Source organism: Apus apus, chromosome 4, assembly GCF_020740795.1.
Source record: "Apus apus isolate bApuApu2 chromosome 4, bApuApu2.pri.cur, whole genome shotgun sequence".
NCBI classification, from domain to species: Eukaryota; Metazoa; Chordata; class Aves; order Apodiformes; family Apodidae; genus Apus; species Apus apus.
This window is the reverse complement of record NC_067285.1, coordinates 72,694,845-72,839,023: the sequence shown is the minus strand read 5'-3', so window position 1 is coordinate 72,839,023 and position 144,179 is coordinate 72,694,845. Positions and strand designations below refer to the sequence as shown.

Genomic DNA, 144,179 nt, shown 5'->3' with positions numbered 1-144,179 from the left:
CAAGGAACAAAATTAGCTTTCCCTCAGCACTAACTCCTTTTTTGTTTTATCCCACTGCCAGGCAGCTGGCTCGCTCTGTTCTTGAGCAACAAGGCCACAATGCAAGGGCCAGGCTGGCCTGGGACCAGGGCACCCAGGAAGTCTGTCTTCACCCACAGAGCAAATGGGCTGCAATGACTCTGGCATTGCAGGCACCTCTGCTCCCCAAATCAAAAGGTGAGGTATATTTTCTTTATTAGAAACAAATCTGAAGAATTCAAGTCCATGCACCAAAATTGTAGTGCCCTTACACAAGCCAATCCCTTACAGAGGGCAGGAAAAGCTGGTGGTTTAGAAACAGGATTTTTAATTTCATGTTCCTCAAGGTGCAGTCGTGTTCCAAAGGTCAAAAAGTTGCACATTCTGGGAAATCACAAATAGTTCAATGAAAACAGCTCAGTTCAAAACCAGTGATTTTTTCAAAGCTAAAGTGAACAATTTTAGGCTAACAGGGTCCGTGCAGATCTTAAAAAGAAAAAAAAAAAAAAGTGGTACAGTACTATAGAAAATGAAAAATGAAAACATTTATATGACTGTAATGAGCAGAAAGGAGGATAAAATTCTTCAGGCTAGTTTTGCCTAGGGAAAAATGTGAGGTGGTAAAAAAAGCGAAAATGGTAAAGTTAGTGACCTATTTGAAACAATTTTGTTATATACAGGGTTGGAAAGGAAGGGAAAGCATTTTTGTGAGCCAAATATCCCAGCCCTTGACCCCACAGCACTCTTACCAGACACAGCACAACCACTACCTGGGAAGATCTCAGGCAGACCTAAGTATCACTTCGCATTTCCACATCCGCATACATTTCTCTTCCCGTAGGAGCAGGAGCTTTTCCTTGGTGGGAAAGTCCTTCCCCAGTGCAGTCTGCTCTCTCTCAATCACCATTTTGCCAGATCACAGTGGAAGCTCTCTTGTAGCTCTGAGTGGAAGAAATCCAGTTTATGAGATTATATTTATTTTTAAGTGCTTGACAGTCACTCCTAAGCCTTTTGGCCTTGTGTTGACCTTTAGGATTTTGAGACAAGATGCTACTCTACTTGTACTGCTTAAACTGTTTTAGCTTTGGGATTGTGCCAGACAAAGACAACTGACTGCAACTATTGCAAGAGTAATTTTCCAGCATGTGGATTACTAGCATGTGGCCACTTAAGCTAATTTTATGTGGGATCAGAAGCCCAATAGGTCACAGTCTCATGGTTTGTCACTCAGCTCTATGTCCTTCATGTCCAAAAGCCTGTTTCTTATTTTCACAATCACGTCCTCTTCAACTGTACAGGTACTAAAAACCTCTGCTATCTTATAAGACTTTTTGATTTAGAGAGAAAAGAAAGGAAAATTACTGGCAGAATTTTGGCACAAGACTTGGTTACTTTGTGATACTGTTCATGTTTACTTATGCCTTGAACTACCTGTTACATGAGAATCTCTCTTCATCAGTTGTGTGATTCTCTGTGCTATTTAAGAAAAAAGAGGGTTAAATAATTTGTTCACCATTAATATTTATATTATTCTAAAGCATATCTTTGGAACTAGTCACAGAATTTGACTGCAGAGTTCAATAGTTTTTCAAATGTGGGTGTTAATTCTCTTTTGCAGCTGTCAGTTCTAAATGCTCCTTGGCAGTCCTCTTAGCCATACCATATAACTATTTATTACTACAGGTCTCCACCCTTTTCCCAGTGCTTGGCCATTTTATACTGGTGCACCAGCCTACGCAGCTGCCTCTTTCTAACCTGCCACAGTCCCAATCATATAAATTCTCAAAGAAATTTGCTAAGAATCCATTAGGGAAAAGTTAAACTAGTTGATATGACCAACAGCTTATCTACAATCTTTCAACAGTAGCAAAACCACAGCAGAGGAGCTTCACAGAGTCTTACAAAGCCTGGGTAGAAGCCCAGGTTGCTGCCCCACACAAACTGCTGAGCCAGTCCAATGGCCCACAAGTATCAAAGACATCAGACGCTGGAGCAGTCTCACTGCTTTTCTCCCCTGCCCTTAGCTGAAGGGTCCCATCTCTTCCAATGCCTTTACACTCACACTTATTGGAGCCAAATTCAACTTGTTAACCCAGACAACAACTATCAGCAGCTTTTTTTTTTTTTCCAAACATACTGCACCTGGATATAAGTGATTAAATGAACAACATACCAAGACACAGCATAAACAACTTTGAGATGCAACAAGTACGACAGGTGGAAAAACCCAACAAGGTAATGGGGTCTTCCCCTTGTTATAGCAGTTAGCTGCTAAATTGTTTCAAGCTTTCTCAAGACAGCACAGCCTTTAAAAGAAGGAGGCAGCTAACCACAACACCCTCACTTCAATGTACCTTTCTCATCAAAAAACTTTCAGTATCATAAACACCAAATTTAGTTCATCTCCATGACAGGTCACCATTAGTACAGGAGCACTAATAGGACCACGAATTAAACAGGAGTTGCAGTAGACAATGCTAGCAGACGTTTCTCCTCCTTTCAAGTGTGTAGACCCAAGCATTTAGCACCTTTGAGCATGATAAAACAAACAGATTTATTTCCAAATGCTCCAGAGTTGATAATTACCACAGACAGATCAGAAAGCTAGGAGCTGCATTCAGAGCACTGTGAAAAGTCCTTGACACCCAAGCTCCTGGGCTTTTATTTCCCACCCTGTCTGGCCTGACCAACAAGCAAACCTCAAAAACTTTAGTCAACAGATAAGAAATGCTTACACCCTATAAATTAGACCTGTTCAAAGATGCTCAGCATAATTACAGTTGTCACTTTTCAACTTTCACTGTGTAAATAACGACTTTCCCCAGTAAGGTCTAGAAAACTCATCAGAAATACAGGTAATTGAGAGTTTGACAAATTGAAGACCTTTTTATTCTAAACTAATTCATGTCAAGCCCATCAATGAATTCAGTCTAGTAGACACAAGGTGTCACTCGTTCCTGCTAGGATGCATAATTTTTACAATTGGATATATTACGTAATAGTGACACATTTTTCAGATAACTAATTTCATAGGCATTTGAGCAAAGTGACAGACACAAAGACACAATGTCTGTAGAAGACAGTCTGTCTTCAATTTCCATAATTTTTTGCCGTTAATTTTTACATTACAAGAGCTCTTGTTTACATGTATAAGTGGGGTAAAGCTTCCAAAGATGCTAATTGTCTCAACCAGGTTCCAAAAAGCCTTCAAGTTAGACATTTCTTGAAATATTTACTTAACTCCACTAATGGGTCAGATGCCTAAGCACTGTTAGATCTCAGCTACAACAGCAACTATTTCAGAAGGAAGTTTTAAAAAGAAAGATACCAAATGCCATTTATGTTCATTTCAGAAACTTTATTGCACCAAATGCCGCAAAGAAATAAACCAAAATGATAGCATACATAAACAGCTATAAGAAAAAAACCCCACATGTATTTTGACATCAGAACTCAGTCATTCCTTATTAAAGCCTATGTTCTCCAAACATGCAATAGCAACACACAACTTTTTCTACTATGGAAAGCCTGCTACGTATGTCAAATTAGCCCACTTGAGCTAAAAAAAAACCCAGAAAAAGTGTCTAGAGTATATTCAGCAGTTCAGACTCAATTTTGAGTTGGATCCTTTTAATTGAAATTATAGTTGAGGGATAAACAATACTTTTGTGTAAACTTTATATACAAGAATTTGGTATGTCTGAAAAGGGTTTTTTACTTCAAGACTAAAGATGCACATAGAAGGGAATAAGGAAGATCAATCTACAACTCTGGAAGCTGTCAATAAAAATGTGACTGACAAAATTACAGAATTAGTGCCCATTCATTTATTTTGGGCAGAATAAAGTTGTATACATTAGTTCAGAGAGTACCTGCTTTATTAAAATGTTGGTATTGTTTTGAGTTAAAGAAGTAATTTAGATTAAATACCACAATTTAGCAGTTAATTTCTCCTTTCTGTGTATGAAGGTTTAGTCTTGCCCAAAAAAAAAAAGCATACATTCTTTAAATCACACTGTGTAAACTGCATTTATGTGGGATCTTGGAAATACTGTGCACTCCCACTTAACCAAGAAAGTATGTATTTAAGTTTACAAAAAACCTACATAATACTGATAAAACCAACTTTGGAATATTTGAAAATTAAGCTACATTATCAGTTCTAAACACAGCTGTACATTCATATCACTTTTCATCCTATTAAAATAAAAACAGAAACATGCCCTAAAGATGTCTTACAACACATCTGTAAATACTTACTGCCCTGTCATGCCACACTAATTTACATATACAGCAAGATGCTAACAAAAACAAGTTAAAGACTTACCGAGTCAAAAAAAGCCCTAGAAGGTGGAATCCTGACAACTGAGGTAGTACATTTGGTGGAAGGGAAAACATGTATTTAACTTTCTTTAGTTTAAAGCCTTTTAAAGGTAATAAACAGCTTTCAGTTCAAATTTTCTTTCCTCCAGAACTAAACCAGTGAGAACAAGATAGTTCATCACATAATTCTGAAGAGCAGCAAAGTGTTAGAGAAAGCAGCAAGAACAATAAAGTTTTAGCCTGGGATGAAGAAAATCCAAGTGCTTTTCACCATCAGCTCACCTGCCACCCCAAGGTTAATTTGATGTTTTGCCAGAAGGCAGGTTTTTAATTTTTTTATCTTAAAAAAAAAATATCTGCAGTGAAATCGGATGTTACTAATCAACATATTAAGTCTTGCAATCATTGCATGTTGGCTGACCTATTACCTCCTTAGTAAACTCTATGATAACAAAAGCTCAGATTTCCATGTTAGCACATATTTCTTTGAAGAATTGTCAGTCTGTTCAGATAAAAACCAACTAATACTTTAAGATAACTGAATTTGACTTTTAATGAACTCAGATACTATTTAAGAGTGATACGAAATAAAGTACACGAGGATTTCTATATACACTCAGCGAAGTAGTTTCATAGTCCTACACATGTGCATGCACACATTCTCCATCATAGGGGTAGTTTAGGAATATGTGACTTGTTTTGTAGTTCTTTTGTCTTAACCTTGTGGAATAGAGTATCTAAAGTAAGTTTACTTTACAGCAGATAGAAGGATTCACAGACCAAAGATACTAAATTTTGCTTAAGTATAAGCAGTAGGAGAAAACCTGAACTATAAAAAGATTTTAGCCTTTCTAGGCAGAATATTAGGAAAAGTATGAAAATGAAATAAAAGAAACATCTGGAATTTTAGGTCAGAACAGCTTTAGAAGTGTTGTATCAGAATACTAAGTATTCCCCCACTTGGAAACAACCCCTTTTCACAGTAGGTCAGTCTACCTATTTCCCTCAAAAAACAACACAAGGTTAATTAAGACCCCACCCCCCATCACATTTAAACAACTCATAATACACATATTTCATTGTTTCAAATAATTGAAAGTTTACTGTAGAAAAGTCCAAACATCAAGGTAGTAGGAAATAAAAACACTTTTCATAAAAGTGTGTCCCTTCAGTGTTAAAAATCTGTAATCACCGAAGAGGAAAACTCATAACTGGTGATCAGGAGTTTATTATGAGAATTCACTATTCCCAGGCAATTGTGCTGCTAGCAATTTGCTTGCAAGATGACAATTTCAGACAGCTTATTCATGCTGGCTCACAATAGGATGGTCCAACATTGAGTTTTCCGTTACTTTAAGAATGTTTTGATCCTTTGTTCTTTCCTCGGTCTGGTCCACAGCTTCATATCCAGCTTAGAGTGCTTGATGCACAAAATATTTTTTTACATTCATGTTATCAACCACATGAGAACAGTAAAATACAAAACTTTATTTTGCTGTCTAGAAACACAGAAGGCCAGTATCACCTAGCAAAGAAGTCGTTTCTGGTCTCAGAGTAGTTAACCTATTAAAGAAAGGCACCCGGATGATAGTTCAAGATTTCTGTAACATCAAAAAGGGTAATTGCAAACATTCATAGTAATATCAAATACTGGGGTTTGCCCCCTAAATTTCATTTTACTTCAAACAACGCTCCTCTTTTATTCCTACTTAGAATGACAACTCATACCTGAAAAAAAAGTAATACTTTTGACTAAAGGTTTGGTGAGGGGTTGGTTGTTGTCTTTCATTTCCTCAGTAGAGCTGTCTTCAGTTTGTGCCAATCGCTCGGTGTGTGCGCACAGACATGCACTGACAGCACTGGTGTCGTACAAAGTTTGTCAAATTCATCCTCCTTGGAGACAGCAATACTTGATGACACCAAGACACAGGTTTAGTTCCCAGGACTACAGTCATACGGAAACCCAAGAGTTATTTAAGTTGCATCAGCAACAAATGTAAACTTGTAGCAGAAATTCCATAAGGCTTTCCCACAAAATCCTTATCTCAGAAGTCCATTTCACTTACAGCCATGGGGTCATTTGAATGCCTCTTCAATGAAACAGAAGCAGCCACAGGTTTAACTGCTTATCCTTTCAGGGAAAAGTTGCATCACCTCATTAACACCTCCATTCCCATATAACATTTGGCTGCTGAATCCAGGCTTCTTCCTCCGAGCCCATCACTTCTACTATATAAAACCATGCTCTGCAAGAGAATCATGTCCCATCTAATACACTTGTGTATAGGAATGGTATATATGTAGCTTAGAGCTCCTCCTCCTCCCCAGCAAAGAATCATACAGCACACCACACTCAAGAGTAGTATTATGAAATCTGTTCTAACCCACTTGTTCTTTTAACTGTTACTTCATGGTTTTGAGCAGCGTTTTGGAGGGCAGCTCCTGGTCTGCCACATAGTGTTAACTTTGAATAAAAATAAAATGCAAGTATGCAGTCACTTTCTTGATTTAAGTCAGAAGTGAGATTGTAAGAAAAACCTGAATGCCTTTTATGTTATGTAAACTGAAGTCCTCCGGTTGAAATCAGAATCAGAAGGTGGTAGAATGTAGAGTCATCACCTGCTTTCCCCAGTGTTCCCCTTTACCAGTGTTTGGCACCTCTGTTCTTCATTCAATATTCCCATTTTCTTTATTTCACTTTAAAGGAATGACTATCCTGAGATTTTAATTTATAAGAGTATTTGAGCAACATATGGGGAATGAGTACTTGCTATAGCAGCCAACAAAGGCAAATCATTGGATTCAATCCTAGAAATTAAAAAACAAAGAGACAGATTTTTAAATATACCGTCACCTTCACAAAAGAAGAGAAACACAAGAGGATATTTTCCATCCACTTTAAAGAAACTGGAAAGTGTCTTGCTATGTCTGAGTTCATTATTCAATGATTTATTGCCATTACTCATAGCATACCAGTAAAGGTAGGTAATCATGCTTAAAACCAAGAAGTATGCTACCATTTAAGTCAAAAGACAGAAGCATCACATTTGGTGGTATATAATTTTTTTTTGTTTAAATAAAAACTTCTACTTATCTGCTAAGCCATAAGCCTTAGCTTGTAGTCTTGCCAGTCAGAAGGCACCAACCAATAAGCCCAGTTTAAGAAAGTACTAAACATCCACTTACTGAGAACTGTGCATTTCATTTTTTAAATATAACTCAGTTCACCACACAGTAGGACTTTCTTATAAAAAATAACCAAAAGCTGTAATTATGAATTATTATGCAATAACACTACCAGGAATATCTCTCAAATGCAGCAGTTTCCAACCATTTCCAATGTAAAGCTGCTCAGAGACCAGGATGTATGTATGTATTTACATACATACACCAAGAAAAGTGCTTATGTCAGGGGTTTCCTATTCACAGCTACATTTCTCAGTATGAAATCTTCAACAGTCCGGATAAATTTTTACCCACAGTGCTAAAAACAATCTTACTGAGAATGTGTATTCACTTCTTCCCCCTTCCCCCCTGTTTTGCTGTCAGCTGGTACATCCATGAAGCTTGTATGCCAATCAAGTGCTATTATAAAACGACAGCTGCAAACAGGACACCTGTCTATTTTCCTACACCTGTTTTTTGAGAACCCCTCTTCCCTCAAGATTCAACTGCACTACCTAACTTTGCAAATTTTCAAGTATTTGTTGGGATTGATGAGACAGAAAGCATACATATGAATGTGGGGATAACCTCCAAACTTTCTTCATTCTGAAGGTTTAAGAATGACAAGCGATTTGCTCTTGCTGTTGAACTGTGTCTCCTCCTGATTTCCAGATGGCTCAATAGAACCCACTTTTACACTTTATTAGGCACATGAAAGAGGAGAGTGCTAAATATGAAGAAGCAAGTCCTCGTAGGAATAAGACATGAGGATTCAGAAACTGAAAAGGAAAATAACTGCCCCAAGTTTTGCCATTGGTTAAGAGATATCTGCAATACTCACCCCAATACAATTCCTAGTTCTTTTACATGCACTCTTGTGTGTCCTCGCAGATACTCTGAAAGCATTTTGCTTTTGAGATACATCTCCTGTAGTCTATCCTCAAGATGCATTATGCACTGTAAAGAGACCAAAAAGCTCAGAAGGGCTTTAGCAATCACATACAGATTTTACAGAAATGTAAGAATATAATTTCAGCTTCTACCTGAGCTAGGAAACTGAGATCTTTCAAACTAAATCTCCACTCCAGAACCAGAAGAGGCAACTGATCTTGTTACAGCTGTGCTAGAAACGTTAAAAAGTTACACTACCCTTCGAAGAGGAACCAACTCATACAACTGGGGCGTTCCAGCTTATTTGGGCAGCAAGTTTATTGTACAAACTGCACATCCCACTCAAGTCAGCCAGTGTTTCTGCTGACGTTTAAGTTTTAACCAGGTCCAAAGACACTCAAGACATCTCAATAAGAATCAAAACAGAATACTTGGATCAAGTTGTCTTTGTTACAAGTCTGTAACAATTTGTTCTGAAAAAATCAGTTTAGACAACAGTTCCTAAAATGAGCACTCTTTAGCCCTGGAGATCTGCCATTCAAGAAACTAAGACTTCAGAAGTAGAAGACACCATTATCTTATTTGTTATAAAATTACAGCTCTTTCGCTCACTACTTTACTGGAGAAGCTAGATTACAAATCTTTTTTAGGCATTTGTTTTTATTAGCCCTAGGTATGTCTAGTACAAAATGGCTTAAATATTTGCTGCTCTTTGCCAAAAGGCAAGAGTTCAAGACAAAATACTAATTTAATCACTCCCCTTTTCTTCAGCAGTAGCATGCTAGAAATGCATATTATTTTAAAATAAAGTAATGTGATGCATGGTAATTTTTCATACAACTGCAGGAGAGCAAATGAACCTTAGCTTCAAATAGAGACAGCAGGTTTTTTTGGCAAGACAAGGTCAGTAGGTAGGATGTCTTCACAAGGTGAGTAGATAGGATGTCTTATCAGGTACTTTGTTCTAGGATAAAAAGTACATTGAATTCGATATATTCCTTCTCTGCACTGGGACGACCGCTTCAAAAAAATTAGATTAGTTCAGATCCCCAAACTCCAGGAGATGAAAGCAGGAAGCACATGCAGAACCTCACATTACGAAATGTATAATCATCCAGCAGGGTAGACAGCAATTAGAAACAGTAGCAGTGAATAGCTTCAGGCCATCATCCAATGTACTTTTCAACTTGAATGAAAACCATAAATATTAGAAATGAGATAATGTGAAACAGGTTTTTTTTTAAATTGAAAAATAATTATGAAAAAAGTGACTCATGCTAGTAGGTAGAATACCATTAATTTTTCTGATGGTCTTGAGCAAGATGAAGATTTTTAATGATTCTCTGAGCTTTTATCAGGTCTTAACCAGGGAAGATAGAAGTCTTTTTTAAAATATGCTACATACTAGTAGAATAAGATCACTGAGATCAGTGGAAGAAAGGCAAAAGCATTTTGAGACTAGTTTGATCTATTTGTTTCAGGTAATTTTTCACTCAAGTCATTATCATCATAAGATTTCTGATTCTAGTCGAATGGGAAATATTCTCAATCTATTCCATTACAAGTAACTCTAATGAAATAAGCATATGAGCATTTCCTCAGTGGTGCAAGGGAGCATGCAGCTGATTCACAAAGTAGTTCAATATATTGCAATTCCAGTACTAGTGCTAAAGGATTGTGGACTCTTTTTTTTTTTTTTTAAGTTGTGAAGGAGCAATCCCACATTATTCTAATAGAGAGATTCTTTACATAAGATTATTTGCTCCTTCTGAATGCCAGTGAAGAATCAAGACACTTTTCATTGTAAGCTCAGTATATGAATCCATTTTGTTTGAAATGTACACATTAAGCAAGGTACAGAAGTCCTTTTTTAATGTTAGCTTCCTCTGCAGCTTTTCTCATTGACTAAATGGAAAAAAAAGAGTCAAGTCACTTCTAAAAATAGAAAAGTAGCTTAAAATTAGTTTAAAGGTGCAGGTAAAACTTTTGACATATTGCTGACGTATAGCAGCTGCAATCATCACTTCCCTCTCACCCAGGCATACTGCAAAGCTCTCTGCAGCACGGTTACCAGTCTGAAGCGCCATAACAAAGTTACCACCACTTGCCTTTAATCTGGTCTCAAGCTGGGCTTTGTTTTATGTTGTACCACAAAACCCCCAAAAACTTATGAATCTGAACAGTAAATGCATGCAAAGAAACAAACTCCTGAAGTAAACTTAAAACATACTGCATTATGTGCATCTGATCAATATTGCTACATATGTATTTATTAAAATCTAAATACATAAAATCACTACAATAAAAAAGTTACACTTCTTCCCCAATTTTGGTGAAATGCTTAACTTCCATGCACCAATGGTTCTGTTTTAAGTAAGTGATGCACCAACAGAAGGATCCAAGTGTCTCTAACTTGAATTGTAGAAAATGTACAAGCTACTAACACTGTCATTTCACTGTTCCATTTTACACACACACAAAAAAAGTAAATAAACCCTGAAAAACCTTCCATCTCCAAACCCCTCCAGTAGCACACAAAGCATACAGAAATGCCACGCACAAGCCCCAGTGCAACACTGGAAAGGACACTTCAGTTGCAGAATCAACTATTCCATTTAAAAATGCCAGAATTTAAGGTGTTACTGTGCAAGTGTTAGGATTAAATTTTAACTGAAGTTGTATATTTTTCATATCTGGAAGAATTCAGAGACAATAAGGACAATGTACCCACATATTTTGCCTAGCACTTGACTTCAAGTACTTCAACATAATCAATTCCACTGCTTTTATCCAAAACAGTGCAGACTAACATTATTTACAGATGTTAGTGTTTAGCTCAATCTTCCTCTTCCATCTGCTAGCACAATAATTGCACATTTCCCAAGACTATTTGCTAAAGAACACATTCTGTTAATTGAAAAAGGGGTGACTACTGAAAAAAAACAGCCTATCTCCTCTCACTTACAACTGCAGATTGAAAACTGTATTATAACTACCACAGTCAGACTTGTGGGTAATTTTGCTGTAATCAGCAAAACCAGCATTAGTGATTTGCTCTGATGAACTCCACTGCTAATGAGGACAGGAAAGGATGCTGTGGGATAGGGAATATGCAGTCTGACAAAGTAACACTCCCTGCTGCAACACACAGGAGATTTCAGTCTCCTCCCAGCAATCCTATCCAATAGCAAGGGTATCTGAGACAGTACTTGCTGATAGGGTTGGCTAAAATATGCCTAAAACAGAAGGGTCAAGTAAACACAGGCAAAATTATCTGGGGAGGAGAAAGAAGAGGCATCTACTGCTTGGGGTTGCATAGAAAGCCCAAGAACAGAAGGCTGAATGCTATAAACAGTTTTGGGTAGATGGAAACTTCAACAACCTAAAGAGTAGAGGAGTATGGAAATTATAAAATTGCCTAAGCAACTTTAGTTCTGGCTTTTGTATTTTGGAGTACTTAACTTTAATCTGGTCTACTAGATGTAAAATACAGATTAAAAAGTACCTGTTACTTGACTGTAGCATGCATTCTTTTAAATATGTTGTACCAACTCTGCATTATTTCAGGCATTAGTTCATTAATATAGTAACACAGTGTATAAAACTATGCATCTCCTATCTAAGCTAAGCAATTTTCATTGGCTTCAGTCTTCAGTAAACAAATACTTACAAAGTCAGCTGGGACGTTGAGTTTGTAAAGCTGTAAAATTGACTGCAATAAACTGGACACTTGACTTGAAACCAAAACATCCTTGCCTAACTTCATATTGTCCATCATCTTTCTCTGGCTTGTAGCTACTTGTACGTTCCATTTATCAGTGTCTGCAATAATGCAGACAGCTTCTGCTATGGGCTCATCTAGCACAGGATGCTGCAACAGACACAAAGTACATTATGTGACACTTTCATATACACCACCACAACTTAGTCTGACATACCACTTTTATTCACAGTGAAGCAGAGAATAAGAAAGTGATTCAATGAATGTTTTTGTCCACTAGGAAACCAAAGGCATCTGCAAACTGACAAGGAATACCAACTTCAGTGACAGAGTTTACATTCAGCTGCATTGGGTCAGTTAAGAGTTAACTGTCAATTTGATCAAGGCATTTACTTTTGCTTGAGTAGCGCTTTAAGGTCACTACTCCAATATTTTTTTCTTCAAGTATTACACCTTCCCTGAAAAGATAAGTTTTTTCCAAAATGAAAAGAGCAGTAACTATACTGATTCAGTAATGGTCAAAGTATATTGAATGTTTCCAAGACGTGTGAGGGATTTCACTATGCACAATCAAGGCAGGATCTGCACAAAGAGACAGTATCGTATTAGATCAATCTGATAATGTTTAAAGTAGCTACATACACACACCACTTTTGGATAGTACACAAACTCATTCCAGCAGAATGATTCTTAATTGCTATAGAGAGAAACTGTTGACAATTATTAGACTAGATAAACATTAAAAATTACTTTAGTGAAAGGATAGTCATAAATTAACTATGTAATTTATGAGTACCTACAGTAAGAATGTAGCAAAAGTGTTACCTATAGACCGTTACTTTATGTAGTCAGTCATTTCTGCTACAGTCTGTTATACTAGGGGCCTGCACAAGACTTCATCTCCTTTGTCAAACATGCCACAAAGTGGCAAAATAATAATAAAAAAGCAAGTTGAAACATCTTACAAAATATAGATAATTCTATCTGCTATTGTGATTGAAAAGAGAAGCAGTTTGAGGTTTTACTTCCTTGTTTGTAACTTGAAGTTGCAAACAATTTTCCTTGTGTTTATCTTTGAAGAGAAGCCTTAACTATAAAGGAAAGCACATGTGATTCTTGTGTGAACAGGCTTTGCACACAATTAATTAAGGGCTTACACCTTTCAAGAAGGAAGACATGTCGGGTGTGGCTGTTAAGACAAGGTAAGCAGAAAGAAACCTATTCCAAGTACTTGCTTCTGTAGATCTCAGTAACATCAAAAGTCCTACTATCACTCAGAAGAGATCTTTAACTCACATGCATTGCATGAAGTAGGTCTGCTAGTAGACACTGCTTGAGTTTTTCATCATTATTTATTCCATGCAGCACTAGATCAGGTATGTATGTATGACAATAACCACCTAAAAGTGATCTTCCAAAATTTTTCACACATTGACTGCTGATTGTATTTGACCTGAAACACAGAAATACAAAGCAGGTAAGAGTCTTGCTTGACAAATTGCATTAGATTTTACATGAATACGAAGTTTGATTAATCACTACTTCTACTGCCAACATTAATCAATAGTTGTACTCAAAATACAGTATATGAATTACTGCTGCTCTTTGAAACAAGGATTTTAAAAGCTGAACTTTAATGATGTACTGATTCTTTCAAATTTATGAAAAGGCAAATCTACATGTATTAAAGCTTGTGGTATGTATGAGCTCCCTGTTAGGCAGCTAACAGATTTGCTAAAATTGTGTTTTCTCCAACTCAGCCCAAGAAGCAAACTCTTCTAGCTATCTACCTTAAGCATCAGTAAGCTACATGTGGACCTCAGAAGTTTTCAAGTAGGATGCTCTTATATTTTTTAAATATTTGTTTTGTCAAATATTTCAAATCTAAAGAATTATCAGTTTAAGCAAAGCTCAAGTTTTGCTTGTTCTTACATGTTTTGTCTACACATCTACATTAAATGTTTCAGGCAGTTTCTAATAAAAAGTGATGAAACTTTTTAATAGACACTTGAAGAATACCTTTGTCACAAATCTTCACTATCTAAACCTGCTTTTAGTTTTCTTTTTACCAAGTTTGTTTATACAAATTCTAACCACATCAGTGTCTGTTACAGACATGTTTGCAAGGAACTTAGTCAAGATCCCAGAGGATTTCAGTCTTGAAAGCCCAAACATCTCTAAATTAGCAACAGCTTTTGACTCCATTTAGTTCTAAATTAATTTAAACTTCTTTACCTTGGTAATGGAAGTTCCACTTCTGCAAACTCTTCAAGTCTTTTGCTGGCATTATGATGATGCACTTCTTCAGGGATACAACAATCCCCGTCTTCGTCACTGGCTCCAAGAGCACTGTCTGAACTCTCATTCCTTGGAATGTCCCCTTCAACTCTGAAGGAGATTTTTCTTCCAGCATCCCCATAGGGGACATCTTTAGCACCTACTTTAGGGGAATCTCGTTTGACAGCAGAACCTACTTCTACATAGCCAGGGGAACAGTCCTCTAGATTGCCAGAGCATAAAGTTCTAGCTTCTTTCAGGCTTGGCAATTTTACAGTTTCTATGTTATCTGTGGGTAAAAGTGGGTCACTAGATATTATGTTCACTAAATTCATTTCAGTTCTTTTACTTTCCACATTTTGGTTAAGTATACTCTCTTTCCCCTCACAAACATGTTTAATGAAGGGTATGAAGGCAGCTTCACAACTTTCTTTTTGATTCTGGGAAGCATCCACAGTCACATTTGTGGAACCTGAGGCACAATGTATTACCTCTGGACTTTTTCGGTATGTCTTCAGATTTTCTTCCATTTCTCTTCTACGAGTTTCTAAGTCTGACTCTGGAGATGCAGAACTCCCAATCTGAAAGGTGACCTTTTCTAAGTGTGAACTCCTGTGGCCAGACCTTTCAGGACAAGGTAAGGCAGATGACCTACTAGACAATTGCTTTTCCACTTTTCTCTCATTCTGGTTCTTGTTCTTCTTTATATCCATTAAATCCTCCAGAGTAGACGGCTCTTCAAAGTGGCAGGATACAATTCCTGTATCAGTGATAGTTCTTTTCCTACCATCAGTTGCTCCTTTACAGAAACTGCTAGTTAGACAGTCAACAGATGCTTCAGAGTTCTGACCAGCCTTTCCTATTGCTTCTCTTTCTTTTGAAGAGGCTGGGACAGCATGAGTGCTTTCTGGGTCATGTACCCACTCTGCAATACCATTGTTCTTACTTCCATGATTCTTCGGAGGTAGGATTGGAGGCACAAGAGCAGGTTCATTTTTAACAGTGACAACCACATAATCAGACTCCTCTACCTCGCCCTTTTCTAGTGCAGTTGTTATCTTGCTTCCATTCAGAACTTGTTCTCCTTCTCCAGCCTTCCCACTCCACGTCAGCTGATTTTCCTGCAGCTCAGAGCACCGAATGAAGTAAGTTAGAACATAGAGCAAGCGCTGCACCAACTCCTTACGTTTCCCAATAATAACAGTTCGAGTCAATCTAACTGGAGAGCCTATGGCACCATAGAGATCACCTATACAGGAAAACAAAAAAATGTGAAATTAACTCTTATATTTGGTTTTAATACAACCTATACTGGTTAAATTCAACACAGTTTGAAACACCATTTACCATAGACACAAAACAGACAGCTAATTCCTTTCACAGAAGTTCATAATGATGCCAGTGATGGACTGGAGAGGCTGCTGTGTGGTATTAGTGTGCTGCCTTTCCCCAGTTAAAAACACCTTTGTAACTAGCCCCATAGCCCAACACGCCAGCAAATTCATTCCTCAGTAATGCAAAATGGGCTTCAGATTACTCAGATGGAACTAACTTCAATGCCTGCTGGGCCACAAGGACTAGGACTTTGGAAATGAAATGGTAAGATATCCTTTTACTTTCAAGCTGAGCACAGTTGCTATGGAAATCAGATTCAGGCTTCATATTCATTTCCACAATTGACTTTTTATATAAAACAATTACAAATAAGACAGTGCAAAAAGTCAGAATTGTGGTCTTCAAAACATACTAATGTCTATTGTTAACACCATTATATTGAAGCTGATGTTTAAATGACAGTATTATGTCTTCCTGATAGTGGCATTCACTGTTGTATCAGTATGTAATTGTAATTGATAAATGAAAACACAGGTCTGAAGGTGGAAAGACAGGTATGTAAAAATACTTTCCTTAAAAAGTAATTTTCATTTTAAAGCAATAAGCTCCATGATTTTTTCTTTTTCCCCCTCTTTCTAAAGAAGGCGACCAGCAGAGGGCAACATCTTCCTTTCATTATCAGTTATCCACCTGATAACAGGTTTTGAGCTTTATAAGAATGAAATAAAACCAGAAAGTATTTTGAGTTCAGACACAGAGAACTCGGCTAGGCCAATGCTGGTAGCAACATACAGCCTGGGAAGGTGAGAAGAGAAACAGATTCTTGACTAGTCACCAGGGGAGGCTCCCCCGGGACTGACCACAAGAGCTACTGTGGATCTTACACCTCCAGTCCAGCTGGTTTTCATAACCCCAGGCCTGGATCCATCCTCTACACCCTGAGCAAGCTTCTGTTTTCCCCTCCGAGCTTAATCCATTACTCCTCCACATAATGTTTTAAAGACATCCTAAACCAGGAAACACTGCTACTGCAACTACGTGGCCAAGGTAGTAATTCTTAGTTTTATAAATATTGCTGAAAATAACAAATATAACTAAGACAGCTAGCAGGAAATAAAAGTGGCAGCAGAGGATAAAAGTCACATTTTTCCTTCAGTGTGCATCTGTGTAATTTTACAAGGCAATACAGCATATCAGTTAAGACTGCTCTGATGTCAGACTCACAGCAGCTGTGAAGAAGGAGGAATTTTCAAGGATTTACCACTGGCATTGTTATTCTCTCAGCTGTCACTCATCTACTCATTTGACAGCAGTTATTTAAACCCCTCTGTCAAGACAACTTATAACCTATAAAATATTTTATCAGATAACAACCTGAGGAGCTGGCATTGAAAGAAAATCTTGGCCCAAGCCCACTCATGTAACTGTGAAGGAATGGAAGTACTGCCAGTTGCCAGACTGCTACTCTGTTGGCTTGGTGTCTCGTTGTGACTCCTAGCTCTGTGAGAAAGAGATAAAAGGAGGTAGACAGGGAAGTTTCAACTACAAAGGGCCTTCAAGATCCAGAGAACTCCCCTCAATCCAGTCTGTTCCCTCTTGTTCTTCCTAAACTGCTTGGATCATTCACAGCACTTGCACCATGTTAATTCTTCTATACCAAGTCACTTAACCAAGCACTGTAACAGAGTATGACAACAAGGGACCAAGGTAAAAAGCAGAGAACTCAGCCTATGCAAAAAGGTCTCTGAATGCTCTGTTTAACCAGTCACAAGACATTCGTTAGTAGCTCTGCCCAGCTTACAGCAGGTGAACCAGCAAATACAAGCTGTATCACAAGTAGCTCTTGAATAAGAGGAGTGGATGCAGGAAGGTGCTAGTTACAGAGAAGCGTTAAGGCCTTTGATTTCCTACTGACCAAGCTGTGCCCAGAGAGGGTTGTATGGATGGGATTTTGCCAGCATGTTCACAGACTGTGATGTGCGCTTCTCAGAGAAGGCCTTTATGGGAGGATGGTCAACTGGCATTACTGTTGGGACCCAAGCCAGATGGTATGTCAGCACTGCCGTTAACAAAGCAGCAAAAAACCTAGGAAAAAGCATACGACCAAAGTAACATCAGTAAAACAGTACCACATTAAGTGCTTTAACCTATCTGCATGCACTGGGAAGTATACAAGCTTTTTTTAAGGAAAAAGGTGTGAGGAAAGCTTACTGATTTTTGTTGATCTGTTCTATCAGAAACGTAAATTCTTTAAGAAAACGCTGGCATAGCTGATTCTTCTCCAGGGTGCTGGACATCATATTAAGCCACACGGGCTCTGCAATCCTTGGAACAGAATATAGGTTCCAGATAGTAACTCTGCTCAAAAAAAAAAGACCCAAAAAGTTAAGAGCTAACATGCACATTTCAGTCTTGCACATACAAGAAGCCTCTTTCCTTCTCCATTGTCTGTTGAGTTTTATTCACTTATGTTTCATAGAATCTAGGAGACTAAACCAATGGGAAGAGTTTTCCAGACACACTAATTACTAGTGCCCCAGCACAGTAGTCCATTTAATTCAGTGTACCAGTAACTTAGTGTCTTCATATTTGTCTTGCCTTTCTTGCATTCCCCTGTGTATTTGTACTCGGAGAAATGATTCAGAAATAATTTTCAGCGGACAACAGAACCCATTATTCACCACAGTGATTTGATTCCACATTCTAGACGTTACAGAAGCTTCATCCCACCAAAGCCTTGTCTCTCACTCCTGTGCTGCCTTTCTTGGTCTCTGGATATTCCTTCTTCTGTTAGGTACCAAAAGAGAGACTTTGACAACACCTGTTTTGTCAGTTACACTGTTCAGCATCTCTGGCTAGGAGCCAACAACTTGGCTGTCTGAACACAACTATCAATCCACTCATCAGCAGAAGTCAACTCTTAATGAGATCTTCCAGATTTTAACAGACAGTCCCAGGTACACGTCAGTGCAACAGGATGACTTTTACTTTTGTTCTAAAAACGGCTTAGCTGTTTTGCTCAGGTTTTCTAAAAACAGTTACCCAATTCCTAACACAGAAAATTCATTCACACTAACTTCAAAGACTGGCTAAATTACAAGACCCTGCATTCAGTTGCTTATAACAGGAAGTAAAAAATATCTTTAGAAAGGCATAAGAAGAGTTCTCCTACCATCAACTCACCTGAATTCTCCCAGGGCATCCATGACACGGCTGATATAAACCTGCACTCTTTGGCTGGATTCTGCTATTTTTCTGCATGAGATCATGGCCTTGAGTAAGAGTTAAAGACACAAAACAACTTCTTAAAGGATTCACATTCTTCACCTTTTTAAGCTTCATTAACATGTCAAAATATTTAAGATCTATCCACAGTGCTATACAGCCACTCATGACAGCAATTGCTGCCAGCTTCCCTCCAAATCATGAGGGAACAATCCCTAAGACTGGACATTGGGAAAGAAGAGAACATCTTTGAGAGTAAGGGGAAGACAGCAACAAATATTTTGTGTGTCTCTTTGTAACTGTTTGAGAGGACAGAGTATCGTAATTTCCATAGTTTTCAGGGAGTAAAGAAAATCTCATTGTGAAATATGGCGAGAAGGAAAGAAAACACACCCATAGCTTAAAACTCTCCATTCTCATTCTGACTAGAAAAGAAACTGCACCTCTTTTTCAGCAAATGCTGAGTTTCTACTCTGGGCCCATGCTCAAGACTACACATGTAAGGAGGAAGGGAAGCCTGACACCATGCACCTTGTCCCACTCTCCATATAGCATATTCTAGAATACTTCATTAACTTTGACACTTATTTTTCCACATTAAGCCAAACTAGTATTCTGTACCTTTTCTATTGCATATTTCAGCTTGTTCATGTGAGATTCAAAAAGAGGAAAGTGAGAGAAAAAAAAGTCCTGGAAGTTTCTCTGTGTTTCTTCTTTTTCAGGCAGAGAAAAGATTATGCTGATTGCAATTTTTTTCCTCCGAACCATTGCAGGATTAGAGTTGCAGCTTTCATCAGCCATACTAAACATTTCTTCAGTGGACCTGTAAAACAGATTTGTAAGGACCATTACCTATATACTGAGAGGTAATTTGGCTTATATTGATATCTCTCTGTAGTGAGAGGTAATCCCTTCTTAGGTCTCCTTTGACTACATAAGACTTTGCTGTCACCTGTTTCTGAACAGATACCCAATATTTTGATGGATAAGACATGTTTGCCCATACAGAAGGCAGACAAGCCCGAAAGAGGCCAGCTCCTAAAGTGGTGTGAACACTTTCCTCTGGAATAAAGCAACTACAAAATCTCTCCTAGATTTACCTTCAAGGGAGATTAAGAAAAAGCAATGAAGGCACAACACACTAAATTATTAACAAAAGAGATTAAAAGTAATTTCAGAGCTGTGAACTGCATCCAGCACTCAAGATCACTCAAGATTCTGTCTAGGTGCTCAGCAGTACATCCATCATGCTCTTGAATCTGTAGTGCTGCTCATAAGGGAAGATGGAAAACATGCTACCTATACTATCGTAGTATTTTTAAATGGATGTTTTAAGGCACTTAACCATGCAAAACTTTGTGTTTTAATGGACGACAAAACAGCACCACTTTGTAATTACTGTGAAAACACAAACTTAACACCTACAAATACATCTGTGTCTAGCTCAAAGTTGAATATACTTCAGTTTAAATTGCTTTGTTTTCTGCTAAAAAACCCAAACAGTGGCTATTGTATGATCATTATTATTTCCCCAAGTTCTGTTTATTCACTTGATAGTTCGGTCATGTTTCTTTCAGCAGTTTTCAATATTATTCATGGGTTGATACTGGGACCAATACTGTTCAATATCTTCATTATCAGCCTGGCCTGTAGATTTAAACACACCTTCAGCAAGTTTGCAGATAATGCTGAATGAGAAAACAGTCAATACACTGGCAGGCACTGTCCAGAAAAACCCATCCTTGGAGATTCTCAAGACTCCATTAGACAAGTTCCACAGCAATCTGATCTAAATTACAAGTTAATCCTTCACACAGGCAACTGATTTGCATTATATGCCCAAGTCTCAGCCCAGCACAAGTTTTTCTGTGGTTATACAGAAGGGTCACAATCCCATCACCTTGTTTTTCCATAAATACTGGCATCACAGTTCTAGAGACTGATGTTGCTGGATTTACAGAGCTATTATGTTTTCTTGCTTAAAGTTTTTTGATCAGTTTCACTGAAAAACACATCATTAGAAAGTATATACATCAATGAGTAAAATAGTATGGTTAAAAAGTCTTTCGGAAGGAAGTTTAATTAAATAAGGGCTTTGAATCCACTGAGAAATTAAAAGGGAGAAGGGTAAAAAAAGACCAGAAAGCCATTAGAACATAAATTGAGACATTCAGAATAGGAGCTCCTATGGAAATAGCTTGGTTTTAGAGTTTCTTGGTAAGTTAAGACAGCAATATCAGTGAGTGGTAATTAAAACTTGAAGGCTTTTCATATCAGAATTATCTTGAAATGGAGCCTGTGGCACTTACAGACCACTATGAAGAAAATAAACATGGGAAAAGCCTGAATGCTAAGCATTCATTCCAAGTTCACTCTAAAAATAAGCGGTTTACAGTTTAATTGGCTTGACAAACTTAAATATATAAAAGTTTCTCATCATAGAGTTATGAGTCCAGTAATACAGGAAAACACACACAATAAAACCCCAACAAAAAACAGCTTGTGGGAAATCAGAGTTCAAGACAAAAACATAACCTCACTTGAACTTCAGGAGCTTGCATGTAGAGAGAGAAATTCCCAAGGAAGTTGGGAAAGGATGTTTCTTAGCATCTAAGAAACACCACAAGCTTTTGTGCTGCTTCCCAGGAACAGAAATTGAAGAATTTAGGTCTGTGAGAGAAGCCTTTTCAACAAAGCTGCTAACGTAGCTTGCCTGCCAACTGACTACAAGGAGTTCCAGCTAGACATCTCATTTTCTTTGAGCTACTGGCCTAAAGCATCAGTTACAGAGACTGTAAAATCTTGGCTGTGCAAACTGAAGTGCAAACTCTGCTGTCACTGAAGTATTCAACCAGAATCCTACTGTTTCTCTAGCAAGTAATCAGAAAATATGTATTTGAAGAGGCTTTTGGGCTTAGAAAGAACCCCAGTTCAAGAGTAATTCTAGACAGTGGAGCTAGTAATGTCCTATTTCCAATATATTTCCCCCCCACAGATTCTCCAACATGAAAGAAACTCAACTTACTTCCTACAATGAACAAGCAGCCCAAAACCCCTACTTCCCTCTGAACAATGCTACTTTTGTAACACTTGAAAAAGGTTTCTATTTCTGAAACTGGCTCCTTCCTAAAATGGGCTAAAATTATCTTATTTACCCTAAATGTTTTAACTTTTTCTGCATGCACTGCTCTCAGCTTTATTTCTTTAAGAAACCGGACCAAAAAGTATTTCAATTTACTGAAGCAAAGTGTTTACTTGCTTATTTTCAACAGCAAGCATGATTTAGATAGCATGTCTATTACATTACAACTACTGCATGATTCTTCATGCTAAAAATAATTTGCTGTGAATATCCAGAAAAACACTTCAAGTGTTGACACTTGGGGGAAAAAAGTATTTTCAAAAAGGTTTTGGTTTTTGACTGACCACATATTTTTAACTGGCAGCTTTTGAGCTTAACTGAAAAACACTTAAGAGGGGGAGAGGTCAATCATTTAAGCTCTCCACTAATTCCATGCTGTCTCTGGTGCAGGTGGATCGGTACACATATGCAGATACTCAAGAATCAGTTGCTATTTTGCAACCAACAAGGAAGAATTTGCTTATTAGTTATGAAAGGTTTGCTGCATTCCATGCTTTGTTATGCCACTGAGCTACAAAAGCTAATAAAATTCCAAAACAGAAGCCAAGCTTTTTGATCACAGTTCTTTTTTTTTTTTTTCTTCCTGTTTTGTCAGAAGTCACATCAGGAACATCCTGTACCAGCCAAGAGAGTCATCATGGGTTATTACTCCAAAATTTCAGTAACTCCTCACTAGTCAGACTTCATTATGGTATAATGTAATTATGGCAGCAGTGCTCCTACAGTCCCTTTCATCTGAACAGGATGCTCCTTCAGAAGCAGTGTAATTTGCTTTTCCGAATGTGGCTTCAGACACAGCCTGTATGTTCAATAGAAGTAAGTATAGTTCAAATCAGGCCTTGCAGTTCATGTTTGGTCACAATTTGATCTTTCTTCATATTGGCAATATTATGTAACATGCACAGAAGTTAAACTAAACAAAGAGCATTTAGTAACAGGATTTGTCCTTTTAAAGAAAAGAGGCATAATCCCTGTTTAGCTTAAACTAAAACAGCTGTTTTAAGAAGAAAAGTGTTGCACTCACCACCTTGGAATAATTCCATTCTCTAAACTGGTTGTCTGACTTCGGAGCCAGCGACGTTGGTAGCTGCTAGAAGACGATGATGAAGAGCTTGGAGATGGAAAAGGGGTGACCAGAAGACTGCTCAGAGATGCTATTAAGAAAGCAAGAAAACCCACATACAAAGAATTACAAAGAGTGCTGGTTAAATATTTTTCTTTGTAGTCTAACTGCAAACAAATTTCCACAGATATTGCTTTTGCTTTCTGACCTTTTTCACATAACTCACTTGCAACAGGACAGAATAATTTTAAATATTTCTTGCTGCCTAAGGACATTCTTTCCTTATAAAGTCAGAGATCTTCCTTACTAGAACATACTAAATGTTGTCTTATCCTCATTAAAAGCATGCTGTCTTAAGAGGTGTTGCCCTCCCATTACAACAGGCAGATCTCCTGGTTTCCTGGCCTCCTTTTCCTATTCAGTGCAAAAAACATCATCTCTTCCTTGGATTTAGTGAAGGCTCCAGCTACTTCTTTCTCCAAATTATAAATTGGGTAAGAACCCAGAAAACGATGGCTGTCAACAAAGAATATCACTACAAATATTTTTGCATTAAGGCTTGAGGCAAAAGAAGAAAGAAAGCTGCTTAGCAGATCCAAATTTTTTGGATTTCTGGGTCATAGGGTGCCTCTCTTTCAAGTGAATCCCTGCATCAAAGAACTGTAAAATAATTACAAAAGCCAGCAAACAAAACAGACAGCAGATACCTGACCGAGCAATGCCACTGTCTCTGTCCTCATTTTGTCCTCTGCTAGGCATATCAACAGGTGTGCTGTGTGCTAAAACAAACAGATCAGATCAATAGGAAATATTACATAACTTATCATACTATTTGTCAGCATTGAAAAAAAAAGTTTAAGTTTAAAGGTCATCAAACAGCAAAGATACATCTTGTACTGTTACTCCAAAGAAGCAGTATGGTGTGAGCAGAGGTAGCAGCAAACAGTATTTCCATACTGAGTAGTATCATGTTACTAGATTAAGTTGGTTGTTTGCCTCAATCTAAAGACCTCTCTAAGAAGCTTAAGAATGTGAACACAGTCTATATTATCAGAAATCAGATATGCTTTGAAAATGAGGACTGGTGGTAGCCCCTATCTGTCCCTCTTGACATTTTGTGTGTACAAGACTGTCACTTTACACAGGTTAACATCATAACATAGTCAAGCATAAGGTCAATTAAGCTTCACTCCCCAAGCAGAAATTTACTATCCACAAAGCCTCACAGTAAGACACATTCAGCCTATGCTGTATTGCATTGAAGTGTTAGTAATGCAGAGTCAGTCAAATTGTAGAGCATGCAAGATCTGCAAAGGCTGTGAAGAAACTGCATTGGTATTCCAGTTCACATTTTAGCAATAAACAGAACTAATAAGGTCTAAGATCTACCCACCTGCATGGGTCATCAGTATGCCTGTAAAAGCAGACTTCATGTAGTTCAGTTTTGAAAATGAAATTAATTGATATTGTTAAAGAAAAAACCTTAAATCCCCTCCCAGACTAAGCTCAATAGTTAATTTTGAAAGTGTGCCATCAAATTTAAAAAAGCAGCAAAAGGTAAGAGAAGAAAGAGCTGTACACCAGCAAGACACCTTCATATTAGCAAGAAACGAGCTATAAGCTAGGAAACATAAATTCTCTAAGAAACATAAGGGCTCATTTATTATTACAAACACTGTATAAAAATACCTTTAAAATTAAATAAAGGAATTATAAACAAAATAGGAACTAAACCCAATTCATGTAGGAGTTTTTTTGGAAAAAAAAATAAATATAAGCCAGATACTTCTGTTCACTGTCACTATTTTAGCCCTTTCTGTTTTTAGAGAGTAATTATGTATGTCCTACAAGAACTCAGAAGGAGCTGGATTTGTGTGCATATGGATGGTTCACACTGTGGCTGGCATTCCACACAAACCTGCAAAGAAAGAAGCACTGCGGATGAGCCGGAGGGGACCTCCTTCAGACACACCCTGCAGCAGCTTGCTGCTACACAGCTGTAACACACCTAGGAAACAAAAGCAATGTAGAGACAATGCAATGCAAAAAAAAGAAAAAAAAAACAAAACAAACAAAGGTGATACATGGGAAAAAACCAAAATGAACAGATGGCCTCGTGTTGTCAGAAAGACATGGAACCTGGAAATAGTTACCTAAATTACTTCCACTGCGACAGGTTCCCAAACCATTCTGATTCGAGCTCAGCTTTCCAACACCGGTATCTTGGTTGATGTATTCAAAGCTATCTTGTAAGCTAAAAAAAGGAGAAAAGGCCAGTGGTCCTTAAGAATGTGATTACTATGCATTAATATTAGCTTGAGAACTAGGCTCATTTTATGGAAAAAAGAAGGCTGAAGATTAACTTTACATTTGAACTTAAAGACCAGCAGGTTTTCTGAAACTGTGGAGATAGACATTTATTGTCTATATAGGCTCCCTCTTTGAGTTATTTTAGGTTTCTGTATGTTGTATCTGGGATTCAGTTTATTCACATTTGCCCATTTTTGGGACAAGGAAAGATGATACATAATGTATCTTCAACAACAGATGAAGGAAACAGAAGTGGGGTACAGGGAGACAAAGCTTTGTCAAAATAGGGTAGAGATAGAGGCTTTGATTCTCCAAAGCATCTAACCTCTAAAGTTTATTGCATGCTCTGGACAAATTAAGAAGCAGAAACACAAGAGAGATTTTATTTTTTAAATCTGGGTGGCCTGGATCAAGAGAATCCTTCCCCATAGCCATAATTTCTGATTTTCTACTAAACTTTTCCACTTCAGCTAAGTCAAGCTTAGAAGCAGCAACAGAAGGACTACAAAAGGAAAAAGAAGGAAAGACAACTGCATGGCACAGGGAAGAGGAAAAAAAAAAAAAAAAAAAAAAAAGAAAAGAAAAGAGCTTCTTACTTATTGTTGCTTCCACTGAAGCTTCCAACCCTGGCTGAGAAAACTTTACTTATCATCAGCTGTGGGGGAGAGCTGTAAGGATAAACAGTCATTTAAGTGAGTCATAAATTCCATGCACCTGACAAGAGAGTGCACCACATAAAAGGACACTCACCGTATATAGTGAATTTTCAAGGTGGAGCCTTTGTAACTCATTGCCACTGAGCCAAACATCATTTCTCCCAGCATGTTGACATCAGATGCTGGTCTGGTGTACTACACAGACAAGAAGATGCAAAGAGCAAAGTCAATAATAACTTGGCATATTATTTCAATACAAATAACTTCTGCTTTTCCATCTAGGCTAAGATCCTTTGTGGTTATAACATATTGAGTGCAAGTACAAGCAATTATAGCTGGAAGATATACTCTGCTTTGCTCACTGGATGGGCATGATTACCCTTGTTACAGGGAGACCACCAAAGGCATTTACATCTTTCTAGATGAAAAAAGATCTACTGCATTTCCAAAGAAATAACTGTATCCAGCAATATAACCACGTAACAGATTGATGAAACCTATAAGTCTTCATGGGACTTGGATTCTATGGCCTGGATCCTTAAGCATTAAACTGACTTCCTTATTCAAATGGGTAAATTCTCCTTCCCTGCCCTTTTAGAAAGTTTCTTGGAAACTTTTCAGATTGGAAAACGATTTATGAAGACTGTGTTCCTAAGTATAATCAGACTAATTTTTAAATTTTGTTTCAAAGACTGATCATCAATAGCAAATATGGAGAGAAGTTTGTTAATTCTGAAAGAACCATAGAATCAATGAATGGGGTTTGAAGGGACCTTTAATTTAAAGGTCACCTAGTCCAGCATCCCTGCAGTGCACAGGGACCTTTTTAGCCAGATCAGATTGCTCAGAGCATCCTCAAGCCTGACCTTGAACGATTCCAGGGATGGGGCTGCCAGCAACTCTCTGGGCAACCTGTTTCGGTGCTTCACCATCCTAATTACAAAGAACTGCTTCCTAATGTCCAACCTAAATCTACCCTGCTCTAGTTTAAGGCCGTCGTCCTATCGCTTGTATTACTTTACCTTGTAAACAGTCCCTCCCCAGCTTTCCTGCAGGCCCCCTTCAGGTACTGGAAGGCCCAGAAAGAAACCACTAGCTTTCCAGTTAAATATCAGAAGTTTATTACCTTAATCTATAAATGCTTCAATTTACATTTTTCTAGATGAAATGTTTATGCTTTTACTGAGAATAACAGCCAGAGTACCTAAAAAGTAGTTCTCTTGAAAATTTCATGTTATAGTAATGCAGACTAAAAGGACACTTAATACACTATGTTCAACAGCATATTCACAACTGACCTGAAGCACAGGTAGTAGACATCTTTCAAAACAAGAACAGAACGGTGCTTTTTATGACCTTCACAAATAATAATGCTATTAAAAATCTTTTGTAACTCTTCCAAAGAGAAAACCAAGATAGACCAAAAGTTAAGATGTACCCACATGTTCTTGCTTTACAATATTTTAAAGACAGGGTAGATACCTCAAGGTTCAGATTAACTTGGAATATTCTAGAACTATAGCTAGTCATTCAATGCATGTTTCATAAATAAACTTCTTCAGTATAATGGACAAAAACAAGCAAGAAAAACAATGCACATTACCTGATACTTCGGTATATGTTCTTTGACATTTTGCACACAGGTTATTGAGGTACTATGGGAAGAAACAGTGTTGTTCCCATTGCTTCCTTGGCAGTTCTTGGCAGAAGTTTTTACAGAAGCATCCTCTGCCATTTTCTGTGTCAAAACAGAGCAATATAATGAGAACAATGAATACAAACATGAGAACGCCCATCTGCAAACATAACATGGGAAGATTTTTCTTAAAATACACGTAAGCAACAGAAATTAAAAGCCTCTTATTTGGTTCAAGATGTATGTATCAGTTTTAAAAGATTTGTAAGAAGTCAAGAACAGAGAAAGAGCAGAACTACCCTGACATTTTTGTCATCAGGCATTTTCATAATATTACACAGAGTAATTAGTTTAAATTCCACTGGAAGAGTATTCCCAATGGCTACTAATTGCTCTGTGTAACATTTGCCAAAGTTCATGTAAACAAAGTCTCATCTTATGGGTTGCTTACAAACCAACTTTTGTAGTCATTTGCAGAATTAATTGCTCAAATTGCATGTAATTTTTGCTCCCCAACTGATTAACAGATTTCTTAAACAAAAGAACAGCCAGCAAAAACATGCATCATTTGGTAGAATTACCAGGTTATAAAATCTACGTTAAACCTCTAAAGGCAAGCAAATGAATGCTTAAATCCAGATGACTGTTTGATTCAAAGTTTACTCTCAAGTCACTATGTTTTAACAACATCTTAGAACTTATCAGAAAGGTGTAAAGGAAATCGCAGAAAGATGCCAACTATTCACACGTTTCCTAAGAAAAACTGCATTGAATTCATGTTTTCTGGAACAGAAAAATAATCAGTTTCTTGTTCTCTTTAGCAGTCCCTTTTTCCCCCCAATTTGAATATTCATTAGATGTCAGTTAAAAGGACCATATTATTTTGAACATACTTCTCACATGTACTTGAAATTATTTATATGAAGGGAGCAAAACTGTAGCCTTATAGCAATGAAAACTGTTATAGTCTTAGAAACCTTATCTCAAACTCTTAACCTTTTTATATATTTAAGAAATTCAAAATCCCTTAATGAACATATATTAATGCAATCATTCATTCATGTGGTGCACATCAGAACAAAGTGGTAAGTTGCACTTCATACCAGCATGGTTTACCTCATTGAGAATGTGCACTGGCAGAGATCAACTCTTTTTTTATTTTTTTAAATGTCAACAAGGTACATATAGATAGTTCACAAAATAACAAGCAAGCAGGCAAAAAGAAATAGTAACAACCTAGTTGCTAATAAAAAGCAGTCAGCCAAAATTTACATAATGCATTTTTGGCTCTGCAAGACAAGAAAGAGACAGTAACAGGAAATTAAACGGAAATAAAAGTAGAATCCAATATTCCACAAGAAGATGACTTACTTTTAATACAAATACTTTGAATACTGCTGCATTAACTGTATTAAGTTTTAGCATACTCAAGTCACCCTGACAAGATGACAAATGGGCAGACGGAAAGATGCAGAAGAAAAAGAGGAAGAGCTAGACAAGAAAAATAATGTAGATGATCTGACATTTTTTTTAAAGTTTAAACTCAACTGCAATAGTACAGCTCCTTTACCATTTTAAAAATAAGCCTACTAAAACATGTTAAAAAGCTAAAATCCCAGACTTCTAATTTTTGTCCCCTATTTGCACTCTTTGTGCTTGTTTTCCTTGCATAGTATTTATGTGCTATTGCTTATCTAATCCCAATGTGACTGTCATTAGGGGTTTAGAAATGCACCAGTGTCAGTGGTCACATGTTTAATGAGCTATTGACAAAAAAATGCCTAATAACAATGGTCTGATATATACCATCTGCAGAAAGAACTGGAGATTAGATGAAGAACATTGAGAAGAAATGCAGTATATTCTGAAAATACATGGTTAAATGGAATACAAACCTGTGAGTTCCCCCAGGAAGTAAGTTTACTGCATACTTTAAAAGCACTGTATTTGAATATTCAATGTGAATAAGCTTTACTGTATTTAAGGAAAATGCACAACGCAAACACGCAATTTCTTGACTTTAGTTTAAATGAGACTGAATTTGAGAGTAATTTTCCTTAACTTTAAATGAACCAACTTTTAGGCTTGCTGTTTGACAACATCTGAAAGAAACCATCAAGCATTCAAGACCACTTTTAACATCTCTGTACTTGTATGCCAAAGTGCACTGGCTGTTTTAAAAGGGTGCCTCGATTAGTGTCTGGCTAGAAAACAGATTATAGCTTGTATCATGTGTTATAAAGGAGGTTATAATCTGTTTTATGTCAGTGTTACAGTTTCTGATAGGACATTTTGTAGTTAATTTTTTGTTTAAAATATTCAAATGGCATAATGTGAGTATTTAAAGTAAGCCAGAATTATTTATCTTTCTCACATGCTGTATATTTTAAAACAACTTTAAGATATGAAATAACGACAGGAGGAGGGAGGGGGGCAAGATTAACAGACCAGGCTGGCCCATTTACCCTCTTAAGCAGATGATCAGTCATCAGCTGATTATGCTTATCAGTATTACTGATTTGAAATAATGGTACATTTGCAGTGTGACTGAAACAGAGATTGCTGTTTTCTAAGTGTCTTCATCAGTAATTTTCACAAGTCACAACCTTTCACATATAGCTAGTGATTCTACAATGAACCATGCTAGTCTGAAGCTGCTGGTTTTAACAAATGCTTCAAAACAAGCAAAAAATTGAAATAATTCAATATAGAAAAGAAACAGAGCTACTAGGAAAAAACCCACAAACAACAACAACAAAACAACCACAAACCAGAAAATACTATTAGTTTACTTGCCTTTAAATCACCTAAATTTGCTGGAAGCATTACTCGACAATTTGTGTGCCTAGAGAGCAGCACAAAGAATTTGCATATTGATAGCATCTACTCTTGTTTCTATGTGTGTTACCAAAACTTAGGTGATCCTATACTGCCATGTGTCAGTCTTAACACAGAAAAGCATGGTTAGCCAAAGTGGAGTTGTTTTAATTCACATAAAACCAACAACTTTAAAATACAAACACCAAAAGGAGACAAGCACATTTCAGAGACATACTAGACATCACTGGAACAGTGGGACTGCACAACAAAAAGCAATCCCAGTCAACACTAAAAAGGCTAAGGAAATACTCAGTTTAAAGGGATATAGATTGCTTTGCTTGAAAACAAATCAGGTCTCTGTTGTTAAGTTTCAATATCATGTTAATAATATAACTACCAAATACTAGACTAGTTACGTATTCATAGGCTTTTTGGAATCTAACACCCTCTTGTTGCAGCTATCACAGAATCAAGATCAAGTGAAAGACCACAAGTAAGATTAAGTAGTTGACACTTACATTAAAATTCCTGCTTTGGGGAAAGGAAACAAAAGAGCAGTAGAACAAAAGCAAAATTAGCATTTCATACCTGAACCACAGCTTCATTAATTTTGCGGACTGCTTTGGAATCAAATAAGACCTGTCTGCCTCTCCTCTCACAGTCTTGGTAAACTATCAGGCGGATTTCATTCAAGTCAAACTCTGAAGAGGACCAGCTGCAGATTATAAACACAATATGTTAAAATAGTGTGCTTACTTTGCAGGCTTATTTAAGTGAAGAAGCAGGTATTTGGCAAATACATCTTTTACTCAGCATTTACAAGAATCAGGCTGTGATTGCAAAACTTGGACCAAAAAGGAACTCAAAGGAGCATTTAAGTCCAGTGTCACTGATACACAGGTAGGCAGAAGCAGAACAATTTTCATCTAACCTTTTTTCAAGATTTTCCAGAAAAGGAACACAAAACTTTGACTCAGCAATCTGCTTCAGGCCTTAACAACTCCTAAATTTACCCCCTTCTCCATGTACAGTTTGGATCATCCTTATTGCAAGGTGTGTGTCCTATTTTGTGAAATTCTCTCAGTGGCAATGAAGAACAACAGTTACCAACAAGCTCAAGGCTTACACCCTCCCTCATCCTCCTCTCCTCTAAACAAAGCAAACCCAATTCCTTTCAACCTATTCCTGTCTATGCAAGTTACAATTTTTCCAAAGTTTAACTCCTGGAACTGAAATACAGGCTTATGTTGTTCTATTATTTTTTCCCTTTCTTTTGAGATGTTTCAGAGCTTACAGAGCAATAGATTACCAAAACTTGGTCTCCAACTATGATGAAACTAAGATACTCCTGAGATTCAACCTGGCACAAAACAATTCTCTCAAGCCAGCATCTGATGGTTCCTCAGAGATCCACCATGGCACATGATTTGCCTCCTTGCGCTACCACAGGAGGCTGAGAAGCATAACTGATCACAACTGCAACGGCAAGGGACTATTTCCTAATTCCAAAGGGAATTACGTCTGCACATGAGAGCATGGAGGTTTGCTTGGCCTTGGGTTCAGCTACAGAAAATGCTTTTCATCTTATGCAGCTGACAAGCTGGAATTAATGGAAAAAACCTGCTACTGCATTAAAGCAGTGCCACACAGCACTGGCACTCTGTCACATTGCCTCATTCCTGACCTGGATGGACCACATCAAGGGGGCAAGAGTACAACTGTTATTAATAGCTGTTGGTTTAACAAATTGCATACCAGACTTCAGTCAAGGCCACGCTGATCTCCCATCCAAAAGGATGTTTCATTTAGGAATTTTCCCAAACTAGGCTCTACAGAAAGGGAAGGTAAAGAATTGAGGGAAGAGCAAAAAAACTCTACCGAGCTGAAAGACAAGAATTTCTGAAGCTACTTCTTTTATTCCACACTCTGTTAACAGCCACAAATCAATACACCAATGCCTGCTAGAGTAAGTAAGGTAACCATAGGCAACTGCTTTAGGAGCAGTCAGAGATTTGCAAATTTATTATAACTAAAGCTAGATTAACTTCTTCTTTGTGCTTCATCTTGCATTTCAGAGATCAACTCCCCTTTCTATGTAGCTAGAAAGGAAAATAAGCTTAAATAGGTACCTTTTTCAAAGCTGAAAGACCTCATCACTCTGGAGGTTTTATTCAATTTTTAAATACAGTGGGAGAGAATAAGCGAGATACCTATCTCCACTGTAAGGAGATCCACTCTGATACAGGTATACCTCATGTACATAATGTGCAAGGGTCCAGTACTTATTGAAGCCAGATCATGGAACAATGCTAAAGGGTGTTTTGCCATCAACAGTGAGGAAAATTGCTGATGTTTGTAACTTGTTGCCCCCCAAATGCTAGGAATGCCAGGCAGATTTCAAGTCTTCCCTTTCAAAGGGACTCATTACGTTACCCTGCATGAGATCAGACCTGATACCATTGTTGATGGTTGCCCAACAAGGATCCTACACACCTCACATATACAGAGAGCTGCAACTACACCATCTGTTTTAAGAGTCTGTTACAAATTTCTCAGCCCACTGCCTGTGCAATGATATTACAAAATACAGTTATAGAGAATGCCAGAGAAGTCAGAGCCATCAACTGATGTCATTCTAGTCTGCTGCATGAATCTGATGCTCTTCAGTACCAGATGCTCTGATATCTATTCAGTCATATAGCTACCTGTTTACTTACCCATTTTCTGCAATCTGAACTAACTATACCGCTTTAAGACCACACGTCTTCCCTCCTTTAACACAGAAAAGGTCTATCTCCATGGTCTTAATTTAAATCGTATGCAAAAGCAAAGCCTTACTTGTCTCCAGGAGTGGCACAGCAGGACTCATAGTTCAGCCCACAGGTCTGCAAGTCTAAACTGAGAAAGATTCATTTCAGGCGCAGATTTGGCCAACACAGCTCTACATCTGCCTCTGATGCCAAAAGCATGCTCAATATTTGTGTTGCATGAATTCAAGGTTCCTTATGAACAGGTGAACTCCCACACTGTGCACTAAAGAAAACATTATTTACACAGTGCCAACTTCTGTCTAAAATGTGAGCTGGATTTTATAACAAATGCTGAGGTGGAAGACAATTTAGCAGCCTGCTGAGGTGCCTTTTCCACATATCACACTAGAATTCTAAGATTCCTGCGATCTTTCAGAACTTCAGATTCTAGTGCCAGATAGCAACAAACTAAAAAGCTACATGAAACCCATCATATAGAGCTTTATGTGACTAACAGACCAAATCTAGGGAAGTAACTTCAGACAAAGCCTCTTACAATACTAACCAATATAAAACTTATGTTTTAGTGAAGTCCTTGCTTTCAGGCTTTGAACTACCAAGAACACAGATGCAGCTCTTGCAGCAATCCTACCCATTACAGAAGAGATCCATCCTACTGAATCCTCCTTTGGTAAGACCAAGCATATCTACAGGGAAGCTATAGAGACATAAAAATCCATAGTCTCATTACTTCCATATGGAATCTAGCACCAGGCCCAAGACTACTCAGATGACAGGGATGTTTCTCCCAATCACAGAAGCTGATAAGCAGACTGCTTACAGTACTTCCACCCTTTATTATTTAAACCAGCTCATACAACGTAACAGCCTCCAGAACAGGAACACCAGGAGTATGTATTCTTCTCCTAAAAACAGAATGTTTAAGAACACAGATGGTACAGAGACTCATTGGTCAGCTGTTTTAACATATGCAAAAATCAAAACCATAAACTGTTGCTTACTTACCTCTGTATCAGCTTCTTGCTTATTCAGCAATGCTGGAAGATACTTTTTCTTCTCCACATAGTTTTTGAAAAAGACAATTCTCTTGCATAAAATATTAGTTCATAGAAAAAACCTACCACTACACTTCTGCATTGCATAGCTCAACATTCCTTTAGATATTAGAAACTAATAGCTTAAGGGTTTGACTAAGAAGAAAACACTTTTCACTCTTCCATCACTTTTTTCTAGAAAGTAAGACCAAAACAGTCAACAAATATTTAGCCTTTTTTTTTTTTCCCTAAGGAAAAAAGGCTCCTATGCTCACAGGCAACCCCTATGCATGTATTCACCTTCCCCAGTTATTTGTTAATTCACTAATCAATCTCAACCACCAAGTTTGGCCAAAGGATATATATTTCTATCCTCCAAAAATAAATACTGAGATAACAGACTCTTCTCCCTCTAAGACAACAATATGAACTAATATGAACTAATATTAACATTAAAGCAACAAAATAAATAATCTCACAATGCATTCACGGGAGATAGCTAGAGGATGAGAAAAGAAAAGATTCTGAAAGCATTATGTGAAAAGCTGGCACCAGAACTTCCACATTATTAGACTGAAATTTCAATTTTTCATTGACAATTCCATAGCCAAATTATTGATTCTTCCACTTCTGGACTAGAAAGCAACCCTCAACATGCTTACAAAAAGCCATTTATTTTCCAGCTGCACCACATTATGAAATTCTAACAGTCTACTCCATGTCCAATTATAATAAATATCAATGTTTATCCATATCAGAAATGCCCTTTTAGCTCTTCAACTTCATTCCCAACACTCTCTTACTTAATGTTTCAAGGCATAGTTGTTTTTCTTACACTTATTTGGTAGAATCTAAACTAGCATGCTGTTGGTTGTTTCCTTTTACTCTTTCTGTCTAAAACAGCTTACCCAACCATATGGAAGTACTGAAGGAAGCTGAGTGTTACATACTACAAGTAGTTTTGTATATGTACCTAGTGCTGAAAGTGCTACTTCTGATAACAAAACTATGTAATTCCCAGGGTAAGATTCATATTTCTTATGAATGTTTAGCAAGAGTAAATGTGCTACAATCACTGCTTTTGGGTAACAACTGTTGCTTCTTTCAGCCAACTTTAAAAAAACCTTCAAAAATAAGTTTTGCTAAACACTGACATGTCATCTGCCTGCTTATATAATTTTTTTTCATTCTGCTTATACAGGAAAGATCGATTCCTGTGTTAAGAACTACTTAATAGTGCTTAAGGAATACATATTGATAGATGGCTTATAAAAAAAATAGTACAAATAAAATTATAGCAAGGCGCTTTTTTTTTCTTTTTTTCAACCACCTGAGTGTCAATGTACTGCAAAATTACAAAACAGGCTTCTGATATAATTACACCCTAGAAAGGTAAGGAAGTTAAGAGACTGACACCTAACTCAAAAGTTTCACTTTGGCTTTAAAACAATTCATTATGCTAGGTCCTGCATATTCTTAAAAATTAGCGGAATTAAATTAGTAAGAGTTCTGTGGTTGTTCATAATACAGGCTAAACGTAGATATTTTGACCAAAAGTATTCTCTTATCTAACCAGAAGAATAAAATCCCCACATATCTTTTCTCCTCCTTTTGTAATTACACGACCCTTCCTATTACTCATGTATGCTCTGGCAATAATTCTGTAAACTAACAGAATTCTCTGTAGCAGCAATTTGTCCCAGCACACAAAAGTGGATCAGAAATACAGCTGGAAAAAAGAAGGAAGGAGTACAAGTCAATGGAACCTCCACCTCTTGGTGGCAGCACGAGTTATACTAACTCTCTTCATCCATGGAGCTATACACCTTTAGGGAAGTACACAAAGAAAACGTTCTCTATGTTCCCAAATAAGTACCGAGGCCAGTTAAAATGTCAGTTGAGTTTTCTTTTTCCCGAGGCCAGCACAATGGGAAAAAGGACAAGAGCAAGATGCTAGGAAGCAAAGGAAGAAGAGGGGATGTGATTACTTCCTTCAGCATCAACAGTCTGTTCGAACAGCTCAGTTTATCCAGCCACATCTTCAGTATGGATCTCTCCTGCATGTGGGAGATTCTAGAACTAATAAACAACATCTTCAAGTAAAAATAAATAAAACTGTCTACGTTAACAGGAAAACAAGGTCTACTAAAAGATACCAAAACACTGGATACTTTTTTTTTTCCAAGAAAGCCACAAGTTTGAAACAGCTTACAGATATTCTGGCAGGTTTTGTCACCAGATTCCATATTAAGCTTAAGTGTGCTTTATTTTCTCTTAAATGGGCATATTAGCTACTTTTCTTTGGTTTGTTCAATATTTCTTCTATTACAGATATGAGACCTGGAGGCAAGGAGATCTCTCTTAGGGGAAAGCAAAAGCAGACTCATTTGTTTCTGGAAAAAAAAAGTCACAAGATTTTTGCCCCATTCTGCCCTGAATGAGTATTGTCAGTTAATCTAGATCTCCAAACCCTGATCTTCACAAAGAAAGCTTTTGGCTCCCTTTTATAACACGTACACAGTAACTGAAAAGTGACCTATTAATTTATATTCCAAAACTACTTTAGCTGACCTTAAAATCTTTTTGAAAGTAACTACTTGCCACTTCACTGCAACATCTATAGACTAGAGAAATAAAAAGGCTGAAATTTATCTATATTCCCATATGTATTTTTTTTTTTTCTGCTCAGATCAACAGTCCTGAATAATATTTATTCTAATACCCTTGGGTGTTAGAATTCTGAAAAGCTGCCCATAACCATATTTTCAGCACCATAACACTGCAGTAGAGACTCGGACATTAGAGACATGCTGGCACACATCTAAAAAAGGCACTACAAGGAGTCCAAGAAACACTATTCATACTCCAGCTTACATGGATATAATGCTTGATCTACAGGTCATTTTCAAGTAAAGCAGAGGGTTACCCTCTCAACTTTTCCCTCACTTCACAGCATTCTGTCCTGTCTGCTCTGCACACTGTTACTACTTGACCCACTTAACACAGGAGATGGCAAAAAAATAAAAGGAAAACTAATTAGAAAATAGGAAGAGAAGGTATGAATATATAATCTTAATAGAAAAGAAAGGCAATTACCCTTCACGCTTCAGTTTGCATATACATAAATCTTACACATCAGAGTCAAGAATGTAGACTCAGTTTCAAACAACAGGGAAAACTTTCTGGAGCATCAGCCACATTCATCAGCAAGAATAAGATTCTAACAGAACTTTTCCAATTCTTTACAAAATAGCTTTTTGGGTGATTATAAATCTAGCATCAACTAAAAATGTCCACTCTGACAAAAATCATATATAACAAAAAGTTACATGCATACCTGTTTTGAAGTAGTCTAGTCACTTTGCTCACACAGCTGACACTTTGGTCTCTCAGAGATTTTCTAATCCTTTCATCCAATTTGGTACAAGAGAGATTATTTCCAAGTGGTACATTGCTTCTGTTTCTTGCTCTTTCTAATTGTTCCCCTGCGCCATTTGTAGCTTTTGGTGTACCCCCACACATTTTCTTTTGCTATGAATCCTCTTGTCAAGCTCCTTCAAATAAACTAAATACCTGCTGAAGGGATGCAGCCTCAAGCAGATTTCTTGACTATAGATCAACCATTAACGATGGTAGTTTACCATCAGCTTTTTTCCCTATACAGGTACACAGTCTGCTGAATTTCCTGTTAGGGGGAAAAAAGACAAAGAGATCTTCATATATTCTGTAAGCCATTAATGCAGAAAGACAGCTGTAGCTAATTCACTGCTGCAATTATTCCAGACAGAGGAGTAGACATGACTTTCAAGTTTCAGAAGCCATCGTACACTTGCTCTTGCTGCTAAGAGTTTTTCCCACCAAGCCTGGCACAAAGCTGTAGCAGATACAACAGCTAATATTGACTTTAACTATGTTTGTTTCCTGGTATGTGATTAGGTAGCTGGCAATTATGCAGTCACAAGACTGAACCATATGGCCTCTTAAAAAAAAAAAAAAATAGAAGCATAGTTGCTTCTGCAGTGACTCGCCCTTAAGTTGCAAGGTTGCTCTAACACTGGCTACAACACCCTGTTAATGGCTCTCATGTGAGCAAGTGTCATCTGACAACCCCTAGCAACCTCATACAGCTCAGGAGCAAATAAGAATCTGTCATCATTGCCATCTGGTTATCACTTAAAAAAAGACCAACACTAAGAAACACACCAGATATTCCACACTCTAAGGCTTTTACTTTTGAGGACAAATAGTATTTACACTTGAATCTGAGACTACCATTTTGAAAAGCTTTTTAAAAAAGTAGAAGGGAAAACAACAACCAAAAAAGTTCTCAGACATCAAGTTGGTTGATGAGAATTTATAGTCATGTGTCTATTAAAACAATTTAATGGCAGTATGGATGACAAAAAGATCTAATAAAATACTTCTGACCAAAAGAAATTAAGCTTTTAAACAGAATAAGGAATCTGATGTTTTATTCAGACTCAGGTAATTCCACTGCATAGCAAAGTCCTTTTCCCCATCCCTGCTTTAAAAAAAGATTATTCATGTCTGCATGTAATTCTTGTCTTACATGGCTTCCTTCCCCCACCAGTAAAGTTTTAGAAATCCTACAACATCAACAGCCACAGGGCTAGCTCCCTTCAAGATTAAAAAGGGAAAATAAATTTGCTAATGGACCTCTAGAAATACAGCAATAGAATTAGTAAACACAGCAGGATTTCAAAACCCAGTGCTACATGCTACCTGCTAAATAGCACAGCACACTACTTAAAGCATTTTGTTATTTCAGTAAACCTCAAAATCTAAACACTGGACAAAAGTCAGGAAGAAACCTAGAGCAAGATTAGGTTCACCAACTTGCTCAGTTGCAGGGGGAAGGCTATAGCAATAATAATAAATAATTATTGCTAATTAACAAATAATAAATAATAAAAATAAAAAATAAAAAATAAAAAATAAATAATAATAAAGCTCAGTTTCAATTTTTCAATTCCCAGAGTTCTGACAATACTAGAGCACAATTACTCCTCCTCCCAAGTGAGGGAAACAAGTGAAAAGCTTTGTTCTGTTCTCTAGATCGTTTGAGTAACTTGGAGAGGGCAACTCCTAACTCTCACCTCATTGAGGACTACTTAAACACCAGCACTCCTAGCCACCTTTGAGCACAAGTGAAACACAAAACTGATTACCAGGTGTCTGTACTTGGAATAAGATCAACAACTGATAGCATTCACTTCCATCATATCTTTTACCCAAAAAAACCCCAACAAAACAGAATTTTGAATAATTCACTTAAATGACCACAATACTGGATTCATATGAGACTATGATCAGGAACTCCTGTAAAGCTGACTGAATTGACATGCTTCACTAAACTACCTCATCCATAGATGAAGTAATCTGTAGAATACTATAAATCCCAAAATACCTGGGGAATTACCATCAAAAATCCACAGAGCAATTCCTAGGGAGAGGGGGGAAAAAAAAAAAAAAAAAAAGGAAGCAAAACCACACACAGAAAACCCCCCAAGTCCAAGAAAATTGAAAAAAGCGTCCTGGTCTCCAGATACAATCCTCTGAGAAGGAGAGTTTAATCACTCTTTCTAGGCTCTATGACAGCACGTCACCTGCTCTGCTTATAGGTCATTTCCTGTCCTTCACCTCCACTGCAAGAAATAACCTAAATTATTTAAACTCAAGGTAATACTTTTGCAAGAAAAATTGGGGTACAGGAAAGAGGAAGAACTCTTCTCTGTATAAGTTACATATGTCTACTAAAACTTAAGCATGGTTTTCAAATCTAACCCCCTGTAAGGTTTTGTTTTCTAAACAGCTTTTAGAAGCAGGCTAGAGAAGTGTATGAAAAGAAAGTTTGAATCATATCTGCTGTTTCAGTGAGCACTTGTTTTTGCAAAACATACACTTAGCAAAACTGATAGACAAAAAATGCCTACAACACAGACATTCAGGAAGAGTGCCAAAGCACATGTTTAAAGGTGAAGTAGAATTTATTTTGGATTGCTTAATGATGAATTTCCCTCTTTTAGTCTGTTGTTTAGCTTATGCAGAAGATGCAGGTTCCCTTCCTCCCTCCCAGTTTGAAGTATTAGCCCTGCATTGCTCCTCCTCTTTCCAAAACCTTGGATATGGAAGTTGTGCTGATGCCACACCACATTCTTTTTCCACAATGATTTAAAGTAGTCCTAATATGGTAAAGCACTTTTAACCTCAGATGAACACCTTGTTCAAACATGATACACAGTTACTAGTTTCACACAAGTTAGGCAGGATACATTGCAGATTAGTCATACAAGTGAAGAAGGAACATGTTATTTGCAGCACTTCTTTCTCTCTCTCTCTCTGCTTAAGTCTTCCTGTAGGAAGAGTTCTACTGGACAAAAATAAAGTTCTTAATTTCAAATCACTGTACAGAAAGGTTACTTTTTTAAAAAAGATAATTCTATATGTTACTGTATGAAAAGCAAAACAACATTAGTTATTCTAGTTATATATTATTTAGTTATTCACTAAAAAGTTAGAATTCCACAGACTCCCTGTCTAAAGGAGGAGAATATACTGGATTTTTCAAGGTTAGAAGCATTTTTCATTACTTTGTTGCCAGAAAGTGATACACACAAAAAAACTACCACAAAACCCACACACACCTGATAAAGCCTAACAAACACATCTATACAAGTTCAAGTCACCATAAATTGCACATATTAACTTTCCACAAACATCAAGAAAAGCCTATTAAACCAGTGTTTCATAACTCAGCCAACTTTTGTAAGTTTGGGTTCACTTTTCTGTTGGCTTATGTACAAGTCTGAAGTTTGGGGGTCAGCTTTCATACAGTGCCTCAGTGATAATGCAAAAACAAAACGAACCAACCGTAACCAAACAAAAATACCAACAAGAACAATGTGTTTGAAGTAGTACCATAAACAGCACAGACAGTGCTCTCAGTTGCTAGCTCCAAAAGTGGAATTCCCCAATAGCAAAAAGATCTCAAGACTTGTAACTGCACAAAGAAGTGCCTATATTTAATTGTGTTCTACCATTAAGAAAAGTGTGCTTATTTTTGTTAAGCTAGGACTTTAAACAAAGAAAGCTAAAGTATGCAATGAGGTTGGCACCTTACATGCATCACAGTCCTTTTCACAGTACAGAAAGCCTTGCTTAGTCCTGACTAACTTTCCTCCTTCCACCCCACCTTCCCCCCTAACTCTCATAGCCTCTAACAGCAAGCAGAATTCAGCTGATCTAACCTATGTACAATATTTTGCAGAAGTTATTTCATAGTATTAATCTTTATAATTGCAAAGAACTGAAGGTTTACTTGTTATTTAACTTTCTGTAGGGTTATGGGTTGTTTTTTGGGTTTTTTTTCTTTTTGTCTTTTTTAAAGACAAACTTCCAGCTCTCACTGAAGCCAAACAGCAGCAGCCAGATGGGAGCATGCAGTGCTTGGTTCAGCATCTCTACTTAGGACTGTGCCACAGGCCATCAGGGCCACCCCACCTCCTTTGGTATGCAGCGCCAGGTCTCAGCTAGTGCATCATTCCCATGTCACTTGTTCCAGCGGCACCATGTGATTGGGCCTGCATCCAGGAACACAGCTACTAAATACAGACACTGCCAAGGCACGTCTGAGCACTGCCTCTGCCAGAAAATGAAATGAATAGAAATCTCTTACCCTAGCAGCTTTACTGCCTCTGCCTTTCCCCACCTTCTCTTGAACAGAAGGAAGAATTACACATGGCACATGTGAAGGAGAATTTTGAGCAATAACACAAGACATAATCTGGTATTTTTAACATCGTACTGCTGTGTCAAAGTGCTGATGGATCTTAGACCTTAATATCTCCTATATAAATGAGTAGGCCAGCACAGACATCACTACCACACCTTAGGGGTGCATATCCCGAGGCATGGGTTTGGTTGCCTGCTCTTTCCTGTTCCTTCTTCTTCTGTAAAGCTTTTTTTTTTTTTAATTTAGTTAATAAGAAAAAATCTGTATGCAGCTTTCAAGCCTGTGTTCAAAGGGGTAGTTTTAGAATATGAAAAAAAAACAAAACACCACACAACTAAACCATATTATTTATAGACATAAGTAAATACCTATTAATGGCAGCTGATACAGAGATGACAACATTTGGTGTTTAACATCCTCCTCTGATTTTTTTCTAGTTAGCTGAAAAAAATACTCCTTTTGCTAAAACACACCCAAATACTTTCACTGAAAGTAACTAAAAACACCTGCATATTCACAGAAACAATGTCTTTACAAGTTTCTTCCAGTCCTGCTATGAAAAAACTACGTTCACAAGAAGGCTTTGTAAACTTCAGAGGACATGACATTCTTTCTCAAACTTCACAGCCAAGTAAGTTTAGGATGCTCTCTCTGGGGGTGCAGAAAGCATTGTAAATCCCCTTTGTCCTTGTTCTGAACACATGCTCCCACTGCACCAGAAAACACTCCCAATCAAGGCTAGAGGCAAGTACTACCCAGGCCCTTCTTCCAAGGGAAATTGCTTCATAAGAGGTCAGTTTCAACTGAATCAAATTATACTGCTGAATATGCACTTTTAAGTGAAATAAATAAATTAAAAGTTATCTGGTTCTAGATGCTTCTTCCCAAATTCATAATATATGAAATCAAGAATGAGATGTGGCTCTCTTGCAGTGCTGAGAGCCCAGCAGCAGCCCAGGTGTTTTTTATAAGCTAACATAATACTGGTGAGCCTTGTGAAAATGGCTGTGGTAAACTCTGGTAAGAGCAAGACAGGTGTTGGTTCTTCTAAAACAGAAGTTGCAAGTGAAAAGTTAAACTGTAACAACAAGGAGGGGAGTGAAGAAAAACTAAGTATGCCGAATACCTATGAAAATTTTCCGATTTGCTCAGCTGATAAGGATACGGGAAAGAACACCTACTCAAGAAGCCATACTTGATCATGCAGAAGTTGCTATAGCATGAACAGCAAAGTCCATTGCCTCTGTCCAGATGAATGCCAGGAAATCCTGACTTAGATTGAATGAAGTGATAATACAGACGGATATAACGTCAGCTCCGGCATTTTTCACTAGTTATAGCCAAAAATATGTTTTGCTCCTCTTGTTGTTATGATCATTTGCCTATTCCATCCAAAATACTTTCCTTAACCCTCTCTTGTAGGCAGCGTGGAAGGTAGCTTTCCAGTAACTCACACTGAATCTAGAAAGCTTATGTACATTTATTTTCAAGTTTTACTGGAAAGAGAAGGAGGAACCACATCATAGGACCCCATAGAGAAGATCAGGGTAATTAAATCACTCATGCCATAATACCTTTTCAATGAAAAAGACTACACACAAAACCAAACAAATGACAGTCCCGCAGCTGACTGGCATGGGCAAACCCTGCAAGACACTGTGCAAGAAAGTTATGTTCTGTTTACCACCAATTGCATAGGACTTTGAATGTATAAATAATCATTAAGTTATGAAATAGCCTCCTCCTTAAAGCAGGCCAACCGCCCTAACTACTCACATAGGATCCCAAACATTTTCTCAAAAACACTGGTATTATACAAGACTTAAAAGTTTATACAGCCAGGTTTATACATAATTACAGCTGACCACACCCAGTACCATAGCAAGATTTGGCTACCAAGAAAGCAGTCCATCAATCATGAAATATCTGGATGAAAAAATAATTAAAAAAAAAAAAATCACAGAAAGACAGTTGCAACTTTGTGATGCCATAGGAAAATGCTACAGACATCAAAGACTCAGTGATTGAAAAAACCTAGAATTTCAGTCAGCAAGATCATGTAGCAATTATCTGTTTAGACAAATGAGAAACCTTTCTCCTCATGAGAAGGTAATAATTGGTGTAGCTCCTTCAGTGTTCCCTAGCAAACCACTATACAAGAAAGTACTTTATAATGGGCCTGACTTTCTCCCAAGATGAAGTCTACCAGAGTAGACTCACTAGGAGCCTTCTTAACAATTAGAGATTCAGGACACCTTCATTAAAAAAAACAAACAAAACTTTATTTTCTAGTAAAAAAAGGGCCTGAGGATACAACTCTAATAAAGTCTATACTGTAGCAAATTTTTAGCGCTTCAGTAACACAACCAAAAAGCTACTGCTTCAATCAGATTTCTAGTTCACATGCTAACACAACATTTCTATACAAATGTTCTGTTCTCCTTTTCCTCTCCATTGCATGCTTACCCCTGAACCCATTATCCAGTTCAGCTATACATAGACATTTTAGAGTTACCAAGTGCCACCATAAAGTGACAAGCAGAAAAAGCTAGTTTTCAAATACACATTATTTTCCTAGTTCCACTCAAAAGAATTCCCAAACATAATTCTGTATGTAAGACTGCATAGATGAACTTCTGAACACAAGAAATTTAGAACCTGAATTGATTCCGCACTAAACTGTACTCTGATCTAGTTCACAGTGGACAACTGACATATCCTTGAGCCGCTCAAATACTGAAGACATCAAGTGTTACTCACCCACTCTAGAACTTGGAATCATATGCAAAATCATTTTAGCATGCTATATATCCACAGCCAGGTGTCATAAACATCTTTATAATCAGAGAGTATTCGTTTTCCCAACTCTTTTAACTCAATAGGATTTAGAAACTCTTTAAACAGTTGGTATGGCAGAGGTGGGCACTGCTGAAGATGTTTCAACTGGCTACCATGTGAGAGCAACCTTCCTCCAGTCTAAAAGCCAAGATTAAGTAAGAGCTTAGATGCATGTCACTATAGTTATCAGTCAAGTGAACTCAAGTGGTTACCAGTTCCCAGCTCTGCATTCCAGCCTTCTCAACACTGCTGAGGACTAGAACATAAGAGCTTTCCATGACCACTTCTGCATGAATTCTGACAGCTTAACACAAACTACTGCAAGAGATACTTGTATCACTGACCTTTACAGACATGACCAAGGAGGGCTCCAACATTCTCTATTATATCAATGATACCATGGAAGTGACAAATGTTCAGCAAATAATCAGTTTCAGCACAGTATAAGAAAATCTATACCACTGCAGCCGTTTGCCAAGACCAAGGAGTTTTAATTCATATGGACTAACCTCACTGCTGTATTGCTGGGCAAAGTGGTTTCTGCACAACATTCACTTCTTCCTTGTGCCGGCCCTGGAGGTCACCAACCTTCCCTTTCAGTTGCTTAGCAGGTCTCTGCCCAGCTTGTTTAACCCCATCATGTTAAACAAGTCAGGACTTCAGAAACACAAGGCACATGACCTTTCCTATAGTAGGATTTGTCTTTAAAAGTACAAGCTATTTTAGAGCGAAAGTTAGAGATCAGTGTTAAATGTGAAGATTTTAGAAACTCATTTTGTGGGAACATGAAAAGAAAGATGACAGATATAAGCACTCAAGTGATCAGCAGTAGTTGGACAAGCTCATGTGCTCACACAGAAAAACAGAAGACAGACAAAAATGTGTCTGAACATAAGCTAACCGAGGTGAGAACATGCTGCAAAAAAAAGCTCTATACTGATTCAGTAATTACATCACACACAGCTCAAGTTGCACTTCAGAACAGTCTATGGAAGGAAAATCATGAGTCAGTTTGAATGGCAGCAAGTGTGATGTAAAAGCCCTCATGCCCATTTATCAGTACAATTCTAAGAATCTCACCAATAACCAGGAAGCATGCACGCTGATAAAACAGATATTTTGCTGTTGGTCATGTAAAAGCACGGTACTTGCACTAATTTTTGTTGGCAAGCACAGGCATCATTACTGAGGCTAGTTCTTTCAGTGCCTCAGAAGAATGCTTCACCTTGCAGTCTGTGCAGGAGCTTGTCTTGTGACCTCAATCTTGCATATAAAAGCACGGCATTGCTACAGTATTTAAGAAACAAATACAAACAGGGCACATGTTGTAAGGCAAGAAAGGCAGCAAGCACTGTTAAGGTGAGGGGAAAGCAGAATGGAAAAGAACCTGCACCTGAAGATTAAGAAAAGGCAGAACACAGGAGGAGATGATTCACGACAGGCAAAGCTGAACAAACCATGTCCATGCTTGTTAGTCAGATCAGTAGTAAACTGACGCTATCGCAAGAAGTAAATGCAAAGGTGCTAGCACATTTGCTGCCCTCACACCAGAAGCACCCAATTCAAAGTCCTCCTTTTCTCACTTACTCTCTCTAGCAAGCCTGTTAACCACCATCCTACAGAAATGCATTCCTCATCTTTTGCCTAACAAGTGTACCCATGGAAACCTCCACATAGCAAATACTGATAATTAGGATAGCATAAGAACATCCTTCGCACAACACTTTGTCTAAGTGGCATGCAAGACTACAGTGTGTTCTTAATCAAGGGTGTACTTAGCAGAAACAACTGTTGACAAATATAAACCACGACACACTGCTCTAAAACAGTCTTCTCTTCAGAACCGATCCCTAAACATCAGTCACTAAGATGCAAATGGATTACAGATGAGAGGTCATGACTGTAAGCCTCAGAAGATATACCTAAAGGAACAGGTAAGTCACCAAAGTTTGTAGCACACATAGTATTAACCCAAAGAACTCTCTTTGCAAAAGAAGTCCTCAGCAGCTTCAATGTTACTAAAATGCCAGAACAAGAAGTAAATTGCTTTTATGAAAATAATTACTCAATTTTCTGGCCCATCTGACACCAGCAATTTTGTCACATCTACTCTTTTTGGGCTTTTGGTCTGCTTTTACTCACTGCTCAGACCAAAGCTACAGCTAAAGGCCACTACACCAAGCACTTGAACACCTACATCCAACAATGTCAAAGTGGGATGACTTGATGACTAACAATTACAACATTTTTGTCAAGCATCTTCCATCTCTCCTTCTTCTCCAGTTTTAAGAAAGCAATTCTGCTATTTCAACTAAGTTTACATAAGAAAAGTTACGAAGTTTACGTAAGTTTACATGAAGCCAGCATCTACTGGCAATACAGCTCTGCATTAGCTTTTAATAAGTTTCTCTATGAACTGAGCTTTTATGAATGAATATCCGTATTTTTCAGCCCCAAGCAGCTCTATTTTGTCACTCATAGCAATCCATTTATGTCAACAGACGTATTCGCCTACAGCATTAGCGTCAAAGTTTCAGATTGTATTCTGCTTTATATTGTGCTCCGGACAACGGAAGGTAGCTCCAAGACTCTGTTGCTACTATTCTCCAAATCACTTTCTACAGAGCATACTATGTGGCAGAGTACTCATCTAACACATTTTGGACATGTAAACAGCAAAAGTATCCTAAGAATAAGGACTTAAGCACCTACTATCCAACTGCACATCAATTTAAAGAGTCAGGTGTGTAGGAACTACACTACTAGCTAGTTCTGCCACATGGACAAGTTACTTGTAAACCAGAAATAAGACAACCTACTGGCAAAACCAATGTATCAGTCAGGCAAGAATAAATCTTTTAATGGAATTAAGTAACCAAGGTATGTCCATCCCTCTCAGAACATCAGTAGCTTATGCAATTTGCATTTCCACACAGCTTTTTAGCCAGCTGTGGCAAAAAAGAGGGTGTCTTCTTGCAACTGTAAGAAAGAATGAGAGTTATCCTCAGAGTAAAGCTAGAGGAAACCAAGAGGTTGTTCAGTAACCTAAGTGTGTAGGGGAAGAAAAATCCAAACAACTTAAATAGGAGAATGGCCCTGGTTCCTACAAAGCTCAAAAGGGGATGTGGGGTTTGTTTGTTTTCCTTCAAAACAGCCCCAGGCTGGAAGTGTGGTTTTCACTTCAAAAGACCATACTTTCAATCACTTCCTCTCTAAGACTAATAAATCTCATTCTGCAGAACTTACTCTTTAGCTGTCATTACTGAGGAAAGGCTAATGCCAGAGCAGAGGTATAATACTGCACCTTAAGGCTCACCTTCAGCTACCAGTTAAGAGGTATGTGACTTAGATGCATTGTTTAACTTTCCTTGCCCCCATTCTCAGATGTGGTCCTGGGCTGCATTGCCCTTCTTACAGCATATAAAACAGTGATTTTCTTTCAAACACTTTTTGAAGCATTTACACCCAGTTGTTTAAGAATATTTCCATGTGCGAAGATGTACCTGGATGCTCAGCAGAGCTGCTGCTGGGTGGATGTTTATAAGGCTGCAAGAAGCTCAAGAGCAACCAATTAGGCTACAGGAATTTACTGTGGAGTGTTTCATTTTAACAAAGATGTAACAAACTGACACGCAGGCAGACTCAAAGCTCACTACTGCTTTATTTCCTTTTTCAGAAGGTGGAACACTGCCAGGCTGGTAATAAATGCTGTGAAATAATGCTTAGCGAGTGGGATCTCACCAAGCATTTCAGTGCTATGACCAAAGGAATTACTAGTATCAGCTGCCAAACAAATGATCTCATATACCAAAGCTAACAAACTGTTACCAGATAGATATCCTGCAGTTACAACATGATATCCGCTCCATTATAGGCACCAGAAGGAGCAGCTGATGCTTAAAGCTGAAGAAACAACCCATTTTCAAGCTTCACACACAGGTGAAATAACATAACCTCTCTTTTTTTATACAATCCATGTAAAATGAAATTATTGCCTGTTTTACAGCATTGCTTCACTAAGCATATTGATATCAAAGAAATTTCATCAGAGGTTACAATGCAGAAATGACACAGCATGAAAGCACAGCCTTCCAAAAACTCCAAGGCTTCTCTTTTTATTCTTACATCACTGGATACAGCCACTTCATTAAAAAAAATAAACCAACTATCAAAGACTGAAATTAGTGTGAAACGTTACCACTCAGTTTAAGGATAACAACAGTTTTTCATATTGAGAAGTACAGAAAAGCACTGATGTGGCATGCCATTCTATAATCAGGTAAACACAATTACAGGGAAACTGCTACAAATTTCAGTACAATCAAACTATCTGCAACCCATAAATATTCTTCACACTTGAGACATTTTAGTGTTGAGATACTAAGTGCTTATAAAATACTCAGTCCTTCAAATTTGTAATCCACAGGTTTGGCAACAATAGCTACCATCCTGCTGTGCACATGACCATGACCCTGGTAGCACTCCAAAAACCTGTACAAAGTACTCCAAATCAATGTGATATGGGAAGTTATATTTTATAAGGAAATAAGAAATATTGGGGGAATTTAGCCACATAAACACACAAAGTAATCCAGATTTCTTCAGTGTTAGAGGCTGAAAAGAAATATACTGAACTACAGTCACTCACATGTCTCTGTTGAAAGGTTATGTGTGTGTATATCACATACATTTTAATGTATTAATTATACACATATATACACAAATACATATATAGATATTTTTAGTTAAGGGAAGGAAAAAGCAGCAGTAACAGAAACAAGAAGCTGTAGATCTGTGTACAAAACCACTTAGAACAAATACAATACCATGTCACTAACAGCCACCTGTTTTCCAGCTGGTTTACAATTTCACTTTTTAAAAATGAACTAAGATATTTAGGAATTTTAACTACTACCCTTCTACAACTTCATACTTCCATTATTTTTGAAGAGAGGTGTAGAACGGGAGAAAAGTTCTACTATCCTAATGGCTATTACCACCTACACCTCATGTTTACTTTCTCCTCACCCAACAAGTAAGGGTTATGTTTACATGAACATGTAGTGCAGCCCAACAGGACTAGATCCACAAAGTTAATTAACTGGTGCTGACACCCACACTATACGTATTCTGGGGTTTTACTTTTGACCAGCTGTACTTTAGACCCAGGGACTGAATGCCCATTAGTGATTGGAACACACTTTCTAATTTCATTCATTCCAACAGGAACCCAGTTTCCACATGGAAGCCACTTGGCTACATGAGCCAAAGTGCAGCAAGTAGAGACAGCTGAGAGGTTTTCTTTAAAAGTGCTTTCTTGATCCAAATTAAAATGCTAATGCTCAGACACCCAAGAAACCATTTCCATGGCTCCACATTCAGTGATATACACTGTGTCCCTCTTACTCTTGGAGGCTATGCCAGCTCATCCTGGTAAGCAGCACAGAACTCCTGGCATGCAGCTTTCTTCAGAGCCAAAGACGGGAAGTTGCACCAATATTTAGTCAAGACTTAGCTCCCATTAAAGAGGGCAACAGAATAACCACACATGGTACTTATTACAGGCAAACCTCAAGCCTGGTTGATGGCTCTCTGCAACAGAGTTCCTGGGAAGAAAAAAAAACACAAAGCTTCCTAACAACATACTTGAAAGAGTTGTTAAATTAAGTTAATTTGAGGAGGTATTATCTACTAAAGAGATTTTTGATGATTCTGCTGTTCAGGGTAAGGAAGGTGCATGAATACACTTAGGTTTTCAAGTCTTTCATAATAAGTCAGAGTCCAAGGATACATCTTGCTCTTACTCTTACAGGGCCCCTTAAGAAAGCTATACACAGCAGAACATACTGAATGCAGAGGGACCTCACTAACCAAATAAAGAAGAGGGAATAAAACTAACTAAAATCCTTAAAAACATAGGCTTGACACTAGAACAGAAAATGATCCTGACACTTCATCTCTAATGGTGGCCAGCAGCATATGCTAGATACAGAAGCAACCAAAGGATTAAGTCTGCCTTTTTACTTAGGTCCAATCACATCTCTCCATTCAGACATCACTGTTCAATAGAAAGTCTATTAAAAATGTTGTAGTACATGTTCTAAGATGCAGTAAGTATGCTCCTGCAGACCATAAACAGATCACTAGAAATAAAGAAAAAACACTGCAGCACATTTAGAAGTCATAAGGAAGAAGCTTAATGCAATATTATCAGATAGCAAGGGAATGGGGCAAATAGGGGATAAAAATAGGGAGGGGTACCTACAGTAGTATTTTAGTGATGACAGGTTTTGTTTTAAGTGTCACATAATTTTAATATTACTCAAAGGGAAAACTGAGTGTGGAATATCTTACCTAGGAAATAGAAGAAAACAAATATAGTCCCTAGCCTCACAAATTGTACCAGATGGAGTAATCTTACTGATTTAAGGGGGGACACTGTGCAAGGAATCTGCCTTCATGGAGATCTTTGATTAATCCAATAACCTCAAAACTAAAGTAGTTTTTTGGTCTCTGATACAGAGTACTTGATAAGATTTTAAGTACATGGCAAATAACAGTTAGTTGGGAATTGTCACTCAGTTTAAATGTGGAAAATATATTTGTTTTCTTTCAAATTAAAGGAGATATTTAATTAATGTAGCGAATAAGTGGTACAAAGAGTAATTAACTAGTATAGCATATAGACTTTACAGACTGACAAAATTCACCAGCTCTTTGTCTGGTAAGAATGCAGGAACACCACGATATCTGACCATTTTCAGATTAATAGCCTTATATCTCAAATACCCTAATGCCATGCTGATCTTACTCAATTTTTCACTGTGATCTTGCAGTTTCAGTCACACAGATGGCCATGGCCCACACAGACTGTCTTTGACATTATAATGGATACACGATTGTGATCTTTTATACTTGGCACTTTGTTGAGCAAGATATTTTCCACCCCTCTCTCTTATCATTCTTAGTAGTTTCAGCAGTGAAAAAACGGATTCCAATTAAATCCTGTGCACTATCTGATCACAAGACTAGTCATCTCATGCCGTATAGAAAAAAAGACAGAGATTACCGGACACACATGTGATAGTCACTGTGCTCACCAGCACCGGTTTGGTCTTGTGAGCAGAACAGATGCTCAAAGTAACAAAGCTCCAAACTGCCAGCCTGAGCTGTCCCCGAGGGTTTAGAAAACAGCAATAATTCAGTATTATGCAAATACTATATATTCAAGCCCTGAAGTAGCAATAGCTATGAAATCTCACCTTTAAGGATTTGTGATATCACAAACAGAGAGAGCAGCGCGAAGTACCTAACGCTCAGTGGGTCATCAGACTAAGCACGTGTATTTAGGTCACGACAATAGGATTATTTTTTTTAAATTTTCCTGTACTTATGAGAGCAGAGCACGAGTTCTCACAGAAGACACACCCACCCATACACACGCGAGGAAAGAGGCGGCCCGGCGCCTCCCCCCGCCACTGCCGAGGGGCCGGGCGGTGCGCGCCCCGCGGCGCCCCAGCGTGCCACTTCCAACTGGCACAGAAAATGGCTGAGAGATCCAGCCAGAGGTGAAGGCGGAGGAAGACCCACCGGAGCGGCGGTGCGTCCCGCCCCGCCCCGGCCCGCCCGGGGGTGCCCACTCCTCCCTGCGGAAACTCCACAGAGGGGCACCCGAGGGGGGCTGCGGCACACCTACGTCGCAGCCCCTCAGCAGGCGAGCGGCGGCAGCGGTGTTCCCGCTCCCCGCCGGCCTCCGCCACCTGCCCCGCTGCTCGGCCGCCCTCCGCAGCCGGGGCGGCCCCCCGGGACCCCGTGGAGCGGGCTCCGGCGAGGCCGGACCCGCCCTGCCCCCGCGGCTCACCTGAAGGCGGGCCCCTCCCCCGGCGCCCGGCCGTGGGGGGTCGACGCGCCGCCGCTCCTTTTGTTGAAGAGCTTCTGGAGGAGGGTGGGGGCCATGCTGCCGCCCCGCCTGGCGGCGGCCCCACCGCGCCTCTCGCAGCGGTTCAGCGGGCGGCGAGCGGCGGCGGCCGCGGCAGCATCCCCGCCGCCGCGGAGCCGCCCAGCATTGCGCGAAGACGAGTGGGACGCCGGCCCGCTCAGCCGCGCCGCTCCCAGCGGCCGCCCGTCCCCTGCCGCAGAGGCCGAGCCCGCCCGGCCGCGCTGACAGCCGCTCCCTCCCTCCCGCCGGACGGGGCACCGCACCGCACCGCACGGCGCGCGACGGGGACGCGACTGTGCCGCGCCCCTCCGGGGCTCCCGATTGGCTGCGCGTGCTGCTGGCCCCGCCCCCAGCACGTGGTAAGGCGGCGGAGGCGGCCTTAAAGGGGCACGGGCCCTGCTCGCGCCGGCGGGCGGCGGTTGGGGACGTTGAGCGGGCTGAGAGGGCCCGGGAAACGGGGTATGCGCGCATCTATTGGGCGCGGCTCATATATCCACAGTAATAAGAATGTGCATATACATATATTTATAACGTGTACAATACATTTCTCCATATATGTGCATACATACACACATACATACGTATCTATGCACTGGGGTTGGAACTAGGTGATCTTCAAGGCCCCTTCCGACCCAAACCGTTCTATGATTCTACGGTTCTATGATTCTATAGTACATACGCATCCCCCATAGGTACTCACCCGTAAATCCTGTATTTGTGATTTACAGCAACTTTCTCAGGCGGTGAAGGAAACACAAACAAACTACCCCCCTGAGTCAGAGGGGCTGTTCCCCTATTTGGGCTGACGAGAGCACTGTGGCCACGGCCATCCCATCATACCCCCTTCCTCACACCAGCCCAGCCCCACGACCTGAGAGAAGTCTGTTGGATTTTTGGGAAGCTAATCCCTCTCTTTTTGCTCCACACACAAATTCTGGTCACCAGTCCAGAAAAGTTCTATTCTGATATTCTTTCTCTAGTCCTGGTCCCCATAATGGAGCAGGCCCTGGCATGAAGTTGTAGCAGTACGGTGATTGCCTTTGAGAATCTGAGCTTTGACTTAAGTCCTTGACCAGGCGAGTGAGAACATTTTAGCAGAAAGGTCGCCCTGCTAGGATGGTGCAGCTCATTTTTCTTCATTCACAAAAAAAATTGGATAATACTAGAGAATTTGGGGGTAATTTGGAACTTTGTTTGTTTAATTTGGAGGAAAGGGTTTGTGTGATTTTGCCTAGCAGCAGGATGACACCACCATGCGCCACCAAGTAAATACAGCTTCAAATGCTCCTTTTTAACCAGTTAGGTAGCTGCATGGCGTGGTGCAGCAAAAAAATCCCCCCAAAACCCAAACCATCAAAAACCAGAATCACAACAGCTTCCTGCTATTTTCAGGGAACTTGGAGACAAGACACTGAGAATGCAACAGGCTGCCCAGAGAGGTTGTGGAGTCTCCTTCACTGGAGACATTCAACACCCATCTGGATGCATTCCTGTGTGATGTACTCTAGGTGATCCTGCTCTGGCAGGGGGGTTGGACTAGATGATCTTTTGAGGTCCCTTCCAACCCCTAGGATTCTGTGATTCTGTGAATGGCAATCATTACAACAGGTGATTTCGAACTCAACATCCAGTAGTAAGCAGAAGGGGTAGAGGACATATTGATGCTTCAGAGCCAGCCTTTCAGTGGCTGGAGAAGCTGATTTATCTTTAAAATAAAAAACCAGAAATTACTCTCCTGATGGACAGAGTCTGGTATGATAGTCTGATTAGTTCCTCTCTCTGTAACACCAGACTGAATCTTGTTATGCTCAGATGACCCTGTCTGGAGGTCCATTCTCAGAAGGGATGACCATTTTCAAAGCTGTCAGCCCCTTAATCTGTGAGAATAAAATACCCAATGCAAATCTTTCAGCTTGGATGTTTCTACTCCTTTTGATTCTTTACTTCCACCATCATCACCAGATGCCCCTGGTCATTACAGGCAGTCCACTCAACCAAATCTGAAGGACAGAAAATAAGGGGACAGTGATGACAATACACTGAAAGGGTAATGAATAACAGGGTGTGGCTGGACAAGATGAAAGATGTCATGGTTGACACAGTAATCGGTGTGAATGAGAAACTAGGCATCCCACTCCAGAAATAAGCACTGGACTGTATTCTTTCAGAAGAGTCTTGAGAAACTTAAAAGTTGCAAACAGCATAGGTGATGCTCAACGACTATGACTATTAGCAAGTAGTGCTGACCAGTGGGGGCAGAATCACAGACAAAACCAAACAGTTGTTCTACAGAGCCTGACATCCTCATCACAATCTTTTTACAAGGTTTTATTCTGGACTAGTTGTAATCTGGTCCTGTCAGCTGCATGAGTGTCAGTGGTTGAAGCATACTGAGTGTGTTTCTGTAAAACATCTGGCTTAGTTTCATCTGTGAATGATCCACTTTGTATGCCGATGTCGCTCCAAAATGTGATGCAAGACAAAGTCAGTGAGGACAACTAAGAGACTGACTTTAGAAATGCACTTCTTACATGAGCAGAAATGGCAGTGTAAATGTACCTTACATGTTGGCTGATGGTCAGTGCAATATTAGTTCTCAATATTTTCTATTAATGTGTGTGACAGTAACTATAATCTGACATTGGTAACAGAACATTAAGACACTAGTATTCCAAATGTTTTGTTTTTTTTTTAAATCAGAGGAAAACACAGCAAATCAGCAAAGGACTATGAAATAACTTTCACAGTCCATACACACTATCCCACCCCAAACAGAATCTGGCTATAAAGAACACCTGACAAAGCAAAGGAAGAGATTTTTCACTAGCCCATGAATGCAAAATACGAGCAGAGGTAAAGAAAAAGCCCATACAAGCAATATACCATTTATTCAGCCCTCACTCTTCTAGGAACTATAGGAAACAAAAATATGGCACATGAGAATCAAAACCTTAGTCATAATATTCTAAGTAAGAGTCAGACTTTTTATGTACAGAGAAAGACAATATAATGGATAAAACTTCAAAAGGAGTCAGATTTTTAATGTGGCAAACTAGGGGACTTTATCTGGAAGTTGTTGATACATAAAAAGGATCATTCAAGTCCTGGAATAGCTGAATGCTTGAACAAGTATTTCTGTGTCTCACAGACCATAAATCTCTCTGAAGATTCTCTGCTGAAAATGTAGGAACTAGGATTTATAGCTAGGAGAGGCTGGGTTAAAAGCCAAGTCTCCTAAGTCACACTTTGCCTCCCTGTCACTTAGACCTGAAAGAAACCTTGAGTTCCATTATGGCTGCTTCCCTTCCACCTCAGTCTTGAACACACAAATGCAAAATGTTCCTAAATGTCTGTTCTCAAAAATAGGCTTTGGAGGAACACAGAAAAAAGCCAGAGGCCAGAACAGGTAAGCTCTGAAGATGTAACAAAAAGTTTGTTAATCCAGGATGCTAATTAATGACTTACTGCTTAGCATGGTGACGCATGCTGAGAGGTAATTCTCGCTACACTTCACAATGCATCAGAAATATTTTGGATTCTGTAAAATAAATACCCAATTTTTGTTGCTACTTTAAACATGCCAAATAAAATGTGGTATCAAGAAAAGTCTATAATTATTCTTTCTCCATATTGTTACTATTAGTACTTAACAGTACTTAACAGTATTTAAGTCTTAAATTACTCTCCATGAGAATTTAAAAACCTATGTATTCCGCTTTTCAAGCAGAGATAGAAGTTGACAGCAACGGAGAGCCTGGGATTGCAGCCCCCTGCAAACCAGTTTACTCACCCTTCATTGAATGGAGCTGTACATCACTTGCGCTGTTGCTGCAGCAGCTTTTCCCAGCCCCTGAACAGTGCCACAAAGGTGCTGCCTTAACATAGATAGGCAGTTTCACTGTCTTTTTACATAGACAATACAGTCAGTTGAAAACAAAAGACCATTTAAAGGGAAATACTAATTTGTTTCAAAATCACTGGGAAGTATTGAGGTATGAAATGAAACATTTGATTTTCAACAGTCTTCGGTGTTAAAAATAGAGAGAATGGCCAGATAAGAGGTGTATTATTTTAATCACCACAATATAATGTGGTGAGAATTCAACTGTATGAAGGTAATAGTTATTTACAATCCTCTGAAGTCACTACCATTAACTTACTTATCTTGCCAAATTTCCTAAAGCAAAGGCACACTACTTTTTCCTCCAAAAGAGCCTGAAGACAAAACACCTGTGAATGCTCAAAAGCTTATTTACAACCTGGTTTGGTTCCTCTCTACAACACAGTTGTCAGTGTTGGTAGATTGTGTTTCTAAGCCTCCTGCCCAGGACTCTATCCAAAGATAGAAATCCCTAGGTCCCAGATTTTCAATGGTGTAATCTATTGTGGGACTTCCTGCTTGCTGGTTGCACTCTTGTATTTAAATGCAGCTTTGCTGAAAACTATGATAAAGAGCATTATGCATTTACATGAAATTGTAGTAATGTACAGAACACACACTTGTACCAAAAGTGAGGGCAGGAGTTTAGCAACAAAGCAGATATTCCACATCAGCACTGTGGCAACAACAGCCAGAGGCTAGCTAACACTTTGGGCCTCTCCTTGCAAGCCATGGCTTGTATTGTGATCAGAAGTCAGAGAGGCACTCTGCCATGCCTCCTCATGTCCTGAGGTCTTAAATACTACTCTGGTTATTTGTCTCTAAAACATCTTCTAAGGAGAGCTAAAAAATATAGCTAAAAAGCCTGCTTATTTTTGCTTGGTTCTTAGCTAAGCCATTTCTTTAGGGATCTGAATATCTGAAACTTAGTGATGAGTAAATGGCTTTTATTTCATTTTCTGTCATACTGTGTGTAGACAATTTTCTTTTTAAAACATCCTGAGACAAGACATATGGTTTTTTCATTGTTTAACATTGTATTTTAATTCAGCTTAGAGGAATCAGCTCAGTCAGTAACTGCTCAGTATGGATTTAAAGTGGGACGTCTTTATTCAGCTTTATGCAGAAAATTACTTGGTGCAGACAGGGAGCAATAAGCCTGATTATCAGAAAACAGATTTCTCTTTCCACTGTCTCATGTCTCTCTCATGAAGGTGACATGCCTGATGTGGTAGGTCACATGGGAATAGCATATGATCACCCTGTGTGTCACATGGCAGAGGAAAGTGTGAGTGGCTGCTCTACTTCCAGGCAACAGTGAAAGCATCCTTACCAAGACTGTAACAAAAAATTGCATACTGGAAGCTTCTTGATAGCAGTTCTGAAAAGCTGGTGATGTATTGTGTTTCAGTTGCTTGTCAGCTGGATCCCATCAGCACTTCACGGGACCGTATTCTGAAGCTACAATTCAGTTCAGCAAAAACCCCACAAATGTAACTCCTATACAAACCAAAATGGCTTTCAATATCCTTAGCCCAGGCAGTTCTGCACTGAGCCAAAGCATTAACCTACTGGTGGAACAAACATTGTTTAAGTTTCTGTTTTCTTCACACTTTCAAATACAGATTTAAGAGATGAAAAAAAAGCAAGAAAATTAAACAAAAAGAAAAAAATCCTGCTCTGAAAGTGTGCATATTTGCCCATCTTACACACTCAGCAACAATTATAAATCTCTATTTTACAGTTTTTGTGAATGCTATCCAATGGGCTAGAATGATTATGAAATAGATTTGCTTATTGTGTCTCCCATCAGAGTACAAGTTTTAGAATTATATATGTATTTGCATGCATTTATCAATTATAGCTTCTTTAGTCAGGTAGGGATGAAAAGGTGAAGAGGAAGATTTTACAACTGGCTGCACATATAAGATCCACACCCCTTGCTCTTACTTCACAAGTATTTGCTACATGAAGTATTGGAAGTGTCTAAATATGAGATACCTTGATGATAGAAAATATTTTAAAATCACAAGATCCCAAAGCATCACAGGATCACAAAGACAATTCTACTGCTTGAAAACAGAGATTTTAGAGAACTGTATTAAGTAAGTCTGACTTCAAAAGAGGTTTCTTAACTATCAATTTATTGTGTAACTTATTATTTTTAATATAAAATCACTCCGTAAATTCTTGACAGAAGTCACACTATTACAATCTGTGAATGACTATAAATTAAGATGTATAGTAATGATGCTGCTTCTGTGCTTGGGATTCATTCAGCTCACATATTTTCCATAATCTCCTATGGACACTGAGAAAGTTGCGTAATTTCTCTCTTGTTCAGCTCACATCTCCAAATCAGCACAGGGATTGCCTCTTTGCATCTCTGAAGTACTTTGCATGAAGGGACTTCTGAGCAACTACTGTAACTCGAATTACTAATCTGGAATCTAGACTATTCCAATCTGGCCAGGAAAAAGCTGCAGGGACTGCCTAAGCCTGCTTCTGCAAGAATGAATCACTACTTCTTCCTGAGAGGAAGCTGCCAGCAGCTCTTGTGGGGGATACACACACCAACAAAACAAACTTCTATATGATGTCTGCAGAAGAAATCTCTTCTAGACCATACTGACTTGGCTAGCAACTACCTCAATGAGGTCACCTCTGCAGCACCACTGCACCTCACCAATACTAAACATAAAGATAAAAATATCTCAGGCAGTGACTATAGCCAGCTGCCTGGTGACTTACAGATGACTCAAAGCTCTGGTGGCCTTGTGGAGCATGCGAAATCCTCGACACAGCTGCATGACCTGGCTCAGGGAGAGAAATGCCTTAGTGTGACTGATTCCTCACTAAGTGTTCCCAGATGGCAGCAGATGGCTTTTCCTTCTGTTAAGGGTTCCCAGATGCAATACGCAAGAGCATTTGGTGCTGATCACCTCTGCTATCCAACATGTGTCCAGAGGCTGTGGGAATGATCACAGTGCAGAATATGGACCGCTGTCTTATTAATATCAATGCTACTTTATATTTTCTTTCAACGTGGGAATTACAACTGCCCTCTGACACATTTAATATTGAGAACATACTGAGAGAGAGCTGAAAACCAGCCTGACAAAGTTCAAGCCCAAACATAAAGATGACATGCATTAGAGGAGAAAGCCTTTGGAGGATTCAGTGAATCAAATAATGAATGTGGAGGTTTCTGGCATGGATTAGAGAAGTCCAAGGAACAGAGAGGCACATTTTGAGCCGCAATCCCAGAAGGACTCCAAGTTTGCAAGAATCTGAGCCCAGCACTCTTCTGTCGGTCCTGCTTTTGCCTCAACACACTCCTTACCTCCATGATGCTAGTGAGCATGGAATATGGCCATGTTGACCCTTCATCTGGCCTGGGAACCCTGCATCTTGAGGAATTCTGACAAAGTTTGTTGATGGTTTTCATATCCCTTGGTCAACACAGGTGATTGAAGGAGATAATTCGCCTTGGAGCATTTACTGTGATAATCCCTGCTTTGAAAAGAAACACATATTGCTTTCAGACCTTAAGAAGACTGGGGTTACTCAATGTTTCTAAACATTTGGTAACTTGACAATTTGCCCATTTCTCCGTGCGTCACAGCTTTTCATAAAGCTTTAATTTCTCTCCTAAAACACAAAGCCAGGCCAAAAAAAAAATAATAAAAAAATCACTCTCTTTATCCGCCCTCTATGTGTGTCTGTCACCTCAAGATACAAGTGTTTTTTCTTTGCAGATTATCTCCTGATCACTTCAGGCTGCTCGGAGGCAGAGGCAGACCTTTCCTGCAGCCGTTTGCGGGACCTTGGCTCCGCCGTGTGGCACCCCGCGCTCCGCAAGCCGCCGCCACAGGCGGCCCAGCCTCCCGCCCGCCGCCCCCCAGAAGGGAGCAAGGCCATGCCGGGACCACCGAGAGAGAGATGCCCACCACACGGCCGCCCCGCCGGCCGCAGCGCCCAGCCCGGCCGCGCTCCCTCAGCCCCGCCGGGTAGCGCGCAGCCCGCGCCGCCACTAACTCGGGGGCAGGTTTCCTTCTCCCCAGTGGCCGCGGCCCTCTCCGCCAGCCGCCCGCCCCCGCCGGTGGGAGGAGCGGAGAGCGGCCCCGACCCCGCGGCGGCCGGAATAGCTGGCGGCCGAGCAGGCGGAGCCACCGCGGCAGCGCGGAGCTGAGATATGTCGCACCCGTCCCCTCTCGCCCGTCCGAGCAAGCCCTCCAACCCCCGCACCTTCTTCGATGTGGACATCGGGGGCGAGCGAGGTGGGGAGGGGGTGGGAAGGGACCTTTGCGGCGGGGACGCGGCCCAGACCCGTGCCGGGCCTGGGCGGGCGGGGCAGGGCACCCCTGTGCGGAAGGCGCGGGGCCTGGGCATGGCGGAGGGGAGCGGGCAGGAGCGTGGCAGCTCATGCTCTGGACGAACGGCGGGGCGGAACGTTCTCGACTGGGAGGGACCGTGGGGCCCCAGTGGCGCCGCGCCGGGCCCAGCGCTGTTCCTGCGGGCTGCGAGCGCACACCCGGCGCCGCGGAGGAGAAACATGGCCCCGCCGCCACGGGCGCCCTGGGGGCGGGAGGGCGCTCCACGCGGCGCCCCGCGCACGCCCGCGGGGGTTTCCCCGCCAGAATTGACGGGCCCGAGGAGTGCGAAAGGCAGCGTGGCTGCAGCGGCACCCCGCTGCCCGGGGCTTCCCAGCTGAGGGAAGTATCTGGGCGGTGCAGCGCCGCAGGGACATCCAGCCGCCATCAGGCCACCCCCTGCGACGCGTTCCTGGGCGGCCCGGCCCTGCCAGGGGTAGCAGGCTGGCAGGGTGCCCCGCACCGCGTCGGGCCCCGGCGTGGCTGTGGCGGCAGCTCGTCCTGCCCCCGCAGCTCCACGTGCTGCCAGCGCCGGGCTTGGCCTGCGCCCCAGCGACCCTCCCCCTGGGGCGGGGGGGGCACGGGTGGGCTGCGGGAGGCGAACGGGAGCTGTCTCGGCATTGCCGGTGTTGCCAGAGGTCATTCGAAAATCTGGGCAAGTGGCCAAAATGGAAATTAAGAAAATAACAGCATGGATGCGGGGGTAGTATTTGAAAGTGTAGGTTTTCAGAATTTGCATGGGTGAAGATAGGTGCTGCCTTTTTGACAGGATATTGCCTCTCATAGTCATCCTTTTATTCAAAAGGGTAAAAGATGGAAAGTCTGTAAGATTATTTGCCTTTGATTGACTTTCAGTTGTCTAATTTATTTTCATTCCTGTATTAATTATAATTAATATATTTACATTTAGCTTCCAGTAGAGTGAAATTATGCTAATTGACTGTGAGGCTGATGAGAAAACAGGAGCATCAACTGATGGTGGCTGCTAGGAATGAGAAATGTCTGAGAAACCAGTCTGTGAAAAGATGAGAATTTGACACAGAATCCATTTATTGATTATTACGGGATCCGTTAGCTACTCAGGTTTCTCTTCCTTGAGTTAAAGTGTATATTCTTTGATTTAAAAATGGCTTGTAGCATCTGTAACTGTAAATAGCCATTATTCACTTGCATGTTAAATTATGTCTTAGTAAAACTGGGGTTTAAGAGTGAGGAGTTAGGTAGGTGTACATGTTTGGTGTAAGCTTTTTGATCAAGTAAAAGCTTCCACAGTCTTTTTTTTTTTTTTTTTTTAAACTGTATCTGGGTTTGATTGAACAAGCTACATATGTGTGTTAAAATTGACATAAAATAAGTATGCATGTTAGAATACTTAATTTTGCTTTAATGTATGTATGTGTGATTTCCCCCACGTGTATTTTTGGCAGAGAATGCAATTGGCATTTTTGGTAGTTTTTGGCAGAATCTGTCTTTATTCCCCCTAAGTTATTCTTGATAGTGGAATTCACTATTGGTGATAACCTTGCTTAAAACATAACGTAACTCTCCCAGCGACTGCCATGGAACAACCCCAAAATGCAAATGTAATAGTAATCGAAATAATAATCAAGTCTGAAACATTAATTTCCGTTACCTTATAATGCTCAACACAGCACCATGCCAAGGACAGGACTTAAAAATATGTCTCATTCTCTCTTTGTCATTTCAGTTGGACGCATTGTCTTTGAATTATTTGCTGACGTTGTACCTAAAACTGCTGAAAATTTCCGCGCGTTATGTACAGGAGAGAAAGGCACAGGGCCTACCACTGGAAAACCTCTCCATTATAAAGGATGTCCTTTCCACAGAAGTAAGTTCCATGAAATACTCCATTTTCCTGTTGGTAACAGAAGTCCTCCATTTTCAGTTTTTCAAATAATGTTGAATAATATTTTGGAGCATTTGTTTAAGAAATAACTTGACTGAAAGTATGTGACTTTTGATCCTCCTAATGACTAGATGTTTTTACCGTGTGTTGACAATACCAAATTATAGATTTACTAGTAAGTTAGTAAAATTATGAGTTTACTAAAATTAATAGTTTACTATGAGTTGTGAATAGGTTGAAATGGATTTCAGGTTAAGGATTAAATAGCAGATGATGTCAACTGAAAAGGCGTAGTTAGGAGAGAATTGATAAAAGAAAAGGTGATTTTTCTGTTTTAATTAGGCATAAGTGCTGGTGACAGGGTTTGCTCTTCATCTCTGAATTGTTTTTCCTTTGTGCCTTTCTTGCCTTGCTGCTCTATTTTGTAATTGTTTTCTTCTGCAGTTATTAAGCAGTTCATGGTCCAGGGTGGAGATTTCTCAAACCAAAATGGCACTGGTGGAGAAAGTATATATGGTGAAAAATTTGAAGATGAAAACTTTCATTATAAGGTACTTTATTGAAAATTGTATTTGTGTTCAGTTTTTTGAAGTTTCAGTGATTTTTATGTTTTTTCAAGTTTTTCAAGTTCAAAATTAACACTCTTTAATTCAAGGTTAACAGAACATATTTGAAACTATTTTAGTACTCATTGAAATGGGTATTTAAAAGAGTGGCAAATTCTGTCACTCTGAAGCATCAGCAGTATGTTAGGATTAAATGGATTTTATGCCTTTTTTTTTTTTTTCATATACTAATAACATCCATCAGAATAGGTGTGAGAAATGGGGAATCTGTGGTAGATTGCAGAATTAATCCAAAGGAAAATTTAAAAGAAAGCATTTTCCCCACTACAGTTATTTTCAGTGATACGAAAAATAAAAGTCTGTTTATGAATGGCTTTTTTCCAAAAAAAATGGTGGAAAAGTGTGCTGTGAACAAAGCAAGTTTTTGAATATGCAAAGGTCTCGATTTGAAGATGTCCTAAGAGATGCTGGCTTTGATGGCAGAAATTCTTACCCCTTCCATTACTTATTCCCACTGCTGTATCAGAGCTCACTATTTCATTATTAGCAACCATTAGTGCAGTCCTACAAGCAGTTTTGTCAGCTCAGCTGCAGGAAGAAAGGAGGGAGCTATGCTGTTTGTGGCCTGGTAACATAAGCCAAAATAATTAAATTGTTAAAAATCCCAACAGAATAAAAACTGTCTCTCGGAGAGAGTGTTAAAAAACCCCAACACTAACCTTTAGTCCCCTAAAACACAAAGTTCTACAACATACTTTGTGTGAGTAGCCCTTATAAAATTAGCAACACATGCCCATCTTGACAGTGTGACATTAAAGTTGGTTTACATGGTGCTTCGCTTTGTTTCTTGAGACCAGTGGTCTTCAATAGTCCAGTGAGGAACTCTTATCTCTCAGGTGATCTGTCTAAAGTCAGCAGCTGTGCAGGGGATTAAGTGTACAAGCAGCAGACAAATGTTCTTAGAATTACAGAATCGTTTTGGTTGGAAAAGATCATTAAATCCAACTGTTAAATTAGCACTGCTAAGTCCACCACTAAGCCATGTCCCTAAGCACCACATCTACACTTCTTACCAGAGATGGTGACTCAGTCACGTTACAGCATCAAGTCACATCCATAGCTCTGCTTGCTAGACTGCTAGGTGGCAAATCAAGATGCAGAGCTGGGCAATTTGCCCTCTTCAGTCATGATAGGTAGAATTAGCTGCCAGCTGTATGTAACTGTCTGGTTTACCAAGATGTCATTTATGGCTGTCCTTGCTATATATAGTAATAGCCTAACAGAATCTTACATATGGTTTAATAACACATCTTCTGTTTGTTGGTTGTGATTTTTTCCCCAATGCAGCATGATAAACCAGGGCTGCTGAGCATGGCAAATGCAGGTCCTGGTACTAATGGCTCTCAGTTCTTTATTACGACCGTGCCTACTTCTCACCTGGATGGGAAACATGTGGTGTTTGGCCAAGTGATCAAAGGAATGGGTGTAGTTAAAATGTTAGAAAACGTTGAAGTAAAAGGAGAAAATCCTGCTAAGGTAAGCAAAACCTAAAGCACTTGGGGATTATGTTTATTCTTCCATTATATGATGTACCTTAGTTTTTTCTAAATGCTTTATATAGTGTTTAGAACTAACCAATAGGTTTTACTAACAATGTTAATTTCTATTTTACTGTCCTGGTGAAGAGGCTTTTGTTCTTTTGCTGTACATTTCGCCTGCACAAACAATTGATTTATTCAGCAGAGCTGTCAGGATGGAAACCTGTATCAGGGTGAAGGTAGAAATGCAGAGCATTATGCAATTCTTAAAAATTTTAGGTCAGAAGTCATCATATTTCTGGAAGAGCAATCAAAGTGTGTAGGTCGTGTCAGTTTCTGGTTGTTAGAAAAATTAATACCTCTGTAACTTTAAAAGACTTGGCAGTTTGAGGAAGAACCATCTTCTCTTATGTAGTAGAACTTCCCATGTCTTGTGTTTTGCTGCAGCTCAGCCTGCTGCCAGGGTCTCTTCAAGCCTCTGTGAAGCGTGGGTCTGGTGTTCTTGGAATGCTGCTTCGCTGAAGGCAGCACGTTCTGTGATAAGTGCCTTTTGATGAGGATAGGCTAATGATGTGATGGGTCTCTGAAATCAACACATCCAAACAACAGCTGAAAAAGCATTTTTACTGACTTCAAAGAGCACTCAGAAGTTGTGGCTTTTTGGAGGAAATTGCTTTAGTAAGCAACACTACTATTTTTTCTTCCATTTTTTCAGTTGTGCGTCATTGCAGAATGTGGAGAGCTAAAGGAAGGAGATGACTGGGGAATTGTTCCCCAGGATGGATCTGGAGATGCTCATGCAGATTTTCCTGAAGACTCGGATATAGACTTGAAAGATGTAAGTCTTTTTCTTTTAAGGTATTTTTAAAAAGATAAGACTTGTAGGTAATGTGAATTACAAGGTGTCTGTGATGATGTTCAGTAAGTCTTTTTACTTAAAGAATTGATCAAGGTCCTGATTTAATGGTGACATTCAGTTTTAGGAAAGAGCAAACTGGGGGAGGGGATTGCTGTCTTTTTTTCAGTGCTAATTGCAGCTGATTTTTCCCCAGTAACTAAAAAAAAACCCAATTACTTACGATTATTATAATTTTCTTCTGTTGTTGCTTTTTACTTTTGTTTGTGCTGTGGTGACAAATTGCAATTACTACACTTCCTGCATATGACTAACATAATGTTGTACCTACACACTTTTTCTGTGCAACTTTTAAAATATCTACCCTTACAAATATTTTTTTCCCACTTACTAGAAATAATAAATGATCAACCTTTTCAAAGATTTTTACTACATCAGAGCTAGTTGTTATCAATTCCCAGTGGCTGTCTGCTTTTCAAGTTGTTCAAACTGAAGGAAGACCTGTTTTTGAGAGTTAGGAAGCAGACTGGTGGAAGCAGCTCTTCTGCAGGTTTTTATTTTATCATGACAGTGAAAAAGACAAACTGCGTAACTCAAATAGTGTTTTGTGAGAGGGGAAGAAAAGGGGACTGCACATGTAGATTCCAAATACAGACTTAGACACAGAATAGTAGAAAACCAATACGCCTAGAAACCAGAAATACCTTGTATCTGGCTATTGAGAAGCATTTCAACTTGTACAAATGTTTTTGGATAGCATTTGCTGTGGTTCAGAACTAAAGTTGGCAGGTGCCTGCCTCCTTTAACTTTAAACTTGTTCGTATAAGCTGACTACAGAAACCGTGGTGCCATTGGTCTCAAGCTGTGGTAGTATTACAAATGGCAATATATACATTTGACCAAGGTTAGGACAACTGTGGTATAGACAGTGGTAATTATAAATTTTTTATTGCCACTGGAGAAGTAACTTAACACTTGGAATGTATACCATTCTGGAATGAGAAATTATAGATTGGATAAAGCTAGACACTTTTTCTCCTTCCATAGATGTTTTAGGCGTTCTAGTTTGAGAGCATGTGGAGTTCAGGTGACTAATGCCATTTTGAGAAGAAGACATTTCCTTGGAAATAAGGCAGTCTTGGTTGAATACTTTGGTTGTTAACGTCTTCTTTTCTATGAATAACAGTCAACAACTTTATATATAGCTCTGTGTGGGAAGCAGCATTTAGGGGAAGCAGTTGAACTGCTATGTTGTCTCTGGTATTTTCTCACCCTTTATACTGTAGAAAACCCACTAGGCATTTCATCTTTCAGACCACTGTTTTGCATAAAATAGAGAATATTATAGCAGTGGTTTGAAGCTAGTATTTGTCTAAAGTTGGAATATATTTATTCTGAGATTTTATAGCAATCTTTGAGAGAGGATGGACAAGGGATCCTACTGTTAAACATTAAGTAATTCAATACCTCTTTCATAAGTACATTCATACTTTATATTTTCTGTCTATTTTATTAGGTTGACAAGATTGTGGCCATAGCAGAAGACATAAAGAATATAGGAAATACTTTCTTCAAATCGCAAAATTGGGCAGTGGCAGCTCAAAAGTATAGTAAAAGTTTACGGTAAGGCTGTCATTATTCAGTCAGGTAGTTCCTGTAACCCAAATTAACACTGCTATCAAGCAATGATGTGTGCTTTTAAAAAGTGCCTGTTTTTTTTCTTTTTTTAAAAAAGAGCCTTCTGAATCTGGAAAACATCTAGTTGATTTATAGAAAGTTATTCAAGTAGGTCTTCTACTCATTGCTAATTAAGAGTTACAGGAAGGAAGTGGTTTTTTATAATGGACTAAGTGCTCCTTTTTTAAAACTCCTGCTGTGCTGGGCCATATGAGCACAGTAGTATACATAAGGTAGTTAATGGACAGGATAGGGGGGAGATACTTCTTCTCTTATTTCTAAAGACCAGTAGGTTTAGGAAATTCCTAAGTTTATGAGAGCACCCCCAAATGTGACCCTTATTAAAGCATTATTTTTTCTGAGGTTACATACCATCATCCTGACTCCATGTATAATTCAGAGTTGCCTCCAAAATCATGATCCTTCTGCTTTTGTTTCCATACTGCTTTTCTTTTCATGCTTTATGTATATGGGCTTCTTCTAAAACCTTTAGGACCTTTATGCTTCTTAATGATCACTGGTTAACTAGCAGTAACAATAATAGAAGAAAAAAGAATTCAGGCATATTTAAAGCTCATCTGAGGTTTTTAACTGACTGGGTTACAAACAATGTCTTTCTGCAGCATAAAAATGAACCCTTTAATTACAGATATTAACCCAAGATGCAACATCTCCCACTGCTCTCAAAAAACCCATCCTAGACCAAAAGAAACCCCAAAGTAAATACTAGGATTGCTATGTGAACCCTTTAGAAATCATACAGAAAAAAGGGTGGATTGGAACTTCAAGGAACTTTGTGTCATGTCTGTCTATTTTTTCCCATTTTTGAGTAAATATCAGATATAATTATGCCATCTCTTATAGTCAGATGTCTTGCTCACTCTTCAGCACATCCAATGAAGGCACTTCTAGTTTGAGTAGTCAGCTTCTATTTGGTGCTTCATGTCCTTGTGGATAGAAAGAATAGTAACTCTTCTAGATTAAATAAATCTGCTCATCCCAGTTCTTCTTTATGAGACATACTTTTATGGATGTGCCCTCTTGTTATATCTTAAAATCTAGTACTTAGATAATATGATGTACTTTAGCTGGCACTTCACCAGAACTGATAGTAATAAATAGCTCTTAATATCTACCATGTCTTAAGTACAACTCACCTAGCAAACCATCTGGCGATATTGGTTTTTTCTTTTTACCAACAGTAACCATGCTAAGCTTCTGTTCTTGTCTTACTGCTACTTAACCAGTTTTTAAAAAACTTTATTTTGTAAAAAAAAAAAAGCATTACTTCCTATTGTTTCCCTTGATACTCATCTTACTGATTTCTTTGACTTGGAAGTGCTAATTTTGTTTCCAGAATGGTTGCTATCTTCCATATTTTGGTGTGATTTTAAAATATTCTAAGTGTATTCTGTTTGTTTTGAACATAACAGTTTTGTATTACAACTCTCCTTAGCTTTTTCCTGTTTTCTTTCTCTTCCAGTCCTTATCTTTTGCATGATGCCCAGCAAGTGGAAAAATCACTAGGTCTATGTTTAATTTACTTATATATTGCTTATTTATGTCATCCCAAGTTGTATACAAACCAGGAAACACTCAAAAGATAAGGAATGCAAAAATTGAACCTACACAGGCACTGGTCTGCAAAGACTGCATTAAGCATGGCATGCTTAAAATGTGAATGTATGCAAAACCACTTTTTATATTTGACATAAAAACCACAGTTCTATCAAGTAGGCCATCAAAGGAACTAGGACTTTTATATCCACAACAGAGCTTTGCCACTTGAAATAAAAAACTGACAGCATTAGCATAATGTAAATTAAGAAGAGTAGATACAAGCTTGCTGATGAAATAAGAGATGCAGTAAATGTGGCTTAGTCCTGAACCAGTGTCAGCTTTGAAGTTCAGGAAGAAAGTAATGAAGGAAGACAGTGGAAAGAAGGTAGAGTTAATAATGCTCATAAAGCACCATCCTAAAGTAAAGCTAGCTTCAGCTTTTAGCCATGAATGCCTAAATTAATTAAAATATTACTGAGGGAACTGAAGAAGAGATGGAAGGTTCCCACAAATGTGGAATGTGCAGTGGTGGTGCTGACTTTTTGCCACTGATAAGCAACATGTTTTCTGAGAATAAACAGTCACTGAGATAAATTCTAATGGTTTCATGCCATCTAAAATATTCCAAGAAAAAGAATGCTGTTAGTACAGTAGAGGTATAGGAGTTACAGGGAAACATTTGCAACTGAGTTAATTTATTTTTTTGTCAGGGTAGGTCATGTATTTAGTTTAATAAATGTTTCTAATGGTGGAATTCGAGCTGCTTTAAAAAACACCAATTTGGAGAGGCCAGTTTGCACATATCTGTGGAAAGACAGCTAAGGGCAGAACAAAATCGTAAGTTGCAAGACTAACACATGTTCTTTGTAAATCTTTTTCTGCAGGTATGTAGAAGCTTCTGAAGAAGTGGCAGAGGAGGCAGACAAACAAAAGTTAAAGGCTGTTGCTTTGACCTGTGTTTTAAACATTGGTGCCTGTAAACTAAAACTGTTGGATTGGCAGGGAGCCATTGAAAGTTGTTCAGAGGTAAATTTAATATTCATTACCTGGATAAACAATTGGCTTGTATAGCAAATGGAGATTTAAAGCTTTGTAGTTTCAGAGTCTTCTGACAAGCTTATGATTTGAAAGTAAACAAAGTAGAAGGCTGATGGTGAAGTTAGTAATAACTTTCCAGTGTGAGGCTTTTAAAAATATTTTGAATCGGAAATGATTCATTAGAAACAAACAAAAGAGGATTGTTGCTTACTGCCATAAAAAACTGCACATTGTCATTGTCAGTTTTGTTTCCTATGAGCAGAGCTAATTTTTAGTTTACAAAGAGTTAAACTGTCTTCAATGAAAGAGAAATACTTTTCTCTGGAAGAGTAGTATAAGTAAAACATTTTACTTTTATATTTGATGGCCTTGTATTAGATCAGAATCACAGAATGGTTTTGGTTGGAAGGGACCTTGAAAGATCATCTAGTTCCAACCCCCCTGCATGAGCAGGGACATTATCATTGAGGTGACTTTTCTAATTAAAGCCCTTTCTGATAGACCACTGAAATAGGAAGAAAACCACTGAATAGGAAGAAAGTAGGAAGGAAACAATAAACATGGAAATATTGAAAAATAATAGAATTAAAAGGAAAAAAAAAGGAACAGTGACCTAGACATACTGACAGAATTTAGTACATTTGAAGAAATAATTCAGTAAAACCTTGACATTTTGAAGGGATCAGAGTAAAGAATGCTTTTATCTGATAGCAGAGAATCCTGAGCAGCATCTCCTAGGACTTCATGCTGAAAGCAGGAGAGTGTGTGAGCGGTCTTTAGAGAGCTGGCTTGCTTTCTATAGCCTGCTGGCAGTGTTACCACATAGAAAATTTTCATAAGCCATCTTCAGAATGGAGAAATGGGGGATATGGAAAGAAAAACATAAGAAAACTGTAATGTGGTATCTGTTACCTAGAAAATGGTAAAAATTGAAACAGCATTTAAGTATTACAGATAGACATTATTAATTCTAATACTTGCCACTGAGGGGAAAAAGCTCCAAAACTTCCTTTTAAAATTATGAAATTGTTAGACAAAGGCAACTTACAGTTGTAATAGATCTCTATAATGTATTTATCTTACGCTCATCACAAGTTTTTTTATCAGAACACCAGTTCCCTAAGAGTAACTAGTAGAGTTCAAGCTAATTGTCAGTAAGAAACTATACACATTCACTTTTTTAATTTCCTAAGGCCAAAAGCATTTTAAATTAACAATCTGTAATAAGTGCATTATTTGGTGTAAATAAGGAATTATGAACAGCTGAACCTGTTCAAACAAACTTTGCTTACAATAGCTGTGAACACAATGGTCAAGCTAAAAGCAAGGAATGCTACCTCTAAGTACACTACATGGACACCTAATTTTATAATTTCTTGACACAAAGAGGCTCTAGGCTTTAGAGTACACAGATGAGGGTGAGTGCTGTCATACTTCCATTACATAAACAGCCAATACTGAAGTGATTTTAAAAAAACCCTGGATACATTGTCTAATGTCTCTAATTCTTAATTAATGAATTCAAGTTAATACATAATATATTTCCTCCCATCACTAAAACTATATTCTTTACAACAATACAGAAAGACACACTATAGAACTATCTGCAGTAAGAAAAAGGAATGTTATCTTCACAAACAAGAGAACAAAACTAGCCAGCCAAGTTAACTGAGCAACTTAGAAAAAAATAATTTAAGTAATCAGATAGTAGAACAATCTCTTTGCCCAGCCACTCTATTTTCTGTTTTGCTACTGTCACATTAGAGTTGGTATATACATGAGCAAAACCATTCAGCTCCAGAAAGGTGTAATGACTGGAACTTGACAAGGTTCCTGAAGCATAAAATGGATTGCTTGTTACATGTCTTCCTAGCCTACAGTGAAAAAGCTTTACAGGAAATCTTGTTTTCTTCATGATGCCACTTGAGGGTTTTTTTTGTGTGTGTGTGAAGGAAGGAGCTGCAGTATAGTTGTACTGTGACACTCAAGGTTAGGATAAGAAGACCTGCCGTTAACACCTTTGCCTTGATATACGTGCAGAGGTTCCATTTTATTCTCACCTATGCTTGTCCTTCACAAAAGCCCATTTCTGGTGCAGTGCTAGCTCGTCAGTTGCTACAATATAGCATTCCTTTTTACATAGTTAATGGCAGCTTACCCTCAAACCAACCTGGAGATTGTCTGCTGGTATGAGCTGTGCCAGTTGCAGAGATGGGAGGCTGTGAAGTGTATGAAATGTTAATGTGACAATTTATTAAATTTACAGGCTCTTAAAATAGATCCAGCAAATACTAAAGCACTCTACAGACGGGCTCAAGGATGGCAGGGAATAAAAGATCTCGACGAAGCACTGGTAATCATCACAATATTTAGTATTTTTTTTTAAACTAAGTGTTTAATCAGAACATTAATTTATATTTCTTATATTTAAGGCTGATCTTAAAAAGGCTCATGAAATTGCCCCTGAGGACAAAGGTAAAATAAAGCCATTTCTCTCTAGATTGTTTACTTTTTTTAAGAATATAACAAAGTAACCAGGATATAATAACAGGAAATGATACCATGTGGTGCCCAAAATGCTGGCTTCTATCAGCTTAAATGCTGATGTATTATTTAGCCAAGAACCCAGAGAGGTGAAAAACCTGTTTTTATACAGCAGTGATGTTTCTGGTGCACTGGGTACCCGCTTATGTAGGTCAGCATGCCTCTTGAACCACCTCCCTCTCTCACAGAGGCCTTATTTCTTAATTCCTTGGTGTAACTGGGTAAGATTTTTAGCTCATAAACTTTGTGTTGGCACCAATACTATGGTTGCTACACCCTTCTCTATGTGGTTACCATACCAAGTGAAACAAAGTGAAGGACAGGGTTTTTTTGCTGCTGACCTAATAGAAGATTAAAAGCAGTTTCCAGCAGGGCAACCTGGTCTTGACATAATAAAGAGATTACTATAACTGTATAATGGATTTTCTTTTTAAGCAGCTATCCAGACGGAAACACTCAAAATCAAACAGAAGATAAAAGCCCAAAAGGAGAAAGAGAAGGCAGCTTATGCTAAAATGTTTGCTTGATATTTTTTTTATAAATGTTTAAATATATGCACTAACTCATGCAAAAGAATAAACAGAGCTACTTATTTCATTTGCCCTGCACTGCAGTTTTCAGTGTTTACAACTCAAAAAAATCTAATAATAAAAGACAGACTGTTCAAAGGTGATGTGTTTTTTTTTTAAGCTGTAGTAATTGTGTTTTGCAACTCAGGTGTGTTTCTAATGTGTAAATCACATGTGTTTTTTGCAGCTTAATAGTGCTTCCTAAGAAGCTTAGTTTAATACTAAGACAATTAGGCAGTTTCTATTAGTTTTTATTAGATCAGGCCTGATTTCTTGTAAGAAATAAAAATGCTGGTAGATATATGATGAAGGTTCAAGTATGAGACTTTTTAAAATCAAACTGATGGGAAAAAAATTTTCACTGTAAAGTTGATGTAAAACGTGTAGCACTTAAAAGCAGTGACAGGTTTTTAGACTGATATATTTTCCCTACTGCAAGGTAGGATTACGTATAGTAAATCACTCCAGATAGAGAAAAAATACTTTTTTTAAGGGTAGGTACTAAATTCTTCCACCATATCCACAATTCACTGGACTTCAGCAATAAATCTAAGATCCAAAGTTCCTTTGTCAGTTCGGAGAAGAACTTTCTCCTGTGCACTACACAACTCCTGTAAAGAAGTTCTATTTAAATAAGGCTAGGGTTTGACCAGAAGGCACCGACTTTCCTTTTAATGCAATGGTCATACTTAAAAATTCACAATGGCACGTTAGCCTCCAACCCCGTAACACTGAGGTCAGTGCTGTACTTCAATTACAGTGCAGCATAAAATACTCCCAACTTATTTGCTGCTGATCAGGAATCACCGAATAGATTTCCTGTCAGTTTACATCCCATTATAAGCTGGTCCTCCTCCACCTTCGGGTACCACCCAGTTAATGTTCTGACTTGGGTCTTTAATATCACATGTTTTGCAGTGGACACAGTTCTGAGCATTTATCTGCAGTCTTGATCCTTCTCCTGTTTCCAGAGGAATATATTCATAAACTCCTGCAATAAACAAAAGAGAGCTATCACTTCATTGAACAGGTTCCTCCTGCATGCATTCTCTACTAGTTACCAGCAAGCATAATGAGGAAGTATATTGCTAGATTAATTCAATGGCCTTGTTCCATGTATACTAATGATTTTGTCATGAACTGTTAATATATTTTAAAACCTGCACTTGAACCCTCTCCTAGGAGGAGGCTTGGGATAGAATGCTTGAAGGAAGTAGTAGGCCAGGTGGACTCTTCCTAAAGTACCTGGTCTTTCACCTTGCAAAACCAGCTCAGACACAGATTTTTATTACCTACCTGCTGGACAAAATCTTTGTTCGGGTCCATCAAATACAGCCAAATTCCTGCTCACAGGGATGCTGTCATCTTTGAGAGTTAGATGAGCAGGCTGGTCATGTTCATGGTTTGTACCACTTAAAGCCACAGAAGACAGGAGATCAAAACTGATTTTTCCATCAGGCTTTGGGTATTCAATAGGTGTGCAATCTTTGGCTGGCTTGAGCTGCGCAAAATCTGGTCCTAAATGTATTTTTAATAAATAAGTTTCAGTATAGAATTACTGTAATTTGGAGTTATGCAAGAACAATTAAGCTATTTTAATTTCCCTTGTAAACAGAATGAAGCATTTCATAACATGTAGCCTTTTTTATGAGACAAAAAAAAGTACATTAAGTTGAAGAGTGCTTTAATGTCTTGATTTATATTGTATGTTAGGCAACAGGACAAAATCTGCTTCACCACATTATCGATTTCTTTTCTATACTTTTTGGCCTTGCTACTTCACCTGATGTGCTTTAGCTTCAACTAAGACGAGAAATGACTGACAAAAATTTAGTATTTTCTTTCAGGAGATAATGCAATTACCTGGATGTTTTAATGTCCATGGTTCCATTCCTCTCAGTAGCCAATAAAAGATACCTGTGTAAATCATTCCTCCATACACACCAAGTACACTATGGCAGGATGGTCTGATGTTTCTAACTGCATACAACTCTTTCCAGACCCAGGATTTTTTCAGGTTCTCTTCATATTCTTGCACATCAAGTCCTAAGGCAGTACATTACTTGTTAGGTACCTATAGTACATAAAAACTATCCTTGAAACAAAAAATAATTGCTGAATAAAGGCAATTGTTAGCAACAAAGGCAGCAAATGAGAATTTCAGAATAGTAAGCTAGGAGTACACTAGACATATTTCAGCCTCTTAAAGAGATCTGTTTTATTGGCAGTTATCAGCAGATACCTACTGCTCCCTTGTAGCCTCCATTAAATGACCTATTAAAGCAGCACTGAATTGCCTCAAACCTCAGCAAAATGCAAAGATAACCAGCCAGATGGCTATAGTGGCATCTATATGGGAAAACAGCTACTCACTCATGGAATCTCACAATTGTCAGGAGAGTTTACCTGTGATCCAAGTGCCAGGTTTGTAATTTTCACATTGTCAGGTTCTAAAGCTTTTCCTTTACAAGTTATGCAACCACAAACTCCAAGTAACTGTGACTGCAGCCCAGTGGATGATGCTAGTGCTAGAGAACCATTTTTCTCCCATTGTAATCAGCAACTAGTATTAGACTACAAACTTTTAATTAAAACTCTTTGATTGTATTCTTTACAAATACTAGACATTGTACTCTTGACAAGAGACATTTACTACAGTGTAGTTAAGCCAAGCAATTATCTTAATAATGTTCAGATGAAAAATTTGCTGACAGCTTCCCCTTAACCATTCTCTATTACTGCTGTATAAGAACAGATGTTCTAAATATAACTTTTAAGCCTTATCTATACATGAAAACATGCTTCAGTCTGTATCTCCTGTATTTCAGGAGGAAATACTGGAAAAATACTGCTAATCTCTGCAAAGAGAAGAAAGTGAGATGTAATGTTCTACTGTCTTGACAAAGCTGGAAACAGCTTATAAAACCTGCCATTAATCAAACAAGAATAGCACACTACCCAGTAAGTGTTTATTGTTTCAGATGTGATCTAAGCATTTTAACCTGTGACACTAGTTAAAAGTTTAAATTTTTCAAAATAACCTCTGCAGCAACATGTATTGCATGTTTCCACTGATCAAGAGCTCAGTAGGGCTAAATCCACACTACAGGTTTCTAAAATAACAATCATGGGGCACTTAGTCATATCCAGAATGACTGAAACTCTAATTGAGTTTTCTCTCTACAGTCTTTGTTAAGAGATTTAAGGGAAAAAACAAGGCTTAAATGAACTGTTAAAATACAGTCAGGATCAGGTAATTACTTCAATGTGCTTGCAACTACATATAATAGGAAGTACATGTAGTCTCAAATTGAGAAGTCTGTAAAATTAAAGACAGAAAAAGAGGACTGAAGGAAAAAGGTATCCTAGCAATTAATAAAATGGAAGAGCAAGCTTGCAAAATTCCCTGTTCTGCTTACACTTACTCTGTTCCTTTAATTTTTTTTCTCTCTGATCCTGTAGTCTTTCAGTAACACACCTGAATCCTAAAGTGCTAATTTTTAACATATTTGTAGGAACAAAATATATATTTTATATTAAATATATAATATTCTTGTTCATTTATGCAGGAAGCTAAGTTTACTGTTCAAATGCCCATTAGAGGCAATTTTTTTTTTTCTGGCAATAGGATCAATACTTAATTTCTTAAATCATTTAACAGTATAGCAAACAACAGCTATATTTTTAAACCACCACACTCATTCTGTGATGTATTTGCATTCCCAGTTCACTTCTTCAGGCACATGTAGTTACTGCTAGGATGCTGGAGGTTCCAATTGAACACAAGGTAATTATAAATCAAGAGACTACGATCTTACCTATTGTCTTTGATTGGAGATTTTCATTGATTAATTGGCTAAAGATGGCTTCGGAAGCCAACATGCCACTTTTCATTGCAGTATGTGTCCCTTTGATCTTTGGAACATTCATGAGTCCAGGACTGCAACCAATTAATAATCCACCTGGGAAGGTGAGTTTGGGTATCGACTGAAGAGGAAACAGAAAGAACCGTGGTTTGTTTGAGGTTTTGTTGTGTTTTTTTTTTTTTTTTTTTTAAGTGAAAACAACATTCTGGAAATGAAACTGGCATGAGGCTTGAATGTCCTTTAGATTTTTAGACCTGTAGGTGCACTATCACACCAGTGTTACTCCGCTTAATCAAGGAAATTTGGCATAATAAGCAAATAAGAATGCAGACCTTGTACAAGGCTAAGTATAAATAATGACGGTTGCTTTGCAACACAACTGTGGTAACGTCACCCACCAATAATGTTTTCCTACTTTAAGTGAATTCTTTGAAAAAAAAACAACTCCAAACACAAACATATTTGTGTTCCTGTCTTCCACACAGTAAGTGATATGCATCTCATCTAACAGTTGATTACTCAGTCTTTTTTTCCACCAATCTTTTCTATGAAACTTCACAAGTGCCCTCCCTGTACGTGACCCCAGGGTCCCACTTATTTTAGAAGTTGGTCAGCAGCCAACAGATATACTTTTGGTGCAAAATCATTATCTTACTCTCATTCTGTAAGAAGCACATGTTACTGAGGACAGTCAACTCACAAACTGCCAGCCAGGTGATTTGCAAATGTAAGATCTGTAGTATTAATATGCTATGTTGTATGCCTCTATTAACTAAGGCATACTTCAAATATCAAGTTATTCTCACCCTCATCCAATGAGATTAAGATTTTAGAGAGAACAGCTTCAAAACGTGGACTGACTGCAGCACTTTCAGCTGGAAGTTCTGTTCAAATCCTAGGTCTGAAACTGCTGAAGCTAAGTTAGGAAGATAGTATTCCTCCCAAACTATTTAGTACCAAGCAGCATCTGGGAATCTACCATGCTACTTTTATTAAAGCTGCCTGAAAGAATTAATTTTTCAACAGCCTAAATAATTTGACCACAAACAAGTAGTTTTCTTTAATGAAAAATGTAGAAAAAATCTAAATTAACCCCTTGGAATTCAAGATGATCTGAAACAAATATTTTTTTGTTTCTTCTCCTTGTTCAGTTGTCATCTATTTAGTATTCTCCCAGGGCTGGCCACTTTTGAATAGCCATTTAGTAGGCACTAAAAAAAGTACTACACAGCATTTCCCCTGTATTTTGGGCAATTTGTTTAATCATAGACTTATTAATTTAGTTCATAGAAAAGGTAAGTTAAGCCAAAACCACAACTTCTAACTTACTTTTCAGTGACTAAAAGTCATAAATTCAGCTATATAACAGTATTTCAAAATAATTATATATGTAGTATGTCCTCTCTTTTCACAAGATCTTTGGCTGAAAATAGTTACTCTATCATATCTATTAGGATGCAATAATGACGTAAGCATAGAAGACTTCTTGACTGACTCTTTGATACACATAAAAAGATGGTTACCAGGTAAGTTTCTTCTGCAACAACTGTTTAACTTAATAGGTCCTTAGTGACCAACCTACTGTCCAGGTATAAATTAGATTAGTCATACAACACAAAAGGTTATGCGCACTGCAGCTTTGTTAGTAATTCTCATTATTAGTACTATGGCACGTGGTGCCTGTATTCACAGTCAGTTCCCTTGAGTTGAAGGAACACATCATGCCGGCATGGCACAATCTCTCCCTGCCCTTGAGATACAGGGTGAAATCCCTTCAACCTTGACCACCTGAGGAAGTGACCACCCTTCTGGCAGCAAATAAACAAACCTGGTTTGGAGGAGGAAAGAAGGGGAAGACTCTTGCTCCCTGAAGAGTCCTCCACCCCAGCAGTGAGGGAACCCCACGTTCTTCTCCCCTTAGCTCAAATCAGGGTTTAAAATCTGTTAAGCGAGTCTAATTCTTGACACTTGCATGGGCCATCAATATGATGGTCTTTTCCCTTGATACTCATAATATATACTGCTCAACAACAGCAACACCTTATAGTTTTTCCACAAAACTTAAATATTTTCAAAGTTTTAAAGCAAAATGTAGACAAAACAGAGGTTCCAGGTGAATGTCTTAAGTGCTTGATTTTGCAATAAAAAAATAACAACTATGTAGGTGTAATCTATTAAACTTTGTCCCTTCGCTCCACATATTCCCAAAATCTACAGATCAGGCAAACATACAAGATTTCTCTCTCTGTCTCTCAAACAAACTTAGCATCTCAGTATGTGAAAGACTAAAAAACACGGTCATAAGGTAATCTATAACAGACAAAAAAGTTTAGATCGATGGTAATTTCATACACCTATTTGATGCAATACTGTCACCAAAATTAAAACTGGAGCTACAGAATGACTTCTTATATAAGAAAATATTCCTGGACTCCAGTGATGTAAATGAGTCAGACTGCTATAGTTATTAATCAAAGCAACACATGCAAAAGAAGAGCTAATCTTAAAAATCTTCTGAAGTGACTCATCGATAAAGCTTTTTTACTGAAAGCATGTATTAAAAAAAATATTTAAGAGTGTGTCTTCATGATTAACTAGACAATTCTATGTACAGGAGATAAAAATAAACCAAACTCTATGCGAAGTAAGTAACATGAAGTCCACCAAAGAAGTCCAAAGATTAGACAGAGATACACAAGAAATGTAGTCCTACTGTCTATGTAACTTAGCATAATGCCTGTAACTGACCGAAAAAATACCACGTTCTTTCAGCCATGTGTTTCAAACAGTATAAGGAGTATGCAACTGAAGCCACAATCTGGCTACTTCATCAAAGTCAGAAATTCAGTTATGACTACTTGTGATAGAGCAACCAGTGCAGGGCATGGAAAGAGAAACCCCTCCTGTATAAAGGTTTAGATTAAAACATCTTGGCATTTTGCACCTTACCTGTTACAATGATGGACTGACAATGGTTTCTGAAATATGCTAGTAGCACAATCATGTTACAACATGATATGACATATTTCCACTTGAGAGTGGACAAAGTGATCAACCTGCAGACTGATTAAATGTGTATCATATGTGTAATCAAGAAGTTGCTTCATGAACTCACATGATTCAGTCCCAGGCATGTACACTGGTGTCAAAGCCAAACTCCACAAAACTGACAAGAGTTAGGCTGCTGCTGAAATTCTACTTGTATTGCAGAACACGCACAAAGCCACATTTATACCAAAGAAGACAGACTTCAGTAGTCAAGAGAGCAGAGTGGAATCGCCCCACACAAAGGCTGCTAATCATGAACACTCAGGTTAGTTTTAAGTTCCAAACTGGAAGGAGCATCTAGAAGATGGATCTGGAAGTTCAGGACACACAGCCATGTCCTATGTTTCAAGATTTCCACAAAGGAAGCTAACAGGTTGAAAGTACTTCAGCTGTTAAAATACAAATTCCAGACTATTTCTCCTGCAAGTTGTTCCAACCCTTTCAACTGACCTTAAGTCTTGATAACACCTAGTTTCACCTTTTAGACTCCTTAAGGGAACAAAATTAACAAGGTATTCCATCTCTCAAGAAAGCAGAAATTCAAAGTTGTGCATGAAAGGAAAGATACTGAAGGTATCTGTACTTGAGGAGGTGATGAGGACTTCTATCTGCTAAGCAACATAACTTTATCACCATTACTGACTTAAGGAAAAAAGTTCCCCCCACCAGGACAAACAAGTAATTTAGAAAATACACACCTCCCACCACAAAAAAACCCCAACAAAACAACAACAACAAAAAAAAACACACAAAAAACCCCAAAGCAGATTAATTTCTTTCCAAAGGTTCCAGGCACAACAAAGAATTATCTGTAGCTTCTTTGCTGCTGAACACATTTGAGTGTAATATAAACTCTACTTTGTATTTAATTTAAAAGGGAAAGTGACTACATCAGAAGATTTTTAGTATGGCAAAGCCAGTATCCAGCAAATCTCAACAGCCAGTATCCAGCAAAACAACAAGGCTTTTCTTTACAGCAAAACTTTTGGCCTTATTAATTTTTATTACAGTTCAGTTGTTTCCCAACAACATTCAACCCACATTACTAAAAACATAGCTATTGACAACCCAAAGTAAAGAACTTCACAAAATGTTACCTGTAAACCACCTTCATTTAATGCTCTGGCACCATAGGCAATCCTTGTTCCACCCTCCAAAGTAGGCTGTACACTAGGATGGTGCTTCCACCTCTGAAACTCCCTAAATGGATTCAAATAGGGATTTTGATAATCTAAACCAACCTTAGGAAAAAAAGAAAAAAAACCAACATGAGTGAAAATGAAGTATGACATTTCACCATAACTTTGAAAACCATAGCATATTACCACACCAACTCTTTCAATCTATTTCATACTAAACCAACCTCAGGATCTTTCTACTTAAAGAAACTACTGCCAAAAATACATTCTATTACCAGGACAGTAGAAGCAAATCTGAGAATTTGCTGCTGTAAGACTATTCTCTGCCTTACCTGAAGCATGGGAAATACTTAACTGTGTTGTAATCACCTTCCATCTGTCTTTGAAATAAAATAGTGAAATTAAACTAAGCATGGGCAAGGTAAGTGAGAAAACTTGATTTAAATTTGTATTTCAAAAACTCTTGTTCCTAGAAAAGCTGGAAGGTGAAATAAATAATTATTTCTAGATAGTTATGTCCTTGTGCTCACATTTTTTAAGCAGTTCTTCACATCATTTAGTGCAGTCAATTATAATTTCCAATTAGGTAAGCCACTAGTGTAATAAAGCACTGTAATGAAAGCAGAAAATTGAGGAAAAAGACTGCCAATTGGCTGGATGCCCAGGATTCTTATCTTACGCATTTGAATATTTGTGCAAAGATATACTCTATATTTCCCATCTTTAATATCCTCTTTGAAGGACTTATGTTGCCAAATTTTCTCTTTTGAGAAGGGGATTACTTCTGGTTCCCATAAACTTTGAGACAAATAACAGAATATATGATGAGTCAGGAACAAACAGTACCTTGATTTTTCTGGCAGCTCACTGCTTTTAAGAGCACTGTTTGCAATGACGTTCCTTATACGATAAAGTTAATGAACAATTTTCAAAATAATTTCAAAACAACCCTACTACAAGAATCAGCTCAGACTCACATAGACACAAGGTTCAAAGACAAAAAAGTGCTTGTATGTTCACAAAAAAGTGTTTCTCCTATCTGAATTGAAGATACTATGAACATTACTGATATCATTCTAAGCATCAAAGCTCCCTAACCTTCTAAAAACAAAGAGAATTTGAATGTCTACTGTCTGTACTTATTAATTCCAATATTAAAAATCTACACTTAACACGTATGCATGTTTGAGAAAAGGTAACAAGTTTTTTTTTCAATGTTTCTTACAAAATGTTTAGACAAAAATAGTTTTCACTCACATGCACACTCTGGAATCCCTCTGAGATCTTTCAGACCAAAGAGTCATTTCAATCCCAAGCTGCTAAAAGTCCAGATCATGTCCCTAACCCTTACAGTGTTTGTATGTAAAGCACATGCACAGGATAAATCTGTGCTTCAGTTCTGACTGTAGGTGCTAGAAAAACTTTTTCAACTATAGCTTTTTGCATCGCTGGCTGGCAGAATGACAGCCTTTCTAGTGATCTCAACACTTCCGATAAAGAACCAGTAAGAAGAAGCTGCCTGTCCAATACAGAAACATGGTTGCTAAAAAGGGCAATGTGAAGGGGGGTGAATGGTAAGAATACACTGAAGACCTGAGAAATGGAGGGAGTGCTACTTGTGGAACTGCGGAGTATTTCCACTTTATATGCTTCTTTCATGAAGTGCACATGCACCCAAGGTTGACACACAAATGAGGAGACTGACCTGTACACAGTCTGAGTGATTTAGACATTTCTTAACTTGCAAGTATTTTGCAAGCACAGTTTCAATTCATCTGGTTTTGGCTTTACCAACATTTGTTTGGTTTGCAAAAAAAAATAAAAGTATTTATAAATTTTCAACTTTATTCTTAATAAAAGACACTAGATTAAAGACAGATTAATATGACAAATTAACCTTCCCAAATATGGAAATAAGCACACTTAAGACTGAGAAAGTACTAAATTGGGTCTGTTGCTACTCTTGTGTTTTCATCTTCACATTAAAACAGAGAAAAGAAACTGCATAAAAAATTAAGTCCAAACAATAACAAAGAAGCATGAAAAAAAACTTCACTTACCACAAATCCAAGAGCAACTAAAGGTTCACCCTCATTTAAGTGATAAAGAAAGGATCCTCCATATGTATGTCTGTCTAAAGGCCAGCCTACAGTATGTTCTACTCTTCCCGGTTTCCATTTCTTTTCATCAATAGTCCATAACTGAAATGAAGATTAAAAAAAATAAATTACTTTATATTGCAAAGTAATGGCCTTTCAATAATATAAGACAAACACACAATTAAATATAGAAGAAAAATATTGTACTGCTATGATCAATGCAGAAACTCATACACGAAAATACCACGTAGTAAGTACACCTTTTTGGATTACCATTTAAGAGGTTCCTAATACTCTTGCTTGAAATGTTGCACACCAGAAAATGTGACAAACTCCAGCACTATACAAAAAATTTGCATTCAACCTCAAGATCCTTTATCTGTGACTTTGACAGACACTTCTACTAAAGACTGCAATGCTTAAATTCACTTCTTTCTTTAAAAATACTATTTTTCTCCAAACACATCACTGCAATTTCCTCACAAGTTTTTCAAGGTCAGGCTTAACAATACATCTGAATTGATCTAAATATTTGCTGTCAAACAGGTTGTCCTCTTTCTGCTCTCTCCTATACGTCTCTAATTCTCATCTGACCCATGGTGAACTCAAAGAAGCATCTTCATGTTTCCACTAGCGAGTCAATTTTCTTCTCATTTCACAAAACATCTCTTCACCATGGAGTTATGTGCCAGGCACAGTCTAATGACAGAAGGGCAGTTGAGCTCCATTAGATCAACTCAAGCATGGAGGGTCTATCTACATTAATTTTTCGGTTTATATTAAGGCGCACATTTTTGAGTGGGACTCCTGACTGCTCCCACTTACTATGCTTTGGTTCATACAGCACATGAACTGGATTCCTTGCACATGAAACTAAACTCCAAGACAGGCTCTAGAAGCTGATCTAAAGCATTCCAGTCATGAAAGGGCACTCAAGTCCATGGGACTAGACCAGAGCTAGTGTGAAGTAAAAATAACTCTGAAATATGCATAGTATGGATATCAGCTCAACAGCACTATTTCACTTGACAGATCCATCCCTATTGCTCTAAAGCAGACAGTCTCATCAACTGTAAGCAAAGGAACCCTACAGCGAAACCCTTTTTTAAAGATAACTTAGCTATTACAAATTGCAACTATGACCATATCATACATGGGAACATTTACCGAGTGATTATCATAGAATCATAGAATCCTAGGGGTTGGAAGGGACCTCGAAAGATCATCTAGTCCAACCCCCCCGCCAGAGCAGGATCACCTAGAGTACATCACACAGGAAGGCGTCCAGGCGGGTTTTGAATGTCTCCAGAGAAGGAGACTCCACAACCTCTCTGGGCAGCCTGTTCCAGTGCTCTGTCACTCTCACAGTAAAAAAATTTTTTCTGATATTCACCTTAAACCTCCTATGCTCCAATTTGTATCCATTACTCCTTGTCCTATCACTGGTCATCACTGAAAAAAGCTTAACTCCATCTTCTTGACACTCACCCTTTACGTATTTGTAAACATTGATGAGGTTGCCCCTGAGTCTCCTTTTCTCCAGACTAAAGAGACCCAGCTCCCTCAACCTTTCCTCATAAGGGAGATGTTCCACTCCCTTAATCATCTTTGTGGCTCTGCACTGGACTCTTTCAAGCACTTCCCTGTCCTTCTTGAACTGAGGGGCCCAGAACTGGACACAATACTCCAGATGCGGCCTCACCAATGCAGAATAGAGGGGGAGGAGAACCTCTCTTGACCGACTAACCACACCCTTTCTAATATACCCCAGGATGCCATTGGCCTTCTTAGCCACAAGGGCACACTGCTGGCTCATGGTCATCCTCCTGTCTACCAGGACCCCCAGATCCCTTTCACCTACACTGCTCTCCAGCAGGTCAGCCCCCAACCTGTACTGGTGCATGACATTTTTCTTCCCCAAATGCAAAACTCTACACTTGCCCTTGTTAAACTTCATCAGGTTTTTCCCCACCCAACTCTCCAGCCTGTCTAGGTCTCTCTGAATGGCAGCACAGCCTTCTGGTGTGTCAGCCACTCCTCCCAGCTTGGTGTCATCAGCAAACTTGCTGAGGGTACATTCTGTACCCTCATCCAGGTCGTTGATGAAGATGTTGAACAACACTGGTCCCAGTACCGACCCCTGAGGGACTCCACTAGTCACAGGCCTCCAACCAGATTTTGCCCCATTGACTACAACTCTCTGACTTCTTCCTTTCAACCAGTTCTTGATCCACCTCACTGCCTGATCATCAAACCCATACTTGATCAACTTATCTACAAGGATGCTGTGGGAGACAGTGTCAAATGCTTTACTGAAATCAAGATAGACCACATCCACCGCTCTACCATCATCTATCCACCTAGTAATTTCCTCATAGAAGGCTATGAGGTTAGTCAAACATGACTTACCCTTGGTAAAACCATGTTGACTGCTCTTGATGACCCCCATCTCCTTGATATGTCTAGAGATAGTGCCAAGGACAAGTTGTTCCATCACCTTTCCAGGGATGGAGGTGAGGCTGACCGGTCTGTAGTTACCCGGGTCCTCCTTCTTGACCTTCTTGTAGACTGGAGTGACATTTGCTATCCTCCAGTCCTCAGGCACCTCTCCTGTTACCCATGACTTACCGAAGATGATGGAGAGTGGCCTAGCAATGACCTCCGCCACCTCCCTCAGCACCCTTGGATGCATTTCAGCCGGACCCATCGATTTATGGATGTCCAGATTATGCAACTGATCCCTAACCCAATCCTCATCTACCTGGGCAAACTCCTCCTTTATCTTGACTTCTACTGGGGCTATATGAGACTGGGGCTCATGGGGAAAGCCTGCAGGAGTAAAGACAGAGGCAAAGTAGGCATTCAGCACCTCTGCCTTCTTTAAATCCTCTGTTACCAGGGCACCCACCTCATTCAGCAGTGGGCCTATATTGCCTCTGGTATTAGTTTTGTTGGCTATGTATTTGAAAAAGCCCTTTCTATTGTCCTTAACCTGACTTGCAAGGTTAAGTTCCAAGGAGGCCTTAGCTTTCCTAGCTGCCTCCCTACATTCTCTGACAACAGTCCTATATTCCTCCCAAGTAACCAGCCCCTCCTTCCATGATCTATAGATTTTCCTTTTCCATTATTCTCTACAGAAGCATAAATTAATATTTAAAAAATATTTTGTAGTTGGAAGCACATGCTTAAAGTAATAAATAAAGAATATGTTATAATCAAGCTCTGAATATATTCTAAATAATACAGCTCTTTTTCATGGGTGCTACTTCCCCAAGTAGGAAAGATTTCAAAAAGGAAACCTGATCCTTATCACAATTTTACAATCCCACTGAAAGGATTATTCCGGGGGGGGGAAATGTCAACCAGAAGATATTTCAGAGAGCATGACTCATATATGGAACACCCCTTTTCTCTCTCTCTTGCTTATGAATATACAGAAAACCCACAGAAAGCCTTTCCTCCCTTCCCTGGGTACTACAACTCCCTACATTTAAGCAGCAGGGATCCTTCTCTCATTTAGTACAAGTACCAAAAACAGATTTCACAAAGGAATGTAATTTGAAATCGAATTAAAACATTAATGGAGTGGATTTACAGGTACCTGTAGTTCTAATACGGATAGAAGGAGCAGCTGAAACGAAACAGGATATTCAAGGAGCACCTTCTCTCATCATCCTCCAAATAGTAAAGATTCTGAAGTCGGGAAGTGTAACTCAAAAATCTATCATTCTAATGCCTTACATAAGTTATCTTGAAAGCAAACAGAAACTACCTTATAGCTTAACAGTATTTTCCGTAATTGTTAAAATTATGCAAGTGATACCTCTTTCAGTCCAATGCCATAGCTCTGAGGTTGACATTTCTCCCTTAGATTGTACTTTTTGTAGAGCTGTTTGGCTAGATGTCCATGGCAACCTTCAGCAAAGACTGTGACTTTGGCATGGAGTTCCAAGCCTCTTTCAAAGTTAGCCTGCAAAAGTAGAGCATTTCACCAGCTGTTAGATCTGTGGCACGCCAAACTTGCAGCAAGAACCTGGAGGGGAATAAAGAGATTTTACACTACTTTGTGGCACTGCTCAGAACCTACAAACCTTTGCAAGCTACAGCTCTAGTCCATTTGTCTTTTCCACCTAATCATGATGCATCCCCAGAAATCCTGTAAGGGGATTCCAGCTGAGCAGTACTACAGTGAATGATAATTCTTTACTGAAAAAGAGAATCTCTTTCAAATCAGAGGATACTTATATCACATCTGCTCATTCACATGGTGCAAAGGAAATCTGACAAAGAATCTTAATCTGTAACTTCACACTTCAAATTTTGCTCTTGAAGTCACATTACAATATTGTCCCACACACATATGTATGACAGAGGTTAGACAGAAACACCAGATCAGAAGAACCTGCATCACCTCTGCCCCTGAAAGAATCCCCTCCCTCAGAGTAAAGTTACCATAATAATATTACACTAATCTTATATGTTAAAACACACATTAAAATTACAGTAATATTAGGTATTGTTATATAAAAAAAAATATCTCATAACAAAAATTCCAACAATGAGATTCACAGTAAGATAAGGGTAAACAATATACTCTGTCATGAGCAGGTCGCCTGCATATGTGAGCATATGATACTAGCATTTTATTTGCAATGTAAAACAACTAGATTCTAAATACACACAATCTCACAGGGGGGAAAAAACAACCAAACAAAAAAACCAAACAACCCTTGATTTGATCCAAAAAGTTTAATGTCAAAAAAGCTCAAGAGAACAAATTTGGAAGGAACTAGCCAACAGTACCCAAGAAAAAGCATCTCAAGGTAACTGTGCCTAAAGCCATCATACGTCCAGAAGAATCTTACTGCTTTGGTTTTGAATTGTCTCTCAGATGAAATCTGCTTGCAACTTAATGGTTGAAAACCTCTGAAAAAGGCTATCAAATGAAAATGTTCCCTCCAGTTGGGAATTAACCTTTAAACAGGAATTACAAGACTCTGCCAAAATTTTTGTGCATTCTTTGAGTTTCTGACTGTCAACCTGAAAATGAATTAATCTTACAAAATACTAAGAGAACTACAGGGACTTACTATTTGATCTAAAGATTAAAAATACATTTTGTGCAATTTGAAGTAAATGTATATAAAATAAATCAATGAACTACAACTCCATACTGCAAGTATCAGAAATTAATTCATTTGAAACATTTTGGCCATGTGCAAAGTTGTATTACACAGTTAACATCCTTGTCCAGCATCTACAAAAGAATCAATGTGCAACTTTTCACTATGTATTTTTACCATTGGCATTTTTATACTTACTCATGATTCTACAATTTTTGCTTGATTGGCACTGGCTGCAAGGTTAAACTCTAGTCATTAACCACAGTCTATTTGATCAGGCTCTCTACAAACATATTGAAGATATTTTTGCCTTAAAGGTTATACAAACTGAGATTATCTACCTGAACCTTTATATGCTGCAGGTAGTACCAGCTGACCTGAACTGACAGTTAAAACACTTAAAGATTCAAAAAGACTGCAGTAGTGCCACACTAATTATGTGATGCTATGATCACTCAGTATTACATCAGGAAGTTGTACATGTCACTGATGTCTCCTACCGGAAAAAATGTCCACTTGAAAACAAGAGTGTGCCTGTCCCCTAGAGGGGACAGACAGTATTCTACTGGGAAAACACACTAACTTCTCCCTGCCACCACTTCCTCCTTCATTGGCTATACTTTCTCAAAACAAGAGTGAGTCTTTTCTTCTCATCCACTAACTTAAATGGGAAAAATAGCCCACACTTCTATGTGAAAGTAAGTGTCTCTTTGAAACTCCATGTAACAAGTAAGAAACCTTATAAAAGAAAGTAAATCCTGAGGAAAAAAAAAATCCTACCCAGCATTTCTGTAGCCAGATAATTCTGTAGGAAAGTTTTTCTGAGGTGCCAAATTCTCCCTACATATTGCACGGGGAAGCAACGTGCTTACTGCAAGTTCTGAATTCCACTAAAAATAAGCCAAAGAGGGCAGGGAGTCACCTTCTGGATACAGAAATGTGACCAACCAGCAAAAAGGTATAAAGATCCAGTGTGTACCTTGCACCAACAAGGCAGACAGACTGTCAACAAGTGTGACTGCAGTTGTAAATATGAAAGAAAGCCAATCAACCAGAAGCACACTCTTCTTACCTACTGCTACTTACCAGCTGGTCAACAACTTTCTGTTTCACCTTTGCACCTTTTTCCTAGGAGTTCCTGGAATCCTTTCATTTGTTTCCGATTTCACATATGCCAAAGCATCCTTATAATATTCCCTTCAAGTCACAAAGCATGAATGTTTTTCTATTAATCTCAGAACTTTACAATGTTCTGAGATGAGAACTTCCAGAGGTGATTGATCTATTTTATATAGAGAGGGAAGACAACTACGAATTTTATACTTTTCCTCAGCTTGTAGCAAGATCACTGATGGCAGCAGAAGTAGATATGCCACAATTTGCATACTTAGACCCCTAGTTTTGAGGACAATAACTACTTACTTTAGGTGCTCCATCCTTTTGAATGCCAACATCATTAGTTGCTATCCCTTTCACGCTACCATCTTCATGAAAAAGAACCTTTGGAAATTATTTAAATAAACAAAAAACATTTTAATGAGCTGTAATTTTAATCCACTCATACAAAGTTCTAATGTACAACTTCTAAGCACTGTGTCATTAATGGTCAAACTTGAATATTATGAGCTTATTAACATACTGTTTGATACACTTGCACTTTGCTGGATCTGGGCTAGGGAATTTAGACACTGAAACACAATTTTCACAATACACTCCTGTTAAGAAGAATGTTGTGAATGTACACATAACTAAAGTGGAGGTATGGGGGATCCAAAAATGCTTTTCACATATACACTGATGTCATTATTACCTCAGCCGCTGCATAGCCTGGATACAACTCAACACCCAAAGCTTCTGCTTGTTCACCAAGCCAACTCACAAAGTGGCCCAGGCGTACTATGTAATTTCCATGATTAACCATTGGAAGTCCTAGGCAAGAAAGAGACACACACACATAAACCACAGAACACTAAGGAAAAGAACAGAAGTTGGATACACCATAAGGCATATCTTCTACAATCACCACCTTTGCAGTCATGTCATGTGTTACAGGGACCCTATCACTGGAAGCTATTACATTCTAGATATACTTGCTGTATTACATTGAATCAAATTGATTGTTTCCTTCATTGAAAAGCTGAAAAAGAAACTGACAATGATGACCCTACCACCTCACCAAACTTTACCTGGAAGAATTGGCACTGGAATTCTAGAATTCTTTGTTAAAATTCCAAACTTGTCTTCAGTTACAGGAGTATTAAGTGGAGCCTACATTAAAAAAAAAAGAAATAAATGGTACTGAGAGTTACGTTTTCCTAACCAAACCAATAAAATCAAGAACAAATAAAATAAACCAATCAAACTAGCAGTCAGTTAAAGGTTTAATAAAGCACTTATACAGAGAAGTATCATAAGACAGAAGATAAAGTACCTTATGAGGCAGTCATCAGGCAAGAATTAATGCAAAAACTATTGACATACAAAGACTGGAATACGGCCTTGCAAATTACTTCCATAGTCTGTACACAGGCTTGTACTACACCAGTATTGTAGACCTTTCTAAAGAAGGCAGTTCAACTTACATGTTGAACTTAGTAAGACAAAATGACTAGTTGACAGGCCACTTCTTGCAGCTCCCAGATGACAGCAGGCAGCCAGCTGAAAGTCAGGTGGCTGTTCTGGCAGAGGTGGCAGCTCATCTCTTGCTGTCCCCCCTCCTAAAAGCATCTTAGGCCTCCACTACACCACTACATCTGCACAAAAATCAGTGTATTGTGAAACATTTCCTGGATTCTGCACAAGTGCAGTAAGTGAAGTTTGTGCTAGGGTGCACCAGACATACTGCCTATATGCAGTAAGACTACTATATAAAAAAGCAAAGGCCACAGCATATCTGTGTAGACATAAAAGATAAGCATTGTCAAACTAGAGGAAACAAAATAAAAAGAAAGTAGGGGTTTTTGTCTTGTTAGAGCAACATATTTTAAAATGGTATTAAATACCAATGGTACCAAGGTACTAAGTCATACCAGAATGAGTCAGATATGGAGCTTATTACAAGCTAGCAGTTAATTGTGGTGTTTATACGCTCATACATACCCCCCGCTCCTTCCAGTCTGAAAAGAGTTCTTGTAAGGACCTTGGCTCAAGACAGGCACCAGAGAGTGTATGTGCACCGATTTGAGAAGCCTTTTCCACCAGACAAACACGTATTTCTTTGCTATGCTCAGCAGCTAACTGTTTGAGCCGAATAGCTGCAGAAAGACCTGCAGGGCCTGCTCCAACAATGACAACGTCAGCTTCCTCTGCAAATCTTTCCATGTTTACCCCTTTAATAGAAAAAAAGATCATAACAGAAACCAATCTCCAATTTCCCCCAGGCTCTCTCCATAACCCTTGCTCTGTGATACTCTGGGATGACTTTGCAAAAAAGGAGGATAAATACTTAACAGAATACTCATTTTAGTACTTGGAACAGTGCAGAATGACATCAGCATCCCAATGTAAAATTAGCTCTTTTTAAGCTGTAAGGAGATACATCATAAAAACATATACTCAATCTCTATACACAGTATGTAAATATCATCTTAGAATGTTAAACTGAGAGTCCAGTTGGCTAGCTGTACCAAAGACACTCATGAAACTCTAGGTAAAGGAGAAAGAAAAAGACCCTAGTCAGAACACGTGACTTTATTTTACACTAATCATTGTCTTTTCTGGAATTGAAGCCACTAAAACCACTGAATGTAGAGACTGGAATTCTAAGAAATATATATTAATCTTATTTTCTCACAAACTTGCATGGTAACAACAACTGAAAAAATCCAACAGATACATACCTGACAGAATTAAATCTTGTTGTGATAGTCACTAAAGCAAAAGCTGCTTATATATTTTCTTTAAATAAACAGGATCAAATTTAATCTGATCCCATTTTATAGCACTACAGACACTCATTGTGAGATAGCAACCACAAAATTTCATTTGGAATATTAGCACTGTATTTAAGAATAGAGAATTTCTGTAAAAAGAAAAGAAACAGCAACACATTTCAGTGTCTTTAAAACTGACCAATAATAATGATAAAGAAGCTTTTAAAGAACGCCTTTTGTTCTCTTACCTTCCCATCGTTTGTCTTTGTCCCGAGGATGGATCGTGTAGTGCGTAGTTATGCGAGGCACAGAGGCAGTGGATGCACATCTTGCAACCTGCAGCGATGGGCGGCAGCCTCTCCTTATCAGCTTCAGAGTTCGAAAGCACTGACGTGCTGTAGGAACAGGAAACAAATCTGTCAAATCAAGTCATTTTCCAAAATGTTCGCCTTTTCAGAGACAGAAGTGGCACAACAAATATGACCGCTCCCCTTTCAAAGGCTATTAGGTGATGTGAAAATGAGGAACTATAAACACAGATTTTGAAATTTTCAGGTTAGGAGTGCACTGTAGAATTTTATATATAAAGTAATATATAAAACCAAACCAAACCAAGTACAGATTCCCCCTCAAGCATTCTTCACACACTACCACTCAATACACTGGCCAGCCATTTCTGACAGCTGACATAGGATAACGTGTGTGCACAGGTTCCCATTTCATTTTGAACTTCAAAGGATTTTTTTCAGACTGCATTAAAAGTGACCAAACAACTGCAGAGACAGGACATGCAAGTTCGTATCTTCTGACTATCTCTAGGCATGTGAAGACAAACAGTTTGGGCTACTGATATTAGACTTCTAAAATAAACGCCATGGTCTACATTAAAAACTAAAATTCAAGTATACTGTAGCCACAGCTAGAAACAGTACATACAGTTAATCTTCACCTTTGCTGCACATACATTAATTGCTGCAAGAACAAATGAGAATTTCTTTTTAAGCAAATGGACCAAATGAAAGTTTAAAGTTATCAAAATAAGACTCTGTTCAGAAGGGCTATTAATGTTAGCAGTCTTGTTCTAATTTTCCCTTCACCAAAAAAAAAAAAAAAAAAAAATGTGTGTGATTTGTACTCAGAAAACTAGTATGGTTAGCACCAGAACTACTTAAAAGGTCTGTGAAGCAATTCCCCTTGCCAGGTATTTTTCCCTCCTTTAAAGATTCTGTTTCTCCAGTTTCCAAGGTGAAGAAGAATAATACTCGATTTGAAGAAGAGTATTTCTGCAAAATAAAGTTGCCACGTGTAAGTAAAATCACCAACAGCCTAAGACTCTTTTGTTGAGAATGGCGATTGGCAAGGTCAGCACAAACATCCTCCATTAAAATTATTCACAGTGATAATCAGGTCACTGGTGTCTATATGCAAGGTAGTAAGTATTATCTATGTTGGTTTCTTAACAGCAACTTTTTATTTAACCAACAAAACATAAAATCTGTTATTATACCATCTCATGACTCTTAATCACCCTTTACCTGCAACCAGGCAGGATCTGAGAACAAGCAATGTATTTATAAGCATGATAACAACTACAGCTGACCATATATCCTAGAACATGACACCTTAACTTTTTTTTGAGATGTTTTTATATGAGCAGAACCTACTGCGCTACCAATTGCACTGCACAGTTAAGAAACGTCAGTTATTTCACACACACAAAAGAGGTGAAATTTAGCTTAGAATATATCTGATTATCACAAAGGTAGGTCCAAGCCCCTGGACAAGGTGGATTCTTCCCAGCGAACGAGCCGAGCTTGTGCTACCAGGCTCCCGAGAGCTTTCGGACCGGGTGACACGGTGTGGAACACCTGCACGAAGCGCTGCAAGCGGCTGCTAAGAATAAACTTTACTCTTCCGCAGCTCGTTAATAACCGCTGTCAGCACGCTTGCCATTATTTCGTCAGTAAGGGCATGCATGCAATTGCTTTATTCTACCCTTTAAAGCAGCTAACACCCAGCGTCACTCAAAAAAAAAAAAAAAAAAAAAAAAAGTTGTATTCTTCTATGCACCACTTCGCAGTCAAATAAACCACGTTACCAACAGGCGGTACAGGCTGGGCCGGCGCTCAGGCAGAGCCCAGCCCTGCCCTGCCCTCTGGAGCACCCTCGGGCGGGACGAGGCCGCTGACACCCGCCGCTGCTCGGCGTCCCCCGGCCGACAAGACCAGACCCCGGCCGACAAGACCAGACCCCGGCCAAGACCCCCGCCCCGACCCCGCGGCCGCCCGGGCGCGCCCCAGCGGTGACCTTTGCTCTACTTCCCGGGCCGCGCCAGACACCGGCCCCGCCCCGCCCCGCCCCGCCCCGCCGAGCGGCGGCCGCCCCAGCCCCGTCCTCTCGGGACAGCCCGTCGCCCCGCAGCGAGCGGGCGCGTTACCTCGGCCGGAGGACGGGCAGCGGGACAGCAGCATGACGGCGGCGGCGGCGACCCCCTCCGCTCCCCCGCGGCCCTGCGCACGCCCCCCGCCCGCCCTGCGGCACGCCGCGCCTGCGCACCCGGGCTGCAGGCGATGGGCGCCGCCCCCCCCGTCCCCCCGCCAGGACTACATCTCCCAGAGTTCCAGCTGGCAAGGCCCGTCCTAGCCTGGCTCGCCGGACGGCGGCAGGTACGAACCCGCTCACTCATCTGACACGGACAGACGGGAGCCGCTCGGGGCAGGCGGGGCGGCGGGACAGGCGGGGCAGGCCCCGGCGGGGCGGGCGCTGCCCCAGGAAAGACTACCGCTCCCGGCGTGCAGCGCGGCCCCGGCCCGCGCTCCCCGCCGGCGGGGAGGGACGCACCCGCGCCTCAGCGCGCGGGGCCCGGCTCGGCATGGGCGCGGCCGGGCCCGAGGTGGGCGTGGCCAGGGCGGGGCGGCGCGGAGCGGGCCATGGCCGAGGCGGGGCCGCGGCCGCAGCCGGCGGGGCCCGGGGGATCGCCCGGCGCGGGGCCCCGGAGGAGCCGCTGCGGGAGCGAGAGGTCGCGGCCGGCGGAGCTGCCGGCCGGCGGCACGCGGGCGCTGCTGGAGGAGGTGGAGATGCAGATCGGAGACGTGAGTGCCGGTGCGGCGGGCGGGCGGGGCTCCTGTCACGGTGGGCGCCTGAGGGGGTGGCGGCCGGGCCGGGCTTCGGCGACTTCCAACTTCTCTGGCATTCCTCTAGGCCGCCTTCTCGCTAGCGAAGATCCTGGAGGCGACGTCGGCAGTGTCGGCCCAGGTGGAGGAGCTGGCCAGCAAGTGCTCGGAGAACGCCCGGTTCCTCAGGACGTGGCGGGACCTGCTGCGGGAGGGCTACGAGTCCCTGAAGCCCAGCGGCTGATCCTGCCCCCGCCCCGCCGGGAGCTGCCGCCTCTGGTTTTTCACGGGGGGTTTTGTGTTCCCGCAGCAGCTCCCCAGGAGCCTGGAGTTCTGTCAGAAATACTTGATGGCTCGTATGGATGTTGAGTGTAAGTCACCGAGCGAAATCGCTTTGCGTAGGGAATCGTTGTGACTTTTTTAGACTCCTTCGCTGCAGCTGAAGCATGAAATAATTTTTTTAACTTTTTTTTACTTTGTTTGTTTGTTTGTTTTCCCTGCTAACGTGGTGGATGCAGAGGTAGTACGTGTGGTACGTCCAGAACTCTTCACTCTGGAGAAGTTACTGTCAGCCCTCCTTGTTAAGAGCTGTCACCAGCAGAAACCCGTCCAACTCCAGAGAAACTTGCTGAACTGACTTCAGGTTTTCTCTTTGCACACTTTTTCTTCATGTTGAGGTTGGGATACCATGGCAAGTCGTGGCTTATTTACAAGCTTTAGATAAGCTCTGAATCCCAAACCCTACTATTTTAGCAGTATTGCAGTGTAAAGAGGCAGACTTTTTGCAAGGTGTTTGCTTACTGCAAACAATTCTACCCTACCTTGTGTTGTAATAAAGTGCCTTATGACGGACCATATATGTCTGCACAGTAGAAGTTTAACAGCATTGTTTAGTGATAGGATTATGTTGAACTATAAGTAAAAGCTTCCATCAGAAAAAAGACCTGTGAAATGTATTCTGCCAGCTCTCTGGAGGCATGTTAGAGCTTTTTCATTTTATATCCTATTTTATATCTTTGCCTTAAGCAGTTACTATTTAGCTAGTCTAGAGTTTACTGGTAACAGAACCTTTCAGTCTGAAAGATTGCTAATCTGGAATAAATAGCTGTACCTTTACCAGAGCAATGTGAAAAAAAGTCATGCTGAAGTGCAATGGGAAGCTGCACGAGAACATGGTTGTACCATGATTTATTACTCAGCCTTATTTTTAGTAGTAAAAGAGCTTTTTAAATGACAAACTGTACTTTTCTTATCAAAACAATAAAGGTGTTACAAACAGTTTTGAAATAATATCCTTTTGTTACTCATAGAAACAAAGGTGACATCAAATATATGCATAATGAATTAAGTGAAAAACACAAGTAATGGTAAGGACCGACATCCTTTTGTATCCTTCAAAAGCAGTTACAGTCTTTGAGAAGGCTTGGCCCCTCAGAATACACAAGTTCTATTACATTGAATTCTAAGTGTCCCAGTTAAAGGCAATCCACATGGCAGGATTTCACTTAGCTTTTTTTTCCCCACAACCCAAAATGTTGCTAAGCAACTTGGAAAAGAAGTCATTCTGTTCAGCAGATAATATTTTATTTCATTAAAACATACAGTAATGGAAACAGGATGTCTAACAATCTTCGATTTCAAGACAATCCAAAATTCTGTAAACAGTTCAAGTGTGAGTTACACTTCTTTTAACTCTGTGTCTTATGCTGTTAAGAAGTTAAATGCAAACATTGGGAGTCTCTTTTAACTTCATTTTTAAAAGCTTAAAATCATCAACTGAAAAGAAGCATTTATTTTAACTTTGTGGGCTTCTAGGCCATCGGACTCAGGGTAGTACTGAAAAATCTAGGGAAGTTGTAATTAATAATGACAAAGATTCTGTAAGTACATGTGAAGGAACTGCCTCTATAGGATTATCCCAGATGGGATGATGTTTTTTATTTATTTTTTTTATACCTTTGTGACACTGGGAAGTAAAATAATGCCCCCAAAAGTGCTGAATGGCTATGCTCCTCAGGTTATTTTAACTGTAATGCACCCAGTCAGATGCACAAGGTGATTAAAACGTAGGTGCCTTGACACCTATTAAGACTGATAGTCTTCTTCTGTCTCCCATTATTCCTGAAATTTGTTGAAGTCTGCAAGCTGGGGAAAGCTACTTACGGTAATCCATTAAGTAACATCTAGGAAAATAAAGCCTCAAAATGTTGGGATACTCGGTCCAGACTTTTCAGGGAACAATGCTTTTCTGCAGAGGGAAACTTCCACCATGTATAGCTGGAGGACACTAATTTGAGAAAAAACAACAACAACAACTTCTTTTTTTTTAGTTCCCCACAGTTCTAGTTCTGCTTGAATTAGAATGATCATTACAATTTCAGGAATGTCTTTACATGAGTGAAATAGAAAGCAATAAAATTTTCCCTTGTTTGGCTTTATCGTGGTTTGAACCAGGATGAAGCCAATTTCTTTTTACTGATTTTTTTTGTTTTCTTCAGTGAACTCTTCTAAGCAGCACACTTGCTGAAAGTAGCAGCAAGTTTCGATGTTTGTAGTTACTGCGGAGAGACCAAGGACACTTTGCTCCGCTTGATGGATCTGCTGCTTTGGACACTTAAAAGAGCAGAAGGATGGTATCTACAACCCTCCCATAGGGAGGAGGGGACTACACAGATGACTAAAAATTGGCCAAACAGAGTATTCCATCCCCATATACGTCATACTTGGTATAAATTAAGGGATCATGGAAGTAAAGTTCTCTTCCGTCCGTGGCCAGCATCCAAGATGGACTCCATCTATCCATCTCCTTTAATCCCCAGGCCCGTGTGTTCCTGAACCCTGTATCTCTACCCTCAGCTCCTGTCTGCTTTGCCACTATCTCTGGAAGTGGTCCAGAACCTTCTTGGGACTGCCCAGCTCAGGGAAGTGCTGTGGGAGTTGCTGGGGGTGGGAGGCATGTGAGGGGCAAAAGGGTTTTGTAGACTCCTGCACATATTTGTGTATATTTGTTTGTATTTTCTTTTATCCCTAGTATTTAACTAAAGCTGTCTAGTTTAGTTTTCAATCCAGAAAGTCTCTCGTTATTGTCTCTCTCCTTTTCCTATCTGGGTGGAAGCATGAGGGCACAGAGAGCTTATTGCCATTAGTGTATTTGTTGGGTTTCCATTAAACTCTGACAGGCTTTGACAAATATACTAAACTGGTCCCTAATTATGGAATTTCAATATTTTTTTCATATGGCTGTTGCTCCCTAAATCTCTTAAGAGCTGATGCAGCCTAAATAGAACCAGGTAGAAATTTTGAGGACAAAAAAATGCTTAATGAGTAAACCAGTCAACTCTTAAAATAAATTCAGCTGTTGAAATGGGAAATAAAAAAAACTCAACAACGAAAACCAAATCAAAGTTTAATGAAAACAACATATTTTTTTTTTCCAAGATAGAGGATTTTGAAACTCTCCTTTCAGGGTGAGATGTTTTGCATGACAATTCGTTTTTCAGCACTACTATTGGCTTCTGGGAGATAAAAAACAAATAACTAGCTTCTTGTTCTTATCTAGGATGAGGTGTCAAAATGTCAGGTGCTGTTGTGAGATGGTAAGTTAGTGTTGTGTCAGTTCAACCTGCAAATAGCCACACTGCTCCCTCTTCTTACTGCTTTGGTTCACGTGAGCCCAGGTGTCATACCTCCATCGTTTTTCCTCCTTGCTGTGAAGCAGTGAGCCTACAGACATGAAGCTGACAGTGCAGCTGTCACCGTGAAGATTCAAAATGTATTTACGTGTATGAATTTAGTCTTGTTGACTGTGTAGTCACTGAAGCATCAGAGGAGTCTGTACAAAGCACAGGCTTCGTCAGCTTTGGAGCAATTTCATGCGTTGGCCACATTTCTACCCAAATGAATGATGGACCAAATGTTTTCTGACCTCCTTTACCTCTTTTGGATCTTCTTTGTTTGTAATTGTACCAAACTTGATGCATCATTTCTTTGAAAGGTCGTGTAGTCAAAGTGTAGAGAAGAGGATTCAAAGCACTGTTTATTGGAAGGATAAAAATCACCACCCAAGACGTTATGGTACCTTAAGGGAGGGAAGAAGAAGGGAAGCTGTAATATCCATTCCAACGTTTGTACCCATCAATTAATACAAGCATGTATTAATTAAACATTTTAGTTGCAGCTAGAGAATGCTGTGCAGAACCAAGGCTACTGCTTGGATCTGAGAACACATCTTAGGCTATTTGTTTAATTGCCAACCCAGCATTAACACATGACAAAGTATATTAGAAATCAAATCTACATTCACTTTTTGAGGAAAAGTACAATATGGACAGAACCTTTAAAGTGGAATGCACTGAGTCTGCAAAGAGTCTGTACTATGGTAATTCCCCAGGTGACCCTAGTTGTTAGCAACATCAAGGGAGCTTGGTGTGCTGACCATCATGGAGGGTGGAGTGGAATCACCAAGACCGGGCTCTGTGGTAAACATGGGGACTGGAAGGTACTATGGAACTGATATTTGGAGACATAATGGCTAAACTTTCTAATAACATGGGCATCAGAAGTTCCCCTAGAATGACAAATCACATGTTTAATACCAACAACTGTCCTTTAGTGAACTTTGCTTATTATAATCTCATTTTAATACTAAAACACACCTCCATCCCAAAAGCTACCTGCCTCCTGGATGATGACCACCCCTCAATGAGCATGCTTCCTGAATTTTCTCTAGTCTGTACCTTTAAAAGTGAAGCAAGAGAATTTTACACCAATCATGACAAAGGTATGTATGACTAGAGTCCCTCGAGCTCCACCTGTAAGATAACCTCCCTAAGGGGAAGGATGCTAGGGAAGATGCCATCAGCAAGCCTTTGACAGGATTACTGTTGACTTCTGGGATCAGTCGATGGACTGAGCCTCTCTTCCCCCCAACAAGGACGCCTCTGGGTAAGACGTGAGCACTTGGTTACACCAAGTGCACCCCAGGAAACTTGGAAACCTCCTTAGAACTCCCTTTTCCCTTTATTTTGCCTTTTTTTTTTTTTTTTTTCTCTTTCTTTCTTACCACCTTATAGATTAGCAGCCAGGCTGTATAACTCATGTTCTTGGTATCTGCACCTGCTTTGCAGATAGCTGATTTATGACCAGCAATCTGTTGCTTTAATAAATGGCACTATTGTTTGACTTAGCTGCGAGTGTTGTCTCTGAATGCAGATCAAACCTTTGAGTGTGGCCGTGTTAATTCAGGTGGTGCACAGCTGGGCAGATAGTGTGATGTTAGCAGTGCATCTGGACCCATGGCAGTCCAACAGAGCTGTTGGGTGTAACTGGACTGCTAATGCTGATTTGAGCAGCACTCAGAAACTAAGCACAGCCACCCCCCGTGCCTCTGATATCTGAGGATCAGCTAGAAAGCAAGGGACTTCAGTTTCTGCCACATTATTTCAGCCCTTTTGTAACGTGACTCCCCATTCTCATCCTTACTATTTGGGAGATAAATCCACTCTTTACCTGAGGGGCAGGTGGAGAAGAGACAGGATTAAAGAGCTGGAAAATGTTAGTGGGTGCCCTCAGTTTCAGTGTTTGATTTATAAAGCAATTATAGAATTGGTCCAAGCTGCACAAAAAGCTTAATTCACTCCCCCCTTCTACTCTGGCTTTGCAGTTTTGTTGCAAGACCAATACTGTCCTATTGATGTCCATCACCTTGGCTACAGTTTTGGAAACAAGCAGATCAAAAGCTGTCACTGTGTCCCCAAAGAACAAATAAATGCTACAGTGTAGAGTTTAAAATTCTGTAAATCTAGACATATGTCTGTGATGTCTTTAATTTTATGACATAAGTAATTACTGTTTAATCTGTTTTATCTAACCCAGAACACTCATTTGCTGAACCCAAGACCACTCTGTGGTTCAGCAGATTTCTTGATCCACTTGAACAACTTGAACTCTGTGGTTCAGATTTCTTCTAGGTTTCTTGGCTCAGAATACACCTGCTTCTACTTTTCACCATATTTTCTGTAAACTTTCTTCTGTGGTTTGATAACTTGGAAAACAAGAATTTTAGAAGACTAAAAAAATAACTGAAAAATATCTGACATAATCAACTCAACTTTCAGACATTTGAAACTAAGTAAAAAATTGGTAACTTCCACCACTCCTGGGTCAGCACACAGGACAAAACTCTCTGAGCTCGAGTGTTTTCTTGTCAATGTGGTATTGCAACATATATTTTGTATATGTTGAATCTGAATCTGCTATTGCTGATGGCATTGTGCATGTTCACGTGTTCTTTCTAACAGGGCTTGCAAGCCCTACATAAAGAGGTTATTTTTCTGACATGTACTGGTATTGCAAAGAGAAGGAAGAAAATAAGGTGCAAATTTTAATCTTTTAGGTTATGTTATATTTACATGGGAATATATTAATAGCATAAAGAAGGTAAGCACAGCTTCATCCAGCTTAATGTTTTGAAATATAAGTACCAGTTTATAAAGTAAACTTATTTCAGGATAAGAATTATGTTGTTATATCAAGATAGGAAACACTTTATTGTCCTGAGTCATACTTAGGAAAGAGAGCCAAGAAAAGTCATAAGTGGAGAACAGCCAATGCGATTCAAGCCTTGGTTTTCAAATACATTTTGTATATTTTATAGATATTCTATGGAGACAGAATTGAATTATTTGAATGTTGGGGTTTTCTTGGCTGACTTAAAGGTGACTAATCCATGATGATGATAGTAATATAGCTCAAAGCAGTAGTAAAACTATATATCTAATTATTTTGTGTATGCATGTATCTAGATATATAACAAAGTTCATTAGAGTAATAAAGTTCAATATGTTCTTTTTCTTCTGAAGTAGAAATAACATTTGTCATCCAGACACAACTGAAACAGTGCCACAAAAGAAAGGACATACCTGGTATTTCTACTTGAAGTAGGGAAAGGAGCTTCAAAATAAAAATGGGTATCCAACATAATGCATCAGTAAATACTATGAAGAAGAAACGTTTAGCAAGGATCATCTCTTTTTTAATATGATTTCGAATTTCAGTAGCTGTAATAGCTGTTTGGTGAACACTGTAGAACATACTCCCATAGGAAAACACAATGATGATAAAAGCTGCCAAGTTTACACCTGTTTAAGAAGTTAAAATGCTATAATTTAACAGCATAATGGCAATTTCACATCACCTATTAGCAGGCTGGATAGTAAAGAAAAATGTTTCATTTAAACTGCCAGTCCCACAGAACTAAGTGGCCAGAAGTTGTGTCTGTGCTCTCCTGAATACTGAATTCTTTCCTCTACTCAGGAACTTTATTTCACTCATCATCACCTGATAAATGGCTGCCATCTGATCCAGTCTATGTAGTTCTCCTCTTTTTTTATTAATACTTACTTCCCTGGGAAAGTCTATTAATTCAGAAACTTAATGGCCATTAATTTCTTTCTACTTTCTCAGCCCTTCATGCATTTTAAGATACATAACTATCTATTTAATATAGTAAAATATTCAGGCTGGAAAAGGTCTTTAAGTGTTTTGTTAGGCCATCTAATTTCGAGGTGTAAACATCACACCAAAGCTACCTTATTTGGTTGAAAATACAGCACATTTGCTGATCTAATGACATACAGAGAATGCAACTTACCTAAAAAAATGACAACAGAATAAATCTGACTTCCTGAACTTTCTGATTGTTCTGAGTGAAGAGGAAAACAGACGCCGTTGGTACCATAGTAGTTCCTGAAAAATTCCTTATTGCTCAGAGGGATAAAAGCAACAGCAAACCCAATTATCCAGATAAGAACCAAAATGGAAATTGTCCTGCACTTTCTGGGCTTCAAAAACCTAAAAGGATAAACTATGCAGATGTATTTTTCCAAAGTCAGGTAAGTCAACAGTAGGACTGACACCTCTGTAGACAGAATAGCCAGCGATCCCACCAATTGACAATGAATACTGTCCATCCACAACTGAGCGTGCTTGTTGTATTCTCCACGATATTTAAGATCAAAAGCTCCAATCACAAATAAATATATTCCCATCAGACAGTCAGCACCTGTGGGCATAGTGCTTAACATCATTATTTACGTATTTGAATTTCCCATTCTTTGTGTATAAGTATATTGAAAAACAGGCATATATGAGTACATATTTATATCAGCTAATACATAAATATAAAATCAATATTATAGTTAGAATGCTATTGTTCATTGCAATTAAGGCAATAAAATTGTATTTTGGCTAGAAGTTTTGCATGGTAGTCAAGTTGTTCCCATGGCAACAGCAAAGTTTCAAAATCACTTGGCATGCTGTGTTCAGAAACTTTGCAATAATTATATACACTGTTGACAATTATCTTTCAAAATGCAACTAATTGCATTTGTGGAATACTCATAGACTCTCCTGTATTAAGACAAGGGTACTTGAGATTGTGGTGACTGTACTACCAGACAGTTTGTCCGTAAAACTATTTTGCTTTTAGAACAAACACAACAAAAACCTAAGTCTTAATATAGGGTTGCTAGGAGTGATTGATTTTCTATATTTGTGTAAATTACCTTTTGGTCGTGTGAAAAATGGAGTATCTTGAATGCATATTTACATGCACAAATTGCTATTTACTCAAAAAAATGCATGGCAAAATTTAGATTTATGAGCCTTTGAAAGATTTGGAATTTTATTTCTCCTTGCTGAAGAAAGCGTGAATTTGACACAACAGCCACAGCATTAAAATAAAATGTGAAACCTATGTAATTTTTAAACTGTCTATTAGTACAGAAAAAAAGCAGCATCTAACAAGACCTCTTGACCCATAAGGTATGCATCAGTTTGTATTGTCATTCACAACAGCATGAAAATTCACTTAATCCAGTGCTGGACATATGTCACTATATTGTAACAACAGATATACATGCTCTGAGCAAACTAAACCAATATTATTTTATGCATGGAGTACTCACAGCAGAGGGACATTATTGAGATGGCATGGAGCTTGTTCTCTGATCTGATGTAAGGCCTCATGCAGATAACAAAAATATTTCCAAAGCAGGTGATGGCAGATACAACCCAGACAAACACTCTCTGTATGATGCTAGCTAAAAGATTCTCAAGGGATGAAATCCCATCAGTATTGGGTTTACAGCTGCGCACATGAGGGGCATATCCACAGTACTGGAATTTTTTAAAGTATCTGGTTGTGAGAAAGAAAAACAGTGAAGAGATGGACCTAGCTTCATTACCAGAATATAAAAACTTTCTAGTAACTACTCAGAAAACATATTCTGAAAGAAGAAAAAATAATTATAGACTGTCAAATTTGACAACAGCTCACACGCTGCGCTTTATATACTTTCGGTTTTAATTATTCTGTATTCTGTAAACTGTAAAATTATGACTAAAGAAAGCAGATTGAAATTATCTACTTACATGTGGGAAAGGTTTCTCAGGGGCCTGAACATTCTTCTCTGTATGTTTGCAATTTCAATGCCCTCCAAGCTGCTGTAAACAATATACTCTCAATAAAAAGCAATAGAAACTCAGCAGTAAAAGAACAAACTGTATAAGCATTTAGTTGTGTTTCTATGATTATATGTAACTAGAGATGGACTTTAATTACATCTAATCTGTCACCCTTTTGAAACTTAAACCAGAAGTCTGCAAAAAGCTGAAGCAGAATAAAATTAATTGCAGTTAATTCTAATAAACTTGCTGTTCTTCCAGAATCATGAAGGAAGCTCTTTTAGTGCTCTCAGCGGTGCCTTCTCCAATTATTATATTGCCCTTCCAAGATACAGTTCTACTTGTGTTCTTTCATAATCTCTGGGAAAATAATAACTTGTTCCAATAGCAATATTTTACATGTCTCTTCTGCTTTTATCCTATGGAGTGCTTTACCAGACAAACGACTCCAGGAATTCAGTCTTCATTGTGTCATGAGCAGCAGGAAGCTGGGATGCAGAACATGGCAATGTAAGGGAAAACACTGCAATATCTTTTGACACATAGATGGGATTTCTTTTTTTTTCTTTTCTTTTTCCTTCCCCTCCCAAGATACTAAAAACAGCACTGCTATTTCTCCTGTAGTGCTAGATCAGTAAAGTGTTACTGTCTAACTTGTTTTTATAGAACTTCATTTTCTGCATTATTCTAGTCCATCCCATCCCACTGGTTAGATGTACATGTCTCATAAATTGCAGCCAGTCAGAGGTCTTTGGCTCTTCTGTGGGCAGCCTTATTTGAATTCACTGTTCAGTGTTTTGAACACAACATTCCCAGGAGTTCTGAGCATATTCAGGCAAAAGTGGAGAAAGGTACCAGTGTCTCTGGTTAGTTCATTTGGGCTGGTGAGCAGTTTTGCTGGGAGACGAGAATAAAGCTCCAAATATGGAAACTTGTTAGTTCTGTTTAAGCAGTACTATAAATCCTGAGGTGTGCTTTCCCCAGCTATTCTAACTATTTTAAACAAGGAAAGAAGCAACTTGTGATCTACAAACTGAATGATAAAACATACAGTTTGCTATACATCTATCTCAGGATATAACAACTTTCTCAGCTCAAAAATATGGAAGGTCCTGGTCAGTCAATTGCATCCATTCTTTGCTGCTAGATAAAATACACGTAGCCTGAGTGTTAGTAAGATAATTAATTAATCTTTTCCATGCTCAGCTGTTAGTTTTCATGAAACTTATACATATTTAGTATTTTCAGGTTGTTGGCCATTTACAAAATTGTGCTTATTTTGGGCACTGGATTCCAAATCACTGAAAGGAAGTGGAATTAATCAACAAAGGCATGTGCAGTGCTGGCTGCAGCTCAGCGGTGAATTCATAAACTCCTGTTACTCTCTATCCAAAGATACATGTGTCTTTGGATGTACACAACCGTTTTAAAAAGATGACTGACAACAACCAATGTTGTGCTCTACCAAGATGGTTATTGCAGACGTGCACACATGCCTTGAAGATGTACTTAAATCTACTGCAGAATATATTCAGATTTGTGAGATTGTCACTGCCTTATTGAACACTTTTAGGAAGAGCTCTGCTGGCAGAATTCAAGTTGGAACTGCTGTGTTAGTGCATCCATGAAAACTAAACTCTTCAAAAAGATTTGTAAAAGTTCCACCTCCCTCTGACATGGCAGATGAATCCTACTTGTTTTGTAATTTTTTTTTCATGGTGTTAGCAGTAGATTCTGTAATAACAGAAATATATTCCCAGAGCGGTAGACTTTGAACTTGCTATCTTTTGCGACATGAAAATGCACATCTTGTACAAAACTATTCTGGGCAAAACATTATAGTTACTTTCAGGTTAAGTATTTTTTAGGCAGAACTTAAATGATGCATATAAACACAGGTGCTCTTTTCTTTCCCAGCATCCATGACTGACAGCATCATATCAAATGAATTGTATGTATACCAAATTCCTTTGTAACTCTTGTCTCTACATCAACAGCCCCAGTCCTTAAGCCCTGTGAATTGTGGGAGGTCAAATGAGGGCTGTGTTAATCTTGTTCTCTAACAGCAGAAAAGACAACATCCTTCTTGCTAAGCTGAATTATATTTTTTGTTGGAAAATTTTCCATTATGAAACCGGTATTTTTAGGGAGCGAAATTTGAGCATTGCTTATAATTATTTTCCAGGATCAAATTATGAGGACCATCAAAAAAACCTAACAACTACAAGAGCACTTTCTTATAAACCATATTCTGAATCATGTCCTTCTGAAGGAGATCTGCATAATCACAAATAAAATACAGCTAAAATATAAAAACTTGATACTTACAGAGATTTGAGTTTAATTAGAAAATCAAACTGGTCTATTTGTATTTTCTTGATTGGGTTGTAAGAAAGGTTCCTGTAAATACAACATAGACATCAGTAACTTTGTAATTCTTCCTTGCAGCTTGTTCTAAAAGCAATTTACATAATCCATTTACTTTGTTAGTCCTATAGGAAGGACTTGTATGATTGGCAGTTACAGCTACAAAATGTAGCATTCATTTAGTGTTATTCGGCTTGCTAAGGCCATGGAAGAGCAGTCAAATGCTTCACAGGCACGCTATTGCCACATACACACACACACAGGCACAACTGCCTCCCCAACCTGATGCTTAAAGCTTTTCACCTGAGAAATATTTAGTTATTAAACTTTGCAGACTTGTCTTTCATGTAAAATAACTTAGCTAAACTGCATACATTAAGATATAATTTCTAATTGATTTTGATATTTGCTAAAATCTATATTTTTGTAAAAATTTGTGTGAGATCAAGAGACAGAGGCAGCGGAACGTAAAAGTAGGCATTAGCATTAGATGTTGTCACTGTGCAAGAGTATTTCTAGGTACATCCCCTTTTTGTTCTCGCTATCACTTTTCCTTATGTTTTTGTTTTTATATTGTAAAGAAAAAGCACAAACTCAATAAATGCAGCTGTACACACTTGTTTGCTCCAGTGTATTGTGGTGGACCCCAATGATGCTAGAAAAGCACAAAAAAAGTTATTCCACATGCCACCTCCTCTCATCCAGAGAGGTCTTAAATTTTGTAACTAGTGCCTCTTTCAGACTATGTGAGAAAGACAGGGACTTTCCAGCAGCAGCATTTGAGAATTTGCCTATACCCACATCATGGAAAAATGAGATGTTTTTTTCTGGTTTTATCAAACCTTACACGTTTTTGAAACTCCTTCACAGGAAAAAAAAGCAGTTGCAAACAAGGCATCTGTGTGATGCTCTTATTTGTTTATAATCTATTCTTACAGCCAAATCCTGATATCACATTAAACATTAACATCAAATAATTAATCTATCATAATACAGCCAGCATTGCTCATTTTGTATATGCTAACAAGATCTAGAAAGCGGTAGACTTTGAACTTGCTATCTTTTGCGACATGAAAACGCACATCTTGTACAAAACTATTCTGGGCAAAACATTATAGTTACTTTCAGGTTAAGTATTTTTTAGGCAGAACTTAAATGATGCATATAAACACAGGTGCTCTTTTCTTTCCCAGCATCCATGACTGACAGCATCATATCAAATGGGTAACATAGAATTATATATATAATCATAATGATAATAATAATAATAATAATAAAGAATCCTTACAGTTGTGAAAGCTCCTTTAGATCCTTAAATATATATGGAGGAAGTGATTCAATCTTGTTGCTACCCAAATCTCTGTAGAAATAGCCACAGGTAAGATATAGTAAGTTCTTACTAGGCTCAGTAATTCTGAACAACAGTTTTGCAATTTCAAGACACGTTTTTATTTTATTTGCCGAATGTTATTTATTACATAGTTTACCAGAAACTTCGACTATGGAAGAATGCTGTTAAAGCAAGGTGGGAAGTTAAATCCACCAGGTTTCTCTTTTGTCTATTTATTTCAGATATGCCAGTAGATATAAAATTTATTATTATTGTATTTACATCACAAAGAAAGCAAAATACCCTTAACTTGAGTTGTAGGAGCTTGGAAAGAAAATAAATTATTTTTTTCAGTTATGGGAATTTTTTCACATGGGCTAGCCAGCACTGTATCTTTCCCCTAGTTTTAATTTCTGCCTGTCTAAACACAGCTCTTAATAACTGTGGACAGAGGAGTAAAGGTCTCAGTCTGAATAAAACTGGCAAACCAGTCTAAAAGACACTATGGTTCTAAGATTAATTAGTATGATTCTATTCAGGGAGCAAAACCGCCAATATTCTTGATACTCAGAACATGCATTTTATCGACTATTTCTTCCCTGTCAAACATACAAAAAAACCCCCGAGGATGGGTGCTATCTCCTGAGCATGTTATATGACATTAAATTTATGATAAATGATGTTTGCTATATGAATGACAAAACTTCGTAACTTGTCATACAGGTAAGAGAAGAGATCAACTCACAATTCATCTAGCATATGGAGAGAAGAAAAGCTGTTTTCATTAAAAGAGCTGATTTTATTTCCTCTCATGACCCTGAAAAAATAAAACAGAATTATGTTGCTGCTTCTTGACACCTATTGGTTTTGGAGAAAATTTTTAATAAGCTTTTTAAACTTGTCTCTCCTCCACGTCTTCAAGTATTTCCCTAATTAACTTTACAAGCTGATCAGATATAGAAACTTTTATCATTTAATTTGATAAATAACTTCTATTTTCTATGCACATATGCATCTGTATCTATCTATCTATCTATCTATCTATCTATCTATGTATCTATGTATCTATGTATCTATCTATCTATCTATCTATCTATCTATCTATCTATCTATCTATCTATCTATCTATCTATCTATATCTGTATACATATGCATGCCGATAGGAGGCTTGTCTGAGGGCAGGAGGAAGATAAAAACATCTGGAAAGCTTGTGACCTAACCACATCTTGGGCACAGGCACATGGCCCTGCAACTTTCTTTCACCTGTATTTAATCTGCCACAGAGCTTGCTCCTTAAGCAAAAAACCTGGATGTTAAAAGAAAAGAGAAAGCCATATGGGCACTTTAGAAAAGTTAAAAATTGAAGGTGACAGGTACTGTGGAGCACAGTAACACAGCAAAAAGTTGAAGGGATTGTTCTGAAGAGTACAACATCAGTGAAGAAACACTGGGGAATGTTCTGAAGTTTCTGAGCCAGCCAACCAAGCAGCCAAAAAAAGTCTCTAGAATGAAGAAACAAGCTCTGTATTTTGTATGTTTGCTGCTTTTTATTATGAACTTTTGCCTCCTAAAAATTTCTAAATCTTAATATCACTCAAAATTACTTCAGATAGATGCATATGCCAATGCTGAACTTTGCTATGCATATAAACAGTGGTTATTCTGTATGGCACTAATTTAAACCCAACCACTTTAATTTAATCTCTTTGAGATTTAAATTACCATGATACTCAGGAAACTTTTATATTAGCTGCAGTGAATCAGTTGACTGTTCAGCACAAGCATATCTGACTTCCTGGCTAGCAGATCCAGTTACTTACAGTACAGTTAGAGTGTTGCAGGAGACGAAAGTGATGTTTCTTACATGATGGATATGGTTGCCTTCAAGGTCTCTGGGATATAAAAACAACACATCAATCACTGAAAATAAATTCAGGCACTTATTCTAAGGCAATTAAAGAAAAACACTACCAGAACTTCACGACTGCACAAAAGAGAGAGGGAACCAGACATCTAATATCTCTGCATACCTGGTTGATGACTTCAGGTCATCAGCCCTGCAGTGATGGAGCAGACACTCTAAGATCCAGCACCCCATTAGAAAAATAACATGGAAGTGTCATAGACAGACAACAAAATAATATTTTTCTAGTGAAATAAGGTAGACTTACAGCCAGTTTAGTCTTGGCATATATTGGCACAGGGGTTTATCAGGTAAATGAGCAAGAGAATTATTCATCATCTCTCTGAAAAAAGAAGAGTAAAACAGCTGACTATTATTGCCAAAAATTATATTATAGAAAAAAAAAAGTCCTGTATCTTATGTTGGTATTTTTGGAAAAAAAGGAAAAAACAAACAAACAAACAAAAGACCAAGCTTGATTTGTTTCTCATAGTGTTGGAAGTAGTACTATTTTCTTAAACTTCTACTAATCTTTCTCTGGAGCAGTATTTTATCCTTAACTTGTTAATTACCAGGTAAAGAAAAGATGTTCACTGCTTTTTAAATAAAACACAACAAGTCAATACAAATAATTCGACTATTCTGTCGTAACACCTAACTTTTATTGGTGATGAAGGAAGGGGGAGATGAAGGGACATTTCCCTCCAAGCTGCAGAGGAAGAGGGTCACTTGCATTTGGATCTGGAGTGGGCTGCAGCCACTTATGGACAGGGTCTTGGGGGGAGGCAAGGCTACTACTGGGGACAGGAGCTTTGAGCCCCTCACCTCCTGCATTGCAGCTCTGGAAGACAACTGGCACCTACTGCTGCAGCTGCTGTATCCTTGCCCTCTCAATGAGATTGTCTTATTGCCATTTTTCCTTCTCATCTGCCTATACTTTTGAAGACACTGCATGTCTGCTGCTGTCTAAATCCTCCTACTCCAGCACATCTTGCTTGGGGATAAGAAAAAACCATAGTTGTACTACTGGCACTCTGTGGTGAGCAAACACCACCAATATAAGAACGTTTATACACGTATGTGTAGCTGTCCTTCCTGTTCTGTTATTTTAAATAACACTTCTAGTTTTTTATTAAATACTTACAGAAGAATAAGTGATTTGAGTCCATAAAATGTTAATGGAGAGATCCGATTTATTCTATTGTTTTCAATTATCCTATAAATTAGAGCAAAACATGTACCAGTTTTATAATTGTCTCTAGTCTTAAATTGAACAGATGATAAAACTAGCATACTTTGAAGTGGATATCTGCAAATGTTCATGCAAATAACTTAAAAAAATGAATGTACTACTCCTTAACAGGTCAAGATATTAAATTAATTTACTTTCAGAAGAATTTAAATAATAAAAAATATAACTTAGAGAATGTAACTTCAACTTAGAAAAAAGTATTTTCTTACAAGTTTTTAAAAATTCTTTGGTCAAGACACTTAGAGTGGATTCCCTGTGATAATAAAGCAGCAACACAAAGAAGGGTTCCATGGCAATCCAACAGTTTCAAGCACACAGAAAAATGTTAGGCATGTTATTATTTGCTTATTTTTAATACAATCCATGAGTCAAAATAGTATTTAATTTTTATCTGTCTGAAAAGCAGTAATAAACCTCCATTTAAGTTTCTGACAGTTATTATGTCTGGGACACTTCAGGTGTATATTCAAGTGCATTTGCAGGGAAAGACCTGCCCCAAAAAATATCTTCCTACTGTTCAAAAATGTCTGAGTTAATGTATTAATTTGTAATAAGCAATTACTAATAAAAATTATTTAGTATTGTAAAAGTCATCACTTTTTTGAGCCATTAAGGCCCAAGAACTAATTTCTTCTCTCATCAAAGTCAACTGGATTTTCACCTTGCAGTGTGTAAAAGGAGTTCCTTAATTATTATCTCATATAAAGTACTACTATGCACAAAAAAAGAAAGCAATCCAAGTATTTCTTTCTCTTACTTTAATTATTTCTTGAGAAAACAAACAAACAAATAAGAAAACAACATACAGCCATTCAAGTTTCTGGAGATCTTCAAAGACACCAGGCTTCAAATTGATTATCTTGTTGTTACTCAGGTATCTGATACAAGACCAACAAAACATAAACAAGTGGAATGATTAATTAGCATCTGATGCACGAAAATGAGTTTTAAGATTTTTCCTCTATAATTTATCAAGATAATGCTAGTTTTTTTCACAGTTATGATGTCTGACTATGGCAATTTTCACCCCCTTCTTTGTGAACATGAGGGGCCCCGTAGTGAGGAATTTTGGAACAATTATGTAGAACATTTTGTCTTATCTATAAGAAAACACAGCAGGCTAAATATTTTCACTGTATCATGTTTTAGGCCCTTTACAGTTTCCTTCTGTGGAATGATTCATTCCATGAATGTTCCCAGGATCCTGTTCAGTCTCTGCTAATGACATTATTCACCAGAATAATGGAAAAAGAATGCCTGAGAAACGAAAGGGATGTGTGTGTATGTACTATAAATGGTCTGGGAAGGTAATAACAGCAGCTGTAATAACAGATATTCAACCACATTCATTATGGAGAAAGAAGAGCCACAACATTTTAAAAATTTCCTTTAAAAAACACTGCAGAAACAAAAAGCTGAACCAAATAGGACAATTTATGTATCATGTCTTGCACTGTGCATTTTCCTTAAAAGTTAGAAGCATCCTTCAAAATGCTGCTGCAAAATGAACAAGACAATGTTCTTTTCATTACTGATATTGCTTATCTAGTTGGCTTCTGTAAACCAAAATAAATTAAAGAGTTTTGATTCATCACAGGCTCTTGCTTTTCTTTTTTTCATTATTTCTGACTTCATGCAGGTAACTCCCTCACCGTCTCCTTCTTCCGTTCTGCACATTTGGGGAACAGAAACGAAGTATGGAGCCCACTTGTACTTTGAAAATATTGTCCTGTCAGATAAACTTGCACAAATAACTCTTAACCTGCCTTTGCTTTCTCAATCCAATTGTTGAGTTAAAGATTTGGACCATTTTGCAACTTCCTAACATTGAATCAAATAAAAGCAAGACATCCATAGCAACTCCCAGAGCTCTTCCCCTGACTCAGTATTCAAACAGCAATACTCACAGCTTTGTCAAGTTATATAAACCTCTGAAAGCACGTTCAGATACAGCTCTGATTTTATTATTCTGAAGATACCTAAGAAGATCAGACAACAATTAAGCATGCAATGTCAAAGCAAGCATAAATAACCAGTTAAAATCTATCAACTATACTGAATGCACGTGTGGTACTTGAAAAGAAGTCGTCAGACTTGCTACATCTTAAATTTAACAACTCCCATTTCATGGCTATTATTGCAAATACTGTAAAGGTATTTTAAAATAAATACCCCCTGCATCAGTATTACAAAGTTAATTCAAAGGGATTATTAGTTTGCCTGAGATAAACAAAGAACTGGTTGTATGTGACATCCTGTTTTAGGTCCCAACCCTACAGATTTCACCTGTGTGATCTGATCTGAATGTTTAGCCAGAACTCTGCTACAAGCAAAATCCTTCATTGCAAATGTTAAATTAACATGTGCTTTTGGATTTTCTTTTTATGGTGTCAGAGAATTTTCAAATTTTGTATTTTTAAGATGGTATGATAAAAATGCAAAATAAATGTTGCTAATTTTATGTAAACAAAATAATACTATTTTTTCTTTATATTTTTATCCACTTTGATTAAAGAAAATTATCAATTGCAGATGTTAAATCCTTCTAAACTAATTTTAAAGCATTAGAGTGCTATTCTCTGAGAAATCTTAAGATACAAATCGTTTAAATTAAATTACAGTCATCAAAGTGTTTAGATGCTTTCCTGTTATAAAGCAGTGAGAAATCTGACATTGGCTTTTACAAAATGGGTTTGTGTCGAACACTGCTCAAAAGCTTTCTGAAAATGTACAGCTATCAATCAGAAATGTGTGAAACAAATATTAAGCAATAATAGTTAATTAGCATTTAGTGCTTTAATAATGGCACCTTGTGAACACAAGATGGTGCTGCAGGACAGCACAGTTTCCTTAAAAGCTACACCAGTAATTTTCTAGGGACATCTTGGTGACATGAGAGCCCTGCTCTAGAATGTTGTGTTTAATTATTGATCTCACTAATTCTAGGTATAGAACATTTTTAAAGGCTGTGATTTTGAACAACATATGTCTTGGACATCATAAAACATAGCACAGTATTGTGTTGCTGTAACAATTTGAGTAGTTGAGTCATTATCGAATTGGTACCAGACATAATTAGGAGTAAAACCAAGGGCTATATAAATAAGCTCCCCATGACAATGGGAAGTTTAATTTTTTCAAACTTCCATTTTGTGGAGGAAATGGATTCAGTTATTTTAATTTCTTTTAGCACATTGTTTTCATCATAAATGTAAATTCCTTCAGACACAATGTAAGTTTAGCACTTTTCTGGTATAAAATAGTAAATATAAAATTTAAATATGTAGAAATTATGGTTTTGTAAAGAGAGAGATGCCAAATCAAGCTACTTGAGCCAAACAGGTTACACAATTAGATGATGTACTGAAGGGTAAGATAAAAGAGAATTTTGAGGATAAACTCAGAGTTGTCACTTAGATACTAAGATCTATGTGAGTACGTGAGAAGGAGAGGATGAATATTTAAGGCATTATATAGATATTTTCAGTTTAAATACTCCCTTACAGATTTTTAAGATCTTGGTATTTCTTGAAAACATCAGCAGAAAGTTTTCTTAGCAGATTCTTCTGAAGAGACCTGTAGGAATGAATGCACACATTAAAATCACTCTCCTGGCTTCCTACAGTGCTGCCACTTTCATTATTCAGATTTCACACCGCTATATAATTAAAGGAGCATGAAACCACCGAAACATGCTACATCTGTCTGTCTGAATATTTAAATCTATTTAGGCCATAAGCCAAATACTTTATAATAAAAAAGTATTCTTCCATTCCCCAGAGCAACTGAAAAAATAATAATTAAATCTAAGAATTAAAAAGATTTGAGTATAAGTTAAAACTCAGATTTCTTTAAAACCTCAAATATGTATAGAGCTTATTTCCTGAGCATGTGTTCTTGTGTCCCCATCTCCATTGGGTGCTGACTCTAGTGTCCTGACAAGAACAAAAGTTGTTCAGGGCACGGTTGGATTTAAAGAGAACCCATCCCCAAAGCCGCCCGAACTGACTCACTGCTCTTTCTAAAGGTAGAACTGAGGCATTATTTTTGAAGTCTTTGTCAAGCCTGAACCAACAGCCAGATAAAATATACATTTGACATTCCACATCAATCTTTGATGGGAAGTGTTGTGATACTTAAACACAGACTCAACAAGGAGAACCTCAGCCACAAACTGGAACCAAACAGAAAGTTCAGTACTCCTGGCCTTCAGGGAAGATCCTCAGGTAGGGCACATGATGCTGCCCGCTGTTCATGACACAGAAAAAGGCCTCTCAAAGTGATGTACAAACCAAGTGCAATAGCAACGGTTCCCTGATCTCTTAAAAAATGTGGCTAACACATAGACATCTGTATGATGACCCAGCCCAGGTGGCATATTCAGAGACATCAAGTGAGAGCTAAAAAAATTCGCTCAAGCAGGTAGTTTCACTGAGCTCAAGATTATTGATTTTATTGGCAGGAATATAGACTAGCAATATTGGCAAGATCACAGACTAATAAAAACATCCTAAACATTGTATGTTAAAGGCAACATTTCTTTTGAAGATTTCTTTAGATTTTCTGAAATTGTTGCTGGCCTGAGTCACTGTTACAGACATGAAATGTTCACCTCACACAGGGTTTTTTAGTTCTTTTTCTCTCCTTTTATGCAGGAAAGATCTGTAGTTAAAAAATTAAAGAACTTGTCGAGAGGGAGGCACTGTGCTTTCACAAGCACCATATGAACCAGCTGGTCATAGTTGTGAGGCTGTAGTTACGAAAAGGTTGTAGAATTGATAGTCAAGCCTGAGCAGAACAAGAGACCTCTTTTTTTTTTTTTTTTTTTTTTTTTCCCCGCTCTACTTACATTGTGGTTATGTTTGAAGAGACAGATGGGACAGCACGCAATTTGGCAGCATCACAGAAGATTTCCAGCCCTTGGCAGGTGCACTCCACTGGCACAGCACCAGCCACTGCAGGAAAACAAGGACATGGTTGTGCAAAAGGTAGGATGGGTGGTGGGGTGGGGAGAAAAGATATACAATGTAAAAGAACAGTGAGCACGAAGACAGGTATACCAGACTGTGTTAAACAGAAATCAAGGCAAATGCTTTAATATAATTTAGACCTGGAAAGGCCCTAACAAAAAATATAAAGGAACACCAACAAATTATCTTACCTCCTGACCTCTGTGATAGAGCTGGTAAAAGCTCTTGAGCTGTAGGCTTGACATACGGGAATCTGGCATGGATTTTTTTTGTAGCTCCTTTTTAGATAACTCAGTCCTCTTATATTTACTAGAATGAGCACAATTCTGTTCAGTAAAAATGGGATGAAAATGGTTCAGGAAATCTTTGCTCCCTTTCCCCCACCTCTGTGCTTTAACTTAGTGCTCATAGTAGACAGCAGAATCAGAAAATTTGTACAAAGGAATGAACACCTGCATAAGTGGAGGGGATTCGCAAGAATAATTTGATGTACAAAGAAGTTAATTCAGAGGACTGTTGCCTTCACTTCACTCTGAAATATGTGTGTTTCCTGGTCTTTCCAGCTGTATTAATATATTCAGACACACATTTGTACTGCTCTCCTATTTGGCATAGGTTTGACACCTCTCTTACAGAAAATGAATCACTCTTAATGGAACAGAAATTATCTTAAATGCATTTGTTCATCCGAGACATTATTTCTGTTTTACTACAAAGGAAACTGCACTATATTTCTCTTCCTGATAAGCATATTCTTTACATGTTTCTTTCTAGGAATCATCAGTGATAATCACACAAATAGTATCTGTAATTACTTACAACACTCAGATGTCTTTGTCTGAAATGCATACAAAGTTTTCAGTTTATTGTATTTGTCCTTTGTATAATGTTTATCAAATTGTAGAGACCATCCATTGTTGTCTTCTAATAAAAAATATGGAGACAAGACACATCAGAACAGAAATAAAAGGCAGATATATCTTCATTACATTTAACTTCATCCACTTCTTTGCCTCAATTTTTATCTCAATACCATTAATTTTTCCAGATCATTTCACAGACCGTTAGATTTCTTATCACCAGTATGTACTGAGATTATGAGTTGCATTGCAGGAACAGCTTATTATGCCTTCAACATCATCTTCTGTGACAAGTGCACCAAAAAGGATAATATTCCACTTCAGAACATTTTGTCCACATAGGAGTCTAAAAGGGAGAGGGAACCATATTTTTCCACTTCCTTAAACATGAGGGTTGATAATTTTCTTTGCCCAGGAAAGCTCAAATGATTACTATGACTTTGACTTTGTTCAGAGGGCTGCCTCACACTATCACAGCCTGTAATTTCTTTCCTGAAAATCTAGAAGATCAAATGAACACTTCTTTTCAAGAGCATGAGTGACATGGTGTAACATATTGAAGTCCATATGTTTTAAGTTAAGGTCAATATGCATCTTCTTAAACAAAGTATCATTCTATAGTACCTGTTCAGTCATTGTGCATAGATCACAGAGTATCTTGAGTTGCAAGGGTCACCAAGTCCAACTCCCTGCTCCTCACAGGACTACCTAAAATAAAACCATACAACTACGAGCATCCTCCAGATGCTCCTTGAACTCTGACTGCATTGGTGCCGTGACCACTTCCCTAGGGATCCTGTTCCAGTGACTGACCACGCCCCTGGTGAAGGATCTTTTCCTAATCTTCAATCTGAACTTCTTCTGACATTGCTTCATTCAATTTCCTTGTGTCCTAAAGGACATCATAAAGGAGCAAAAAAGAGCAGATCTTTCAGTTTCTTCCCACAAACGGGGATTTCTGGATCCAGTGGTGCTGGAAATAACTACAAGCCTGTTTCTTGGAAGTCGATTGTATATCTGATAACCGCAATTTAGCTGAGCAGGTAACCACTCCCAATATATGGCAGGAACACAAACCACCAAAAAACCCCTGAACCAAACACCCCAAAACCCCAAAACCAACAAACTCCCAGAACAAAAAAAAAAACAAACCCAGAACTTGCCTTTAAAAGCTGTGACCCGATTTTAGGTTTATTAACTCGAGTCTGACCTCTCTTCAGCTTTGTCAATGCCCATTCCCTTTCAGTTTAAAGCTTCTCATGCAATGACTGTGCAGCAGTAGCAGAAATGCTCCTTAGGATGGCACTCATTAGCTGGTGAGTGAAAGCATCAGTGATAACTGAAAGCGTTACTTTGTTAGGACACCTACTGGCAAACAAAGTTTATATGAGCTCTCTGAGGACGGTTCTGCCTTCCTACTCGTTATAGTCTTAGTTTCATTTTTACCATGTGCTAGCAATCGTCTTTCCCCTCCCCTTCACATGGTAATAGTTCAGTTATACTTAAATACTGTCCCTCATGGACATTTCTCTATACATCTTCATATTCAACTAAGCATTAGTACTATACCTATTGGCTTCAAAATAGGCAGAGAGAAATATGAGTATTCACTTATTTGTAACTTCTGTCATTCTGAAATGGCATCTCATTTTTCATGTCACAGCAGAATTCAGTTGTTCCTTCAGGTAGGCAGGGAAATTACCTTGAAAGCATCTCTGAAGCCTGCTGACAGCATGTCGGGAGACGGAGCTGTTCTGAGAGACAGCTGCCCCTTTGCTGCCAAGCTGGATGGATTCTATAGATCTAGATTAACACCGGAGGTTCCGATTAACAGCCATTATGAAAGACTAAGTAACTCCAGGCAGACTGTCTTTTGTCTAGGTATTAATTTTTATACGTAAATTGAAATTATGGAAAATTCATAGCAACAAAAAATCTCAGTCTCCAGGAATTGCTCCAGAAAGAGAAAAGAAAGAGCAGAAAAATGCCTTCACTAGAGAATGAATGTGAGTTAAATCATGCTCTGCAAGAATGCCAGCTTCTCACCCAGAGAGAGCATTTAAGCATATTTTACTAACATTCTCAAGAGCACCTGGTATTTCCTGATCCATCAGCAATTTTGTCAAATTAGAGCATTAAGCTGATATTCAGAATCAGACTAATGCATTCTGGACAAAACCACAAGCAGTCTGCAAACCTACAGACATATTGCTCTACCTGTTTTAAATGTTCAGCGGAAGTTCAGTTTTAGGACTATCTACAATATGGAAACTGTAATCGATGAAGTGATCATCCTTTCCCAGGCAGTAAGTGCTGTATAAAAGTTTTGCCCTATGGTTAGGGCTGTAATGAGGTTTCCCCAATCCCTATCTCTGAATATTTAACTGGAGTACATCCACTGACTTTGATTTGCAAAACTGGGACCTGAAGAAGCTAGTGGGAATACAATAGTGGGAGGTGAGAAGAAAACAACCTTTCATTGAGGATTTTTAACAGAAACTTGTAAAGACCTATTAAAAATGAAGTTATTCTTGAAGTATAATCATACAAAATTAATATTTTGCAGTCAGAAATACAGTCTTAGGACTTTCTGATTCATAGTTACAGTCATAGAAAATTTTGGACAACAAAAAACTTATCAGCATTTTCTGAATATATAGTTAAAAGCCATAAATTCTAATTCTCCTGTAAGCCTATGAAAAGATGTCATTTCTCTAAATTTTCCTCTTGTGACACTAAGGAGTGGATAAATGACATTTTACTCCACCTTTCAGTATATTTAAAATGTTTTGCCATGTGACAAAGTGTGTACAAGAAGTGACCATCAATGCAGTTCACATCTGCAGAGAAAAAGGATGAGAACACTAATGGGGATGAGGGAGCAGCTCACTAGGAAGGGGAAGTTCACCAGTCTTTTCAAGGAAGTCAGGAGGCAACTGTTTAGTTTTGGGTCAACATAAAAGAGAAAGGGGAAAGAAAAGCACAGAGAAGAGAGAAGATGGATTATTTCATACTGGAAGCATTTCAGGTGTCTGGAGTTTCTTGTCAGTTCATTTTAAATAGTGGGCTTTTCTCATCACATTGATTTTCCTGCCTTCTACAAGAAATATGAAGCTATATACAAATATAACAAGACAAGTTATTCAGAGTTTTCTGACCTTCAAAAATGTTTGCTTTAGGCCAAGCTTTGTGCCCAAGACTGGGACAGGCTTGATTTTATACAAACTTATTTGTCCAGTCCCAGAAGAATGTATTGTGCAAATAACTATGTTTAGTACAACTGGTGAAGCACTCAATGCCAGAACTGTAAATCACTTTGTGGTTCTTTAGGGTTTATACAGTAGGTTTGTGACTTGTTTACCTCTGTTGAGATGAGATTCTTCAAACACTTTAAGAAATAATTGGTAATAGTATTCCAACTAGACTTGGAATCCCAAATCTATAATTTGAGGGAGTACAGCTCAGAAGAGAAATTGCTTTTTCCTGAGCCAGTTCTAAAATAGATTATGTTGGCTGCACTTCTGTAAAAAATGAGATCTGAGAAAACAACACATCAGCAAATCTTCCCCTGCATGGGATAAGTGAAATAAGTAATTGTAAACTCAATTTATCTGACTACAGCTTAATAAACTGTTCCTTGCTAAAAGTTGTCAATTACCATTTGTGATGGGAAAGAAATGAAAAAGAGCATGCTAATCCTGAGAAACTACTGATTTGAATAATCCTTTCAGTGACAGATTCAAGAAAGGATCAGCTTTGCTCAGTTAAGACACATCCCTTATTTAATATGGAGCTTACGAACATAACACTATCTATATGACTTTCCTCCTCTCTTGGCCATGTCTTCATACGCTATTATGCAGAGAAATATTATCAGTTAGATGCACAAGCACTCTAAAGAGATACTGTGTCACCCTTTGATTTTGCCTTTGCTGTTGGTGGTCATAACCTGTGGACATAGTTCCTTCTGTCAGTTGTTCAAATATACTTCCTCTTGCTTTAAGAAATTACTTCAGGCTTTTCACAAAGATATCGTTTAGTAAAACAAGGAAAACCTGTGTCCTCCAGATGAGAAGCAATTCCTGTAAAAAGTTTACAGAAGAAGGAATGCAATTGCCCTTTTCCACAGTGTTGAAGCACACTGATGTAGTCTAGGAATTTACCATAAGATGAAAAACTGCACAGAGATTTTGTAAAGTGAAGTGTTGCAGTGCTTGGAGCATTTGACTCTGGCAGTGAATTTTACAGCCCCAGTTTAGATACCCAAGAGGAAAAAAAAGAACAACATAAAACTGGATACCTATCAGTCAAGGCAAAGGCAATTTACCCCACACCAAACTGTGTCACTGTCCATTGGCTGCATCCAGTGCCTTCTGACTAACCCAGATTTACATGTGACATTGCAATCACAAAAAAAACACAAAACCAAAACAGACAGGAATTAAATACATTCAAACTGAAATTACCTGAATACTCTGAAACTTCTCTGGATGAACTAGATTACAGGTTTACACAAGATTATTCTTGATTTAAAACCAATTTAATTTATCCATTGCAACTTTTAAGAAAATAGGCAGGCTCAAATTTCCAAAAGATAAATATCTTCTCAATATTGTATCTTTATTCCTGTGAAACCATTGGATAAGGGAATTTTCCAGTTTATAGGTCTGTGAGGTCTGTTAGCGCAGTCCCTCAGGGGTCTGGACTGGGACCAGTACCATTCAATATTTTCATCAACAACCTGGATGAGGGAACAGAGTGTGCCCTCAGCGAGTTTGCTGATGACACTAAACTGGGAGGAGTGACTGACACACCAGAAGGCTGTGCTGCCATTCAGTGAGACCTGGACAGGCTGGAGAGTTGGACAGGGAGAAACTTGATGAAATTCAACAAGGGCAAGTGTAGAGTCTTGCATCTGGGGAAGAAAAGCCCCATGTACCAGTACAGGTTGGGGGCTGACCTGCTGGAGAGCAGTGTAGGAGAAAGAGACCTGGGGGTCCTGGTGGACAGGAGGATGACCATGAGCCAGCAATGTGCCCTTGTGGCCAAGAAGGCCAATGGCATCCTGGGGTGCATTAGAAAGGGGGTGGTTAGTAGGTCAAGGGAGGTTCTCCTCCCCATCTACTCTGCCTTCGTGAGGCCACATCTGGAATATTGTGTCCAGTTCTGGGCCCCACAGTTCAAGAAGGACAGGGAACTGCTTGAAGGAGTCCAGCGCAGAGCCACAAAGATGATTAAGGGAGTGGAACATCTCCCTGATGAGGAAAGGCTGAGGGAGCTGGGTCTCTTTAGCTTGGAGAAGAGGAGACTGAGGGGCAACCTCATAAATGTTTACAAATACTTTAAAGGCAAGTGTCAGGAGGATGGAGCCAGGCTTTTTCTCAGTGATGTCTAGTGTTAGGACAAGGGGCAACTGGTGCAAACTGGAACATAAGAGGTTCGACATAAACATCAGAAAAACTTCTTTATTGTGAGAGTGACAGAGCACTGGAACAGGCTGCCCAGAGAGGTTGTGAAGTCTCCTTTGCTGGAGACATTCAAAACCTGCCTGGACAAGTTCCTGTGTCATGTGCTCTAGGTGATCCTGCTCTGGCAGGGGGGTTGGACTAGATGGTCTTTCAAGGTCCCTTCCAGCCCCTAGGATTCTCTGATATAATAGTATTTTTAATCTATATAGCTTAATCCAACTTTCTAATCTGTTTTTCCTTGAAGTATTTACAATTTTTAAAATAAATGTGACAATAAGTTAAAATGAGCTAATAGCATGAATAAAATTGGAAAACCTTGAGTTGCTTTTAAGTTCCCTTAGCAGTGAGCCACTGCAGTGCAGACTAGAAGAGAAATAATTCTAGTGAAATTAAAAGTTCCTCTTATTTATCAATAACATTTAAATTATCAATAACAAAACTGATTAAAAGTCTCCAGTACTTCAGCAACGCTATTCCATTTGCTGATATTTGCACTTCAGTGTAAATCTGATTATTTCAATGCTATATCCTGTGGATGAATGATTATGACAATGAGAATAAAATCTGACCACACAGAATATTTCCATGTGAAACTTGAAAATACAAGCTTTTTCCAAATATTTGCTACATTTTGAGCCTTCTGTTGACTTCCAAGTGTTTTCTTTTTCATTCATAAACAGAATTTACTATTGAGGACTCAAAATTGAATGGTGTCTCATATATTTAAATCCCATACTTGAAGCACGATGGAAAAAACTGCCATGCCAGGAAAAGATGAGACTAACTATAACATTATTCATTGTAAATATTAATTTGAAAAATATAGTCATCAGGCTCTTCTGCATTGTGCTGAAGCAAAAATGGGAAACTCAGACCCTCTGATATTTCTCATCCCTTATGAGCAGTCTTGTAATATTAAACCATCTTTTCTATAGAAATTGAGATTTCTGCTATGGAGATCTAGAGGATGATTTAATGAATCTACAGAGCTGCAGTAATTGTCTGTAAGTTTATAGAACTCTAAAGAAACACATATGAAAACAGAATATGAATTGTTATTACTTTCATCCTGTTGAATTTTATAGGCCCTCATAAAAAAAGAGGTCATATGCTGTAACTTACTTAATAAGGCAAGCCTGTCACCTGATAACTGCACGGCACGTAGTAACTTTGCAAGTTAAGTAGGTGCAAGACTTCTAACAGCTGCACCCCACCCCAGTTCTTTCGGAAACCTGTCTGTGATTTCCAGCCTATGAGCTAGACAGAGCTTAAAAAACATCTATAAGGGAACTTTACAACTGGGGAGTTGAATGCTGGCCTTTGTTCCAAGATATCTTAGCCTTGGGAGCAAAACAATGGTAAATGCATTTAACCGGTGAAGACCTCCTCCAGAGAGTCAGAAACATCTTAAATTAAATCTGCATGCCTGTTCTTGCTTCACTGAACTGGAAAAATATGGCTATGACACTGTGATTAAAAAACAAATGCAGACACACTATGACCATTGCCTAACTGCCAAAAGAGCCTTTTTGCAGAACTATCAGCAAAATTGTCTGGAAGCCAAATTTCTAAACACTGAGGAAACTTGTGGTCTCAAAATAGCTCAGGCTGCTTTGTTCCTTTAACTACTTTACATAATTAAGGACACTGCTTGTGAAAAAAGATAAAATGAAACACTGTAGTGTTCCTGCCATTTCCCTTTTATTATTGTTAGTAAGTAGTCAAGTATGTAACAGTAGTTGCTGTTTTTTTAATGCCCCATCCGTGGGGAAACAATCCGGCCTGCAGAGGTGCAAGAGATTAGGCCTAATGCACACAATTTTGGTTTTGAAATTAAGACAAATTCTGGTGTTTGGATTTTTAACAATTCTTATGTTAAAATATCTTTTGTTTTAAACATGGCTTTTATCTGTGTTATTTGCAAATAACCATTTCCTCCAGAGACTTAATAGTAATAAATGAAGAACCTATTTCAACTACTAGTTCTGAGATGGAGCATAAGAGTTACTCAGCAGTGTGAAACAATAGTAACCCTAATTTTAAACAAAGCACAAACCATATCTACTCAATCCCCAATGCAGTTTAAGAATTAAGGCATTTATTTATGAGTTATATCTATCACAGACTGCATGGGAAGATACTGTATTTTATATCTTTCTGCAACAAGTTGCAGGAGATCACAACCTAGATTTTTTTCATCCCACCTAGAGGAAAAAAAAAATAATAAAAATATATATATATATGTATAAATCACTAGCTAGCATAGTGCTTACAAACAGTCTCACCTACTACTATTTAAAAGGCCAGCACATGAGTCACAAACATTGTGTTTTTTATTTTAAGGTCGCCGTGGGACAACTCTCCGCAGCTGACCCTAAGCAATGCAACTCAATGCTGGTCGGTGGATGCCATCAGTTTTCCCTGGATCACAGTAAGCTCCACATAATCCTTGAACATCGGTGGTGGCTATGCATGGTGCCACAGGGATCCCCAAGTGCCTGGCAGCAAGCAGTCTCTCACAGGAGGGGGATTTGAGAAGGTCAGAGAGCTCATTCTTGCCCCGCCTGCAGTGCAGGTGGCATGAGGGGGAGGAGGTGTGCAGGAAGGGGGAAGAGTCAGAGGGAGGAGCTATGGGAACAGTTCCAGGCATGGGGGAGAAGCCAGATCCCTGCATGCTGCCTGGTGGGAGAGCCTGCCACTTTGTCAGCCTCAACTTACCTTTTTCTTTGTTGTTTGCTTTTTGGGGGGTGGTGTTGCTTCTTAAATTGAGTGTCCTGGGGGCATGGTACCCCACCACCCCAGCATCCTGCTTAGCCCCGGGAAACCTGGAACATGGGGAGCCAGGAATCCCCACTGCCTCTTCCCTGTTGGCACAACACACACGGCAGAACCACCATTGGAGCAGATTCAGGGACGTAGTGGGCAGTGAGAGAAGGCAGTATTTTTTACCTTTACCTCATCCTTAATTAATAGTTAATTAATATGTAATTAACGATTACTTATACAATTATTGACAATTAATGGTTCATTAACAATGTAATTGTAGTTGTGTAGTTGATGCAATAGCTTTATCTCATAATTAACTGCTAATTAATTGTTCTAGGTTGCCCAGAGCTGTGTAGGATGCCGGGGTGGTGGCACACCGTGCCTTTAAGCCCCCCAATTTAAAAAAAACCAAAACAACCACATTTCTACAAATAGAAAAATAGAAAAAAACCCAAATACTCTTTCAAAGTGGCCAGGTAGAATGTCAAGTTTAAAGTTTCCTCTGAAAGGAGAAAAGTGCAGTACCTTTTGAGATCAGATTGTGTTTCTGTGCTTCTCCATTTAGAAACTAAATTGAAGAGTTGATGGGTGGTTTTGGAACATGAAACTTGGGGTAAACCACACTGCAATTAACTGGGAAGCTTGTCCCCAGTAACTGGCATCACATTTGCATCACAGCTAATTTAGAGTTACCATGAGCAACTGATAGTCATGCTGACTATCCAGCAGACTGGCTGGAATATTATGATCAATTACAACAAAGATCTCAGAAGATCATACAGGAAAAACAAATATGCAGTATCTCAGTGATTTAAAATCTAACTGCACTGAAAATTTTTGCAGTGCTTTGTAATTAGCATTATATGACTACAAAATTAAAACTGACCCAGTGATGTATCTAGAAGAAATAATTACACAAAAGTTGTTAGACTGATAGCATTACGGTTTTATCACTGCATTAATAGCAGGAAAATTTTATTCAAAAAAGCTGACCCTTATCTATGACAAAAGTTTGCTCATTCAGTCCCGTAAGTAAATGGCATATCAGAGAACTTTAAAAAGGAAAATGTATATTTGCTTATTTGTAAGTTTTAAAATTTAAATACTTAGCTACGGAGCAGGTTAAAATTTAAAGCTACTCAGAGAGTTGGTATTTTGAAAAAAAAATGATTGATTGATTATTACTGGCAACATTACTTGTCCACTGCCCAAATTTGTAGAACACATTTCTGTTATTATTTAACTTTTCTTTTTTTTTTTTGCAGTTGTCATGTGTCAGAATTCCGAATGAATATGCAGCTTAAGATACTGAAACACATGTGGACTCAGTGAAAAGCTACATCAGATTCTGTTGTTATTTCTGTTTTGCAGTAATCAACTGATTTTTTAATCTCCTGTTGGTTTAATTTTATTTTTTTTTTTTAATCATTAAGCATCTCTGTCAAAGCAGAGACTTCAAAATTATTCTTTCCATGAATATGTACCTGGGAATACGTACTCAGCGCTTTTACTGTGCCATTGGGCTTCAAAGGGCTTTGCCTAGAAATTGTTCAGAATACATTAACAGTAACATTGCAGCAATAACATCTTTGATGTAAGAAATAATCTTTACTTGTTTTACAAACTATTCCTATGTCAACATTGCCATAGTATTAAGTGAGCAGAATTTGTGATTATGCCTAGTATTTATCCCTACTTGTCACGTTTGAAAAAGCAGTAAACAAATATTCTAACCTCCCATCTACTAACATCAAGGAGCCGCAGAATCAAATCTTACACCTCCAAATAAACAGGAAAAGCTCTTCCCTGGAAAATTAGGCTGAAGGCATTAGTTTTGAAACCAAAGTATTTTCAGTAGGATAAAACACTATCAAACTCGCTCTGCTTTGCTGACTTGCACTTTAATCAAGTTTGGGCACAGGAGGATGCTGAAATTGCTTGGTTTTTTTCACACATTTTGAGTTTTGCTAACAGATTCAAAAGTAATTACAAGTGAAACTTGATATAGGCTAAACTGTTTAACATTGCACTTGGTTTTTTTTTGAGAGCTTGGTGCTTCAGAAAGGATGAACACAGAGAAGAACAGCAGAGAACAATTTGCTGCCATACTCAAGTCTAAAAAAGTGCCCAAAACCATAAGCTTTTATGACAAATTATGAATCATTAAATACTTGTTATTTTAAACTATTGTGTTTATGACAATTTTGCAGAGACATTCACTTCTACTTGTTGAACTATATTTCCAAGTCCAAAAGGTAAGAGTGTATTTTGAGGTTATCTAGTGATAGCTCAAAATGATCCTCCCATCACTTCAGTCATGATAACTTGCTAGCCTCCCCCTCTTATTGCAGTTCACTGCATTGCCTCAAGCTCTTCCTCATCAGGATGTCACACAAGGTATTTTACTGGTTTTGGAAACCAAACTAGGGGACAAAGGCATATGAATTTTCAAAGATGAGTGACTTCGGTCTGCTGTGACACTTCAGCTACAATTCACCCCTTTCCAAAAGCAGAAGAAAAGTTGAAGCTAAACTGATCAGCAGGATGTCCACACTGAGGTCAAGGACTAGCATGGAAGTCTGAGACCTGGAGTCTCTTCCTGACTCTACCTATGTTCTTGTTTCTAGGTCATCTCACTTTTCTGGCCCTTAGTTTTATGTTTATTACTCTGACATGGAGACCATGGTGGCATCCTGAAGCCAAGACTTTATGTGCCTCTGTTGGATGTGAATGGTGATTACAGCACATCTGAAAACCAGTATCTCAGTGAGGCTTTGATTTAGTTTCAGATATTTATAATCACACTAAGCTGTTTTGAAGCATGCAGTGCAAGAAACAGAATTCATACTGCAAATCTTCTTACAGAGTAACACAATAAATATCTTTACAGGAATGAAGTGGGAGATAAGAGAATTTAACTCATTAAAAGAGGAAAGGGATGGAATTACTACAAGACACTTGGAATTACTAGATTCAGTATTTTAAGAGGCTCCTATCATGTTGGTCTTTTTTGCACTCATGTCCTTTACTTTTTGTTTCAATGGCATTGTAAGAATTTTACAAACTAACTCTATCTTGGAAGATCTATTTGTACTTTTTATCTAGTAGCTTCTCTGCTTTTTTAATTCACTGGTGTTTCTCCAGCCTGCTATTTCAGTAACTTAGGGGTTTATATTGACCAGGGGTTTTTTATGTTCCGAGTACCTGTTTTGTTTTGGTTTGTTTTTTCAAACAACAGTATTATGGCTTTCAAAAGGAATGTTATGGGTTATTTTATTTCTTCTTCATCAGTATTGTCCTTTCCAACAGAGAAAGAACTACTGTTCATGATAGACTCTTTCTTCATGTTTCGTCATATTAGAATACTGGTATGTACATAAGTTATGTGCATACTGTAATGCTTTCTGTAGGCTTAAGATAGTGCTTTATCTTTACTGAAGAAATCACTAGTGAAGCAGTGACTTCAGCTATCTGTGCTTGAGATATGTGCATTGAAAAAAAAAAAAAAGTATTTCTGAATTCCTTTGAGACTCTACACTGATTTTTTCCCCATTCCACACTTGTCAGATTGAATGTTTTAGATTGGCCACCTCAAAGTTCTTATTTAAATTCATGCAAGATAAAAGTATGCAAAAATTTAAAAGCTGAATTACTTAATTAGAGTACCTTGTGGATAAGATTAAAATTCCCAATGGTTCTGTATGAAACAATTACTACCCTGGAATAATTTAATTTTGAATTGCTTTTCTGTAACCAGGAGCAATGACTTAAACTGGAAACTAGTTGCAAATTAAAAAAAAAAATAGGTAAAAGGAACCAGATATGACTGCAGTCATAAAGGCAGGTATACAAAGTGGTCTTAGAAAACTGCAGCAAAAACATAGCCAGATAGTTTCTTTGTCTGGGGAGCCTTGCTTTCTTGTACTTCACGCAAAATGAATGGTCACAAAGCAGAGATATCCCACCGAGATCCCCACACTTACTACCCTGTAGAGGCATTGCAGGCAAACTCATCAGGTCATTCTCAAACAAGGAGATGACTCTTCCTTTATTCGAACGGCAAAGTTTGATTGCAACACCTGTTTTTGAGAAAGCATCACTGCTGAATATGACCATAGTGCATTATACATGGCATGCATTTCCAAATGGGAACATAGGGTCAAAATATGAGAAAAAACCTAATAGTGCAGTTTTTCCAGTAAGTCAATACAATGACTCCTCATCTTTTGTAATTTAGGCTTTCAAAAACTGAGACTAACTCATTCTTGAATTACACCCAGAAGAGGATTCAATGTCACAGCTGAATAGTCTTTCAGGTTATACTGTCTTGTATAACCCATTATGAAACTGTGTATATCCTAATTGACGCTTGATCAAGCTGTAGACTTTCAGCAAGTCCTTGTACAATAGATGTTCTGGTACTATACAGAAATGAAACACGTATAAGACAACTGTTTATGGTGCTTGGATTTCTTAAACAGAAAGCACCACGACAATCAGCAACTTCTGCCACTGTAGAGCAAGATAAATACAGAAGAAAAATAGAACAAGTGCCAATTTTGTTCAGAAGTTTGATTATTGGGAACAGAAAGTATGTTTATGGCATCAGCAAACATAAAACTACAAAAAAGCTGCAGGTCCACTAGATAAGATTAGAATTAAAAGCGACTTTCACATGGAGTAAACCACTGAAATTTGATAAGCTTAAGAATAAGATACTACACATAAGTACAAAAATTAGCTCCACAGATATACGATGAGAACAACCATTTCCAAAACCTCACCCACTTTGTCGAGAACACTTGTGAAAAACCTTTGCCACTTTCTCTTTTAAATTTCTTTTAGAACAATTCTTTTGTTATATATAGCTTAGAAATTTCACTTCATATTTAGAGTATTCCCCCCCTACACACATGCGCACACACACAAAGCCCTGCTGGCAGTGTGCCTGGCTGGCGCAGGCAGAAGGCTCACCTGCTTGGCTCTGGGGAGCTGGAGAGCAAGGCAGGGTGCTGCACATCTGGCTGCCCTCCATGGCTACAGGCAAGCTACTAAGGAATGGGAAGTCTTTTTTCCCCCATCTGCCATGTATCAGCAGCTCTAGAGAGCAGCTCTGAAACTGTCAAGGCTGTTAGTAAGCTGACAATACCTGTAAATAAAATGTGCTAGGGCTGATTTTCTCTGCCTGCGATCATAGCTCACAACAAGATGGCTAAGCTTTCTTCTTACAAAACAGAGAGGCTTTTCCCAGACTACCCCAGGCCTGTGCCACTCTCTGAGCTGTGTCCAGGCACTGCATGAGAGATGCTGCTCAGCACAGACTAAAGCTGTGCTGGGGCCATGCTCACAAACAGCTTGAACAGGTAAGCCCATGCCCTTGCCCAACTCGGCTTGCAGCTGGGGTAAATTCTATGAATCAAGGCAAGTTCATTGCTACCATCCAGTGGGGATGGGATGGCAAGGATCAGAATGGCAGGCAGCAGCTGCCTGGTTATGTGTATTCCTTCTGATTTTGACATTCCAACCCCAAAGCCTGTTAGCAGTGCAGATTGTACAGCACACCTACACAGTCATGGTTTTGGTTTTCTTCCCGAGCTAGGGCAAAAAAGATTTCTGAAAAAAACTTGAATATTCCTCTAAATTCTGTTTCTCAGCCAGCTTTGAAAGTCAGATTAAGCATAATATAAAATCTGTTTGCACATACATCTACCTTCCCCAGCAAAGATCTTTGTTATATCACATATATACATTTGTACACATCAGAATGACATAGGGAAATGGGTTCAAAACAGGGATAAAATTGGATACACTGATACCACACAAACAAAAATATGGTCTTTCCTTACTAGCAAATGGCTTGTTGGGTGGCACTGATAGCTAAACCAAATACCTACTGTATCCTCTGCAAAACATTTAACTTCTGTATTCCTAACACACTGCAGCTCTCTACTTAGTGTGAGCAGTGAGTGGGTTTCAGTGACCACAGGTGCTAGATGCAAACAAAAGCCTCAGCCACATACCACAGTTGTCTTCATCAGCCTGATTCCCGCAGTCATCCTCACCATTACAGTGAAGTTGTTGGGGCAAACACTTTGTGATATTGCCACATGGAAAGTAGCCCAGGGGGCACCTGACCCCACCTCCAGAAACATGATCTTCCAAAGAGTCATGGATGACTAAACAAAAACAGAAAGAAGACACATACTTTAAGATGTGCTCTTAGTTTTAAAGATCTTTAAGATTATGCTTTCATAAAGGCTCATTTGTATTTGAATATCAAGTGAAAAATACATTTGACTTCATTGGACATGTAATTTCAATAGTATGTTAAGTACTTATTGACTTGACAAAAAAAATTCATATTGTCAGATAATTAAAATTTGTTTCGATATAAAGTCAGCAGGAAATTCCTATCTACACATTCTAGGAATAAGATGGAAATGGTGATCATACAAGAAAAAATACCTAAGGCCACTATTTAAAAGGACTGCATTGCTTTGTGGTAGAAGTTAATTTATTATAGCAATATGCCAGACAAGATATCTTATGTCCTATAAAGTATAGTTTTACCTAGAAAGGTTGGAACAGATGATCCTTGAGGTCCCTTCCAACCAGGCATTCTATGATTCTATGATATGCAGATACAGATTATATTAATTTGTGCTGAAATTATAGACCCAGATGGATAAGCTCTCTTTATACAAAGTCAGAAACATGTATTTTTAAGTGCATTCCAATTTTGAAGCAATTATAAGGTGTAAACTGACCAAGGATCAGAGAACAAGGAAAGTAAGATGAAGTTTATGACGCAGCTTTGCTGAAGAGCAACTAAGATGACATAAAGATGCCATTATGAATCCCTTGGAAAAGTAGTCAACCTTGTCCAGAAAAATTTGTTACTTTGTTCAGGATCTATCAGCCAGAAGTTTAGATACACAGATGCTGTTCTGTTAAACCCAGTTTGTACAGGGAGCAATTTCACAGAACACAGAGACTTCATTCAAGCAATACTGATGGAAAAGGTAGAGGGATGCTGATGAGGGACAGCTGAGGCAACTGGAGGACTATTCTTCAGCATTCAGTACTATGGCAGCTTCAATTACCCACATTTGCAGATGGATGCCTTACCAGTCCCACCAGTGCACCTGAAGGACAAATTCTGCCACCACCATTTCTTCCTGGGTAGGCACAACTCACGTATGGCTTTTGTAAGAGATTGCAGAGTACCAGCTCAGATTTCTTGTTGAACAAGATCATCTTCTTCCCAGGAGCATATGATGGAGAAGGGTTTTAAATTACTTCAGAATGCAATTTGTTCAGTCTCCAATATATTGAAAATGAAGAAAAGCCTCATCAGTACAGAATGTTATCTTGTGCTCTTCACACTCCTAAGGCTTCAGTAAGCCTACTTAGCGAAGTACCATTCTGCAAAGGCTTGCTAATTTAGTTTTTGAAGAAGGAATACACTTTCTCATTATAGCTAGCATTTGCCTTTTGGATGCTGTCATTAAAAAAAAAAAATACACATTCCTATACAATTGATACTTTAATTTTAATTGCTATCTTAGAGCACTCAAAATCCTCTATACAAACATACTAACCATGATGTGACAATTATTCAGCCAGTAAATTGTCACTTCTGAAACATGCAACTATTTTTCCAGGCTACTCCTATTTTTCTCCTGGACTAAAGGTATCACATGAAATTGAATCAAATGCTACAGATTTATAAGAAAACTCTTCTGGAAGAACCTTCACATTAAAACCTTGACAATGTTTATAACTCGTACAACTAGAGAAGTAGGTGCAATACGTGGAAGAAATCCTGACGTAAATACTGTTATTCCCATATGCACAGAATTGTCTATGCTGTCAGAAGCATTCTGCATAGAAATGTCATATATTTTGGGTAATTAACACCATACTATTTTAAAAAGTTGATTAACTTTTATCCAGAACTGTATAACTAATGCAATCACTCAAAGAGACTTCTGCTTTAGGTCCCTGTCTAGCCCAGACATAGGTATCAAAAATCAGGCCACGTCCCAATGCCGGGGTGAATTCACTTGTATGCTGTTCATAAAACTCTTGGCTCTTCTGTGCTTGTATTCAGAACATTGTTTACTCTGTTGCACTCCAAAACAAGTAATAATTACATATCATACACAGGCTCCTGGTAAAATATTAAACGGAATACACGTAGTACTTAGTCTACAGTGTCCTGCTGTGAAAAGAAATCACAGACAGCTAAGACTCCCTTCAGTGCAGTTATCTAACAAACTGAGCAACAACTGAGACAACAGGAGTCAACAATATGGAAAAATCAAACCTAAATGGAAAAAAACCAAACAATTCCTTATATTTTGTCAAGCCTTTATCCCTACACAATGCAGACATACTCAGACTGAGCTGAACTTTGTGCCTGAAGTAGTTTAAATTCCAAATTATGGCATCTATCTTTTCTCACAGTACCATTCAGTGGATTCTCCAAGCATTTTCCAGAAAATATTATTAATTAGTTAAATAATATTAGATGCTGAACTAGTGATTTTACTTTCTGTAGAAGTTTAGAAAACATTCTTTGTGAAAAAGTACGTCATCCATCACTGTGTTTAATGTTTTTAATTCTCTGTTAATTTATAGCCTAGATGATATCTATTCTGAATCTCTGCATTACTCATTTTGTGCTATGTCAGATTACACTGATGTGTAAACATCTACCTGGGAAAGAAGATAACAGGACATCAACACTCAGCAACTTTATCCTAGCTGAATCATTGAAAACACTGGTCTTTGTTCATTGACTTGTTAACATCACTCTGTTTATGCAAAAAAAAAAGACAGAAGTTTGGACCCTGCAGATCTCAGGAGATTTATGAATGGAAAAACCCACAACCCTTTGTGAAAATTCTTGACAAAGCTGACAAAGGTAGACAGGAGATAAGACAGTAAAATCCAACATAAAATGCTGGATAAAAATAATCTCTTTTGGATTAAGGAATTTAAAACATTGCCTTCTATGTGAGAAAATGGATAAAGAAAGCACTGTAACAACAGCAACAAAAAAACTATGCTTCTTATTTTGCAGACATAAACTGCACCGACCCAGGAGTTTATCATGTCAAGATAGATCTGTGATGCTATTTTCGTCATGCAGTATTAAAGGTGTCAACTTTTCTACCTGTTATCCTGTTATTGATTTTTCACTACAAAGAAATTGAACCATTCTTCTAGTTTCTTGCTTCATTGTCCATTTTTATTTTAGCAGCTAAACCTCCTGACAGAATAGCTCTTAAAAATATTGATTAATTATTATTTAATCATGTCATGTCACTGGCTCTTTCACGTTGGTGTTAAATCAAGAAAAAAATGGGTTTTTTTATATTCTTTTTATTAATCTAGAGGTTATGTCCCTGTTTCAAATGTGTATCAAGCTTTAAAGGCACCTCTATTCTCTCTTTTTTGTAGGTTCTCATGGACATCTCATCCAGGATAGAACATCTCAGCTTTGCTTCTTATGGCCAAATGAGCATTGCAAAAGCATGAGACCCACTATAACACAAAGGTACCAGCACCAGCAAACCAAACAAATAATCAACTTGAACCTTAATATGGCTTGACTAATATAAATTGTTTGTGTTTTATAATGAGTATGTTTGGGCCAGTATTCCACAGTCAACAGAAAAATACTGATGTCCATCAGAGATATGGCAATCAGTGGGGTAGACTTACAGATACAGGAAGGTAAAGAGTTTTTAAACTATGTATAAAGAATTCAGCTCCAAAGGTAGAAACCAGAGAAAAAGCAGAACAAGACAGGTTTGTTTGGGCCACAATTGTGAATGTGAAAAATGTAAATCTATGACAGATTATCATGTAAAAAGGTTTGCCTTTGCAGATACTCCAAGTAAAAAAAATATATTATTTGTATATCTCATATGGAAAACCACCTCCTGCCTTTCCAGTGACATAGAGGTAATTTCACTTATTTCAGCTGTAGTATACCAGAAACATTTTTTGTCTTATAATGATCAGAGTAAATGTTAAAATATTTGCAATGTTTCTAGAATAAATAGAAAAGAAATAGGTAAACCAGTATCACTACAAACAGCAAAAACACCAGCAAACATCTTTCTGACAAGATATTTGCCATTTCAGTACAGAATAATGTCCTACCCAGTTGTGCATGTGCATAATTTTGCAATTTAAATATTTCTTACTATTATATACTTAAGGTACATCTCCATCCCTCACTTCTTCTCAAACAAGAATTAATGTAATACATATTTAAACTTGTCCAAACCTGCTGCTTTGAGAAGCTTAGTGCTAGGACAGATCTCTGTGATCTTTCCTCTAGCCTGAAGAAAGTGGAGTCTTTAAAAGATAAGACTAATTTACCATAATTTTCCTTTTTAAAAAGATTATGTGAGAGTGGTGTTGTCATCTATCATGAGATGTTAAGGCTCTTTCCTCTGTTGTACTAATGCAGAATCACTGGGGACAGAATGTGGTAGCCCCTCTTCAAGCTCTCATAAAAAGAAATCAGAAAAGGGGATGCATATGGGAAAGCCACGATATTTCCAGGAAGACACGGCTTTCCTCTCAGTTAAATTGATTAATCAAGCTCACTATTTTTGTGCACTCTTTGAAAAATGGCAAAAACTTTTGAACACAAATGCTGGGTCACAAATGCTGTTTTAGAAACCAAACAAGGGATATGTGGACTAGAAGAACAAGGATTGAACACAGCTACTTGTTGCTTTCATAAGACAAGTGATTACAACTCCATAATGAAAAGAATGTTGGGCTGATTAGACAGAATCATATGTAATTAAACTAATCAAAGCAACATGACTCACTGCTTGGTGTTCGCTGGTAACGCCAGTCTCCATTGTGTTGCATCCCTGTTCAAATAAGGGCATATCATAATAGCTGGAGATTATTTTTGTATTTTCAAAAATTTGAATCACATCAAGACCCATAGTCATGAGTACAAAATGACTCTCAAATTCCAAATAAGTTAATACTTTTTTCTTTCTTGGAATAAATTATGAGTTTGAAAGTGCCAAGGAAATCCACCTATTTTTAAAAAGCAATCCTTAGTTGACAAGGTTTGAGGAATAATCATGGTACTGAGGAATATACCCTGTACTTGCTGTTATGGAAATCTACAAAAGCACAATTTTTTTCAGAGACCAACGCAAATTCATGGAATGGTGGAGCTTTTCCCCCTTCCACTCATAACCTATGTTAGTTGCTGAACTTCCAGACACAGTGGGAAATGGGTTAGAGCAAGAGGACTGAAAATTTTCTTTTGAAATGGTTGTTTTGAAACAGAATATTTTCTTCAAATAAAACAAAAAAATCAACACAAGAAACATTCAAGCTGAAATTGATTTTGCCTGTCATTTTTGCGCTAGCCTGTATACTTCAAGATTACAGTAGAGTAAAAAATTCCTCTCCTACTGAAAGTTATTTAAAGGGCATTTAAAAAACCTTTAGTGTAATACAGAGGAGGAAATCTCTTAAGCCTGTAAAATAATCAGAACAAGGCTATAAAATAAATGTATAGCTATGAGTTCCTTTAACATAAAAGATGGTTAATTAATGTTTGAGAAAGAATAGTAGTGACAAGTGGTTGACCAATTCTGGTCGGAGGCATCTGAATCACCAAATAGCAGGAAAAAAAAAATCTTTCAAAGATGTTATTTTTAAAAAAATAATGTGTTGTCTGGATTTGTCCATTACAATAATATCTAAAAGTGAATGATATTTAATTCAGTCTTACCAGAATTTTCCTGGGTTTGCCCTGAGTTATTCAGTTTCTTCCCACTAAACAAGCAATTTTTGATCAATTTATGATAGAAACTAGGATGAAGTTAGTCAGGTGTATTACAGGATAAAAAGACAAAATTTTGTATGCTATTATTTAACTTACTACAGCTTTATTGATGGGAATGCTTTTTTTTTTTTTTCCAAGATGTAATTTTATGAAGACTCTCCTAAACCAGAAAATTTTTCAGGAAAAGCTTTCTGGTGATTTATATGAATATGTAATAGGAATCTCATACTATTAAAATTATTTTTATTAACAATTTTTATTTAAAAACTCTTCATAAGTAACATACTGAAACTAGATTCTACTTTCATACAAGAATAAAAGCCAGTTTATATGAACTAGAACTTTTAATGTACACATTTGGAGTAATTCCTTGGGCAAAAATTGCAGAACAATATAGACCTTGGTCTGGTGGCAGTAAATCCTTTAACATTAACTCTTGAGGCAAAGTGCCAGTTGCTTAAAAGATTTAAACATCTGTACAGGATCTCCACAGGAGTATAATCAAACTGTTATCAATACACTGCCTTTTCTGTAATTTGCTCCTCTCCTCCTTTGCTAATTGCTCAGCTCTAATGTCAATAGCAATTTCTAAATATCTATATAACGTATGCATTGTGTTTGTAATTTTAGATTTTATTTGGTCCAAGTGACACAGTGCCATTTATTTGGAATCCCAAATGGTTTCAACAGCATCATTTCTAAAGCACTAGCAATTTAAAGTACCTGCAATTTTATATATTTTGTCTGTTGCTCTTGCAACCCAAATTACATTTTCAGTCTTATTGCATTACATTTATCTTAACCATATCAGATGTCATTCTAGGAGTATGTAGCACCTGAACTACACATACAGGTTTATGATTGACTACTTAAAATATTTGTTTTCATTAAACACAATATAGAACTAAACTGGTCGTTATCTTGGATTTTAATTTCATATAGTACCTTTATGTCTTACTGTGGGATTCACAATGCTTTCAGTTCAGAAGTGTTTTCCAAAGTAGAAAGTTTGTACTGTCTTTTGGAAAATATAGACTCCAATCTCATAACAACATTACTGAAGTTAGTTATCAGTTATGCCACAGAAAATTCAGTCTAATTAACCCAGCTGTAGTGCTGAAAGATCCTCTTAGTACAGCTGGCACATAAATCTGTGTCAGGGCCAAAAACTACCAGTGGAGAAATTCAGACTGGTCATGTGGCACCTTGCCAGAAGATTTGGCTCTTATACCTTTTATTAATTTGTCTTATTGTGCCGTTTATGCAGAACTTAGAATAAAAAGATTCTGATGAATGGAAATAGCTAAAAAAGTTAACATTATTTGAAAAAGCCCCAAGGTGTAGTATAATGAATTTTATCTGGAAACTCACATTTTTAGGGCATTCTCAGTGAATGAGGGTTCAGCACAATATCTAACAAAGATACAGATTCATGAGCAGAGCCAAACCTTACTGTCATTCCCCCTTCCCTTTTTTTCTGCCCCCAAATATGCAAAATTTGAATAATGTCTGGCTATTTCTTGTTTAGAAATAAGTTCTATTTCCATTTTCTGGCATGATTCCTGATAGCAAATACATCAAGGTGGCTTTTCCTTTGCCCTACTGCTGTTTTGCATTGGTGCAACTCCTTCAGTTTCACTAATCTGATTTTCACACCAGTGCAATTTTAAAGCTGGACACATGAAACACAGGGTTTTGTTTGGGTGGCATTAGATGCTGAACAAACATTAAGTCACCAATGCAAACATGTTAAATGCATTGTGCTAGTCGGTACCACCCCACTTGAAAGGCCCAGAAAGGCAATGGTTAGCCATCAAAATCAAGGAAATCTGCTCTCCGAGGAGTTGATTCTTCCTCACAACCACTGAGGAATGTGTTTGGGCTGACTCTCTGAGCTCCAAAGATAAAAGAAATCTGTTTCAAATAATATTTTTTCCTCCTTTGAAATGCTACATTTGTAAGAGTTAATTATTTGAAGACACGTATTAAAGAAAAAAAGTAAATCTCTGAAGCTTCACACCAGGAATGGTATTTTTTATATTTTGTAATTCCAAGAAAAAAATGTTTCTCATTTAGCAGTATTTGGCATGTATCTTACTTTTTTTTTCTCTCCTGTGTGATACTGTGCTTAGTAATAAGCTAATGAAGTTTAGTTTTTGGTACTTTAGCCAAGAGCATCAAGAACAGCTGGTTATCAATAAATTAGTGTCCCTCAAACAACAATCATTCACCTCATCTCAAAAAACAGCATTCTGAATTTAAATAAATAGATAGTAATTAGAGATTACTGTAGAGAAGCTCCCTTCAGACTTGCTGCTTTGCAAGTTAACCCAATCAGCCATATGTAAAGTGAGCAGGAGTGAAGCACTGATTAGTGAAAACTAAATTGTTTAAATTAACACACAACAGACATTTGTAATATGTCTCTTGAGTTTCTATAAAGAAAAGGCAGATTTAAGTGACTTTCATGACACAATCCCATATACAGGAGAGGTGTTTGTGTACATGCACGTTCACGCACGGAAGAAAAAAGAAATCCAGGAGGTGAAACAAAAAGTACTTGTAGCAAAGCCCTAAGAGAAAGCTGCAATGAAAAAGGGAATTAAATTAGAAAGCTAACAAATAGGGAAATTACTTGCTGGTACTCTAATTGTATGATGTTCTGAGGATACACTAGTTGTAAGTTAGTGGAACACCAAATAATTACATGGTATCATTGACACCTCATTACAGAAAACAACCTAACTTTGCCTAACTTGCCTTTTTTTTTGAGGAAGGACAAAACTGTTTTACCTTTCCCCACTTCCCTTTTGTTTTTTTTTAAATTTCTCCCATCCTCCCGACTAGAAATTACATGACTTCACTGTAACTTCTTTCATAGAAACTTTGATATGCTCTTGATGGGGGAAAAAAAAGGACACTCATAGAATGAACATCTTGCAACAATGATGATAGCAAAATAGGTTTAAGAAATCCAGCTTGACCAAAGGCTGAGGAAAAAAGACCCAAAGGGGGATGGTGGGAGATTTTACTTCCTCTTTCTCCATCTTCTTATACTCTAGTCTCTTATTTTACTACAGGGTCACTTCAACTAAGCAAACTGCACATCAGCCACAATTTTGGAAGCCACACTGTTTTATCTCTTCTCCCAAGTAAAACAGTCTTAAATAAATCTTTGTAAAATACCCTCTGGTGAGCTTTTTCTCTCTAGACCTCCAGAGAGAGAAATGGAAAAAAGTGTTTTGGGAGCCTTTCACAAAGTATTTGAAATATGAAACATCATCTATTTGTTTCCTTCACTCTGCCTTTATTAAAAGGCTAGAGGGATTTTAATCATAGTCCTCAAAATGGAAACAAGCCAGCATAACTTAAAATGAAGCTCTGAAGCATATTTAAGATTAGTTTTGTAACAATAAAAATATATCATTTCTTGGTGAGCCTGAGACAGGATTATCTGGTATATTTTATTTATTCACATACTTTTGTTACTAAGAACCATCTATAACTATTAGGAATTTAAATTTAATATAGAACTACAAGTTTCGATTTAAGAGGTTGCTGCACCCTATAAATCTATGAGATTCAACTCTCCTGAAGTATAATAAAAATGGAATCTGTTTTTGTTCTGTTTTGAAGTAAAATAACTTGAAAGTATTTTAGATAATTTGTCCTCTAAGAGCTCATGGGATTATTTTGTGAAAAATCAATCTGCAGATGCTGTGCTTAAATAAATGCATTATTCTTGGATTCTGACTCATGCATATTTGGTTCAATTTAAAAAGAGTAAGTTTTCCAATCTCTACTATAGTTTGCTATGAGTAAACATAACTCACCACTATAAATTGTGACACTGCAGTTAAAGTGTCATAGAACAGAAATTATCTCCAGCTAGTATAATTCTTGCCTTTCTTAAAGTGAATAATGTTAGCTGGTTGAAACATGATCAGAAACATCTGGCTCATTTCTTCTTTTGCATTTTATGTAACAATGTGCATGCAAATTAAGACTGATAGATTTAAAGATCATAACTTTTAGATTTTATACCATTAGTAATGTACAGAAAGAAATGTTGCATTAGCAGCACATAGGTGTAAGTTATCTGGATATAAATTTTTTCCAACCAAGATAGAAAAGTTAATGTGAAACTACATTCAGTAGTTTGTCTCAATTTCAGATGCAGTTTGGCTAAAAAATACATTGTCATGGATTACTGATGGATTTTGCCTCCACGTTGCCTGTAGCTCCTACTTCTCCTTTTGATCCCACTTCAGCTACATCAACAGATGATGCCTGTTCCTGATACTATTTTCTCATTGTCTAGCCAAAGGAAAGCGTGTCCTGTGAAACATGGTCTTAAATCAGAGCAGTGCTTATCACCATCCATCTCTAGTGCGGCACAGGAGGCAGGATGCAGGGCTGAGAGGAAAGGTTTGCTCTGGCAGTCATTCACGGATCCTTACTTTATTTGACCTATACAATTACCTATAATCTACCTAGTGAAGATGTATTAAATGTTCTTAGCTCCTAATGCTTCCCTACAAAAAATGTACAGGATATTGCTGGACATGTCCAGAGAATAAATCTTAAAACTTCACATCCAAAATGGAGAAATGTTGTTATGATACCTGAATTCAATAAAAAGTTAATTACTAAAAAAATGTTTGTGCTACCAAATATCACAATCTAGTTGCATATTTCTTTTTTTTTTTTCTTAAATAGCTTGAAGAAGGCAATCACAATCACAAATAACATATTTGTAACTTACAAAATCATATCCCACTACTTAAGATAGTTCATGATGTGACTGATAATTAAAAAATATCAGTCAGATTCTCCAAAGCTACACATCCATAAATACAATTTGCACATCCATAAATACATCTTTCTGTGGGCAAGACACCAATCTGGTGAAAAATGTGAAAGCAGTGAGCATATGAAAGATGTAAAAAAGAAAAAATAAAATCCAATACTGATAGAAGCTAAAAATGTATAGTTAGGCATGCTAGAGAAATAATTGTACTTACATAAAATAACTTTTTTTCTAAAACATGTTAGGAAAAACATTATATGACATATAAGTCTTAGGAGTGCAGAAAACCCCAACATTTTAATAGCCATTTCTGATACATATTTGGAAAGAATAAAGTGTTTATATTCTTTTGGCATGATGCTGAAAATCTACACTGAAGATAAAACAGCATTTCTAAATGAAAATATTTTCAAACCAGCCATACGAAGAATTTGAAAGGAATTAGTCAATAAATATTTTGAAACTGTTGTTACTATACCACATTTTAAAGTAAGAAGGAAATATCAAAAGAACTAGAGGCTTGCAGTGTTATTTGAACATTAGAAAAGAAAATTTCTGAAAACCAGTGCCTATAGTTCCCAGGTAAGAAAATGTAACAATTAATTCACATGTTTTAACATGGAATTGAAGACTAGAAAATGACATCAGGGTAGATGATCTTGAACAATCCTCTGAAACTGCAGATCATCTTTGCTGACTGTATTACTATCAACTTCTCCAGACTAATCAAGGTATTTGACCTACAATCACATGGCTTTTAAATTCATTAATCTAGCTCATTTTTTTTCCATACAGCCAACTTTGGCTTTAACTAATTTGTGTCCAGAACTTAAGTTTAATGAAAGGATGTGGTTCTTAGTAATTGATTCCAAAGAAGACCTGGTCTATTGCTCTCACCTACTTTTTGGGCCTCTTTTTAAATGCAACTAGGAATGAAGCAAAAGAGAAGAAAATTACATACTTTTAAGTAAAAAATACCACCATCACTACTGTGCCTTTTTCCCCACATACAGCATAGCACCAAAAATCAGGTCTGTGATGAGAAAAATACTTTTCTCACAGATCAGTGCTTTTATCTTCTCTGCAGAACAGAGCAGAAAGAGGCGATGGTCACCTGCTTAGGCAGGCCTATGGACATCTTTGAGTTTCAGTCTCTGTTACAGCTTCTGTCATTCCTACTGCCTTAGTGGCACTTGCTCTCCTCTGGAGGAGACAGTTACTTGAATAAGAATAAACATTTTTACCAAATAAAGCCTTGGGATTGCTAGAGGGTACATGGATGGAACACAGTGACCTGTGGTACATAAGAATGGGTGATTTAACACCCTTTTTGGATCAACTCTGCTAAGTGACGTTACGTGCACAAGTTCCACAAGATCAGCATAGCTGCTGCGTGGCTCTGCCTGGCTACCTTCCCCTGACATCAACTATACAGAGACAACTTGCCCTCACAGGGACTGCTCTTTCCATCATATCACAACTGATAGCTCCAGACACTCTT

General features: G+C 38.3%; 5 protein-coding genes across 10 annotated transcripts; 2 read left to right on the top strand and 3 right to left on the bottom strand.

Moving 5' to 3' along the window:
* Window positions 1–3,355: 3,355 nt before the first annotated feature.
* FNIP2 (folliculin interacting protein 2) lies at window positions 3,356–53,154 on the bottom strand. 5 transcript variants are annotated; one of them, XM_051617084.1, is made up of 19 exons: window positions 52,840–53,154; window positions 31,171–31,297; window positions 27,730–27,864; window positions 26,221–26,321; window positions 26,067–26,138; window positions 25,314–25,414; window positions 25,079–25,168; window positions 23,868–23,939; window positions 23,122–23,251; window positions 19,577–19,778; window positions 18,914–19,002; window positions 17,942–18,088; window positions 17,646–17,815; window positions 17,105–17,230; window positions 14,354–15,644; window positions 13,415–13,571; window positions 12,068–12,268; window positions 8,348–8,463; window positions 3,356–7,149 (listed from the first exon to the last, which is right to left on the bottom strand). In XM_051617084.1, the coding sequence occupies exons 1-19, from the start codon at window positions 52,932–52,934 to the stop codon at window positions 7,071–7,073; spliced, it is 3,501 nt and encodes a 1,166-aa protein (XP_051473044.1). In that variant the 5' UTR covers window positions 52,935–53,154; the 3' UTR covers window positions 3,356–7,070. The 5 variants fall into 5 exon arrangements, with proteins under 5 accessions (XP_051473044.1, XP_051473042.1, XP_051473046.1 ...); XM_051617082.1 differs by lacking the exon at window positions 52,840–53,154 and adding an exon at window positions 37,725–38,235; XM_051617086.1 differs by lacking the exon at window positions 25,079–25,168.
* A 7,770-nt stretch (window positions 53,155–60,924) lies between these two features.
* Window positions 60,925–73,484, top strand: PPID (peptidylprolyl isomerase D). The gene is made up of 10 exons (XM_051619940.1): window positions 60,925–61,077; window positions 62,879–63,019; window positions 63,482–63,588; window positions 64,951–65,139; window positions 65,857–65,979; window positions 67,514–67,620; window positions 70,119–70,260; window positions 72,539–72,625; window positions 72,705–72,747; window positions 73,255–73,484. The coding sequence occupies exons 1-10, from the start codon at window positions 60,993–60,995 to the stop codon at window positions 73,341–73,343; spliced, it is 1,113 nt and encodes a 370-aa protein (XP_051475900.1). The 5' UTR covers window positions 60,925–60,992; the 3' UTR covers window positions 73,344–73,484.
* A 135-nt stretch (window positions 73,485–73,619) lies between these two features.
* On the bottom strand, window positions 73,620–95,055 carry ETFDH (electron transfer flavoprotein dehydrogenase). Its single transcript, XM_051619938.1, has 13 exons — window positions 94,970–95,055; window positions 92,781–92,927; window positions 91,760–91,989; window positions 90,847–90,928; window positions 90,471–90,589; window positions 90,083–90,160; window positions 87,361–87,507; window positions 83,499–83,639; window positions 81,397–81,540; window positions 77,204–77,372; window positions 75,249–75,431; window positions 74,682–74,903; window positions 73,620–74,376 (listed from the first exon to the last, which is right to left on the bottom strand). Exons 1-13 carry the CDS (start codon window positions 95,001–95,003, stop codon window positions 74,213–74,215), a joined length of 1,860 nt encoding a protein of 619 aa, XP_051475898.1. The 5' UTR covers window positions 95,004–95,055; the 3' UTR covers window positions 73,620–74,212.
* A 315-nt stretch (window positions 95,056–95,370) lies between these two features.
* C4H4orf46 (chromosome 4 C4orf46 homolog) lies at window positions 95,371–96,923 on the top strand. 2 transcript variants are annotated; one of them, XR_007889529.1, is made up of 3 exons: window positions 95,371–95,624; window positions 95,734–96,016; window positions 96,164–96,923. XR_007889529.1 is itself a non-coding variant. In XM_051619941.1 (2 exons), the coding sequence occupies exons 1-2, from the start codon at window positions 95,463–95,465 to the stop codon at window positions 95,887–95,889; spliced, it is 318 nt and encodes a 105-aa protein (XP_051475901.1). In that variant the 5' UTR covers window positions 95,371–95,462; the 3' UTR covers window positions 95,890–96,923. The 2 variants fall into 2 exon arrangements, 1 of the variants encoding a protein (XP_051475901.1); XM_051619941.1 differs by having other exon boundaries at window positions 95,734–96,923.
* A 2,447-nt stretch (window positions 96,924–99,370) lies between these two features.
* Window positions 99,371–116,842, bottom strand: RXFP1 (relaxin family peptide receptor 1). Its single transcript, XM_051619939.1, has 15 exons — window positions 116,812–116,842; window positions 115,467–115,538; window positions 113,870–113,941; window positions 112,769–112,840; window positions 111,855–111,926; window positions 110,979–111,053; window positions 110,628–110,699; window positions 109,553–109,624; window positions 108,766–108,837; window positions 107,439–107,510; window positions 105,078–105,146; window positions 104,612–104,841; window positions 103,297–103,707; window positions 102,566–102,784; window positions 99,371–99,723 (listed from the first exon to the last, which is right to left on the bottom strand). Coding segments are annotated over exons 1-15 (1,884 nt in total). The 5' UTR covers window positions 116,814–116,842; the 3' UTR covers window positions 99,371–99,421.
* Window positions 116,843–144,179: the final 27,337 nt, after the last annotated feature.

Bases quoted from the DNA above. Each gene is read 5' to 3' on its own strand.
- FNIP2 (XM_051617082.1), bottom strand. From the start codon at position 37,909: ATGTGTGGGGGTACACCAAAAGCTACAAATGGCGCAGGGGAACAATTA. The intron at 19,003-19,576 runs GTACAGAATACT...CTCTTACTCAAG, and splicing joins TGAAATATGCAATAGAAAAG to GCCATGATCTCATGCAGAAA. The intron at 15,645-17,104 runs GTTGTTATCTGA...TTTCCTGTATAG, and splicing joins TTTCAATGCCAGCTCCTCAG to GTGATCTCTATGGTGCCATA.
- PPID (XM_051619940.1), top strand. From the start codon at position 60,993: ATGTCGCACCCGTCCCCTCTCGCCCGTCCGAGCAAGCCCTCCAACCCC. The intron at 63,589-64,950 runs GTACTTTATTGA...TCCCCAATGCAG, and splicing joins ATGAAAACTTTCATTATAAG to CATGATAAACCAGGGCTGCT. The intron at 70,261-72,538 runs GTAAATTTAATA...TTAAATTTACAG, and splicing joins CCATTGAAAGTTGTTCAGAG to GCTCTTAAAATAGATCCAGC.
- ETFDH (XM_051619938.1), bottom strand. From the start codon at position 95,003: ATGCTGCTGTCCCGCTGCCCGTCCTCCGGCCGAG. The intron at 90,590-90,846 runs GTAAAGTTTGGT...TTTCTTGCCTAG, and splicing joins TCCAGTGCCAATTCTTCCAG to GACTTCCAATGGTTAATCAT. The intron at 75,432-77,203 runs GTAAGATCGTAG...GTACTGCCTTAG, and splicing joins TCTCCAATCAAAGACAATAG to GACTTGATGTGCAAGAATAT.
- C4H4orf46 (XM_051619941.1), top strand. From the start codon at position 95,463: ATGGCCGAGGCGGGGCCGCGGCCGCAGCCGGCGGGGCCCGGGGGATCG. The intron at 95,625-95,733 runs GTGAGTGCCGGT...GCATTCCTCTAG, and splicing joins TGGAGATGCAGATCGGAGAC to GCCGCCTTCTCGCTAGCGAA.
- RXFP1 (XM_051619939.1), bottom strand. The intron at 113,942-115,466 runs GTAAGGGAGTAT...TGATCTTCTTAG, and splicing joins TACCAAGATCTTAAAAATCT to GTATCTTCAGAATAATAAAA. The intron at 103,708-104,611 runs GTGAGTACTCCA...CTATGCCCACAG, and splicing joins CTCAATAATGTCCCTCTGCT to GTGCTGACTGTCTGATGGGA.